Source organism: Salvelinus alpinus, chromosome 19, assembly GCF_045679555.1.
Source record: "Salvelinus alpinus chromosome 19, SLU_Salpinus.1, whole genome shotgun sequence".
Lineage (NCBI taxonomy): Eukaryota > Metazoa > Chordata > Actinopteri > Salmoniformes > Salmonidae > Salvelinus > Salvelinus alpinus.
In genome coordinates this window covers 30,642,315-30,786,493 of record NC_092104.1, presented here as the reverse complement: position 1 = coordinate 30,786,493, position 144,179 = coordinate 30,642,315, and the positions used below count along the sequence as shown (strand labels likewise).

Sequence of the window (144,179 nt, the reverse complement as noted above, 5' to 3'; positions counted from 1 at the left end):
AAGGCAGTGAAAGCGTGCCTTCAGGAGGCCAAAGGTCATTTCAACTCTGGCCCTGGTCCTGGCATGGGCATGGTTGTAGGCCTGCTGTGCTTCCTGGGGGTCTGTGAAAGGTGTCAGGAGAAAAGGCTGGCAGCCATACCCCCTGTCTCCCAGCAACACACCAGAGAATTCACCTGTCAACACAAAATCTCATCATTACTACCTCATAAACACAGTGATATTCTTGACACAGCCATGATGGTTATAAATAGGGGTTGTGTGGCTTACCTTGTGATAGGCACTGATAGATTTCAGAGGCCCGAAAGATTCTGGAGTCATGGACTGAGCCAGGCCATTTTGCCACAACATTGCTGATCACACAGTCAGCATTGCAGACCATCTGAAATCATAAGATGAGGAATATTACACCAATCAATGCACATCACTGGCAATGCAGAGTGTTCGTCAATGGACAATATCAAAAAGTTATGTTCACCTGAACATTAATGCTGTGAAAGGATTTCCTATTCACAAAATCGGCCTCATGGGCACCTGAGGGGGCTTTTATCCTTATGTGTGTGCAGTCCACTGCACCAATGACATTGGGGAAACCTGTCACACAAAGTAATGAGTATCCTACTATGTGTTAACAGTTGTCCTGTAATTTGTAGATCCTCTTACCTGCAATCCTATAGAACTCCTCTTTGATGTCACAGAGTCTTCTGTGGCCAGGGAAGGAGATGAAGACATCTGCTAATGCTTTGATAGCCAGACACACACTCCTTATTGTGCGGCAAATTGTGGCCTTGTTCAGCATCCCCCACTGAGTACAGGAAGGCTCCACTAGCAAAAAAGCGCAAGGCCACACAAACCATTTGCGCCACACTCAGTGCATGGCTCCGTGCAGTGCGGTGCTTAATCCTGGGACCCAGTAGTCTGCATAGATACCTGATGCCATCTGCAGAAAACCTGTATCTTTCATATAGATGGTCATCAGGGAAGGCCAGTGGGTCCAACCGGTCCCTGAAGACCCTTTCTCGCCTGAAGGCTCTCCTCAGCACAAGTGCTTCTTCATCCACCACATCTCGCACGAATGGGCATGCCATTGTCAGAGCAGAAAGGAACACACAATTTTGGGCCTTCATATAGGCTAGTGGCCACACCTGGTGCTGGGGGGGTGGGCAAAAGAGGGCGATGCCTTATAACGATGACTTGGTTGTACTGATTGCTGGGAAAATAAAAAAAACCTTAGAAAGATGCCACCGTCCTGTGTGCTCACAATAAGAGCTCATATGTCATGGCTCACTTGACTTTACGAGAATATACCTAATTTTTATTTTGAGCTGTGTCATCTTCTTGGAGCTGGGGGAGGAAAGAAAAATAATGATTAATACATTTGTGTTACAGTTAGCATACAGTGTACATTGAAGGCATATCTCACCTCCCTCTCAAGTTTTTTTATTTCAAGGTCCAGTTTCCTAATTGTCCTCTTTTTTATTTCGGACTCCAGTGCAAGATTTTCCATCTTTTTCTTCTTGTACTGAATGTCTATGTCTGCCAGTTCTATTTGGCGCCGGAGGTGGTTGCCATACAACTTTCTGATAGCTTGTGAGCTCTGTGAACACAATACAATTAGCGCAGCTGGAATTTGGCAGGATGTGGTGTCCTTTTATTAATACGCACTATGTTGCCAGGCTGGTTTTCCCACTGTATAGCATCTGGGTCCTGTAAAAGAAATTAGATTTTTTGATTTTGATGAGGACTCCTCACCATTGTAGAGTAAATAGTACTTTCACAGTCTTAACATGATACCTCATGCCTTCTGGAATCCAGAGAGATGGTCTCCTCCTCATCATCGTCTCCATCATGTGCTGTTGCTGCTGCACTGGGGCCTTCACCCTATCACATTTAATCGGATTCATATTGAAGCTAGTAGACAAGACATGCCAGGCCTACAGTATGCCTTTGATGGAGTACTCACTGGATCAGCATCGTCTGGTGCTTGTGCTGGTGGCTCTAACAGGAACACAGTGCTGCCAGACACTGCAAGGCAATAGGTAAACCAAAGTCAGACAGTCCAAATTGATTCAATATGAATGTGGTTGTATCCCATGTAGAGATGGAAGGACATACCTTGAATGAAGCGGGTGGCATCTTGGGAGGAACCTATGCTCGTCTCTTTCCCCCCAGGGATCCCCTCTAAGACGGGCCTGCCTTTATTTAGCTCCAAGGCCATGTCCTCTGCTGGGGTAAGGTCAGCCTTTGGTGACCCACCACCCGTGCCTTGTCTGTGGGTATTCTTTTTCACTGCTAAAACAGTACAGACAATGTGTGAGCAGGCACCTTCTGGGTACAATATATGCTTGTGCTTTGTTAAATATTAGTCAGGGACCATACCATTCTGCAGAATGTTCTTGTATTTGATTTTGACCTGCTGCCATGTCCGTTTTGGCCCGTTCATGTTTAATCTACACACACACACACACACACACACATTTAATGGAGTCACACTGCAAAAAATTACTTGGTATTTTTGTCTTGTTTTCAGTAAAAATATCAAAAAATTTATCATAGCTTTATACAGTGTGATGGAGTTACTTTACACAATTTCACTCATATCTGCAGTGCATTTCAATTAAAAATTTAACCGTTTCATAATTACAGTACAACTGCATTTTTGGAGATGTGAATTAAATATTTGAATTGTAATTGTGATGTTTCAGCGGAGCGGTGAGTGTGTAATTGTGCACTACTTACGCATTCAGGCGGTCTGCAATACTTTGCCACGCTTTTTCTCTTTGCTTTATCACTGTGGCGGTGTTGCCTTTCTTCTTAATTATATCTTTTACCTCCTCGTATGCCTCCATGAGGATTTGTGCTTCCGACGGGGAAAAGTACGCGGCTCTAGTTGCCATGGTAAATCAGTTAATCTGTGATCTGTGGCGGGGTCTATTTGAGTGAGCCGTGAGCGCGCACCTATCCAGGATTGGTTTCACCTGGCTTAATGAATCCGTGTCTGCTCATCCTGGCTTGGTCTTTGTGCAACCAATTAAGCCTGGACGCACATGTTTTGGCTTCATTGAGCTCAGCTGAGTCATTTATCCCGGATGTCTTAATTCTACTTTTGTGCAACAGGCCCCTGATCTGTTTCACCTGTGTTTGTGATTGTCTCCACCCACCTCCAGGTGTCACCTGTTTCCCCCATTAGTCCCTGGGTATTTATTTCCTTCACGTTCCCTGCTTGTCTGTTGCCTGTTTGTCTTGTCAAGTCAACCAGTGTGGTTTTCCGAGCGCCTGCTTTCACTTATCTCCTTTTTGCTAGTCCTCCCGGTTTTGACCATTGCCTGCCTTGACTCTGAACCCGCCTGCCTGACCATTATGCCTGCCACTCTGTACCTCCTGGACTCTGACCTTGTTGATGATCTTTTGCCTGTCCACGACCATTCTCTTGCCTGCCCCTTGGATTATAATAAATATCAGACTCAAACCATCTATGCCTCCCGTGTCTGCATCTGGGTCTCGCCCTGTGCCCTTATACCATGGCTCAGGTGGTTGATGTGTATTTTCTTACGAATTCTAACTAGCTGGCTAACGTTAGTTAGGGTTGGGGTTAGGATTAAGTTTAAGTTTAGAAGTAAGGTTAGCTAAAAGGGTTAGCTAACATGCTAAGTAGTTACAAAGTAGCTTTCCACCCCGAACAACCACCCTACTTTTGTTTTTGCCTTAAGTAACCATATGTCTTATTAAACAAACGTAACATTTCATACTAATTTGAATGTTCCGGATTTACGTTTCTATGTCTAGTCTGAGACCAGGTTGTGCCAGCTCAGGGATTTAAACCAGCAACCTTTTGGTTACTGTCCCAACACTAAACAACTAGAGTGCCTGACTCCCCAGTAGGTCATGATGCTACTGTTGGGCACAAGCGCCATAAAGAATTCCCACCGTGTTATCTGGTCAGATAACATTTCCAGAAGCTGACACTGGGCTTTTAGAGAGACTGAATATTGCTTCAGTTAAGATTGATTGTCTACAATTACTTGCCAGAGTTAAACAAATTTAATAAACTATTTTTATCTCTTACTTCACTTTATGGTTCACAGCTACACTAATAACAAAGCTGACATATGAGATACACTGTGAATACAAAACATTAGGAACACCTAATCTTTCTATGACATAGACTGATCCAGGTGAAAGTTATGATCCCTTATTCAATTTGTGTAGATGAAGGGGAGGAGACAGATTAAAGAAGGCTTTTTAAGTCTTAAGACAATTGAGACATGGATTGTGTATGTGTGCCATTCAGAGGGAATGGGCAAGACAACATTTTTAAGTGCCTTTGAACAGGGTATGGTAGTACTGTAGGTGCCAGGCATACTGGTTTGAGTGTCAAGAACTGCAACACTGTGTTTTTGATGCTCAACAGTTTCCTGTGTGTATCAAGAATGGTCCCCCACCCAAAGGACATCCAGCCAACTTGACACAACTGTGAGAAGCATTGGAGTCAACATGGGCCAGCATCCCTGTGGAATGCTTTCGACACCTTGTGAAGTCCATGCCTTGATGAATTGAGGCTGTTCTGAGGGTGTCGGGGAGGGCGGGGTGCAACTCAATTTTAAGGTGTTCCTAATGTTTTGTACATTGTGCATATTCTCATTCTGCACCAATTAACTTTCTGAGAAAGTAAATGCAGATAGTTTGGGAATATGAACAGAATATCTAGGGAAAGTATGGCTCACTCAGAGGCTGATGTTTATGGCTGAGACAATCTTCTCAGGATTCTCTCTGCTCCAGTGTTTTCCTAATGTGGTACGCTCACCATGTGAGCTGAATCTCTGAGACCTGGGCTGAGTTCCAAATGGCCCCCTATTCCATTTATACTGTAGTGCACTACTTTTGACCAGGGCCTATAGCCAACGTGCACTATGTTGGGAATATGGTGCCATTTAGAAAGCAGACCTGAAACAGCTCTCTGCACTCCCACCGTGAGCATCCTGAGCAACAAGACCCACCTGGACTACATTAGGCAGCCAGTCCTTCTCAGGTTCATGCACCAAACACAAGGTCTCAGAGCACTCATGGATCAATGATGATGAAACTAGACATCATGTACTGTACACTGCCTGTGCCCTTTTTTCTTTCCCTGTTAAGAGTTAACCCAATGAGGGTACATTTAGCAGCGAGGGCTACAGTGCAGTGACCGCAGTGCCCAGGAAATGGGGCTACTGACCGTAACATCACAGACAATGCGGATGAGAGACTAAAGAACAGGAGATTAAAAAGCTCATGAAACTCACTGAAATATATAATTATAATTTCTAGTGATCATCACACAACCTTGTCAAAAATATGTACAGTAATGTCAGCTCAGGGTGCATTCCCGAGAGACGCTCCCGGAATGAAGCTTGGATTCACATACATCGTTACTACTCTTCATACTGTATCAACACTTTTCACCAAGTAAAATAAATGCCTGATCTTTGGTCTGTTGATTGCCCCAGTGTTATAGCCACGGATTGTAGCAGAGCGCTTAGGATAATCTCTTTATTAATTCAGAACCCTGCTAATTAAATCTGCATGTCCTGTTAATAATGCAGGGTCTATTTTTCATAGTTTTCAGAGAGAGCCTGGTGAATTATTGATAACATCATTCACCAGATCTAATAAATATAGGTTGCTATTTCAGTTCAGTTCTCCTCCTGCTTCAGTCATGACATACTCACTCTCAACTGCCTAGTTAAAGCCTGGTCATAGCCTGTTGATGGGGGCATATTTATGTGTACTGTATTTCGCTTCTATATCAGTTTAGCATTAACAGGTTGCTTGATTGACTGTCATTTCATTAACATAACCACATTGTTATGCTGCTGTGCCATTAAGGACTGTTAAATAAGTACTGTAGGCTATGCTTATGAGAGAACTTTCAACTTGTAGGGACTTGCCATTACTCCCAGAACCACAGGTATATCTCTCTGGTCACCCCCAAAACCAATTCTTCCTTTGGCCGCCTCTCCTTCCAGTTCTCTGCTGCCAATGACTGGAACGAACTACAAAAATCTCTGAAACTGGAAACACTTCCAGTGTTTTACTTGCTATATTGTATTTACTTCGCCACCATGGCCTTTTTTTGCCTTCACCTCCCTTATTTTACATTTACATTTAAGTCATTTAGCAGACGCTCTTATCCAGAGCAACTTACAAATTGGAAAGTTCATACATATTCATCCTGGTCATCCTGGTCCCGTGGGAATTGAACCCACAACCCTGGCGTTGCAAGCGCCATGCTCTACCAACTGAGCCACATGGGACCACAAGGGACCTTATCTCACCTCACTTGCTCACATTGTATATAGACTTATTTTTCTACTATTATTGACTGTATGTTTGTTTTACTCCATGTGTAACTCTGTGTTGTTGTATGTGTCGAACTGCTTTGCTTTATCTTGGTCAGGTCGCAATTGTAAATGAGAACTTGTTCTCAACTTGCCTACCTGGTTAAATAAAGGTGAAATAAAAAATAAAAATAAAACAGAAGATGCCCTCTAACAGTTGATGTCGATTAAGAGAAAAGTTTTTATGCAACTAAGCACATGAGCTTTTGTTTGTGCTTCAGGAGTTAAGAGCAGCTTAGCAGAGAGCTGTGCTTAGGGCATTCTACCCTGCAGCCTCCACAGCCTTCCTTAATGGCATGCTATGAAAGGAATTGTGTCTGGGATATCACTCAGTTAGTCTGCTTGTTCATGCAAGCAGTACAGATTATTATCAACCTACATGTATGGAGAAAGAGAGGAACACAAATGGGAAGTGAAACCCCCTAAATGTATCTTACAAGCGTGGATGACTGGGATGGCATCCATCAGGACACAGTTGTAGTCCGCTCAGCTATGTGTTGTGTTCTTAAGTGCCTGAGGATACTTTCTAAATCAACTATCCCCTTGACTCTCCAAGCTTTGATGCACTATAAAGACAATTTTATCAGGATACACAGGAGTTGGCATTGTCCTCATCAAAACATCCGTTCACTTTAAACCTCAACTCCTGTCACAAGACTAACAGCAGTGTGTCTCTCTTTCTCTCTAGCTCTGTTTCTAGTTTATTGAGATCTGTTTACTGCCATTAGTGGTGTACAGTGGTGTATAGTTCTGTTTGACAGTAATCTAAGGACTGACTCTGTGCTCCTTAGACAACATTGTGAGTGTGATACATGTGTATGTTGGTTCATTGTGTTCTCTCAGTCCGACCCCTCTCTGTACCCTTGCAGGGAGCAGTGTCAAGGTGAGAGTGATGATAAACTATAACAGCTCCATGGCAGCTCCTCATAGCCTACAGCCACCAGAGGAAAATGGGCTTTTATTTTTAGCCCCTTGCCTTGTTAGGATTCAGATGCCGGGTTCACAAATGATGCTTAATATTCAACAGTGGATGCTTTCCTAATGGCACCATATTCCCTTTACAGTGCACTGCTTTTGACCAGAGCAGTGCACTATGAAGGAAATAGGGTGCATCAAGTGTCTGACATTGTTATGCATGGGCAACTGACCACTCACATTCATGAACTAGAGGGTGGAAGAAAGGGTTTAAACTGGCGGTGGCATTATGTCAACAAAATGATTCATATCTGAACACTCTGTACAAACTCTCATGAAACTAGTTTGCTTAGGAAAATATGTACTTTTTATGTTTTGAAGTCATTAGTATAGGCAAGTAGTAATTCTGACACCAAAAGAATTGAGGAGGATCGAAAGCATTTCTTAGAGGTAATCTATTATTTTCTTGATGGTTGCACAACAGTGTTGTCAGTGCAATGCCATTCCCAAAGGTCAAATCACACTGAAGCTGACAACTGGGTGATTGAGTTTTTTTCCACAGCCGATATTCTGCTTGTTTTGAATCAATGTGTGCTATTCTGGGAGAGGAAGGAACTAGGGGAAATGAGATATCTGATGAACGAATGCAACCCATCTCAGTATTCTATACAAGGTTACAACATACTCCCTAAGTGATGCTGAAGGCAAAATATGGTGAAATATAGTTTCCTCCTCTAGAGACTATCCTCTTCATTCCTCTGACCCATTCAGACTCATAGTGTACATGCCAAATGGCATCCTGTTCTCTATATAGAGAATAGGATGCCATTTGGGACAAAACCAAAGACATCGTCATACATCCACATCCTGTTAGACCTGACTGGAGGTTAGCTACTACACAGCAGGTCCCAGTGAGGGACACTTAGTATTTATTTAGTATTTGAGTATTTATTAGGATTCCTATTAGCCTTGAGGTGATTGGCCTGATTGGCCCCGATTTGCCTGATTGGCACAGAGGGAAACAGGCCAACAGACAAATGACAATACAGCTAATCAATAAACACAACATATGATTACGTAAAGCATTTTGTGACAATTGCTGATTTAAAAAAAAGTTTTATTGATTGAATTTGATTGATAATCAGCTGGGACTGAAAAGAGCAACGATCAGTTGCAGCAACATCATCATGGAGAATGACAAAGGAAGGGTTCATTAATTCAGGACACCAATTTACATAAGTGGCTCATCAGAGTTGTCCCAAAATTGCACAATTCTGGACTGCTTCAATGTGATTTCATTGTGGGATATCCATAACCTGGTATTCCAAATGTCAAACAAATTATTATTTGCTTATGGATGGATCATTTTTCTCATGTGAAAAGATTGGTTTTTAATGGTCTCTGTAATCTCTTGATTTGCCTGTGCTTACTGTATTTCCTGTACTGGAATTAAGTTTATTATGTTGTATGAAATGTATTGTGACAAGTAACTTAATTTTCCTGATGTCCGCGGATGTCTATTTGTGTTGGATGAGTGTATGTGGGAAGAGAAGGGGGGTTATGGACGGGACACTACAGCCTTAAATCCATGGCCTCCTGGAATCCATTAGAAGATTGCACCTCTTAGATCACCATTGTAAATAATCCCTGTTGGTCTGACGACACGGATAGTCGGGAGTCCCACACGCATATTGTGTGTTTGTTGATTATTTTTAATAGGGAAACAGCACATATTAAATTAAAACATCGCTGTAGACCTTCAAGCATTTTCACTGCCACCACATTCCACTTAATATACTATCTTTCTCTCTCTCTCTCTCTCTCTCTCTCTCTCTCTCTCTCTCTCTCTCTCTCTCTCTCTCTCTCTCTCTCTCTCTCTCTGCTATCATTTAACACAGGGGAACAGAGTGACTTATGTGAAAAGAGGCATCAATAGTGACTGTTATTCTCCACCCGACCCCTTCCCCCTCAGACAGAATACCAGAACTACTCTACTGGTTATAGGGATAGACAATGGAGTAAGAGATGAAAGTGGTCTATGAATAAATGTTTTATAGAATATTATGTTACGAATGGATTCCAGAACACATCTAAGAGAGGCCAAAGGGCAAAGGATATGGTGTTCAGAGTACAAAGAGAATATGTTGTTTTGGGCCAGCATTACAATGACACATGACACTGTCTCTCTGTTCCAGCAACTGTCAGTAGAAGGCATCTTAGGTGTGGAATAATTAATTTAGGCCAAGTTTATTTAACAGTGCCCTGTGTGTTAGGTAGGGATTCCTGTGAATAATATTGATGTGATGTTGACAGTACCTTCTCCAAGGAGAGAGATTGCTTTGATGCTTTTATGCAAATCATGTACACCTTTCATACAGATGTAGGATCTTAATTTGAGTCAGTTTGCTACAGCAGGAAAATAATCCTACAGCAACAGGAAATGTGAATTATTATGTGGATTATAATTCATGGAAGTTTTTGTAGGGGTTGATACATTTTTCGTACGGGTAAATCAAGTCTGAAATGTAAAAGTTGAAATACACTAAAAGTTTTTTTTAAATGTCCTGCTTTGCAGGAAAGTTCTCCTGTATCAGGGTGATCAAATAAAGATCCTACAGATGTATGAGGTGGTAGAGTTACTGAAATGGTTTTGTTACTACGGTTCTGGAGGTTCCCACCCAGGACCTTTACCTTAACCGGATCTTACATGATTATTAATACATGTTTAACAATTTCAAAAATGGATTAAGAACAGACACAAACAATGGCTACCTGACAATGGTGCTTTTGAAAGGTGCAGTTACAAATCGGGATGAATTCTTGGTCTATTTCACAGCTCACTATGAAGGTAGGGTAAAATGGTTTGTTTTCATACTATGAGAGCTACCATTAAGAGGAGAGCTGCCATTAATATGGTTGTTCACATAAATATCAGGTCTCTCGCACCTGGCATTCGATGTGACATCTAACCCAGAGGACTATTTCTCATGATCAGAAATGACGAACAGCAGCCCAGTGTTCTGGGGTAATGGTCATATGGAATACATGTTTACTGTTCTAAAGGTATCCAATGACAAATGAGGTGCCCTTTCTCTTTCTCCTAGCGAGACAAAGAGGAATTTGCATGCTGTATGTAGAGAGCTACACCATAGCTGTAGCCTTAGATTTCCCCTGAGACCCTTGTTTACAGGATAAAAGCAGAGCTGGGTTGTTGATGGGGACCTCTCTATGAATACTAATATTAATGGGATATAAAATCATACATATACTTTTTTTTCAGAATTTGACAAAGGTTTGTATTGGCTTTCAAGGCCTTATTTGTATTGTGTTTGAGCGGAATATGCACAGTGGAAAATGTGTAAAACATTATGCCATACAAGTAGAGTGTGAATGTGCCTTCCAAGTAAAATACAATCATGAAATCATTGCATCTTTTATATTTAAAAATAATATGTCTATTCTGGATTACTGAAATTTGTATATTCTCTTTAATTTTACATCGCAAGCAGCAGAACATTTTGCCAACACATCGCATGTCTACGAAAAGAAGAAAGGAAAAGAAAAGCAGTATTTACAGTGCATTCGGAAAGTATTCAGACCCCTTCACTTTATCCACATTTTGTTACGTTACAGCCTTATTCTAAAATGGATTAAATAAAACAAATGTCCTCAATCTACACTCAATATCCCATAATGACAAAGTGAAAACAGGTTTTTAGAAATGTTTGCAAATGTAAATTTTTTTCAAACAGAAATACATTATTTAAACAAGTATTCAGACCCTTTGCTATGAGACTCGAAATTGAGCTCAGGTGCATCCTGTTTCCATTGATCATCCTTGAGTTGTTTCCACTCCACTATTGGAGTCCACCTGTGGTAAATTCAATTGATTGGACATGATTTGGAAAGGCACACATCTGTCTATATAAGGTCCCACAGTTGACAGCATATGGCAGTGCAAAAAACAAGCCATGAGATCGAAGGAATTGTCCGTAGAGCTTAAATCTAAGGAATTGTCCATCATTCTTAAATGGAAGAAGTTTTGAACCACCAAGACTCTTCCTAGAGCCTGCCTCCCGGCCAAACTGAGCAATCAGGGCGAGATGGGCCTTGATCATTGAGGTGACCAAGAACACGATGGTCACTCTGACAGAGCTCCGGAGAAGCTTCCAGAAGGACAACCATCTCTGCAGCACTCCACCAATCAGACATTTATGGAAGATTGGCCAGACCGAAGCCACTCCTCAGTAAAAGGCACATAACAGCCTGCTTGGAGTTTGCCAAAAGGCACCTAAAGGACTCTCAGACCATGAGAAACAAGATTCTCTGGTCTGATGAAACCATGATTGAATTCTTTGGCCTGAATGCCAAGCGTCACATCTGGAGGAAACCTGGCACCATCCCTATGGTGAATCGTGGTGGCAGCATCATGCTTTGGGGATGTTTTCCAGTGGCAGGGATTGGGAGACTAGTCAGGATCGAGGGAAAGATGAACCTGCTCCAGAGCGCTCAGGATCTCAGACTGGGGCCAAGGTTCACCTGCCAACAGGACAACAACCCTAACACAGCCAAGACAACGCAGGAGTGGCTTTGGGACAAGTCTCTGAATGTCCTTGAGTGGCCCAGCCAGAGCTCGGACTTGAACCCGATCGAACATCTCTGGAGAGACCTGAATATAGCTGTGCAGTGACACTCCCCATCCAACCTGAAAGAGCTCGAGAGGATCTGCAGAAAAGAATGGGAGAAACTCCCCAAATACAGGTGTCCCAAGTTTGTAGCGTCATACCCAAGAAGACTTGAGGCTGTAATCCCATTATTGGTTACACAGACTTTTGGCCTTCCATCCTATTCTAACCACCTCTCGCCGGCTTTGTATTCATGTTACCTGATGAAATTGCTGTACAATATGATCTTGTTGCCATCTGATGCACATTCAGATGTCATACATTAGAGCTCTCCCTGTACTATGCCGTGCCTTGATTGATTGATGATATCTGGAAATGTGCATGTACACCCTGGCCCATGTACAGTTGCTAGCCCCAATTCTAACTTGTGCTCTGATATCTGCTTCACTGATTTTTGCTCTCTTAAAAGCCTGGGTTTTCTGCACTTTAACACTAGAAGCTTATTACTTAAAATGGATCAATTGAAAGTGTGGGTTCACAGCTTGAATCCAGATGTGTTGGTCATTACTGAGACGTGGTTAAGATATGTGGGACGCTAACGTCCCACTTGGCCAAAAGCCAGTAAAAATGCAGAGCGCCAAATTCAAATAAATTACTATAAAAATCAAACCTTCATGAAATCACACATGCAATACACCAAATTAAAGCTACACTTGTTGTGAATCCAGCCAACATGTCAGATTTCAAATAGGCTTTTCGGCGAAAACAAACGATGCTATTATCTGAGGATAGCACCATAGTAAACAAAGAGAGAGAAGCATATTTCAACCCTGCAGGCACAACACAAAACGCAGAAATAAAAATATAATTAATGCCTTACCTTTGACGAGCTTCTGTTGTTGGCACTCCAATATGTCCCATAAACATCACAAATGGTCCTTTTGTTCAATTAATTCCGTCGATATATATCCAAAATGTCAATTTATTTGGCGCGTTTGATCCAGAAAAACACCGGTTCCAACTTGTGCAACGTGACTACAAAATATCTCAAAAGTTACCTGTAAACTTTGCCAAAACATTTCAAACTACTTTTGTAATACAACTTTAGGTATTTTTTTACGTAAATAATCGATCAAATTGAAGACGGGATGATCTGTGTTCAATACAAGATTAAAACAAACTGTAGCTAGCTTTCTGGTCACGCGCCTCTATCTAACAGTACACTTCAAGTTACCCTCGTTCTGGATGGCCGTACTTCTTCATTACACAAAGGAAAAAACCTCAACCAATTTCTAAAGACTGTTGACATCCAGTGGAAGCGGTAGGAACTGCAAGAAGGTCAATTAGAAATCTGGATTCCCAATGAAAACCTATTGAAAAGAGAGTGACCTCAAAATAAAAAAAATCTGAATGGTATTTCCTCGGGGTTTCGCCTGCTAAATAAGTTATGTTATACTCACAGACATGATTCAAACAGTTTTAGAAACTTCAGAGTGTTTTCTATCCAAATCTAATATGCATATCTTATCTTCTGGGGATGAGTAGCTGGCAGTTGAATTTGGGTATGTTTTTCATCCAAACGTGGAAATGCTGCCCCCTATCCTAGAGAAGTTTAAGAAAGAGTGTTTTGAATACTGATGTTAACCTTTATGGTTATAACCTTTTTTGGCAAGACAGATCTTCCAAAGATGGGGGAGTGGCAATCTTTACCAAGGATCACCTTCAGTGCTCGGTTGTCTCCACCTGTCACGACTTCCACCGAAGTCGGCTCCTCTCCTTGTTTGCGCGGTGTTCGGCGATCAACATCACCGGCTTTCTAGCCATCATATTTCTATTTGTTTTGTCTTGTTTCCATACACACCTGGTTTTCATTATCTAATCACACTGCATGTATTTAGTCCTCTGCTCCCCTCCATGTCTTTGTGTGTAATTGTTTATTGTTATGTGAGATGTTCACGCGCTATACTTTTGTACATGTTCCGTGTTTTCTTTTGGGCACTTTGATGTCATTTTGTGCCTATTTCTTGACCGGAATAAAAGTGTGCCTGTTAAATCTACTCTGCTCTCCTGCACCTGACTTCACCTCCCGTACACAGCCGTAACACCACCAAGTCTGTCCCAAACAATTTGATTTGCAGGTTTTAAGCATTAAACTTTCAAATAGCTCTTTGTTGACTGTTGCTGGGTGCTATCATCCTCCATCAACACCGGCCTGTACCCTACCGGTCCTAAGCACTCTCCTGGCCCCTTACACCAAGTCTGAATTTGTCCTGCTAGGTGACCTAAACTGGGACATGCTTAAACCACCTGACCAAGTCCTAAAACAATGGGACTCCCTACATCTTATTAGATTATTACCAATCCCACAAGGTATGACTCCAAACACCCAGAAAAGGCTACTCTTCTTGATGTTATCCTCACAAATAATCCTGATAGGTATCAGTCTGGTGTTTTCTGTAACGACCTTAGTGATCACTGTTTTACAGCCTGTGTTCGTAAAGGCTGCTCAGTGAAACGACCTATCCTGATTTGTCATAGACGCTTGCTAAAAAACTTAAATGATCAAGCCTTCCTTCATGAACAGGCCTCTGTAAAATGGTATAGAATCAGCTTGATCCCCTCTTTCAAAGATGCTTGAACCTTATTTTTTTATATTTTCATTGGTATTGTTAACAAACACGCCCCCATAAAGAAAATGAGAATTAAGCACAGGTTCAGCCCCTGGTTTGACCGTGATTTTGCAGAGTTACTCCACCTCAAGAAATGCATTTGGCGAAAGGCTCGGCACATCCATACTCAGGCTGACTGGCTATCGTTCAGGCAAATGAGAAACAAGTGCACTCAGGCTACCCAGAAGGCCAAAGTTAGTTACTTTAATGAGCAGTTCTCTCTCTGTGGGTCTAACCCCAAGAAGTTCCGGAAAACGGTTAAAGACCTGGAGAATAAACACTCCTCCTCACAGCTGCCCATGTCCCTTAATGTTGATGATGTGGTTGTTACTGACAAGAAGCACATGGCTGAGCTCTTTAATCACCACTTTATTAAGTCAGGATTCCTGTTTGACTCAGCCATGCCTCCTTGCCCATCCAACATCTCCTCATCTCCCACCCCTTCTAATGCGACTATCCCCGATGCTCTTTTCCCTTGCCCCGCTACAAAGTTTCTCCCTGCAGGCAGTTACTGAGTCCGAGGTGCTAAAGGAGCTCCTTAAACTTGACCCCCAAAAAACATCTGGGTCAGATGGTTTAGACCCTTTCTTCTTTAAGGTTGCTGCCCCTATCATCACCAAGCCTATCTCCAACTTTTTTAACCTGTCTCTCCTTTCTGGGGGGGGTTCCCATTGCTTGGAAGGCAGCCACAGTTCGTCCTTTATTTAAAGGGGGAGATCAAGATGATCCTAACTGTTATAGGCCTATTTATATTTTGCCCTGTTTATCAAAAGTGTTGGAAAAACTTGTCAATAATCAACTGACTGGCTTTCTTGATGCCTATAGTATTCTCTCGGGTATGCAATCTGGTTTCTGCTCAGGTTATGGATGTGTCACTGCAACCTTAAAGGTCCTTAATGATGTCACCATTGCCCTTGATTCTGAGAAATATTGTGCTGCTATTTTTTTGCCTTGGCCAAAGCTTTTGATACGGTAGACCATTCCATTCTTGTGTGCCAGCTAGGAGTATTGGTGTCTCTGAGGGGTCTTTGGCCTGGTTTGCTAACTACCTCTCTCAAAGGGTGCAGTGTATAAAGTCAGAAAAGCTGCTGTCTCAGCCACTGCCTGTCACCAAAGGAATACCCCAAGGCTCAATCCACGCTCTTCTCAATTTACATCAACAACATAGCTCAGGCAGTAGGAAGCTCTCTCATCCATTTATACGCAAATGATAGTCTTACACTCATTTGCCCCTCCACGGATTTTGTGTTAAATGCTCTACAACAAAGCTTTCTTAGTGTCAAACAAGCTTTCTCTACCCTTAATCTTGACCTGAACAGCTCTAAAACAAAGGTCATCTGGTTTGGGAAGGAGAATGCCCCTCTTCCCACATGTGTTATTACTACCTCTGAGGGTTTAGAGCTTGAGGTAGTCAGCTTATACAAGTACTTGGGAGTATGGCTAGACAGTGCTGTTTCCTTCTCTCAGCACATATCAAAGCTGCAGGCTAAAGTTAAATCTAGACTTGGCTTTCACCCCAGCTGCCAAGCTAGATTACAGAGACATAATTTATAGATCGGCAGGTAAGGGTGCTCTCGAGCGGCTAGATGTTCTTTACCATTCGTCCACCAGGTTTGCCACCAATGCTACTTATAGGACACATCACTGCACTCTATTCTCCTCTGTAAACTGGTCATCTCTGTATACCCGTCGCAAGACACACTGGTTAATGCTTATTTATAAAACCCTCTTAGGCCTCACTCCCCCCTATCTGAGATATCTACTGCAGCCCTCATTCTCCACATACAACACCCGTTCTGCCAGTCACATTCTGTTAAAGGTCCCCAAAGAACACACATCCCTGGGTCGGTCCTCTTTTTAGTTCGCTGCAGTTAGAGACTGGAACGAGCTGCAACAAACACTCAAACTGGACAGTTTTATCTCAATCTCTTCATTCAAAGACTCAATCATTGACACTCTTACTGACAGTTGTGGCTGCTTTGTGTGATGTATTGTTGTCTCTACCTTCTTAACCTTTGTGCTGTTGACTGTGCTCAATAATGTTTGTACCATATTTTGTGCTGCTACCATGTTGTTGTTATGTTGTGTTGCTACCATGTTGTGTTGTCATGTGTTGCTGCCTTGCTATGTTGTTGTCTTAGGTCTCTCTTTATATAGTGTTGTCTCTCTGCTTGAGTGTGTTTTGTCCTATATTTATATTGTATCTTTTATTTTTTATCCCAGGCCCCCGTCCCTGCAGGAGGCCTTTTGGTAGGCCGTCATTGTAAATAAGAATTTGTTCATAACTGACTTGCCTAGTTAAATAAAGGTGAAATAAAAAATATATAAAAAAAATTGCTGCCAAAGGTGCTTCAACAAAATATTGAGTAAAGGGTCTGAATACTTTTTTTTAGCATATAAAAAAAGAAAAATGCAATCATTTCTAAAAACATGTTTTTGCTTTGTCATTATGGGGTATTGTGTGTAGATTGATGACGGAAAGAATACGACTGTAACGTAACAAAATGTGGAAAAAGTGAAGGGGTCTGAATACTTTCCGAATGCACTGTATGACTCAACCTTTGGAAATCCATGTGATCCAATGGAAATGCCATGAACTGTTGAACAAGTTTTCTTGTAAATCCCTGATTATATCATTGTGTTCCGGGTATGTGCCCCCTCGTGTATAATACAAATGTATTATTCCACATGTGTGGATCTTGATTCAAATCCTGTTGAATAATAAAAAGTTTGGTGTATATCTCCACAATTTCAGTACAAAGTACTGTAAAGAATAGCATAGAACACACCAATACACAGCATATGTTAGGATTTTTCCTGTCCTGACCATTTGTATCCCAATTCTCAGGCTGGACATAGGAACAGACATAACCGTGAATGAATCAAGGGGGAGGTAATGGCCTCTGAACAATATGATTGATTGCATTAGACAAAAGAGTGAGCAGGAATAATCTGTCCAACCCTGCCTTTCCACCAATCTCATTTTAGAGTGAACAGATTTCTAAACAATGGATTCTTTGTCGTTTTCCTCTGTCTATGTATCGGAGGGGCAATCAAATTGTGGGTCACACACTACCAGCTGCTTGACTGAATTCTTTGACTGCTGACTTATAAGGTACCACCTGACCATCCATGGGTGGGCTATTGGGACCTGACCTCTGACCTGACCTGGCTCCTTATCTCTGGCTAGAGGGCCCTCTCCCAATGGCTCTATGGCCTCATCCATTAAGAAGAGGGGTTCTGGGAGAGGAGGACAGACACAGCCCTTTACTCCATTCTGGGTCTGCATCCCAAATTGAACTATTTCCTATATAGTGCACTACTTTGGTTAGGGCCCATAGGGCTCTGGTCAAAAGTAGTGCTCTATAGGGAATAGGGTGCAATTTGGGACACAGCCTGGGTCATCTCCTGTAAAGGTATTAAACTAACAGTATGACATTTCACAACCTCTTGCAGATCAACCCAGGTTTACAGTATGTGACCTGTGCTGTTGATGGACAAAACATTTACAGAATGAAACTTTACCTTTGGCATATCAAACAAACATGCACATAAACGCAAGACGCTGTCTGGTCCTTTTACTCCAGAGTCCCAGAGGCTTTTGACATACATTAGATGAGACAGAGGCATGACCCTGTCTGCTTCAGCATGAGTAATCTGACTAGGACTCAGTGGACAGGTCAAGGTCTTCCTGTATGTTAACCACAGTCTTCCCGGTCACCGCAGAGCTAGGTGATGTTAATGGGTGGTGACAGTACCAGGGGCCATAGTGCAGGGAGAAACCATCGTCCCCCTGCATACCCTTAGATGATGATGATGCTTTGGCTTGGAATGTGCACTGTCATGTCTGTTATGTCGTGTCAACAGACTGACTGCTCCTTGTAGATGGGTGAACAAGTCGGCATAAAAGAAATAGCGCTCGCACACTCATGAGCTCCACCACGTACCTCAGCCTGGTCTCATAGACTAGACGTAACATAGTAAATCCGGGACACTCAAATTAATATGATATGTTTAGTTTGGTATGGTTACATGAGAAAGATGTTTACTTAACAAAAAACAAAAGTAGGGTGGTTGGTCGTGGTGGATGGGTGGGTGTATAACACAAACTTCTAGCAACCCAAAGTTTGAGAGTTTGAATCTCATCATGGATAACGTTAGTATTTTAGCTAATTAGCAACTTTGCAACTACGTAGCCCGTTAGCTAACCCTTCCCCCAACCCTAACCGTAACCCTTTAACCTAACTCCTAAACTTAACCCTAACCTTAACCCTAACCCCTAGCCTAGCTAACGTTAGGCACCTAGCCATTTTGCAAATTCGTAACACATAGTACGTTTGCAAATTCGTAACATATAATTCTTAGCATATCCTTAGCCACTGGAAGCAGGGGTGCTGAGGGTGCTGCAGCACCCCCTGAAAAATCTGTATAAAAATGTATATTAATAATAAATAAAAATGAAAAAAAATATTTATTCACAAAAGTAGTGCACTGGCCTTTAGTAGTCCTGTACTAGCGGACCGATATAGCCATCTGCAGTGCCCCCCTTGGTGACGAAAAAAATCACCACACACCCAAACTACTTCCCGCTGCTGTGAACGTATCATACGAAATGTGTGATAGACATCCACAAATTAATACATACGAAACATAACATATCATACTAAATGGAGTGTGTCGGATTTAAGTACAGAATAATGTTGAATGCTCTGAGACTAGATTGCGTACCTTTATCAATAAACAAACAGCATTTCGATCCTACAAGGATCTTCCTCAGGTCATTTTACCGGAACTTCACCAATTTTACCGGAAGTTCACCACACCCACATTTATAAACATAAGACAAGTACCGATTAGCGCGGTCTATACATAATTAAGTTGAAAGGGGCAGCACATTTAGGGGTAAAGGATGGAAACTGTTTCCCCGCAGACGGATGGTTGTCAGGTCAGATTTGTCCCCCCCAAAAACGGACACCTTCCTTGACCATGTCCAAGAGGGCAATTACAGGTGCACACATTACACACAGTGTAATTTCACAAGCAGATGCCACACATTCAACCATCCTATGACAAGAAAACCTTTTAAACTGAAGGTATTATAACATCCGCTACAAAGAATGTATTCTACCTACTGAAATGCCCTTATAAGCTGGCCTATGTGGGCAAGACGCGCCGGGCACTCCAGACACACATATCTGAACATAGAAGTAGCATCAGAAACTATGAGCCCAAATGTCTAGTCGCTATGCACTTTGACTGCCAGACACAATGTTGCCTCATTAAAGTACATGGGTATCGAGCATGTCAAAGTCCTGAGGCGAGGGGAGGACATCGATAGACTTCTATTGCAAAGAGAATCCTACTGGATATTCCAATTGGAAAATTCCAATGTATCCAAAAGAAATTAATGAGGATTTTCCCATTGGCCATTTCTTGTGAACACAATCTGATTCATTTATTATTATGACAACCACAGTTGAGTATTGGAGCATACTGTAACGACGGGTGAGTGAAATGAGTGAGGAGTCAAATGCAGAGAGCGAAATGAACGGGAAAATGGTTTAATGTTCTTCAAAAACGTAACAGGTCCAAAACATGGGTGAATGCCCAAAACACCAGCGGGCAAAACGAACATAAATAGCACCCATCCCAAAACCCCAACAAGGAACAGGTGAAAACAATTAGACAGAAATAAACGAAAAGGAAAAAGGGATCGGTGGCAGCTAGTAGACCGGCGACGACGACCGCCGAGCGCCACCCGAACAGGAAGGGGAGCCACCTTTGGTGGTATTCGTGACAGTACCCCCCCCCCCCCCGACGCGCGGCCCCCGCAGCGCCCCGACACCGGCCTCGGGGACGACCCCGGGGGCGAGGTGCAGGGCGATCCGGATGGAGGCGATGGAATTCCCTTAGTGTAGTTGGATCCAATATATCCCCCACCGGGACCCAGCACCTCTCCTCCGGCCCGTACCCCTCCCAGTCCACGAGGTACTGCAGGCCCCTCACCCGTCTGGAGTCCAGAATGGACCGTATCGTGTACGCCGGGGACCCCTCGATGATGTCCAGAGGGGGCGGAGAGACCTCCGGAACCTCACCTTCCTGCATGGGACCAGCTACCACCGGCCTGAGGAGAGACACATGAAACGAGGGGTTAATACGATAATACGAAGGAAGTAACAATCGATTACACACCTCGTTTATTCTCCTCAGGACTTTAAATGGCCCTACACACTGCGGACCCAGCTTCCGGCAGGGCAGGCGGAGGGGCAGGTTTCGGGTCGAGAGCCAGACCCTGTCCCCCGGTGCAAACACGGGGGCCTCACTGCGGTGACGACCAGGATCGTCGTGTTCCCCTGAGACAGGGGAAGATCAGTAAGAAAATCCACCGATAGATGGGACCACGGCCGTTGTGGAACGGGGAGGGGTTGTAATTTCCCTCGTGGCAAATGCCTAGGAGCCTTACTCTGGGCGCACACCGAACAGGAGGAGACATAGAATCACACGTCTCTCACCAAGGTAGGCCACCAGTACTTCCTTCTAAGACTTCGCACCATCCTCGAAATACCCGGGTGACCTGACGAGGGTAGACTATGAGCCCATCGAATCAATTGATCACGAACAGCGAGCGGCACGTACCTACGACCCTCCGGGCACTGTGGAGGCGCAGGTTCCTCCCTTAGTGCCCGCTCGATGTCCGCGTCCACCTCCCATACTACCGGTGCTACCAGCTTGGCAGCCGGAATGATGGGAGTAGGATCGATGGACCGGTCATCAGTGTCGTATAGGCGGGACAGCGCGTCGGCCTTAGTATTGAGGGAACCTGGTCGATACGAGATCGTAAAACGAAATCGGGTGAAATACATGGCCCACCTTGCCTGACGAGGATTCAGTCTCCTAGCTGATCGGATATACTCCAGGTTACGGTGGTCAGTCCAGATGAGGAAAGGGTGCTTAGCCAGTGTCTCCACACCTTCAGAGCCTTAACCATGGCCAACAACTCCCTATCCCCCACATCATAATTCCGCTCCGCTGGCCGGAGCTTCTTCGGAAAAAAAAGCACAGGGGCAGAGCTTCGGTGGCGTACCCGAGCGCTGGGAGAGCACAGCCCCAACCCCAGCTTCGGATGCGTCCACCTCAACTATGAACGCCAAAGAAGGGTCAGGATGTGCCAACACTGGCGCGTCGGTGAACAGCGCCTTCAAACGACGGAAAGCTCCGTCCGCCTCTGCTGACCACTGCAAGCGCACCGGCCCCCCCTTCAGCAGTGAGGTAATAGGGGCCGCCACCTGACCAAAACCCCGGATAAACCGTCGGTAGTAATTGGCAAACCCTAAGAACCGCTGCACCTCCTTTACCGTGGTCGGAGTCGGCCAATTACGCACGGCCTTGACGCGGTCACCCTCCATTACCACCCCCGAGGTGGAAATGCGATAACCCAGGAAGGAAACGGCTCGTTTGGAAAACTCAGATTTCTCTGCCTTCACGTACAAGTCATGCTCCAGCAGTCGCCCAAGAACCTTGCACACCAGAGACACATGCTCGGCGCGTGTAGCGGAGTAGATCAAGATCTCGTCAATATACACCACTACACCCTGTCCGTGCAGGTCTCTGAGAATCTCATCAACGAAGGATTGAAAGATGGCTGGAGCATTCTTTAACCCGTACGGCATGACGAGGTACTCATAATGGCCAGATGTGGTACTACACGCGGTTTTCCACTCATCTCCCTCCCGAATACGCACCAGATTATACGTGCTCCTGAGGTCCAATTTCGTGAAGAATCGCGCCCCGTGAAATGTTTCCACCGCCGTAGCGATGAGAGGTAGTGGGTAACTAAAACCCACAGTGATGGAATTTAGACCTCGATAATCAATACACGGACGCAAACCACCCTCCTTTTTCTTCACAAAAAAGAAACTCGAGGAGACGCGTGACATCGAGGGCCGAATGTACCCCTGTCCCAGAGCCTCCGTGACATATGTCTCCATAGCCAACGTCTCCTCCTGGGACAACGGATACACGTGACTCCTGGGGAGTGCAGAGTTTACCTGGAGGTTTATCACGCAATCCCCCTGTCGATGGGGTGGTAATAGGGTCGCCTTCCTCTTACTGAAGGCGATAGCCAAATCGGCATACTCAGCAGGAATGCGCACGGTGGAAACCTGGTCTGAACTCTCCACCGTTGTCGCACCGATGGAAACTCCTAAACACCTGCCTGAACACTCATCAGACCACCCCTGGAGAGCTCCCTGTCTCCACGAAATAGTAGGATTGTGAATAGCCAGCCAGGGAATCCCCAGCACCACCGGAAACGCAGGTGAATCGATAAGGAACAGACTAATCCGCTCCTTATGATTCCCCTGTGTCATCATCTCCAGAGGAATCGTGGCTTCCCTGACCAGCCCTGACCCTAACGGTCGACTATCTAAGGAGTGCACGGGGAAGGGGGGGTCTACCTTGACTAACGGAATCCTCAACCTCTGGGTGAGTCCGCGATCTATAAAATTCCCCGCTGCGCCTGAATCGACTAGAGCCTTATGCTGGAGAGAGGGGAAAAACCTCAGAAAACAGATTAACAAAAACATGTGACCAACAGGAAGCTCTGGGAGAGTGTGGTGCTGACTCACCTGTGGGCCCTCTCCGGCCACACTGGGTACAGGAGGAGCCTCCTTCTCCGGTCTCCCTAGACGCAGCCCCTCCTAGCTCCATAGGAATGGGAGCGGGGGGGGCAGGAGGTGGAACTGACAGGACCCTTTCAGAACGTCCGCGAGCAGCCAGCAGATGGTCTAGCCGGATAGACATGTCAATCAGCTCATCCAAGCTGAGCGTAGTGTCCCGACAAGCCAGCTCCCTGCGGACGTCCTCTCTTAGGCTACACCTGTAATGGTCTATCAGGGCCCTGTTGTTCCACCCTGCTCCAGCGGCCAAAGTTCAGAAGTCCAACGCAAAATCCTGCACGCTCCTCGTCCCCTTCCGGAGATGGAACAACCTCTCCGGGGGATGATCGAACACAGCCCGGAAATGGCGGGTGAACTCCAGGTAGTGACCCCTCGCTGAGTCGGGCCCGTTCCAGACGGCGTTGGCCCACTCCAGGGCCCTACCCGTCAGGCAGGAGACGAGGACACTCACGCTCTCCTCGTCCGAGGGAGCAGGCCGAACGGTGGCCAGGTAGAGATCGAGTTGTAGCAGAAATCCCTGGCACCCTGCCACTGCTCCATCGTACTCCCTCGGAGGCGTGATGCGCAAGGCGCTGGCACCGGATCCCGCTGGAGGAGATGGTAGAGTTGCTGGTGGGAGGGTGGGTGGGGTAGTAGGGAGACCACTCCTCTCCCAACGGTCCATCCTCTCCATCATCTGATCCATTGCTGATCCAATGCGATGGAGGATGGACGTATGATGAAGGACTCTCTCCTCCATCGTGGGGAGAAGGGTGGTCGCTGCTCCTGCTGACTCCATCTGGTGGTGCGGGCTTCTGTAACGACGGGTGAGTGAAATGAGTGAGGAGTCAAATGCAGAGAGCGAAATGAACGGGAAAACGCTTTAATGTCCTTCAAAAACGTAACAGGTCCAAAACATGGGTGAATGCCCAAAACACTGGCGCTAAACAAACCCCAAACCTCGTTACAAACACTGGACAGCGAAAAACCCAAAACAAGACACGATACATCACCAAACGTAACAACCATATATATATATTATTGTTTTTGTGCTGCCCATTTCATCTGAAATATGTATAGACCACCCTAATAGGTGCTTGTCTTACGTCTATAAATATGGGTGTGATACACTTCTGGTGAAATGACCTGAGGAAGATCCCTGTTTGATTCGAAACGTTGTTTGAAAATTAAATAATCCTTAAGAGTCATTTTACGCACCTGTGCCCACATCTGTGCGTCAGTCTAAGTAGCATAATAAAAAGATCCCCATAAAAATCTGTCAATTTAAACTAGAGATCTAAGGTTTTTTGCATGGGATGCGTCTCAATCTATCACATCTGGCTATGGCGGTGTTTGTCAGACCACGGGACATTCTGAAAATCGGTCTTCTCACGAAAACGTCTGTAGGGCCCAAACAGTTTGGCCTGCAAATGAATATGACCACTCTAGGGAAAGGAGAGACTCACATGAACACGATGAAGTTCTCCGTAAAAAAAATGTAATTCATGTTTTGACTGTATTTTTTCCCATCTATGAATGTGTTTGTTTTTCAATGCATTTCTATGGGCTATAGTAGTAAAGGCCAAATTCAATATTTTATCAAATAATTGTTTTATATTTTTGGGGGATACCTAAAGGGGTACGAAAATTCTAAATCAAATATCTAAATGATTCATGGTTTGACCATCTTAAAACAATTCCATATGTAAATGTGCAGGCTCTATTTCTTTTATATCTACTTTGTTCGGCCCCGCACCCCACTAAATGATGTGCATTTGATCACACTTGATTACTGAACAATAACAAGTGCAATGTGTTGACTGTTGACGTGCTGTGAAGTGGAATGCTCTTTAAATTAAGCTCAATTTCAACAATTTCATTGTCCAGAGATGGTCTTGGGTTAACTATTCAACTACCGAGACATTTTTACTGCATAATGTTGATGTGTCGGTTACATGGAAAACGTGTCATAGTTCTATTAGAGAAGTGTGATTTTTGATGTCTAATCCAAGTGAAAATGTTTTGAGATATTTTTAGAGCATAGAATATTCATACTTTGCATTACTCAGCTCAGCTCTGATTAACAAACAGGTTTGCTTACACAAGCTATTTGTTTTCATTTTCATGTATTGTGGATGACTCATGTGCATGGAGTGCCTGAGTTTCTGCTTACCTGGTCTTATTGGCTCAGGGGGTATTTCATTGGACTTATGTTCTGGTTCTGTGAGTGTCTGTGTCTGTTTTTCATTATGTGTTTGTGTGTGTGTGGGGCGGGGGGGGGGGGGGGGGGTGCATGCTGGCCTTTAAAAGCCTGCTTAATGCTGTTTCTGTGCTATTGATTCCAATGCCATCATTTGCAGTGGGAGGCTGATCAAACTGTGATCAGCGAGAGTGTTTTACACTCGAGGAAGGTTTGTTTCTGAGCAGAGCATATGATAGCTCTAGCCACTAAGTTAAGAGATCCTTGTGTGTGCCGGTTAAGCATGCAGCAGCTGAACAGCTGGACTTGGATTTGAGAAGGCTGAGGCAAGGATTGTGTGGTGCTCTGTATAGGCTTCTTCAAATGAGATGAACAGCAGTGAAGGTATCTGCTCTATCCAATACATCCAATTTATAGTCAGGGCCATATGGCTGAAATTGTAGTTATGGAGACGGATGAGAGTGGGTGAAAAATACTCAATTCAAGAGAAGTAAAAATTTGAACATTGTGGTTCAAGGCAGCAACACCCCTCAATATGTAAGTAGATGAAGAGAGAGAGAGAAAGATGGAGAGAGAGAAATAAATAAAGGAGAGGGGAAGAAAGAGGGAAAGAGAAAGAGTGTGAGAGAGCGGGCGAGCCTAACTTTCATTAGGCTAGTATGATTCTCAAGCCAATTGCTGTAAACTGTAGAGATTCCATGTTGGAGAACTTAATCCTGTTTTCATGAAAACATAATTAGAGGTAGAATGTTTTGGTGCATTGTTGTGACATTACATAGTCGAAGCTAATCTGTCATCTTGTCAAGGTGACCATGCTCAGACCTGCCCATGCCCCATATAATTAATTCAAGACATGAACGTACATAAATAGCTCAAACTGTAGGATAAATGTACCATGATTCGTTTGACGTGCAGGGTGGCCTGTATGGTTTATAATGTTTCATATATGGAATAGAAAACTGCGCAGTGAAATCCACAGTCACTGCGCCCTTGGTTGCGCGTCTTTTATGCTGTGTCTCTTTAAATACAGTAGGCAGTGCTGTCGGCCTGTGTGGAGCGCAGAGCGCAGTTACCGCTATGGTGTGCACGATCCGCAGGGCTGTTTGACAGGCACTCTGGACACGGAGAGACAAGTCGCCTCACGGTGACACGCTGGCTGCATCATACCGATTTTGACCTAACAGCAGATTACGGGGTACGGAAATGATCGTCTCCTGCGTACCGTCATCAACATAATTGAGTTTGCTTCAAGGACCATATGCTATTCTGCCTGATTCTGTCCTTGTAAATAAGCTTGTGGCAGCATCCACAGAATGCTTTATTGAACTAGACAGAGATTGGTTTGTAACGGGATTGAGAATCGCAGTGACAGAGGACAGAGGACGGACGTCATGGTGAATACATACATGAGATACCCTATCGCAACATTTAGACTACCACTGGATCTATACTCTTCATTTTGTGAGGAATTTTCACGGAGCACGGACCAAGATTGTGAATGAGAGCTGTATCAGACCGATTCTTATTTCAGAGTTGCGTCTTTCCATTAGGTTCAGCCAAATATTTCCGTATATGCGGTAACGGATTGTATTCGACTCTCCCTTGGATTACTCTCTTATGACTCCTATTTGAGGTAGGTTATGCACCTTATCATATTTTATTTATTTAAATGGAACAATTATAATTTTTTGCCAGATATGAAATTGTAGGCTATTATGGGCGTTTTCTATAAGCAGATGAACATTTACATGTAAATGTATTGTACGCTATAACGTCTATCAGCAGATTTCTGATGTATAAAATCTGGTTCTATCAGCTGGTTTCTATATAATATCTGAGAAATGTGCCCCCATCACAATTGTTGACTTTCAGACAGTGTAGTGTAATTTCAGCAAACCCCATGCAGTGTTACAACTTGTTCACTACTCATCATTGGTCCTCTTCTCTCCCCTTGGATCTTTATGTACGCTGCAGTGGGCTCTGACATAAATGTAAGTAATACAAACATCTGAATGTAGCCTACAGCCTATAGCTTATTAAAAGTAGACCATTATTTTTGGTTGTGGTGAGAGACCTACTTGTTGTGTTTACTGTGTGTACTGACATGTATGTGTAACTGATAGATGCGCGCGTGCGCGCACACACACACACACACACACACACACACACACACACACACACACACACACACACACACACACACACACACACACACACACACACACACACACACACACACACTACATGTTAATGTATGTCAATTGTAAAGTCTTTTGTCTGCAATGTCTTTTCCGTTACGTGTCAGACCCCAGTATAACTAGCTGTCGCCATTGGCGTCAGCTAATGGGAAACAAAATCAAAAACCAAATGATCACTGGTAGCTAATGGTGGAAAGAGACATTATCACTGAGCTGACATGGAAAACATAACAGATGTGCCTACCATTACCGAACCAGGATGCCTGCTTTATTTATTCTAACAGAATCTAAAAGCAAGAATAGTTTTATTTAATTCATTTTCTTGCATATGTTCTACATACAGTATATTACAAAGAAAGAGGTCAGAAAAGAGGGTAAAACAATAGTCCCATTAGCAAGTTATTTGATTTTGGACTGGGTATGTGATGCTATCTATATCTATCTGATTCACCTCAACCCCAAATAAGATCAATTTGTTTAATTTGTGACTGCCAGCACTGAACACAGTGTGGATCTCACAAAAACACCTTGTGATACATGCAGGGTTTATTTGGATTAGTTAAGTGCTGATGGAAATGTGAGAGCGCCCTAGTCTCCACCAGTAGCCAACTCATCCCAGCGTGTGCCATCATGCCGAGTCAGTGGCTCAGCTAGGCTGCATGTAAGTATTCCCCTGCCTGTTCTGGAGGGCTGGCTTTATGTAAATATCATGTGGCCTTGAATCAACACATCGCCACTCTCACTTTACCCAAAGTGTGAAGTAGCTGGACTTTCTTTAGAGCCCTCATGCTAATGTTTAACTAGCAAAATGATTTGCAGATCCACCTCAGAGAGCAGAGGAGACCTGCCTGTCTCTCTGCCTTACATTTACATTTACATTTAAGTCATTTAGCAGACGCTCTTATCCAGAGCGACTTACAAATTGGTGCATTCACCTTATGATATCCAGTGGAACAACCACTTTACAATAGTGCATCTAGCCTTCCTGACTTTCTGCTTTCACTTCCTTCACCCTCTGTTGTTCTGTTACTAGAGCTAATGACATGCTTCGATATATGTTAGGAGATTTATTCTCCTTTGTGGCAGCTCAGTAATGGGGCAATTGACTGAAGTGATATTCAGTGGTATTTATCATGAAGCATCATCATCTGTCAGCAGGTGCTCTCCAGAAGCATATTTATTCAGTAAGTACTGGAGGTAAGCAAACATTCCCACATTTAATAGCTTTCTTGGGTCAGAATAACAGAATAGCAATATCTTAAGTCTGTAAAATGACAACAAGGCCTTGACATGCCCAGTTATTAATGCTAGTACTGTTGCCATTGTTCAGTAGCCTATGGGCAATTCCACGGTAACAGAAATGTATGACAAACAAAAACCATTGATTTGAAAGTTTAACAAACCATACTACTCTATGCACAAGGACTACTTTTAACAATTACCACATAAAAACATACAAAAACGAATTCAGTGGAAAAACTGTGCAGATGCAAACTTGGGTAATGTAATTACAGTAAAATCCCCCTCATGTTTTATGTAACCACGTTTTCCAAAAACTCTGCAGAAAGATAGGGGTGTCAGCTATGACATGGCACCTTGAGTTTGTTTATTGAACTACAGTAAGTGAGGTGAATTTACAACGGAATTACATCATGGGTCCCTGATCTGTACAACACAGAAATGTTGACTTTCACAAGTTTGGACATCACAGCTGAGAATTGCAGGGCACAGTAGAATACAGCACGGTACAATACAGCACAGCAATGCAGAGTAGAGTTTAGTACAGTACAGTACAGTAAACTAGAGTATAGTTCAGTACAGTATACAGTACAATATACTGTACTATACTATACTTTTCTTTACTGTGCTGCATTGTACTGTACTCTACTCAATATACTGTATTGCACTGTACTCTACTTAATGTACTGTATTGTACTGTACTATCTAAACTTGGGAAACATATGTCTATGATAGTTTCAGATTTGGTCTAGTCTGGTCCGTCTGTGGACGTTAACATCAAGGCCAGGGTGGACTGACCAAATTTCAACTACTTTTCAACGTCTATGGACGTCCGGTGTCGGCCGGTGCTCAGTGGGTGAGGATGCTGGTTACAGGAAATGGAAAGAGAGGGGCTCATGGGTAGGTGTCAGTAAGAGCTGGGAGAGGTGAAATTAACTGGAGAGAGAGAGAGAGAGAGAGAGAGAGAGAGAGAGAGAGAGAGAGAGAGAGAGAGAGAGAGAGAGAGAGAGAGAGAGAGAGAGAGAGAGAGAGAGAGAGAGAGAGAGAGAGAGAGAGAGAGAGAGAGAGAGAGAGAGAGAGAGAGAGAGAGAGAGATTGTCCAGACTGACTGTTTTACTCTTGGTTTGATCACCAGACGACAGAAAGACAAAGAAAACAGTTATCAGTTGAACATAACAGTACGCCAGTGGAAATGAGAAAATATCTTAAAGATATGTGGGTTTTTGGCAATATTTCTTAAACTTACAGAAGGTAACAATATCTCCAAAACGAAATATAAGTGTTGGTATTAGTTGACAGGGGTGTTTACGTCAACATTATTGCCTTTTGATGTATTTCTGATACCCTTTAACACTTTTTCTTGTTGATTTTTTTTCAGACCTCTTTTCCATCCATAAATCAAAGCCTTTACTTATGTATGTCTAATTTTTAAGATGGAAAATGGTTGAAAAATGTATCTGTGCCTTCATTTCCCAAAAATATAGAGTCTTAGCTTTCATTTGACACCCAATTGATATGCTCCTATGAACTTCACATGTTGTTCCTCATGGGTCCTTTTCCGTGGAAATACCTGTTGTCATCACGCTCTCGAGTTCACTGGTATCAAACCGAGTACCCACTATTAATGGCAGGTTGTATATATTATATAAGTGTCAACACCTTCTACTTTTAAATCAGATGGATTAATTATAAGTCACACATTTTGAGAAATTACATTTTGATTTGATTTATTAGCATCCCCATTAGTCGACGCCAATGACGACAGCTGGTCTTACTGGGGTCCAACATATAACGAAAAATACATTACAGACAAAATACTTTACAATTTACGTACATTTAAAAAAACATAATTATCTTTACTGTAGCTGACAGAAGCTTTCCCGCACCCCAGCCATCTACTAGCCTGAGGCTGAAAATGGGGGGGACAGGCTAGTGACATGAACGCTCAAGGGGGATTCAATTCTGAGTGAGGCTGTGCCAAGCAGCAACAGGATATCTAAATAATGTTCCTCTAGCCCCCTCACAGTTAGCTTGGAACAAGAGGCAGCCAGGTGCTCTCAATGACTGTTATTGGAATGTTAGCTAACCATGGCGATAACTGATGCATGGTACAGTATTTTGTAGTATTACCCATTCGTTCTTATCAAAACGATTGAATTCTCGGGAATTCTCAGGAGAATACTGAGAATTCATTCAGTCCAATTATACACCAGGGCAGCTGACACGTTCGTTGTGAGTGCTCATTCCTGTCAACCTTACAAGAATCTTTCAAAGATCCCAGTTTCCCATTGTTTTGGCTGCCATGGCTAGAAGAAGAGATCCCAGTGACTTTGAAAGAGGGCTCTCAAAGGAGCATAGGGTGCTTAAAGGGTGTGTGTCGCAGTCACCAGATCTCAACCCAATTGAACACTTTCGGGAAATTCTGGAGCGGCGCCTGAGACAGTGTTTTCCACCACCATCAACAAAAAAACAAATTATGAAATTTTGTCATGGAAGAACGGTGTCGCATTCCTCCAATAGAGTTCCAGACACTTGTAGAATCTATGCCAAGGTGCATTGAAGCTGTTCAGGTGGCTCGTGGTGCCCAATGCCCTATTAAGACACTTTATGTCAGTGTTTCCTTTATTTTGACAGTTACCTGTAGTATTTAATTTTGAATTTCAGAGGGTTTTATTGCTAGCAGGCTTAGCACCCAGCCCAATGGAGCACTTTAAAGCCTCTCAGATATGCAGCCCTCTGTAGAGCCATGACCAGAGCAGCACAGTGTCCAGAATCACAGTGATGAAGGCTTTGAATTTCTTCAGCGTTTATGTTGCTTCCTTATCTCTTTATCCTCTTGTTGACCTCTCAGTGACTCCTCATGGATCGGAACCAGTGGCTCTGGTCTGTGAAGATAACCAGGGGAGCTGACATGAAGGAGAACATCCATGTCTGAGCTTGTCATAGCATTGAAACCCTCTGAACCCTGCTGCTTTATGGGGAGGCACTGTACTTTACTGTATGTATGTTTGATGATGTGCTCTCTCTATCGATATTTCGTCATCGTGAATGGATGCCAAGATTCTCATTAGAGTGTATACAGAAATAGCCTGGCTATAGAATCAGTGTTGAGTGCATAAGCTCTGGCATGTGGACAATGGCTCCTCACTGTTCCCTGGGTTTCGTCAGTGCAGTGTCTCAGTGAAGTGGTACATTAGACAGAGGGAATTGATGGTTTTCTGTACTCATTGTCAAATGCTGTTTTGGAGCAGAATAAGGCTGAATGTTTCAGACAAGGAAGAATCATAGACACACAGAACAGCAGATCTCTGAGGACTTATAGGACTTATATATATATATAGTGATGGCTCAGTCATATGTTTTTCTGAGGGAAATGACAGAAACATATACGTACACTTACAGCTCTGTGATTGTTTCTAGTATAAGTAAGTATGACTTTATGTTTCATGTTCTCCTTTGTGGCACAGAGGAAAATGCTCTATTTTCCTGCTAATATTTCCTTAAAGGACAAGATGATTTTGGAGTGGGGATTATCTGCAAGACTCTTTGATCAGTTCCTGGGAAGGCCTAAGGAGGGTTGGTTTTGCTGTATTCATATCTCAGACAGGGATAATCTGTAACAGTGCGATTTTTCAGTAAATAATACTCAAGTAATAACTGCCTGAAAATGGTAAGTTAACATTGTGTGGAGAAAGGCCAGACTATGGGAAAACCCTCAAATATGAGACTTAAGTATCAAGATGATGTCCTAATTGGGTATAACATTGACATTGTGTGTGTGCACGCGTGTGGGTGTGTGTGCGTGCGTATATAGTTGCATGTGTTTGTGTGTATGTCGCTGTTATGCATTCCATTCACTTCATCCTCATCGAACACTTTCATGTTTTGTTTATGCTGATGTTGTTACTCTTGAGGAGTTTTAAGAGCCAGCCTGTGGACAGATGTTCCTCTCGGAAGGATGTGAACCCAGGCCTGTTCACTTAGAGTAATACTCCTCCGCTGGGCCTCCTCCAGCAGACAGCACATAGAGCAAGGCACCCTGTGTACAGTTTTAGGAAGGTGGTGGTGGGCTGGTCATGATGTGTGTGTGGGTGGCTGGGGTGTCCAGCATGCTGGGATGCAGCTGTCAGTGAATCACCAGTGTGTTTCCCTGTGCGCTGTGGAGTCTGTCACTGTTAACATGTTGTTGTGGAAGATTCGGCCACCACAATCTCTAACGGTGTCTGCCTGGCCATTAGCTGTGGGGTCTGCCCACCGATGAGGAAGGATGATGTATCAGCTGTGTTAAAGGCGTCCCAATGGCGATGGATGACTGCGGGACGCCGTAGAAAGGGCAGGCCACTGTCAGCACCGTCACTGAAACAAGGAGATGACTTGTCATCATTCCCGTCATTAGCCAAGGTCATTACTGTAACACTGCTAGTCAGTGTGTGAATCCACTCTATAATGCCGGTTGTGTTTAGAGGTGGCTTGTTTATAAACTGTAATGTGGTTATCAACAGCGGACTCATACCCTCTGGTCCTTATTGTATACATGAACTTCAATTGGTGTTGTGTTTTGATGATTTAAATGTATTCAGTTGGCTTTGTCAGTCATTTATTTATTAGACATTGTATTGCAGAGGAAGTCATCAGAACAGGCCAGTACCTGTATGCTCATCATACCCAGCATTCACATCATCCATCAATCAACTGGTTTTGAAAGGTTGATAACAGGTCTTCTCAGTTGGCAGAGTTGAAGTAGATAACGCATATGCTTTTAAGCTCTTCCCTGACATACACACGCTTATTAACCCAAAATGGCTGATTAGGGTGTGTGACAGAGAAAAAGAGTGTGGACACTAGAGAACTAGAGAGTGAGGGGAAAAAGGGAGAAAGAATAGTCCATTATGTAGTCAATGGCTGACCTTGAGATACGGCCAGTCATAGGGATTAGAACATCAGCCAACTGTTATTGCTGACCTACAATAACAGACCCTCTTGTTCATTCTTGAACTTGGTTGCTGACACACAAACAACGCTTTGTCTCCATCAAACTACTGGATCATGTTTTCTCTTACCGGTTTACCAAGAGGGCACTACCTGCCAACACCCATCCTCCTAAAACACAGACTTTTAGTTCTCTGGTTCCACTTTCAGCGCGTCTTAAAGCAGAGAGATGTAGTTACTGGCGCCAGAGTGTAACTCAGAGAGCCATTTAACTTGGGTTAATCCTGAGCCTTAAACTAAAGCCCCATTGATATTTAACACACAACTTCCACAGCCTGGAGATTTCCACGCTATTATAATCCATTCCGCAAATGAATTCCCATATTAAAGTAATGAATGCCTCCTTAGGCTGATGAGCGTTGGAACATGTGGGAAGAAAGATAAACACAGCATTTATTTCATAATTTATCTTTTTGTTTTGAGCTACAGTTTCTGACTGATGAATTCAGGCTCTGTTTGGGTAACAAGTTGCAGATATTACCCAGATCTTCTCCTTGCTGGTAGAAGAATGCAACTATAGTATGGTCTGTAGTAAGTTACACATACCTCATCTTCACAATAATCTTTTTGCACAATAATCTAGTTTACCAATTTAAGGCCTAGTTATGTAGAGAACCATGGTGAATCTGCACTGCATGGGACAGTAGGAAATAGGAAATGGACTGACACAGTGGATCCAAACCCATATTCAGAAAGCTCTGTTAAGAATCAGACAGGCTTCACTTAAAAGAGGAAAGGGAAGAGATATTTCATATTAATGCTCCTTCCTCCCTCCAATGCAGCACCAGTTGTTGGTCTGATAAAGGATATGAGAAGAGAGATCCCCTGTGGGTCTGTCTGTCTGTCTACAGGGAGAGGCAGCAGCCTATCAGATCTCCTCTCCTCTCCTCTCTTCTTGGTGGGCCCTAATTGGGCTGTCACACCTGCCATGCAGATTTGTCAGAATGCTGTGAATTGAAGTTCCTCGCAAAATCACAGGGTGCATCCCACTGTTCCTGCTAGAAGTCTCTACATATAACAGGCCTGTTACTGCTGTGTAATTCAAATCAAATCCAATTTTATTTTTCACGTTTCGTAAACAACAGGTGACTAACAATGAAATGCTTACTTACGGGCCCTTCCCAACAGTGTAGATAGAGAAAAAAAGATAAATAGTAGAAAAGTAATAACACAAGGAAAAAAACTATTATCATGGAATAAGTGGTTAAACGAGTACTAATGAGGGGCCCACAGTTGGTTATGCACCATTGGGAACAATTACATGAAGGATGAACCTTAAATGTTCTTACAATATGTTTTCTGCTCTTCATGACTAGGATTTTGTAATGTAATGTAATGCAGTAGCCAAGCTCTGTCTTTTTACTATAAGACCTGCAATTGTTACCGTTCCACAATGTTTTAATTCAAAGAGTTGGCTCCTGCACTACAAGCATCAAATAGGATGTCTTAAAGGCCCAGTACAGTCAAAAACATGATTTCCTGTGTTTTATATATATTTCCACACTAGGAGATTGGAATAATACTGTGAAATGATGATAATGCCCTTTAGTGTAAGAGCTGTTTGAAATGTCAGTCTGTTTTGGTGGGATGGAGTTTTACCCTGCCTGGTGACATCACCAATAACAGCTAGTTTTAGGTTTCCCCCGGCCATTCGGACCACTCTCAGACAGTCGTAGCAAAATTCTTGCTTGATAAATTGCTCTTTGCTAAGAAGCAATTTAAAATAAATGTTTAAAACAATCACAGTAAGGTACTCAATTGTTACCCAGAAATGATTTGATATTGAGATAAAAACATCTGCATTGGACCTTTTAAGTATTAGCCTGGCATTGTTTCTAGTCTGGTGAGAAGCAGTAAGCATGCTCATTCATTCTCCATCTGTCAGTGAAGTCACATAGGTCTGGTGAGATGTTTGGTGTCACATTATTACACAGTGCCTGGTCATCCACGTGGCAGGGCCCATGCCATGTCGGCTCCCATCATCTCCTGTGTCTACTCTGTGTTGACAGCATGTGTCAGTACCAGGTCTCTTATAGATGTGCCTGAGGATGACTCAGCTCACTCAGTTCCTCACTGACTCCCTGGTGGAAACATTTCCCCATGCAGCCACATGGACATAAACAAGGTCTTGCTGAAAGGTTAGATTGAGGCCAGGGTTGGGAATGCTATATTGCTGCTACTACAGTATGTAGCTATGACTTATTCATGGGGAACATAACCTCAAGTGTTGCTGGTATGATTATACCTAGGCTGGGAAAAGGCTGTGTGACTTCTGTGGATGGATGATGCTTCAAATCCTAAGTGGATGTTATACTATTATTCTGTTGAATACAGCTCTCAACCCAGATGGAGGAAGCTGTGTATAAAATATGTGTGTTGGCATGCATGGTGTGTATTCGGGGGCAAAGTGCTTGCCCCTGAATACACTACTCTCCTCTCATCGTACCCATATTTAAAGCAATGTTTGAATTAGGATTTATTACTACTATTTTCCCTTAGCAACCTTCATGGCTCTGTGAAGAGCCTCATACAATGTCCTCCTTGCCTTCCTCTACCCCCCTCTTTTCTCTCTTCCTCTTCATCAGTTTTATTAAGTCTCTACTACAACTCTGCATGGCCACTTCCCCTGAGAGGGAGAGAGAGAATGAGAGAGAATCTATCTTTCTCTCCATTTCACCTGGGACTTGAGTGCTTTGTGCACTTCATATTTTATTCATCCTGTGAGTGAGAGGCTGCAGTACAGAGGCTTCCTCAATCCTGTGAGCCCAGAGCACGTCTCGGCAGCTGTCATACTGTCTGCAGCCCAGCTGCACGTACTCTCCCTTCTGCGGCAGCAGCACACACTCATATCACACCACTCTCCACTGGACACACAACACATGCATACCTCTCCATAAAATACAAAAGCTGCAGTTCCTTGATTTCCTTTTCCTCAATCTCATGTCATGTGATATTCTGATTGAATGGACACAAAAAGGCAGTGCATTCTGAGACCTGAAAAGCAATGATACTGATTCTTAACAGAGTTGCACCTTTTCCTTTTGTTTAATCAGTTTACTAAGAATCTGGAAATTTGATCTCTAACTGGCAGCACCTACACTAATTAGTGATGTGCAACAGGAATGCACTTTTTAAAATTCTTAACTTCCACTGTTGGATAGGAGATTGAGGTTACAGTAGATTTTACCATGCTCCTCTTCATTATCCATCAACCCTTTAGGGCTACATACATTCATTAGCTTCTTCCTTCCTGTCTGAGTGAAGAGGCAAAAAGAGCAACAACAATAACAACAACATCAGTCTTCCAGAAATAGAAACAGCAGTGAGCAACAGGGACTCCCTCTAACGATGGCCCCTCTTTAATTAATGTGGCTGTGATGATATCCGGCTGCCGGTGCTACTCAGCCTTTTCAGGCAGATTGGCGTGATGAGTAGGCCCATGGTTCATTGGCCGTTCTGCAAGAGGAGGCATGCTCACGGAACTCTCAACCCCAACCTTACCCCACACCACCCCATCACCCTCTCTCTCCCCCAAAACAAGTACATCCAGCCCTGTGGGTCCTGGCCACTGCCTGACATGACTGCTCACTGTTGCAGAGCTCTGATGAAAAGACGAAATGCCCTGGGCTTTCGGAGGCGATCCACTGCAGTGGTAAAGCAGTGTTCATCAGGGTGAGAGGCAGGTTCACACGCTTCTCTTCTCATCCTCATCATACCCTCTCTTGGTGTGCTAAGGTTCAGGCCAAGGCCTCTGGAGTCTGCTCAATCTCTATGGCTCAAAATAGTCATCAGGCTGTTCAGGTTTTCCTGAGGAGAACTAGAAACAGAGTATAGAGTCCATGGACATTGTGAGGACATTGAGCTCTCTGTACCTAGAAATGCTTTCTCAATAGAAAATAATGCCTTAAAAGCAGTCCACAATGAAGGACTATTTGGAAAGCTGAAACGTAGCTCAGTAAATCTCTGCTCTTGCTGAAGATTCATGTACAGTAGAGGTCGACCGATTAATTAGGGACGATTTCAAGTTTTCATAACAATCGGTAATTGGCATTTTTGGACACCGATCATGGCCGATTACATTGCACTACACGAGGAGACTGCGTGGCAGGCTGACTACCTGTTATGCAAGTGCAGCAAGGAGCAAAGGTAAGGTGCTAGCTAGCATTTAACGTATCTTATAAAAAACAATCAATCTTAACATAATCACTAGTTAACTACACATGGTTGATGATATTACTAGTTTATCTAGCTTGTCCTGCGTTGCTTAAAATCGATGCAGTGCCTGTTAATTTATCATTGAATCATAGCCTACTTCGCCAAATGGGTGATTTAACAAGCGCATTTGCGAAAAAAGTACTGTCGTTGCACCAATGTGTACCTAACTTTAAACATCAACGCCTTTCTTAAAAACAATACACAAGTATATATATTTTAAACCTGCATATTTAGTTAATATTGCCTGCTAACATGAATTACTTTTAACTAGGGAAATTAGGTCACTTCTCTTGTGTTCTGTGCAACAGAGTCAGGGTATATGCAGCAGTTTGGGCCACCTGGCTCGTTGCAAACTGTGTGAAGACTATTTCTTCCTAACAAAGACAGCCAACTTCGCCAAACGGGGTATGATTTAACAAAAGCGCATTTGCGAAAAAAGCACAATCGTTGCACGAATGTACCTAACCATAAACATCAATGCCTTTCTTAAAATCAATACACAGAAGTATATATTTTTAAACCTGCATATTTAGTTAAAAGAAATTCAGGTTAGCAGGCAATATTAAACTAGGAAAATTGTGTCACTTTTCTTGCGCTCATTGCACGCAGAGTCAGGGTATATGCAGCAGTTTGGGCCGCCTGGCTCGTTGCAAACTATTTTGACAGAATTTTACGTAATTATGACATGAAATTGAAGGTTGTACAATGTAACAGCAATATTTACACTTATGGATGCCACCCTTTAGATAAAATACGGAACGGTTCCATATTTCACTGAAAGAATAAACGTTTTGTTTTCGAAATGATAGTTTCCGGATTTGACCATATTTCATGACCTAAGGCTCGTATTTCTGTGTGTTATTATATTATAATTAAGTCTATGATTTGATAGAGCAGTCTGACTGAGCGGTGGTAGGTAGCAGCAGGCTCGTAAGCATTCATTCAAACAGCACTTTACTGCGTTTGCCAGCAGCTCTTCGCAATGCTTCAAGCATTGCGCTGTTTATGACTTCAAGCCTATCAACTCCCGAGATTAGGCTGGCAATACTAAAGTACCTATTAGAACATCCAATAGTCAAAGGTATATGAAATACAAATATTATAGAGAGAAATAGTCCTATAATAACTACAACCTAAAACTTCTTACCTGGGAATATTGAAGACTCGTGTTAAAAGGAACCACCAGCTTTCATATGTTCTCATGTTCTGAGCAAGGAACTGAAACGTTAGCTCTTTTACATGACACATATTGCACTTTTACTTTCTTATCCAACACTTTGTTTTTGCATTATTTAAACCAAATTGAACATGTTTCATTATTTATTTGAGACTAAATTGATTTTATTGATGTATTATATTAAGTTAAAATAAATGTTCATTGTTCATTCAGTATTGCTGTAATTGTCATTATTACAAATATATAAAAACCGGCCGATTAATCGCTATCTGATTTTTTTGGTCCTCCAACAAATCGGTATCGGCGTTGAAAAATCATAATCGGTATCGGCGTTGAAAAATCATAATCGGTCGACCTCTAATGTACAGTACAGTATAATATGCAGCCATTTTCTGCTGCATAGTGAAATGTGCCAATTTGAATGTGCCTTTCAGTTTCATTAGACTCCCAGGCTGTTAAAACAAGAAACTGTTTGTTCCTTGCGCCCCTCACGGTATAAGCACATCCTGGTCTAGAGTCAGACTGGCAGACAGACAACTTTCTGCTTCACCCCTAATCATGTGTCATCCTATCTGAATTGGCCTTGAGACATTGTCACACAGCTAAGAGGAGGAGTATTGCATATTGAATGTTGAAAGGGGAGATATTAGACATTAATAGACGTTAATAGACATAGACGTTAATGTTCAGTGGGAAGCACCTAAAGGTTAATGCCATTAGATATCCTACTCTTGATAAAGCAAAGGTAAAGAATGATCATTTCATCATCATGCTGGTGCGGCATCTCAGAGCGGCTGTTTTGTTCATGTGGAATCTCATTATGCTCCCTGTAGCTGAGGTGTTGATGCTAAAAGGAGGAAACGGCTTTGACAAAAGGGGATGGTGGACAGGGGTGAGGGACGGGTGGGAGTGGGACCCTTACAGAAAAACCACATGATTTCACATGGAACACTTCACATGTTTAGTTTCAGGTTATCAATCAATCAATCACATTTATTTATAAAGCCCTTCTTACATCAGCTTATGTCACAAAGTGCTGTACAGAAATCCAGCCTAAAACCCCAAACAGCAAGCAATGCAGGTTTAGAAGCACGGTGGCTAGGAAAAACTCCCGAGAGAGAGAGAGAGAGAGAGAGAGAGAGAGAGAGAGAGAGAGAGAGAGAGAGAGAGAGAGAGAGAGAGAGAGAGAGAGAGAGAGAGAGAGAGAGAGAGAGAGAGAGAGAGAGAGAGAGAGAGAGAGAGAGAGAGAGAGAGAGAGAGAGAGAGAGAGAGAGAGAGAGAGAGAGAGAGAGAGAGAGAGAGAGAGAGAGAGAGAGAGAGAGAGAGAGAGAGGCCAGAACCTAGAAAGAAACCTAGAGAGGAACCAGGCTATGAGGGGTGGCCAGTCCTCTTCTGGCTGTGCCGGGTGGAGATTATAACAGAACATGGACAAGATGTTCAAATGTTCATAGATGACCAGCAGGGTCAAATAATAATAATCACAGTGGTTGTCGAAGGTGCAACAGGTCAGCACCTCAGGAGTAAATGTCAGTTGGCTTTTCATAGCCGATCATTCAGAGTATCTCTACCGCTCCTGCTGTCTCTAGAGAGTTGAAAACAGCAAGTCTGGGACAGGAAGCACGTCCGGTGAACAGGTCAGGGTTCCATAGCCGCAGGCAGAACAGTTGAAACTGGAGCAGCAGCACGGTCAGGTGGACTGGGGACAGCAAGGAGTCATCAGGCCAGGTAGTCCTGAGGCATGGTCCTCGGGCTCAGGTCCTCCGAGAGAGAGAGAGAGAAAGAAAGAAAGAAAGAAAGAAAGAGAGAAAGAGAGAAAGAAAGAGAGAAAAAGAGAGAGAATTAGAGAGAGCATACTTAAATTCTCACAGGACACCTGGTAAGACAGGAGAAATACTCCAGATATAACAGACTGACCCTAGCCCCCCAACACATAAACTACTGCAGCATAAATACTGGAGGCATGTTATCACATGTTGCTTTACATGTTGTCACATGTTATCACATTAACTCCACATAAGATCATATGTGATCACATGTGAAATTCAAATGTTTTTTCCACAAGGGGAAGCCGCTTTACACAATTCAGATTCAACTGCCGTCCATCTGAAACCTGCTCATGCCACCGTCTTGACATTATCTACACTGTGTGTGTGTGTGTGTGTGTGTGTGTGCGTGCGTGCGTGCGTGCGTGCGTGCGTGTGTTTGTGCGTGCCAATGGACAGGACAGGATGGAGGGTTTGGTGACTAATTCTGTCCAGAAATAAACAGCTACTATATTTAGATAAACAGGAGTCAGAGGTCAGGTGAGCCCATACGTGAGCTGGCTGCTTGGCTCTTTAGCTGAGTCTGGGCTTTAGGGTATCCTTGGCTGCTGGTGAAGTCAGGTTTCAGTTTGTCATTCAGGTTTTCACATTTGAATTTCATCCAAAGGTGCACTCTGTCATTTAAACCAATCTGAAATCTGCATTCAAAAGAACATGTCAGAAGAGACAATAGAGCTAAATGTAGAGATAATAAAACCACAGGTACGGGTAAAACAACAGGTACGGGTAAAATCACAGGTACAGGTAAAACCACAGGTACAGGTAAAACCACAGGTACAGGTAAAACCACAGCTACAGGTAAAATCATAGATACAGGTAAAACCACAGGTACAGGTAAAACCACAGGTACAGGTAAAACCACAGGTACAGGTAAAATCATAGATACAGGTAAAACCATAGATACAGGTAAAACCACAGGTACAGGTAAAATCATAGATACAGGTAAAACCACAGGTACAGGTAAAATCATAGATACAGGTAAAACCACAGGTACAGGTAAAACCACAGGTACAGGTAAAACCACAGGTACAGGTAAAACCACAGGTACAGGTAAAATCATAGGTACAGGTAAAACCACAGGTACAGGTAAAACCACAGGTACAGGTAAAACCATAGATACAGGTAAAACCACAGGTACAGGTAAAACCACAGGTACTGTACAGCACAAGCTCTTTCAACTTACCATTACTTGACATGCATTGAGTACCATCACATTGGTTTGCTTGTAAATACACCAACATCGCTCTCTCTCTTTCTCCCACTCAGTCAATAGCAGCAGGCTCTGATTGGATCAATGTGTTTGTTGCCGTCTGATTAGCTTGCTAAGTAGAGTGAAGGTAAGGCTGGGGTGAATGGTGGTGTGGAGTAATGACTGGCCAGGATGTTGGATTAGTAACCAATTACAATTAGTAACCAGTAACCAATTTACAGCATTAGTTACAGGTTCTGTTCTCAGTGTATTTGAATCTATGATCAGGCCACAAGTGATTTGGTTTAGGGTACAGTATGTACAATGTTGTATCAGGGAGTATGGTTTTGGGTATAGTATGTACAAGGTTGTATCAGGGAGTATGGTTTTGGGTACAGTATGTACAAAGCTGTATCAGATAGTATGGTTTTGGGTACAGTATGTACAAAGCTGTATCAGATAGTATGGTTTTGGGTACAGTATGTACAAAGCTGTATCAGATAGTATGGTTTTGGGTACAGTATGTACAAAGCTGTATCAGATAGTATGGTTTTGGGTACAGTATGTACAAGGCTTTATCAGATAGTATGGTTTTGGGTACAGTATGTACAAAGCTGTATCAGATAGTATGGTTTTGGGTACAGTATGTACAAAGCTGTATCAGATAGTATGGTTTTGGGTACAGTATGTACAAAGCTGTATCAGATAGTATGGAACATGTTGTGTAATGAGACTCTCACACTAAGTGAATCTGCTATCAAGGAGGTAATGGTAATTGAATATTTATTCCACAACAACTCTCTCTCTCTCTCTCTCTATGAACATCTTGTCCATGTTCGGCGTTGCTAACTACTAGCGGCGTTGCTAACTAGTAGTGGCGTTGCTAACTTGTTGCAAAGAGTTAAAGAATATTAGAATCCTGTTGTCTTAATTTTTGTCATCTTCAACCTATCTCTCTGGCAGGCTCACTGATGTGGCTTCCTGTTCAGTCAATATGGAAAAAGTAGAGCCTTCTTTTCAGTTAATGAATGACTCCAAGTGTGTGTATGTGCTTGATTTGTGTTGATTTGTTAAGATGAGTCTCTACTATAACTACTGTAAAGTGTACAGCTAGTCATTTGTTGGGAACCCTGCACTCGCCTTGTATACAGATATGTAATTTGATATTCAGACTGTTTTTAAAGGGCGTTTCAAATATATTTCTGAAGTGCTGCTGCAAATCGCTGCAATTGCCTTCTTTTCCAAACACACATCCTCTCCTCCTCCTTGCCCTCCCTATATTTCCACAGACTAAACTCACTATGACCAAAAATAAATTTCTCCCCTTTCAATCACAGTGGACTGAATTTCATAGAATAACGTAGCTATGAGATGTATTTCGTAATTAAAGCCACGGGATCCTGTGAGTGGGAACGCTGGAACCAAGGAGAAGCGTTTCCATCCAGAGGAAAAATACAGATACTGTATTCTGTGGGCTCCGAATGATCGCTTTGTTCAGCAGTACTGCACATAATTACTTATTTTAGGGAGCCATCAGAGAGGGCCAATTCACTCAATTGTTTTTCAAATGTCTGTCTATGGCTACCGGACAGAAAGCTGGGTGGGCTGGGTGGAGAGACAGCATGGGGGGCCAGAGGCTCAGAGGAGTTGAGGAATCTGAGGTATGGGTGACATATGGGTAAGGAGGACAGGATGACAGAACCTCCTCTGTTGGGCCCATCAATGGCTCCTTCTCTGGTTTTGGTTCCTCTCAACCTGTAAAGGTGAAGGGGCTGCTGCACTGTTTTATTAATTCTCTCTGTCCCTCTCTCACTCACACTCAGTCCCTCTTTCTCTCTCTCTCACTCCTTTCTTCCTTCCCTCCCTCTCTCTCTAAAGCGGAAAGCTTAATGGATAGATTATGTTTCACACAGCCTATTGTCCTGTGGAACAAAAAGAAAGCTGATTCAGCTTTTGTGGAAATGGTAGGTGGAACCTGTACAGTCCAATTTTGATTTGCTTAATTGCACCTCACTGCTCTTGGGCACTTTCCATAATCAAAGGAAAGCTATTATCCCTTTTCGCCCATTTCTTTGTACTCTGTAGTTTCCATGGCACCATATGTTCAGAAAATGGTTCTCATCACCAATGTAGTGACTCCATTACATCACACTCAGCTAAGGCTACTGTACAGGGCCAGTTGCTACAGTATAGGATTACATTATTTTTGGGGTCTTTTATTTACCTCTTCTCTTTCACTGTAAAAAGGACACCAATGAGCTTAATGGTCCATTGAGTATTATAAGGATTACAATGAGGCTTTTCCCTGCCATCCATAAGCTTAATTTCTAAGCTTTATATGGCTGACCTAAAACCCCATGCTTTTTGTGCCAAAAACAGGAGAATTATTGGGATCTGCCACTTCAATGCGTGCCACTGTGTAAGAATTCACTTGTTTACAAACATTCGAAATGTGATTTTGCATAATGCACCTCTTTATTTCCTTCTCTACACTGTACTGCCTTACTCACATCCTTCATTTCCCACCCGTCTTACATGTCTACTTTTGTTTTCCTCCTTCCCTTGGTAGCAGTAAATAACATTTCTTTGCTAACCTCCCCAAGAGAGGTGTTGAATACTTTCACAGTCAGAACAGCACTGCATCTTCCACCCAATCTCTATAGGCTATACAGTGATCCCTCGCCACTTCGCGGTTCACTTATCGCGGATTCGCTATTTCGCGGATTTTCATAATGCATTTTTTATTTTTTTTTGGTGCATTGTGCTCTGCATTCTGATTCGCTAAAAACTCACTCCCGCTTCTTGTATCAAAACATGCTACGAATTGTGCTATCATTTTGTCGTCTCGTGCAGTTATGTGTACGTACATAAAACAGCTTGGCAAATTTACATTAAGTTGGCCAGGAAGGAAGGAAGGACTAACGCTTGGTCGCTTAGCAACCATGGTGCGAATGGCCACTGAACTTAAGCGAGTAGCTGAGGAATGGGACCCTTTGATGAGCCGTTCATTACAGTTCTCCAACGTAATCGATGGTGGCATGTCGGTGTACAAGGATCTTTTTGCAAAGAAGAAAAAAGAGCGACAACAGCTGCCTATCACTATGCTCTTCTCCCGAACAAACACACCTGCACCGCGGGCTTCAGAAGAAGAGAACACTGCAGAGCGCAGTCAGGATGCAGCGGCCCAGTCTGAAGAGCAGTGAAACGGCCTACACGTGAGTCACTGTATTTGTATACATGTAATAGTTGCTAATTGTAAAAAAAAAAGAAGTTTTCTATTTCGCGGATTTCACTTATCGCGGGTCATTTTCGGAACGTAACCCCCGCGATAAACGAGGGATTACTGTATACTGTATCTCTCTCCCATAGACAGATGTTGACAATTATGTCTCATCTGAACAGTTGTAGGTATTCAAACTATGACTGGTGTTCAATATATCTACTGTCTGGCTGCTGTTCACTGTCTTGTGGTAATTGCAGCACTGCCTCTGGATAGTTTGTGAGACACAAATACAGCTAGTGTTAGACACTGTACCCTACTACAGCTAGTGTTAGACACTGTACCCTACTACAGCTAGTGTTAGACACTGTACCCTACTACAGCTAGTGTTAGACACTGTACCCTACTACAGCTAGTGTTAGACACTGTACCCTACTACAGCTAGTGTTAGACACTGTACCCTACTACAGCTAGTGTTAGACACTGTACCCTACTACAGCTAGTGTTAGACACTGTACCCTACTACAGCTAGTGTTAGACACTGTACCCAACTACAGCTAGTGTTAGACACTGTACCCTACTACAGCTAGTGTTAGACACTGTACCCTACTACAGCTAGTGTTAGACACTGTACCCTACTACAGCTAGTGTTAGACACTGTACCCTACTACAGCTAGTGTTAGACACTGTACCCTACTACAGCTAGTGTTAGACACTGTACCCAACTACAGCTAGTGTTAGACACTGTACCCTACTACAGCTAGTGTTAGACACTGTACCCTACTACAGCTAGTGTTAGACACTGTACCCTACTACAGCTAGTGTTAGACACTGTACCCTACTACAGCTAGTGTTAGACACTGTACCCTACTACAGCTAGTGTTAGACACTGTACCATACTACAGCTAGTGTTAGACACTGTACCCTACTACAGCTAGTGTTAGACACTGTACCCTACTACAGCTAGTGTTAGACACTGTACCCTACTACAGCTAGTGTTAGACACTGTACCCAACTACAGCTAGTGTTAGACACTGTACCCTACTACAGCTAGTGTTAGACACTGTACCCTACTACAGCTAGTGTTAGACACTGTACCCTACTACAGCTAGTGTTAGACACTGTACCCTACTACAGCTAGTGTTAGACACTGTACCCTACTACAGCTAGTGTTAGACACTGTACCCTACTACAGCTAGTGTTAGACACTGTACCCTACTACAGCTAGTGTTAGACACTGTACCCTACTACAGCTAGTGTTAGACACTGTACCCTACTACAGCTAGTGTTAGACACTGTACCCAACTACAGCTAGTGTTAGACACTGTACCCTACTACAGCTAGTGTTAGACACTGTACCCTACTACAGCTAGTGTTAGACACTGTACCCTACTACAGCTAGTGTTAGACACTGTACCCTACTACAGCTAGTGTTAGACACTGTACCCAACTACAGCTAGTGTTAGACACTGTACCCTACTACAGCTAGTGTTGGACACTGTACCCTACTACAGCTAGTGTTAGACACTGTACCCTACTACAGCTAGTGTTAGACACTGTACTCTACTACAGCTAGTGTTAGACACTGTACCCTACTACAGCTAGTGTTAGACACTGTACCCAACTACAGCTAGTGTTAGACACTGTACCCTACTACAGCTAGTGTTAGACACTGTACCCTACTACAGCTAGTGTTAGACACTGTACCCTACTACAGCTAGTGTTAGACACTGTACCCTACTACAGCTAGTGCGAGACACTGTACCCTACTACAGCTAGTGTTAGACACTGTACCCTACTACAGCTAGTGTTAGACACTGTACCCTACTACAGCTAGTGTTAGACACTGTACCCTACTACAGCTAGTGTTAGACACTGTACCCAACTACAGCTAGTGTTAGACACTGTACCCTACTACAGCTAGTGTTAGACACTGTACCCTACTACAGCTAGTGTTAGATACTGTACCCTACTACAGCTAGTGTTAGACACTGTACCCTACTACAGCTAGTGTTAGACACTGTACCCTACTACAGCTAGTGTTAGACACTGTACCCTACTACAGCTAGTGCGAGACACTGTACCCAACTACAGCTAGTGTTAGACACTGTACCCTACTACAGCTAGTGTTAGACACTGTACCCTACTACAGCTAGTGTTAGACACTGTACCCTACTACAGCTAGTGTTAGACACTGTACCCTACTACAGCTAGTGCGAGACACTGTACCCTACTACAGCTAGTGTTAGACACTGTACCCAACTACAGCTAGTGTTAGACACTGTACCCTACTACAGCTAGTGTTAGACACTGTACCCTACTACAGCTAGTGTTAGACTCTGTACCCTACTACAGCTAGTGTTAGACCCTGTACCCTACTACAGCTAGTGTTAGACACTGTACCCTACTACAGCTAGTGTTAGACACTGTACCCTACTACAGCTAGTGTTAGACACTGTACCCTACTACAGCTAGTGTTAGACACTGTACCCTACTACAGCTAGTGTTAGATACTGTACCCTACTACAGCTAGTGCGAGACACTGTACCCTACTACAGCTAGTGTTAGACACTGTACCCTACTACAGCTAGTGTTAGACACTGTACCCTACTACAGCTAGTGTTAGACACTGTACCCTACTACGGCTAGTGTTAGACACTGTACCCAACTACAGCTAGTGTTAGACACTGTACCCTACTACAGCTAGTGTTAGACACTGTACCCTACTACAGCTAGTGTTAGACACTGTACCCTACTACAGCTAGTGTTAGACACTGTACCCAACTACAGCTAGTGCGAGACACTGTACCCTACTACAGCTAGTGTTAGACACTGTACCCTACTACAGCTAGTGCGAGACACTGTACCCTACTACAGCTAGTGTTAGACACTGTACCCTACTACAGCTAGTGTTAGACACTGTACCCAACTACAGCTAGTGTTAGACACTGTACCCAACTACAGCTAGTGTTAGACACTGTACCCTACTACAGCTAGTGTTAGACACTGTACCCTACTACAGCTAGTGTTAGACACTGTACCCTACTACAGCTAGTGTTAGACACTGTACCCAACTACAGCTAGTGTTAGACACTGTACCCTACTACAGCTAGTGTTAGACACTGTACCCTACTACAGCTAGTGTTAGACACTGTACCCAACTACAGCTAGTGCGAGACACTGTACCCTACTACAGCTAGTGTTAGACACTGTACCCAACTACAGCTAGTGTTAGACACTGTACCCTACTACAGCTAGTGTTAGACACTGTACCCTACTACAGCTAGTGTTAGACACTGTACCCTACTACAGCTAGTGTTAGACACTGTACCCTACTACAGCTAGTGTTAGACACTGTACCCTACTACAGCTAGTGTTAGACACTGTACCCTACTACAGCTAGTGTTAGACACTGTACCCTACTACAGCTAGTGTTAGATACTGTACCCTACTACAGCTAGTGTTAGACACTGTACCCTACTACAGCTAGTGTTAGACACTGTACCCTACTACAGCTAGTGTTAGACACTGTACCCTACTACAGCTAGTGTTGGACACTGTACCCTACTACAGCTAGTGTTAGACACTGTACCCTACTACAGCTAGTGTTAGACACTGTACCCTACTACAGCTAGTGTTAGACACTGTACCCTACTACAGCTAGTGTTAGACACTGTACCCTACTACAGCTAGTGTTAGACACTGTACCCTACTACAGCTAGTGTTAGACACTGTACCCAACTACAGCTAGTGTTAGACACTGTACCCTACTACAGCTAGTGTTGGACACTGTACCCTACTACAGCTAGTGTTAGACACTGTACCCTACTACAGCTAGTGTTAGACACTGTACTCTACTACAGCTAGTGTTAGACACTGTACCCTACTACAGCTAGTGTTAGACACTGTACCCAACTACAGCTAGTGTTAGACACTGTACCCTACTACAGCTAGTGTTAGACACTGTACCCTACTACAGCTAGTGTTAGACACTGTACCCTACTACAGCTAGTGTTAGACACTGTACCCTACTACAGCTAGTGCGAGACACTGTACCCTACTACAGCTAGTGTTAGACACTGTACCCTACTACAGCTAGTGTTAGACACTGTACCCTACTACAGCTAGTGTTAGACACTGTACCCTACTACAGCTAGTGTTAGACACTGTACCCAACTACAGCTAGTGTTAGACACTGTACCCTACTACAGCTAGTGTTAGACACTGTACCCTACTACAGCTAGTGTTAGATACTGTACCCTACTACAGCTAGTGTTAGACACTGTACCCTACTACAGCTAGTGTTAGACACTGTACCCTACTACAGCTAGTGTTAGACACTGTACCCTACTACAGCTAGTGCGAGACACTGTACCCAACTACAGCTAGTGTTAGACACTGTACCCTACTACAGCTAGTGTTAGACACTGTACCCTACTACAGCTAGTGTTAGACACTGTACCCTACTACAGCTAGTGTTAGACACTGTACCCTACTACAGCTAGTGCGAGACACTGTACCCTACTACAGCTAGTGTTAGACACTGTACCCAACTACAGCTAGTGTTAGACACTGTACCCTACTACAGCTAGTGTTAGACACTGTACCCTACTACAGCTAGTGTTAGACTCTGTACCCTACTACAGCTAGTGTTAGACCCTGTACCCTACTACAGCTAGTGTTAGACACTGTACCCTACTACAGCTAGTGTTAGACACTGTACCCTACTACAGCTAGTGTTAGACACTGTACCCTACTACAGCTAGTGTTAGACACTGTACCCTACTACAGCTAGTGTTAGACACTGTACCCTACTACAGCTAGTGTTAGACACTGTACCCTACTACAGCTAGTGTTAGATACTGTACCCTACTACAGCTAGTGCGAGACACTGTACCCTACTACAGCTAGTGTTAGACACTGTACCCTACTACAGCTAGTGTTAGACAATGTACCCTACTACAGCTAGTGTTAGACACTGTACCCTACTACGGCTAGTGTTAGACACTGTACCCAACTACAGCTAGTGTTAGACACTGTACCCTACTACAGCTAGTGTTAGACACTGTACCCTACTACAGCTAGTGTTAGACACTGTACCCTACTACAGCTAGTGTTAGACACTGTACCCAACTACAGCTAGTGCGAGACACTGTACCCTACTACAGCTAGTGTTAGACACTGTACCCTACTACAGCTAGTGCGAGACACTGTACCCTACTACAGCTAGTGTTAGACACTGTACCCTACTACAGCTAGTGTTAGACACTGTACCCAACTACAGCTAGTGTTAGACACTGTACCCAACTACAGCTAGTGTTAGACACTGTACCCTACTACAGCTAGTGTTAGACACTGTACCCTACTACAGCTAGTGTTAGACACTGTACCCTACTACAGCTAGTGTTAGACACTGTACCCAACTACAGCTAGTGTTAGACACTGTACCCTACTACAGCTAGTGTTAGACACTGTACCCTACTACAGCTAGTGTTAGACACTGTACCCAACTACAGCTAGTGCGAGACACTGTACCCTACTACAGCTAGTGTTAGACACTGTACCCAACTACAGCTAGTGTTAGACACTGTACCCTACTACAGCTAGTGTTAGACACTGTACCCTACTACAGCTAGTGTTAGACACTGTACCCTACTACAGCTAGTGTTAGACACTGTACCCTACTACAGCTAGTGTTAGACACTGTACCCTACTACAGCTAGTGTTAGACACTGTACCCTACTACAGCTAGTGTTAGACACTGTACCCTACTACAGCTAGTGTTAGACACTGTACCCTACTACAGCTAGTGTTGGACACTGTACCCTACTACAGCTAGTGTTAGACACTGTACCCTACTACAGCTAGTGTTAGACACTGTACCCTACTACAGCTAGTGTTAGACACTGTACCCTACTACAGCTAGTGTTAGACACTGTACCCTACTACAGCTAGTGTTGGACACTGTACCCTACTACAGCTAGTGTTAGACACTGTACCCTACTACAGCTAGTGTTAGACACTGTACCCTACTACAGCTAGTGTTAGACACTGTACCCTACTACAGCTAGTGTTAGACACTGTACCCTACTACAGCTAGTGTTAGACACTGTACCCTACTACAGCTAGTGTTAGACACTGTACCCAACTACAGCTAGTGTTAGACACTGTACCCTACTACAGCTAGTGTTAGACACTGTACCCAACTACAGCTAGTGTTAGACACTGTACCCTACTACAGCTAGTGTTAGACACTGTACCCAACTACAGCTAGTGTTAGACACTGTACCCTACTACAGCTAGTGTTAGACACTGTACCCTACTACAGCTAGTGTTAGACACTGTACCCTACTACAGCTAGTGTTAGACACTGTACCCTACTACAGCTAGTGTTAGACACTGTACCCTACTACAGCTAGTGTTAGACACTGTACCCTACTACAGCTAGTGTTAGACACTGTACCCTACTACAGCTAGTGTTAGACACTGTACCCTACTACAGCTAGTGTTAGACACTGTACCCAACTACAGCTAGTGTTAGACACTGTACCCTACTACAGCTAGTGTTAGACACTGTACCCTACTACAGCTAGTGTTAGACACTGTACCCTACTACAGCTAGTGTTAGACACTGTACCCTACTACAGCTAGTGTTAGACACTGTACCCAACTACAGCTAGTGTTAGACACTGTACCCAACTACAGCTAGTGTTAGACACTGTACCCTACTACAGCTAGTGTTAGACACTGTACCCTACTACAGCTAGTGTTAGACACTGTACCCTACTACAGCTAGTGTTAGACACTGTACCCTACTACAGCTAGTGTTAGACACTGTACCCTACTACAGCTAGTGTTAGACACTGTACCCTACTACAGCTAGTGTTAGACACTGTACCCTACTACAGCTAGTGTTAGACACTGTACCCTACTACAGCTAGTGTTAGACACTGTACCCTACTACAGCTAGTGTTAGACACTGTACCCAACTACAGCTAGTGTTAGACACTGTACCCTACTACAGCTAGTGTTAGACACTGTACCCTACTACAGCTAGTGTTAGACACTGTACCCTACTACAGCTAGTGTTAGACACTGTACCCTACTACAGCTAGTGTTAGACACTGTACCCTACTACAGCTAGTGTTAGACACTGTACCCAACTACAGCTAGTGTTAGACACTGTACCCTACTACAGCTAGTGTTAGACACTGTACCCTACTACAGCTAGTGTTAGACACTGTACCCTACTACAGCTAGTGTTAGACACTGTACCCTACTACAGCTAGTGTTAGACACTGTACCCTACTACAGCTAGTGTTAGACACTGTACCATACTACAGCTAGTGTTAGACACTGTACCCTACTACAGCTAGTGTTAGACACTGTACCCTACTACAGCTAGTGTTAGACACTGTACCCTACTACAGCTAGTGTTAGACACTGTACCCAACTACAGCTAGTGTTAGACACTGTACCCTACTACAGCTAGTGTTAGACACTGTACCCTACTACAGCTAGTGTTAGACACTGTACCCTACTACAGCTAGTGTTAGACACTGTACCCTACTACAGCTAGTGTTAGACACTGTACCCTACTACAGCTAGTGTTAGACACTGTACCCTACTACAGCTAGTGTTAGACACTGTACCCTACTACAGCTAGTGTTAGACACTGTACCCTACTACAGCTAGTGTTAGACACTGTACCCTACTACAGCTAGTGTTAGACACTGTACCCAACTACAGCTAGTGTTAGACACTGTACCCTACTACAGCTAGTGTTAGACACTGTACCCTACTACAGCTAGTGTTAGACACTGTACCCTACTACAGCTAGTGTTAGACACTGTACCCTACTACAGCTAGTGTTAGACACTGTACCCAACTACAGCTAGTGTTAGACACTGTACCCTACTACAGCTAGTGTTGGACACTGTACCCTACTACAGCTAGTGTTAGACACTGTACCCTACTACAGCTAGTGTTAGACACTGTACTCTACTACAGCTAGTGTTAGACACTGTACCCTACTACAGCTAGTGTTAGACACTGTACCCAACTACAGCTAGTGTTAGACACTGTACCCTACTACAGCTAGTGTTAGACACTGTACCCTACTACAGCTAGTGTTAGACACTGTACCCTACTACAGCTAGTGTTAGACACTGTACCCTACTACAGCTAGTGCGAGACACTGTACCCTACTACAGCTAGTGTTAGACACTGTACCCTACTACAGCTAGTGTTAGACACTGTACCCTACTACAGCTAGTGTTAGACACTGTACCCTACTACAGCTAGTGTTAGACACTGTACCCAACTACAGCTAGTGTTAGACACTGTACCCTACTACAGCTAGTGTTAGACACTGTACCCTACTACAGCTAGTGTTAGATACTGTACCCTACTACAGCTAGTGTTAGACACTGTACCCTACTACAGCTAGTGTTAGACACTGTACCCTACTACAGCTAGTGTTAGACACTGTACCCTACTACAGCTAGTGCGAGACACTGTACCCAACTACAGCTAGTGTTAGACACTGTACCCTACTACAGCTAGTGTTAGACACTGTACCCTACTACAGCTAGTGTTAGACACTGTACCCTACTACAGCTAGTGTTAGACACTGTACCCTACTACAGCTAGTGCGAGACACTGTACCCTACTACAGCTAGTGTTAGACACTGTACCCAACTACAGCTAGTGTTAGACACTGTACCCTACTACAGCTAGTGTTAGACACTGTACCCTACTACAGCTAGTGTTAGACTCTGTACCCTACTACAGCTAGTGTTAGACCCTGTACCCTACTACAGCTAGTGTTAGACACTGTACCCTACTACAGCTAGTGTTAGACACTGTACCCTACTACAGCTAGTGTTAGACACTGTACCCTACTACAGCTAGTGTTAGACACTGTACCCTACTACAGCTAGTGTTAGATACTGTACCCTACTACAGCTAGTGCGAGACACTGTACCCTACTACAGCTAGTGTTAGACACTGTACCCTACTACAGCTAGTGTTAGACACTGTACCCTACTACAGCTAGTGTTAGACACTGTACCCTACTACGGCTAGTGTTAGACACTGTACCCAACTACAGCTAGTGTTAGACACTGTACCCTACTACAGCTAGTGTTAGACACTGTACCCTACTACAGCTAGTGTTAGACACTGTACCCTACTACAGCTAGTGTTAGACACTGTACCCAACTACAGCTAGTGCGAGACACTGTACCCTACTACAGCTAGTGTTAGACACTGTACCCTACTACAGCTAGTGCGAGACACTGTACCCTACTACAGCTAGTGTTAGACACTGTACCCTACTACAGCTAGTGTTAGACACTGTACCCAACTACAGCTAGTGTTAGACACTGTACCCAACTACAGCTAGTGTTAGACACTGTACCCTACTACAGCTAGTGTTAGACACTGTACCCTACTACAGCTAGTGTTAGACACTGTACCCTACTACAGCTAGTGTTAGACACTGTACCCAACTACAGCTAGTGTTAGACACTGTACCCTACTACAGCTAGTGTTAGACACTGTACCCTACTACAGCTAGTGTTAGACACTGTACCCAACTACAGCTAGTGCGAGACACTGTACCCTACTACAGCTAGTGTTAGACACTGTACCCAACTACAGCTAGTGTTAGACACTGTACCCTACTACAGCTAGTGTTAGACACTGTACCCTACTACAGCTAGTGTTAGACACTGTACCCTACTACAGCTAGTGTTAGACACTGTACCCTACTACAGCTAGTGTTAGACACTGTACCCTACTACAGCTAGTGTTAGACACTGTACCCTACTACAGCTAGTGTTAGACACTGTACCCTACTACAGCTAGTGTTAGACACTGTACCCTACTACAGCTAGTGTTGGACACTGTACCCTACTACAGCTAGTGTTAGACACTGTACCCTACTACAGCTAGTGTTAGACACTGTACCCTACTACAGCTAGTGTTAGACACTGTACCCTACTACAGCTAGTGTTAGACACTGTACCCTACTACAGCTAGTGTTGGACACTGTACCCTACTACAGCTAGTGTTAGACACTGTACCCTACTACAGCTAGTGTTAGACACTGTACCCTACTACAGCTAGTGTTAGACACTGTACCCTACTACAGCTAGTGTTAGACACTGTACCCTACTACAGCTAGTGTTAGACACTGTACCCTACTACAGCTAGTGTTAGACACTGTACCCAACTACAGCTAGTGTTAGACACTGTACCCTACTACAGCTAGTGTTAGACACTGTACCCAACTACAGCTAGTGTTAGACACTGTACCCTACTACAGCTAGTGTTAGACACTGTACCCAACTACAGCTAGTGTTAGACACTGTACCCAACTACAGCTAGTGTTAGACACTGTACCCTACTACAGCTAGTGTTAGACACTGTACCCTACTACAGCTAGTGTTAGACACTGTACCCTACTACAGCTAGTGTTAGACACTGTACCCTACTACAGCTAGTGTTAGACACTGTACCCTACTACAGCTAGTGTTAGACACTGTACCCTACTACAGCTAGTGTTAGACACTGTACCCTACTACAGCTAGTGTTAGACACTGTACCCTACTACAGCTAGTGTTAGACACTGTACCCTACTACAGCTAGTGTTAGACACTGTACCCTACTACAGCTAGTGTTAGACACTGTACCCTACTACAGCTAGTGTTAGACACTATACCCAACTACAGCCAGCCACACAGTCCTCTCGTCAAGCCCACACTGTCCTCTCGTCAGCCCCACACAGTCCTCTCGTGAGCCCCACACAGTCCTCTCGTCAGCCCCACACAGTCATCTCGTTAGGCCGACACAGTTCTCTCGTCACACTGCCCCTTGTCAGCCCAACATAGTACACTCGTTAGGCCGACACAGCCCTCTCGTCACACTGCCCCTGTCAGCCCCACATAGTACACTCGTTTGGCCAACACAGTCCTCTCGTTAGGCCGACACAGTCCTCTCGTCACACTGCCCCTTGTCAGCCCAACATAGTACACTCGTTAGGCCGACACAGCCCTCTCGTCACACTGCCCCTGTCAGCCCCACATAGTACACTCGTTTGGCCAACACAGTCCTCTCGTCAGGCACACAGTCCTCTCGTCAGGCCCACACAGTCCTCTCGTCAGGCCCGTACAGTCCTCTCGTCAGCCCCACATAGTCCACTCTTTAGGCCGACACAGTCCTCTCGTCACACTGCCCCTTGTCAGCCCGACATAGTACACTCCTTAGGCCGACACAGTTCTATCGTCACACTGCCCCTTGTCAGCCCCACATAGTACACTCGTTTGGCCAACACAGTCCTCTCGTCACACTGCCCCTTGTCAGCCCCACATAATACTCTCGTTTGGCCAACACAGTCCTCTCGTCACACTGCCCCTTGTCAGCCCGACATAGTACACTCGTTTGGCCAACACAGTCCTCTCGTCACACTGCCCCTTGTCAGCCCCACATAATACTCTCGTTTGGCCAACACAGTCTTCTCGTCAGGCACACAGTCCTCTCGTCAGGCCCACACAGTCCTCTCGTCAGGCCCGCACAGTCCTCTCGTCAGGCCCGCATAGTCCTCTCGTCAGGCTCCACAGTCCTTTCGTCAGGCCCGCACAGTCCTCTCGTTAGGCCCACACAGTCCTCTCATCAGGCCTAAACAGTCCTCTCGTCAGCCCCGCACAGTCCTCTCGTCAGCCCCACACAGTCCTCTCTTCAGCCCCACACAGTCCTCTCTTCAGCCCCACACAGTCCTCTCGTCAGCCCCACATTGTACACTCGTTAGGCCGACACAGTTCTCTCGTCACACTGCCCCTTGTCAGCCCGACATAGTACACTCGTTAGGCCGACACAGTTCTCTCGTCACACTGCCCCTTGTCAGCCCCACATAGTACACTCGTTTGGCCAACACAGTCCTCTCGTCAGCACCACACAGTTCTCTCGTCAGCCCCACACAATTCTCTCGCCAGCCTGACACAGTCCTCTCGTCAGGCACACAGTCCTCTCGTCAGGCCCACACAGTCCTCTCGTCAGGCCCGCACAGTCCTCTCGTCAGCCCCACACAGTCCTCTCATCAGGCCCACACAGGCCACTCGTTAGGCCGACACAGTCCTCTCGTCACACTGCCCCTTGTCAGCCTGACATAGAACACTCGTTAGGCCGACACAGTTCTCTCGTCACACTGCCCCTTGTCAGCCCCACATAGTACACTCGTTTGGCCAATACAGTCCTCTCGTCAGCACCACACAGTTCTCTCGTCAGCCCCACACAGTTATCTCGTCAGGCACACAGTCCTCTCGTCAGGCCGACACTGGCCCCTTGTCAGGCCCACAATGGCCCCTTGTCAGCCCCACACTGTCCTCTCGTCAGCCCCACACAGTCCTCTCGTCAGCCTCACAAAGTCCACTCGTTAGGCCGACACAGTACTCTCGTCACACTGTCCCTTGTCAGCCCCACATAGTACACTCGTTTGGCCAACACAGTCCTCTCGTCAGCACCACACAGTTCTCTCGTCAGCCCCACACAGTGCTCTCGCCAGCCTGACACAGTCCTCTCGTCAGCACCACACAGTTCTCTCGTCAGCCCCACACAGTTCTCTCGTCAGCCCCACACAGTTCTCTCGCCAGCCTGACACAGTCCTCTCGTCAGGCCCACAGTCCTCTCGTCAGGCCCACAGTCCTCTCGTCAGGCCCACACTGGCCCCTTGTCAGGCCCACACTGGCCCCTTGTCAGCCCCACACTGTCCTCTCGTCAGCCCCACACAGTCCACACAGTTCTCTCATCAGCCCCTGCTCAGCCATGTTATTATGCTGTTATCTCTGCTGTAGACCACAATCTCATGAGAGAGGAAAGCAGTCACAGCCAAGCCCAACACAAACAAGGGAGAGGATCGATTAAAATAATTACATCTCAGCTGTTGTCAACTGTTTCTAAAAATGCACCCTATTCCCTCCCTACAGTATATTGTGCACTGCTTTTGACAAGGGCCCATAGGAGTGAGTTGCCTTTAAGGTGCCATTTGAGATGCAGCCTTGGTCTAACTGTTTAAGAACCTCTCCATGTTTCCCAAGAATTCAGGAGTGGAATAGGGTTCTTGGCAAAGAAAATACAAAATATCGGAAATTGGTCCAAGCCAAACCACATGTTTCATGTCGTAGTTGTTTGACCATGGGAGAATGTTATTTTCTGGGACTGATTTGTTTTATTTTATTGATGTACTGCACAACACAGCTCTCCAATTCCCTCTCATCAGAATGTCATTCCTTACTAGGACATTTCCACATAATTAGTTTTCTTGGCATTGGAACATGATAATTTTTTAAAGACATTTATGGGAACAATGTGGGACTGTCCCTTCATGATGCATGAAATCATGAAAATAATATATAGAGAAAGGTCTCTCTGTACGTGGTTTAAACGAAAGATAATCCAATAACCTTACATAGACAAATAAGGATAATGAATGAAAACAGATTTGATAAGTAGTTCCAATTGAATTATATATAAGTGGTCTGTATTATCCTCATCTGGGGCCAAATACATGGCATTTAAACAGGACTAACTCAGCCACCTCTCCAAAAGACAAACACTCTTCAGGCTGCTACTGCCTTTCTCTCTCCCTTGCCTTCTTTAACAGCTTTAACCACTGCACTCCTCTACAAACAATGCTCACACTGCCACTCGAGCTACTATCTCTAAAACCCAATCCTGTCTCTAAGACCCAATCCAATGTCTCTAAGACCCAATCCAATGTCTCTAAGACCCAATCCTGTCTCTAAAACCCAATACAATGTCTCTAAGACCCAATCCTGTCTCTAAAACCTAATACATGTTCTCTAAAACCTAATACACGTTCTCTAAAACCCAATACACGTTCTCTAAAACCCAATACACATTCTCTAAAACCTAATACATGTTCTCTAAAACCTAATACACGTTCTCTAAAACCCAATACACGTTCTCTAAAACCCAATACACGTTCTCTAAAACCCAATACACATTCTCTAAACCCAATACACCTTCTCTAAAACCCAATACACATTCTCTAAAACCCAATACACATTCTCTAAAACCCAATACACCTTCTCTAAAACCCAATACACATTCTCTAAAACCTAATACACATTCTCTAAAACCCAATACACATTCTCTAAAACCCAATACACATTCTCTAAAACCCAATACACATTCTCTAAAACCCAATACACATTCTCTAAAACCCAATACACATTCTCTAAAACCTAGTGGAAGAAAACTGAATCCATCCAGTCATTCCAATCCATTTCGTATCTGCACAGTGGGGAAGCTATATGAGATTGGTAACTGAGTGTCATATGGGGAAGATATATAATAAGGTTGTGACAGAGCTGTCAGAAAGCCGGCAAAGTAGGACTGGGTAGGACAGGGTAGGACAGACAGGCCAGTGGTCAGGGCAGGTGGTCCCAGTAGATTTGTTCCCTGAGTGAGGTGTCACAGAGGGAGGGGACTGCCGCCACACTGCAGGATGGCTCTGTGCCTAGTGCTCAATGAGTCCCAGGGCAGATATGAAGTATATTTATGGAGTGTCCTGCAGCGCCATGGTCCACTGCACGCGCTGAGCTCAACGATTAACTCTGACATTTCTCCTCCAAGAATCCGCTCTGATTAAATATTTGCTGGCTCATTTAATATGAATGTGAATTAATGGCCAATCAGAGGGCTAGCGCCCATCCTGTATGACTGATAGCTCAGCCATGACTTGGCTGACAGATTCGCCACTCTCACCACTACCCCCTTCCCCTCTCTCCTCCCCTAACCTCCTCAACTGCTCTCCACAAAAAGTCATGCTCCCATTTTTCTGAACCATTTCTGGATAATACTTGAGGAGGTTCAGAGAGTGCAGCAACAAGGGCCTCTTATAGCTCATATAAACATTGTAATTGTAAACAGAATGAGGACACCTGTCGCTCTCTGCCCCCTCCTATCTCTTCTGTCTCACTGTGCTCTACTTTCGGCTGGCGCTAAGGAGGCGCAAGTGTCAAACGCACGTTAGTTTGTAATTTCGTCATGTAAAAACTGGCGCACTGGCATTTTCCAGCCCTAATGCCAGGCCCGGCAATTTATCTGTCTAACATCAGATCACTTGCGCTGAGGTGGGAGGGGTTGCAATATTTTTGGTTTGTCCTTAATTAAAAACAAGTGCAAAAGTGACAATTTCATGCAGCGCTAATGGGAAGTTTTAAGACACAGAAAAAGATAACGCAGTTGATAATGGCATGGATTTTGAGAGGAGAAGCGCAGCCTTTAGCGGACCCTAAACAATATTTGTTTGGGTTTTTCTGCCCTCATGCTTTTGAAAATGTATTTTATTTTCTTTAACCTTTATCTAACTAGGCAAGTCAGTTAAGAACAAATTCTTATTTACAATGACGGCCTACCCCTGCCAAACCCGGACGACGCTGGGCCAATTGTGCACCACCCCATGGGACTCCCAATCACGGCAGGATGTGATACAGCCTGGATTCTTTCATTATTCCCATACCTTATACTTCATTTCGCTTGTTTCAGAGTAGGCTATCCATCACCATTTTCAAAGAGCGCCCCTCATCCAATTAATAAAAAAGTGTGTTCCTCCAAACTATCCCATCCTATAATACCATATCAACAGCAGATAAATGTTTTTAATTTTATCCGCCTCGCACATAGGCAGCGATACAATTGACAAGAGTCTAGTATTTTGTATACATAAAGACATTGAGGCCTACAGTACATGTGCACACAGTACCATGGAACAAGAGAAGCGATTTATGCACAGGAGGTAATTGGGGAGGACGGCTCGTGGTAATGGCTGGAGCGGAATTCATGGAAGGGTATCAAACACATCAAACATGTTTTGATGCCATTCCATTTGCTCCATTCCAGACATTATTATGAGCCGTTCTCCCCTCAACAGCCCCCACTGGATTTATGATATAATGCTTCTGACCCAATCCTATTTAGAAATATTGTTGTTAGTAAAGCAGATTGGTTGTTTTTCATTTAATTTAATAAAAAATCTAACTTATTAGAAAGACTCAACATCCATGTGTTTCTGGTGAGAAAGTACATGGCTCGAATGCAATGCAATTTCATCTGCTATTTCTGGAGAAGGGCAAATATGATCTGTAAGATGGTTCCATGATGTTTACATCTGTGAGCAGTATAACGGGGAGTGGACATTCCCCCTTTCTCTTTACATTGGATCTTTATCCAGCAATTGTGGTGCCTGTAACTGTATTTAGACAGACTGCAATTTACAGGCCTAACCCCTATATCAGTGCAAATGTTATAGCCTACATTTAACAATGTATTTTCATATGGAAGCAATACAATTAGAACAATGTGGACTGCAAAAATGTTCAACATATTTAGCAAATATGGGGAGGCTATTTAACGAACTAGGCTATAATGGACTAACATTCTAATTGAAGTCGATGACAGTGCAATACATAAAAGGCCATAAATACACAAAACACATATTTAGCTATGGAGCACGTTCTGATTGGCCAGTGAGGGGCCAAGCCTCTACACACCAAAACATGTTTATTAATAAAAACCCATCCGTTTTGCACCACCGCCAGCTACTGTGCCAATAATTACATTTCTGAAAACAGCAAATATATTTCTAACACCCCCCCCCGAACATATAACACTACTGCCAGCACTAAGATTTAACATTGCGTTAGGTTTGTTAAAATAGAGCCCACTGTCGAAGCCATCCAAAATCTGTTTCAATGTCTACTTTTGAAGTCAGTGACCACTCTTAATAAAATAATTTGACCTTGGAAATTTAGAAATGCTCTTATCAAGTGAAGTTTGAAGTTCAATTTCATTTTTTCCATGACATGCTTATAAATAATTAATAGGGTGATTGTCTGTGTGTCTGTGTGTGTGTCATAAAGTACCCGACTACGGCACCTGGTGGAGGTTTGGAGCACCAGTACCCTTAAAGCCCCAGTGCGATCAAAAACATGATTTGCTATGTGTTTTATATATACTGTACTTCCACACTAAGAGTTTGGATTAATACTATGAAATTGTGAAAATTATGATAATGCCCTTTTAGTGTAAGAGCGGTTTGAAAAGACCCCCTGAAATTTCAGGCTGTTTTGGTGGGATGGAGTTTTGGACTGCCTGGTGACATCACAAGGTGATAAATGACTCAATAGACCAATACATTTCAAACAGATATACATACCCCACCAGACATGCCACTATGGGTTTCTTCATGGTACCCAAACCAAAAACACATTTCATGTGTCACTCAGTTATGTATAGAGCCATGTCATTGTGGAATGCTCTGCCACCAGAGGTTACTCAGGCAAAAAGCAAGTTTAGCTTTAAAAAACTATTGTATCACAGCATCTCTCCTCTTTCTAAAGATCTACTTTAACTGTACTGTATATAAGAATGAATATGTGTATATGAATAGTGTGTAAATACTATTTTTGTCTTATTTAAAAAAAAAAATGTATTTATTTTATTAATGTCTATAACTGTTCTGTACTTTGTCATGTATTGTATGTTTTATGTGGACCCCAGGAAGAGTAGCTGCTGCATGTGCAGTAGTTAATGGGAATCCTAATAAACTAAACTAAACTCAGACCACTCCCAGACAGTCCTAGCAAAATTATTGCTTGAGAAATGTCTCTTTGCTAAGAATCTATTTTTGTTTCTTTTAGACCATTTTAATAGAAAACAAGCACAGTAAAGTAACATTTAAAAGTTGTAGTGACCAGTTGGGACCCAGAGTAACCATAAAACACAAGGAGGCAAGATTTAATAAAAAAGTAGGTAGATTGGAAAATGTATAAAACATTCTGTAGGCCACCCATATAAAGGGGTTAGGGTGAAATCAATTCCACAAAAGGAAAAAATTGTTTCTCATGTTTTAAAGGGTGGGTGAAATTGGGCAGCCTGCCCAGTCCACTCCAATCCTTCTTTTACTCCTGCTCCTTCTAGTAGATAGAGCCCAGATCCGGCTCTTTCAAATGGTCCTGAGGCACAAAAAAACAGGGAACAGTAAATATGTCTCAACCAGAGGAGGCTGGTGGGAGGAGCAATAGGAGGATGGGCTCATTGCAATTGCTGGAATAGTATAAATGGAACGAAGTCAAACATATGTGTGTTTGATACCAATCCATTTATTTCATTCCAGCCATTACAATGAGCCCGTCCTCCTATAGCTCCTCCCAGCAGCCTTCTCTGGTCTCAACTGTTTGCTCACAAGGTTGAGGAATTGTTGCCGTCATGATAATCACCTCTTCAAATCAATAGACAGCAGTAATAAGCCAATCTTCAACATCAGTTGTCAATACTTTAAAAGCAGTTGTCCAAACTTTCAAAAATACGTGTCCACTGTTTAAAAGCAGTGAGCCGTGTATAGCCGGTACATTAAAAAGGAGTGAGATTAAAAGCCAGCAATATCGGTCCTTCAACAGTCCAGTAAAAGCATTTAAAATGTTTCACTTCCCGGTTTAGTTTGTGATCCAGTCCAGAATTTCCTGGTTAACTGTTTGATGACACTTCGTCGTCACTAGTTACTACAGCCATAATTATGGCTTAACCTCTCCTATTTTTGCCATTTCAAATCAAATCAAAGTTTACTGGTTGCGTACACAGATTTGCAGATGTTATTGCAGTTGCAGCGAATTGCATAGGTTTCTAGCTCCAACCGTGCAGCAATATCTATCAATACAATAACAATACACACAATCCCAAAAATATAAGAAATATGTCAGAGCAATGTCAGAGTCCGGAATATAAATATATACATAAATGGTGTGTATAGACAGTATGGAGAGTACATGAATAGAAAAGGTGTGTACAGCAGTAGTTATATAGGATGAGCCATGAGTGACTAAAATACAGTAAATACATATAAAGTGGGTAAAAAAACAATATGTAAACATTGTTAAAGTGACCAGTGTTCAATATCTCTGTATACATGAGGCAGCAGTCTCTAAGGTGCCGGGCAGATTACCGGGTGACAGCCGGCTAGTGATGGATGTTCAGTCTGATGGTACAGAGATAGAAACAGTTTTTCAGTGTCTCGGTCCTGGCTTTGTGTCACACCCTGGCCTTAGTTATCTTTGTTTTCATTAGTATTTTAGTTAGGTCAGGGTGTGACATGGGTTAGTATGTGTTTTTGTATTGTCTAGTGTGGTTTGTATGGTTGAGGGGGTTTCATAGAGTAGATGGGGTTGTGTTCAGTGTAGGTGTTTAGAATTGTCTATGGTTGAGTGTAGTTGTTTAGGAAAGTCTATGGTTGCCTGATTTGGTTCTCAATCAGAGACAGCTGGTTATTGTTGTCTCTGATTGGGAGCCATATTTAAGGTAGCCATAGGCTTTAGGTGTTTGTGGGTAATTGTCTATGTAGAACGTTTGTTGCTTGTCTGTGCACTTACGTTATTTAGCTTCACGATCGTTTGTTGTTTGTAAGTGTTTCGTTTCGTGTTCATCTTCGTCGTTCAAATAAAAGAAGATGTATTCATATTCCGCTGCGCCTTGGTCCGTCTCTCCACACGATCGTGACAGAATTACCCACCACAGGATCAAGCAGCGTGACAAGCGGCAACAGGAGCAAGGCATCAAGGATTCTTGGACATGGGAGGAGATATTGGATGGAAAGGGACCTTGGGCTCAACCTGGAGAATATCGCCGTCCCAAAGCTGAGCTGGAGGCAGCGAAAGCAGAGAGGCGGCGATATGAGGAGGCAGCACGGAGGCAAGGCTGGAAGCCCGTGAGTACTACCCAAAAATTTCTTGGGGGGGCTAGGAGGTAGTGGGCCGAGGGCAGGTAGGAGACCTGCGCCCACTTCCCAGGCTAAACGTGGAGAGCGGGAGTACGGGCAGACACCGTGTTACGCAGTAGAGCGCACGGTGTCTCCTGTACGTGTGCATAGCCCAGTGCGGGTTATTCCACCTCCCCGCACTGGTAGGGCTAGATTGAGCATTGAGCCAAGTGCCATGAAGCCGGCTCTACCTATCTGGCCACCAGTGCGTCTCCTCGGGCCGGCTTACATGGCACCAGCCTTACGCATGGTGTCCCCGGTTCGCCTACATAGCCCGGTGCGGGTTATTCCACCTCCCCGCACTGGTCGGGCGACGGGGAGCATTCAACCAGGTAAGGTTGGGCAGGCTCAATGCTCAAGGGAGCCAGTACGCCTGCACGGTCCGGTATTTCCGGCGCCACCTCCCCGCCCCAGTCCAGTTCCACCAGTGCCTACACCACGCACCAGGCTTCCAGTGTGTCTCCAGAGCCCTGTTCCTCCTCCACGCACTCGTCAAATGGTGCGTGTCTCCAGCCCATTACCACCAGTGCCTACGCCACGCACCAAGCCTCCTGTGCGTCTCCAGAGTCCTGTGCATCCTGTTGCTGCTCCCCGCACTAGCCTTGAAGTGCGTGTTCCCAGCCCGGTACCACCAGTGCCGGCACCACGCACTAGGCCTAATGTGCGTCTCCAGGGTCCAGTATGCCCTGTTCCTTCTCCCCGCACTAGCCTTGAGATGCGTGTCCCCAGCCCGGTACCACCAGTTCCGGCACCACGCACCAGGCCTACAGTGCGCCTCATACGGCCAGAGCCATCCGTCTCCCCAGCGCCATCTGAGCCATCCGTCTCCCCAGCACCATCTGAGCCATCCGTCTCCCCAGCGCCATCTGAGCCATCCGTCTCCCCAACGCCATCTGAGCCATCCGTCTCCCCAGCGCCATCTGAGCCATCCGTCTCCCCAGCGCCATCTGAGCCATCCGTCTCCCCAGCGCCATCTGAGCCATCCGTCTCCCCAGCGCCATCTGAGCCATCCGTCTGTCCCGAGCCATTAGAGCCGCCCGTCTGTCCCGAGCCGTCAGAGCCGTTCGTCAGTCAGGAGCCGCTAGAGCCGCCAACCAGACAGGATCTGCCAGAGCCGCCAACCAGACAGGATCTGCCAGAGCCGCCAACCAGACAGGATCTGCCAGAGCCGCCAACCAGACAGGATCTGCCAGAGCCGCCAACCAGACAGGATCTGCCAGAGCCGCCAACCAGACAGGATCTGCCAGAGCCGCCAACCAGACAGGATCTGCCAGATCCGTCAGCCAGCCATGAGCAGCCAGATCCGTCAGCCAGCCATGAGCAGCCAGATCCGTCAGCCAGCCATGAGCAGCCAGATCCGTCAGCCAGCCATGAGCAGCCAGATCCGTCAGCCAGCCATGAGCAGCCAGATCCGTCAGCCAGCCATGAGCAGCCAGATCCGTCAGCCAGCCATGAGCAGCCAGATCCGTCAGCCAGCCATGAGCAGCCAGATCCGTCAGCCAGCCATGAGCAGCCAGATCCGTCAGCCAGCCATGAGCAGCCAGATCCGTCAGCCAGCCAGGATCCGCCAGAGCCGTCCAGCCAGGATCCGCCAGAGCTGTCCAGCCAGGATCCGGCATTTAGTCCGGTGCTGCCCCTTAGTCCGGTGCTGCCCCTTAGTCCGGGGCTGCCCCTTAGTCCGGGGCTGCCCCTTAGTCCGGTGCTGCCCCTTATCCCGGTGCTGCCCCTTAGTCCGGTGCTGCCCCTTAGTCCGGTGCTGCCTCTTAGTCCGGTGCTGCCACTTAGTCCGGTGCTGCCCCTGAATCCAGTGGGGTTAAGTTGGAGGGTGGACATTTGGAGGAGGCTACGAAAGCGGGTAGTGACTATGGTGGGGTGGGGACCACGACCAGTACCAGAGCCGCCACCATGGACAGACGCCCACCCAAACCCTCCCATAGACTTTATGCTGGTGCGTCCGGAGTTCGCACCTTAAGGGGGGGGTTATGTCACACCCTGGCCTTAGTTATCTTTGTTTTCATTAGTATTTTAGTTAGGTCAGGGTGTGACATGGGTTAGTATGTGTTTTTGTATTGTCTAGTGTGGTTTGTATGGTTGAGGGGGTTTCATAGAGTAGATGGGGTTGTGTTCAGTGTAGGTGTTTAGAATTGTCTATGGTTGAGTGTAGTTGTTTAGGAAAGTCTATGGTTGCCTGATTTGGTTCTCAATCAGAGACAGCTGGTTATTGTTGTCTCTGATTGGGAGCCATATTTAAGGTAGCCATAGGCTTTAGGTGTTTGTGGGTAATTGTCTATGTAGAACGTTTGTTGCTTGTCTGTGCACTTACGTTATTTAGCTTCACGATCGTTTGTTGTTTGTGTAAGTGTTTCGTTTCGTGTTCATCTTCGTCGTTCAAATAAAAGAAGATGTATTCATATTCTGCTGCGCCTTGGTCCGTCTCTCCACACGATCGTGACACTTTGATACATCTGTACTGTCTCCGTCTGCTAAATAGTAGCAGGGTGAACAGGCCGTGACTCGGGTGGCTGAGGTCCTTGATGATCTTCTTGAACTTCCTATGACACCGGGTGCTGTAGATGTCCTGGAGGGCAGGCAGTGTGCCCTCAGTGATGAGTTGGGCTGACCGCACCACTCTCTGGAGAGCCATGTGGTTGCCGGCGGTGCAGTTGCCGTATCAGGCGGTGATGCAGCCCGACAGAATGCTCTCAATGGTGCAAGTTTGTGAAAGTTGCGCCCCGTGTTCAGCCAGGGGTAAAAAACAGACTGCTGCGACCTGATTGGCTAAACGCAATACGCAACATCCGGGACTAGCATTCCTAGGCTTAAGCCACTCTAGCATGGTGGTGTAAAATGGTGTTTAAGAAAGTAAGTGTGCATATTTTCCCAATTTATTTTTTGTCTTTGCCATTCAATCGCGATAAGGAGGAAATAGATGCCTTTGCAATCTGAATGGAGAATGTACTAGGTACGAACCGGCATACTGTACACTGCCTTTAAACGGTAAGATGAAACGACTCAATACTGCAATGTTGCCGGCCTTTGGACTAGTATTCCCTCCATAGTAACACTCCAATGTTGACAGCGATGCTCCTGTGAGTAAACAGTAAAACTTATGGTGGAATGTGCAGTAATATGGCCTCGTTCTAGTTCCGCCTTCAGGTGACAGGTGCTTTGCGCGTGTGACCTGTAACATTCTGCCATCAGATGTGTGCCCTTTATTTTTCTACCCAACCACCCATCAACAGGAGTGTTCTGCCACAGACAGACAGACAGACAGACAGACAGACAGACAGACAGACAGACGTTTTATTAAGGCCTGAGTCTGTAAGGTGCAGTGATGAAAAGCCAATATCAGGCATGACAAAAGGTCCATTTATCTGAGCAGACGTGCTCCCAGTTTTAAGATAACCCCCCCACCCCGAAAACCTGCTCGGACCTCTACACCTTAATTCCACAAACCATCGGGTGTAAACACATGCCTTATAAGGACAATAGCATGACATAAGCTGCACTTCACTTTGACCATGTACTCACATTTCACTAACCTCATCACCCCAACGTTTCAGTCAAACACAACCAGGCCCTGCCTTGTCACTGAGGAACTATCATTCATACTGTGTGGAGAGAGTTGGGACATGTGTGTGTCTATACTGCACTATTTTTGGACCTAATGGGCCCTGGTCAAAGGTTGTGCACTAAAAAGGTAATAGGGTGCCATTTTGGACACATTGCTGGTATTAATCTTGTGGTTTCTATCCACACCTGGATGTGATCCACTCCCCCAGGACGGTCCTGGATCGTACCCAAACCACCACGGGGGTAATGCAGACAGGGAGATTGGGTTGTTCGGGGTTGCTGGGGGTTTCAGGTGACACAGGTGCTTTGTTGATTTGTCCTGAACCAGACAGCAAGGCACGGGGGCGAGTGTCACCATGGGGGTTCTGTAAAATTCCATGGGCCTCTGGACGGTGTTCTGTTACCACCTCGGTGTGAATCCCCTCCCAGACAATTACCGCTGTGGCCCTGGACAGAACAGAGAGGCCTTTCACAGGGATAGAGAGGACCTGGGGAGTGGGCAGTCAGGCGCTACAGCATGGTTCCCCAACTGGCGGCCCGGGGTTTAATTTGGCCCCCCAAGTGTTCTGGGAAAAAGAATAATAATTAAAATAAATAAATAAACACACCAGGAAATCAGCTCCAAGTTATTTTAATTTAAGACAACGAATGTAGCCAGATCCTGATCTGAGACCACTGAAACAGAAAGAGAGAAGAATGACAATCAAATATTTTCTCCAATTCAGCAACTCATACCATCCATAACGAAGAGGATTTTACCTATACTGCTAGACTCCATTGTTGGCCGTTTTTTATTACTTACTGAAACACCTTGATTAACAGAAATAGAACCAGTGTAGATGCTACAGGGTAGAACTCTTGTTTCCCCTCCCCTTCCAATGTTCCCATTCCAGCTTCATTCAGCAGAGATAAAGAAGCCTGTAGAGCTCAGAGCTGGTTGGAACAGAGGACCACCCACATTGGGTTTATGAACTGAAGAAAACAACAACCACAGCCCAAGGATTTTCATCCACCCTAATGTGCTGTTTGCTACTGCTTCTGCCTTGATTGTGTTGCTGAGGAGGTGGGGAGGTGGTGTGTGTTGTAGGAGCCCACAGAGAGGATTAATGTGTCTTATTATACTTTCAGATGGCGAGCCTCGACCTCCTTCACAGACCGTCACGGTGAATGGATGGACACACAAAGGCACAATGATCTCAGCTCAGAGAGTGAATTAAAGCCTCTTCCATCTGCACAGCGGGGGAAAGGGCCTCTGTGGAGCCGGGGAGGCACAAGCCAGAGGTCGATAGCGAGAAAGAAGTAATGCTGCTTCGGTGATTGTCTTTCAGTCTGAGCCACTCATCTTTCCTGCCATGGCCCTACCGTCAGCTCTCTGTCCTCCTGATGCTCTCTCAGTGGGAACGTAGAGAGACACACACTGGAGACACACTCTCCAGCTCCACACACACTCACACACCTCCACGAGGAGTGTGGACAGACCTCATGCAGAGATCCCATACACACACACACTCAGGACAGGAGCCCAACACACCTTTGTTATATGTTTTAGCCTGATAGGTCATTATTTGTCCCTTCCCAGAATTGGATTAAGATTTTATATTGTGACTCTCTCTCCTGTGTGATTGGACCTCTCAGTAGCTTTAGGGTTGTTGTCCTGCTGCTTTATGGTTGTGTCTCTCTGGGACGTTGTGACTGAGCGGCAGGTGGAGCCAGCATGGCTAGGCCTTTGCTGAAGATTCAGCGCTACTTCCGGAGGAAACCCGTGCGCTTCTTCTCCTTCATCCTCCTCTACCTGACAGCCGGGAGCCTGGTGTTCCTGCACTCTGGCTTCGTAGGGGACAACTCCACAGGGGCCAATGGGGGCCGGGACCCCCTGGTGGCGTCTGAGATGGGGAACAGGGTGGCCTCCTCAGACGGCCGGCGGGTAGGGATGATGGGAAGGGTGTTCAAGGAGAACCGCAGACCCACCCCGAGGAGGTACGGCCCTCCATGGATGAAAGGAGCTGCTGGGAAGGACAGCCATGACTGGAGGGCCCGGGGAGGAGACTACACAAGCAGCTGGAACCGTGCCCTCAAAGGACGCAACGCCAAAGATCTGGATGACGGACGGGGTGAGTTAACAGTTTATGTCGAGATGTACTAGTTGGATAGTACCTACATGGTTTGTACTGTTGGGACTCTTAACTTGATTTTACACATAACAATCAGTATCTCTTAAAAACCACTGACTACAGTTAATTTGTTTTGTAGACAGCCTGAAGAAATAAACAGCCTGAAGAAATAAACTGTCAATTTTAGTGACTATCATACCTAAGTTTCACCTTGAGTATTCGCTGTTCATTATGAAAGATATTCCATTATACACACAGACACGTGTGGATAGGCACATACACATTCACACTCAGTGTTGCTCAAGGTTAATGTGCTTGGATATTGTGATTGTATATTTAAGAGGTAATTGGCACTTCAGGTGATGCCTCTCCAGAGAGATGAAGAGCCTGTGTGAACAGAGTGACTCCTCTCTCTCTCCCAGGGAGATCTAGAACCAGAGGCTTAGTTAGTTCAGTGGTCACACCAACCCTGGTCCTCCTTAGCCACAGTCAGGAAATACCCACCAGCAGGCCATTTAGCATGGTTATTTGGGGGGATATTCAGAACGTACAGATTCATCTCACAGTGATAGCAGGTTTTCCCCAAATACGTTTACCCATATCATAGAGCTATCCCAAGCAACACTTTGTGTGACATTGTATATATTTACTAGGTACCCAGAATGCCACAGATAAGTGACTTGGAACCAAACCACAAAATCAACAAAAAATAAATAAATATATATATAAATAGTTTGAGGATTGTCTCCATACCTGCCCACTAGGCTAATCCGGTCTGATGTTTGAAGGGCTCCAACTCCCAACAGAAGGTTTCTAACTATAGATCTTTGGTAAAATCCTGCACCGCTTGTGTTCATTGGCCATATATAGCATGTCCATGGCAATTAACCTTTCCCAAAAAGAACTGGCTTGATCTCCAGTAAAGTGATGGAGATTCATTTAGCCTGGGACTCCGCATGGCTGGCTGCTGTGAACAGCTGGCAGTGTCAGGAGTGCACAGCGCAGCACAGCACAGTGCCCTGATTCGCTCACATCTAATCATGTTATCCTCCACATTGATCTTTACACTTCCCATACTGGACAATAAAGTATATAGTAGAATTTATACCAGAGGACAGCAGTTAACTGTATAATCATAGAAATATAATATTATCCTTCGTAGTACGAGGATAACTAGCTACTTATAGTAAGAATATGCATGAGAGAAATATGTATTACAAGCACAAGTACTTCCTGATTGGAATTGATTTGCACAGTGATTGTTTTTGTGGCATTCGGATGGAGAGAAGCACAAACATGCTTTATGTAGTACATGTAATAGAGCTACGGATTAAAAGATCTCTACGTAGTATGTATAATAATAATAACAATTTGGTGGGTGCTTATATTTGTCCTATTTCACTCATGTACAAGTGTGTATTATACGCATGTGTGAATTGGAAATGTGCTTTTTTGCATATTGCAACTCCCCCTGAGACACACTCGGAGAGTGGGGTCACAAACAAGCTCAGCCATTGTCAATGGCGACCCTGGAGCAATTAGCGTTAAATGCCTTGCTCAATGGCACATTGACAGATTCTTCACATTGGATTAGAACTAGCGGCCTTTCTGTTACTGGCACAGCCCTCTAAGAGCTAGCTACCTGCCGTCGTGATTAGTGCTTTCAAAGCAGCGCCGCTCCCTTTCATCCATGACTCTTCTGTCCCACAGTACCAGGCCCTTGTCATGTTCTCTTCAAGAGCAGCCACACTCAACCTGCTCCACACTATAGACACATGCATGCATGCATGCATGCGCACACACACAGAGAAAACACACACACTGTCTGAAAAAAACATGAAGCAAATACTGTCGTCCCCTGTATCCAACCTCATCATTTACCCTGTTTTAAGGAAACATCCAGCAAGTGTATTGTTGTTATCCAGTACAGATTAATGTTATGTGTTAACATCCCTCATGAGGCCAGAGCATTACTGTACATATAACAAGATTATATGATCAGATAATAACATGATACGAGAGTGGAGACAGTAACCTCATACTGTGGCGTCAAACTCAGAGAAGCAGATCATCCAAAGAACAGATTTCAGACCAAAGGACACATTTCCACCGGTCTAATGTCCATTGCTTTGTTTCTTGACCCAAGCAAGTCTCGTCTTCTTATTGATGTCCTTTAGTAGTGGTTTCTTTGCAGCAAATCGACCACGAAGGCCTGATTCACGTAGTCTCCTCTGAACAGTTGATGTTGAGATGTGTCCTTTACTTGAACTCTGTGAAGCATTTATTTGGGCTGCAATTTTGGAGGTGTAGTTAACTCTAATGAACGTATCCTCTGCAGCAGAGGTAACTTTGGGGTTTCCTTTCCTCTGGTGGTCCTCATGAGAGCAAGTTTCATCATAGCGCTTGATGGTTTTTGCAACTGCACTTGAAGAAACTTTCAAGGTTTTTGAAATTTTCCAAATTGATTGACCTTCATGTCTTAAAGTAACGATGGACTGTCAATTTCTCTTTGCTTATTTGAGCAGTTTTTTTATTTGTATTTTTTTATTTAACCTTTATTTAACTAGACAAGTCAGTTAAGAACAAATTCTTATTTACAATGACGGCCTACCCTAGTCAAACCTGGATGACGCTGGGACAATTGTGCGCCACCCTATGGGACTCCCAATCAAGGTCGGATGTTCTTGCCATAATATGGACTTGGTCTTTTACCAAATAGGTATACCACCCCTACATTCAGTATACCACCCTACCTTGTCACAACACAACTGATTGGCTCAAACGCATTAAGAAGGAAAGAAATTCCACAAATTTACTGGCCTTCTTTAGACTAGTTGAGAATCTGGAACATCAGCATTCCTCTTTCTATTCTGGTTAGGGCCAGTTTGCGCTGTTCTGTGAAGGGATTAGTACACAGCGTTGTATGAGATTTTCAGTTTCTTGGCAATTTTTCACATGGAATAGCCTTCATTTCTCAGAACAAGAATAGACTGACGAGTTTCAGAAGAAAGTACTTTGTTTCTGGCCATTTTGAGCCTGTAATCGAACCCACAAATGCTGATGCTCCAGATACTCCACTAGTCCAAGATGGCGTAGCAGTGGGTTGTCTGTTTTGATTGTCTAGTCCCATCCTGTAACGACCTGGGTGTCGGGGGGTGTGAAATCAGACGCAGGAACAGCAGAGCTTCAATACGTTGATTCTTTAATGCCCAACTGGCAAACAAAATGTCCAGCACGGACTTACTGGGTGTCATAAACAACTGTCCAAAAACACGGGAGACAAACCCAGTCCACAATACATAAACCACTCCCGAAATCCAAAGCTACAAAATGAACAATCCCGCACAAAGAAGCGTACGGGCTGGCTGACTAATAAAGCCACACTAATTACCAATTACCTAAACACAGGTGATACAAATAAACACATAAGGAGGGGGAGGAAAAAGAGTCAGTGGCAGCTAGTAGGCCGGTGACGACGACCGCCGAGCGCCACCCGAACGGGAAGGAGAGCCTGCCTCGGTTGAAGTCGTGACAGTACCCCCCCTCTGACGCGCGGCTCCCGCAGCGCGCCGACACCGGCCTCGAGGTCGACCCGGAGGACGAGGCGCAGGGCGATCCGGATGGAGGCGATGGAAATCCCTTAACATTGATGGATCCAAAATGTCCTCCACCGGTACCCAGCACCTCTCCTCCGGACCGTACCCCTCCCAGTCCACGAGGTACTGCAGGCCCCTCACCCGGCGTCTCGAGTCCAGAATGGCCCGTATCGTGTACGCCGGGGACCCCTCGATGTCCAGAGGGGGAGGAGGGACCTCCGGCACCTCACCGTCCTGCAGGGGACCAGCTACCACCGGCCTGAGGAGAGACACATGAAACGAGGGGTTAATACGATAATAGGAAGGGAGTTTTAATCGATAACACACCTCGTTTATTCTCCTCAGGACTTTGAAGGGCCCTACACACTGCGGCCCCAGCTTCCGGCAGGGCAAGCGGAGGGGTAGGTTTCGGGTCGAGAGCCAGACCCGTTCCCCCGGTACAAACACGGGGGCCTCACTGCGGTGGCGGTCAGCGCTCCTCTTCTGCCTTCTAGTAGCTTGTTGGAGGGACTCCTGGACGGCCCTCCAGGTCTCATTGGAGCGCTGTACCCACTCCTCCACCGCAGGAGCCTCGGTCTGGCTCGGATGCCATGGTGCCAGGACCGGCTGGTACCCCAACACACACTGAAAGGGGGACACATTAGTAGAGGAGTGGCGTAGTGAGTTCTGGGCCATCTCGGCCCAGGGAATGTATTTCGCCCACTCCCCTGGCCGGTCCTGGCAATACGACCGCAGAAACCTACCCACCTCCTGGTTCACTCTCTCCACCTGCCCATTACTCTCGGGGTGATAACCGGAAGTCAGGCTGACCGTGACCCCCAGACGCTCCATGAACGCCCTCCATACTCGGGACGTGAACTGGGGGCCCCGATCAGAAACGATGTCCTCCGGCACCCCGTAGTGCCGGAAGACGTGGGTGAATAAGGCCTCCGCAGTCTGTAGGGCAGTAGGGATACCGGGCAACGGGAGGAGACGGCAGGACTTAGAAAACCGATCCACAATTACCAGAACCGTAGTGTTTCCCTGAGAGGGGGGAAAATCGGTCAGGAAGTCTACGGACAGATGAGACCATGGCCGTTGTGGAACGGGGAGGGGTTGCAACTTCCCTCTTGGAAGGTGCCTAGGAGCCTTACTCTGAGCGCATACCGAACAGGAGGAGACATAAACCCTAACGTCCCGAGCTAAGGTAGGCCACCAATACCTCCCCCGAAGGCTCCCCACTGTCCTCGTCACCCCAGGGTGACCCGAGGAGGGTAGGACATGAGCCCACCGAATCAGTCGGTCCCGAACACCAAGCAGTACGTACTTACGGCCCGCCGGACACTGAGGAGGCGCGGGTTCCGCCCGTAGCGCCCGCTCGATGTCCGAGTCCACCTCCCATACCACTGGCGCTATCAGCCTCGAGGCGGGGATGATGGGAGTGGGTTCGGTGGTCCTATCCTCCGTGTCGTAAAGGCGGGACAGTGCGTCTGCCTTTACGTTTTGGGAGCCGGGTCTATAGGACAACGTGAACCGAAACCGGGTGAAAAACATGGCCCACCTTGCCTGACGTGGGTTCAGTCTCCGAGCTGCCCGAATATACTCCAGATTCTGGTGGACGGTCCAGATGAGAAAGGGGTGCTTAGCCCCCTCAAGCCAGTGTCTCCACACCTTCAGATCCTGACCACCGCTAACAACTCCCGATCCCCCACATCATAGTTACGCTCCGCTGCACTGAGCTTACTAGAGAAGAAAGCGCAGGGGCGGAGTTTTGGTGGCGTACCCGAGCGCTGTGATAGCACGGCACCCACCCCAGCCTCGGACGCGTCCACCTCCACTATGAATGCTAAAGAGGGATCCGGATGCGCCAACACGGGAGCATCCGTGAACAGAGCCTTCAACCTGTTGAAAGCTCCGTCCGCCGCCGCTGACCACCGCAACCGCACCGGGCCCCCTTTAGCAGTGAGGTAATGGGAGCCGCTACCTGGCCAAAACCCCGGATAAATCTCCGGTAGTAGTTGGCAAAACCCAAAAACCGCTGCACCTCTTTTACCGTGGTCGGAGTCGGCCAATTACGCACGGCCTTTATGCGGTCACTCTCCACCACCACCCCCGAAGTGGAAATGCGATAACCCAGGAAGGAGACGGCTTGTTTGGAGAACACACACTTCTCAGCCTTGACGTGTAAGTCATGCTCCAGCAGTCTGCCAAGCACTTTGCGTACCAGAGATACATGCGCGGCGTGAGTAGTTGAGTAGATCAGAATGTCATCGATATACACAACTACCCCCTGCACGTGCAGGTCCCTGAGAATGTCGTCTACAAAGGATTGGAAAACGGCTGGAGCATTCTTTAACCCATACGGCATGACGCAGTACTCATAGTGGCCCGATGTGGTACTAAATGCGGTTTTCCACTCGTCTCCTTTCCGAATACGCACCAGACTGTACGCGCTCCTGAGGTCCAGTTTTGTAAAGAATTGCGCTCCGTGAAATGATTCCACCGCCGAAGCGATGAGAGGTAGTGGGTAACTAAACCCCACTGTGATGGCATTTAGACCTCTATAATCAATACACGGACGCAAACCTCCCTCCTTTTTCTTCACAAAAAAGAAACTCGAGGAGACGGGTGAGATGGAGGGCCGAATGTACCCCTGTCCCAGAGACTCCGCGACATATGTCTCCATAGCCAACGTCTCCTCTTGGGACAAAGGGTACACGTGACTCTTGGGAAGCGCAGCGTTAACCTGGAGATCTATCGCACAATCCCTACCCGGTCGATGTGGTGGTAATTTCGTCGCTTTCCTTTTACAGAAAGCGATTGCCAAATCGGCATACTCGGTGGGAATGCGCACCGTGGAACCCTGGTCTGGACTCTCCACCGACGTGGCACCAATGGAAACTCCCAGACACCTTCCAGAACACTCCTCTGACAACCCCTGGAGAACCCCCTGTCTCCACGAAATATTGGGATTGTGCCGGGCCAACCAGGGAATACCCAGCACCACTGGAAACGCAGGCGAATCAATAATATAGAGACTGATACGTTCTCTATGATTCCCCTGCGTCACCATGTCCAGGGGAACTGTGGCCTCCCTGACCACCCCTGACCCTAATGGCCGGCTATCTAGGGAGTGCACGGGAAAGGGAGAATCTATCGGCATAAGCGGAACGCCCAACTTACGCGCGAGTCCGCGATCCATAAAGTTCCCAGCTGCACCTGAATCGACTAGTGCCCTATGCTGGGAAGAGGGGAAAAAATAAAGGAAAAAAATTGAGACAAACATGTGACCAACAGGGGGTTCTGAGTGAGTTTGGTGCTGACTCACCTGGGGTGATCGAGAAGCGTTCCGCCTGACATCTCGACTCCCAGACAGACCCCCCCAGCACCGATCGGCCGTGTGTCCTCTCCGACCACAGCTGGTGCAGGGGGGGCCTCCTCCTCCGGTACCCCTAGGCGCGGCCCCTCCCAACCTCATCGGGATGGGAGCCGGGGCGCTGGGTGGTGGAATGCACAGGACCCTCTCCGAACGCCCGCGGGCAGCCAGCAGATTATCCAGTCGGATGGACATGTCAATAAGCTCATCCAGAGAAAGAGCGATGTCCCGACACGCTAGCTCCCTGCGGACGTCCTCCCGGAGACTACATCGGTAGTGGTCAATAAGGGCCCTGTCGTTCCACCCTGATCCCGCGGCCAAGGTCCGGAACTCCAGTGCGAAATCCTGTGCGCTCCTCTTCTCCTGCCTGAGATGAAATAGTCTCTCACCCGCCGCTCGGCCGTCTGGGGGGTGGTCAAACACGGCACGAAAACGACGGGTAAACTCCGGGTAGTGCTCCTTCGCGGAGTCCGGGCCATTCCAGACTGCGTTGGCCCACTCCAGAGCACGACCCGTTAGGCAGGAGACGAGGACACTCACCCTCTCCGCTCCCGAGGGAGTGGGGCGAACAGTGGCCAGGTATAGCTCCAGTTGGAGTAAGAACCCCTGACAACCTGCCGCCGCTCCATCATAATCCCTCGGGAGCGTAAGACGGAGCGCGCTGGAGCCGGGGGATGGAGAGTCCTGGGGGGGGGGGGGGGGCCGAAGGTGGAGAGAGGAGCCCACTCCTCTCCCATCGCTCCATTCTCTCCATCATTTGGTCCATGGCTGATCCGATCCGATGGAGGACGGTGGTGTGGTGGAGAACCCGTTCCTCCATCGATGGGAGAGGGTTGGCTGCTGCTCCTGCTGACTCCATTTTAGTGGTGCGGGATTCTGTAACGACCTGGGTGTCGGGGGGTGTGAAATCAGACGCAGGAACAGCAGAGCTTCAATACGTTGATTCTTTAATGCCCAACTGGCAAACAAAATGTCCAACACGGACTTACTGGGTGTCATAAACAACTGTCCAAAAACACGGGAGACAAACCCAGTCCACAATACATAAACCACTCCCGAAATCCAAAGCTACAAAATGAACAATCCCGCACAAAGAAGCGTACGGGCTGGCTGACTAATAAAGCCACACTAATTACCAATTACCTAAACACAGGTGATACAAATAAACACATAAGGAGGGGGAGGAAAAAGAGTCAGTGGCAGCTAGTAGGCCGGTGACGACGACCGCCGAGCGCCACCCGAACGGGAAGGAGAGCCTGCCTCGGTTGAAGTCGTGACACATCCCTTGTAAATATCGTTTTTCTTCGTATATATTTTTATTATTTTTAATCTCATTTTCTCATCTACGGACTGAACATACTCTCCTGTAACCCGCCTCATCCAATGTGGTATGGATCTGCTATTTTTACACTTTTGAACCGGAACCCCCTTCAGCAGCTAGCCAGCTAACTAGCTACTAGCTAGTAGCCAGTTAGCCACTGCTAGCGGTCATCACCGTTAACTTGGACTGCCAGCCTCAGCCCGGGCAACTCCTGCCAGCCTCCACAGCGCAATATCTACCCAGAGCATATCGGACTGCTTTTCTCTACCACATTTCTGGATTCCTACTGCAAGCTCTGAACCTTTACTCCGGATCATCGCAGCTAGTTAGCTGCTATCCGAGTGGCTACTCCTGTCTAACGTCTCTGTCCCGACGCAAGCACCAGTTAGCCTGGAGCTAGCCTCGAGCTAGGCCCATCTCCCGGCTAGCTGAAGAGATCCATCAAGCAATCCCTGGGCTTCAATTACCTCTTTTGCCAATTGGCCTGGACCCTTTGCTGCCAACATGGAGCTCTGCCGATCCATCACATCTGGTCTACAGACGTAACCGTCCGAGGGGGTTTCTGTCCCGAAGCAAGCACCAGTTAGCCTGGAGCTAGCCTGGAGCTAGGCCCTTCTCCTGGCTAGCTGAAGAAATCCATCAGATAATTCCTGAGCTTCAATACCTCTTCTGCAAATTGGCCTGGACCCTTTGCTGCCGACATGGAGCCCCGCCGATCCATTACGACTGGTCTGCCGACGTAACCGTCCGAGGGGGTTTCAACAGGCTCTCCCGTTGCAACGTCCCCCTGAGGCCCATCTGCTAGCCTGCTGCTAGCCCTCTGAATCGCCGTACCTCCAGCTCGCCTAGCTACTCACTGGACCCTATGATCACTCGGCTACACATGCCTCTCCCTAATGTCAATATGCCTAGTAAATGTTTGTCTTCTTCCACTGTAGATCCTCCAGCCCAGCTCAATATGCTTTAGCTAGTCCTTATGTTCCACCCCCCACACATGTGGTGACCGTACCTGGCTTAAATGGTGCCTCTAGAGACAAAACCTCTCTCATCATCACTCAATGCCTAGGCTTACCTCCACTGTACTCACATCCTAACATACCCTTGTTTGTACATTATGCCTTGAATCTATTCTTCCGCGCCCAGAAACCCGCTTTTTTTACTCTCTGTCCCGAACGCACTAGACGACCAGTTCTTTTAGCCTTTAACCGTACTCTTATCCTACTCCTCCTTTGTTCCTCTGGTGATATAGAGGTTAACCCAGGCCCTGCAGCCCCCAGCATCACTCCCATTCCCCAGGCGCTCTCTTTTGTTGACTTCTGTAACCGTAAAAGCATTGGTTTCATGCATGTTAACATTAGAAGCCTCCTCCCTAAGTTTGTTTTCTTCACTGATTTAGCACACTCCACTCTGAATCCTGGCATAGGAAATTTCCATCCCTAACTATAACTTTTTCCGACAAGGTAGAAATGCCAAAGGGGGCAGAGTTACAATCTACTGCAGAGATAGCCTGCAGAGTTCAGTCATACTATCCAGGTCTGTGTCCAAACAATTCTAGCTTCTACTTTTAAAAATCCACCTTTCCAGAAACAAGTCTCTCAACGTTGCCGCTTGTTATAGACCGCTCTCGGCCCCCGGTTGTGCCCTGGACACCATATGTGAATTGATCGCCCCCCATCTATATTCAGAGCTCGTACTGTTAGGTGACCTAAACTGGGATATGCTTAACACCCCGGCCGTCCTACAATCTAAGCTGGATGCCCTCAATCTCACACAAATCATCAAGGAACCTACCAGGTACAACCCTAAATCCGTAACCATGGGCACCCTCTTAGATATCATCCTGACCAACCTGCCCTCTAAATACACCTCTGCTGTCTTCAACCAGGATCTCAGCGATCACAGCCTCATTGCCTGCATGCGAACTCGGTCCGCGGTCAAACGACCACCCTTCATCACTATGAAACACTACAAACGCTCCCTAAAACACTTCAGCGAGCAGGCCTTTCCACTCGACCTGGCCCGAGTATCCTGGAAGGATATTGACCTCATCCCGTCAGTAGAGGATGCCTGGATGCTCTTCAAAAGGGCTTTCATCTCCATCTTAAATAAGCATGCCCCATTCAAAAAATGTAGAACTAAGAACAGATATAGCCCTTGGTTCACCCCAGACTTGACTGCCCTTGACCAGCACAAAAACAACCTGTGGCGAACTGCATTAGCATCGAATAGCCCCCACGATATGCAACTTTTCAGGGAAGTCAGGAACCAATATACTCACTCAGTTAGGAAAGCTAAGGCTAGCTTTTTCAAACAGAAGTTTTCTTCCTGTAGCACTAATTCCAAAAAGTTTTGGGACACTGTAAAGTCCATGGAGAATAAGAGCATAGGAAACACTGTCACTACTGATAAATCTACGATAATCGATCATTTCAATAAGCATTTTTCCACGGCTGGCCATGCTTTCCATCTGGCTACCCCTACCCCGGGCCAACATCTCAGCACCCCCTGCAGCAACTTGCCCTAAACCCCCACCCCCCCGTTTCTCCTTCACCCAAATCCAGACAGCTGATGTTCTGAAAGGACTGCAAAATCTGGATCCCTACAAATCAGCTGGGCTAGACAATCTGGACCCTCTCTTTCTAATATTTTCCACAGAAATTGTTGCAACCCCTATTACTAGCCTATTCAACTTCTCTTTCGTATCATCTGAGATCCCCAAAGATTGGAAAGGTGCCGCGGTCATCCCCCTCTTCAAAGGGGGAGACACTCTAGACCCAAACTGTTATAGACCTACATCCATCCTGCCCTGCCTTTCTAAAATCTTCTAAAGCCAAGTTGATAACCGACCATTTCGAATCCCACCGTACCTTCTCCACTATGCAATCTGGTTTCCGAGCTGGTCATGGGTGCACCTCAGCCACACTCAAGGTCCTAAACGATATCATAACCGGCATCGATAAAAGACAGTACTGTGCAGCCGTCTTCATTGACCTGGCCAAGGCTTACGACTCTGTCAATCACCGCATTCTTATCGGCAGACTCAATAGCCTTGGCTTCTCAAATGGCTGTCTCGCCTGTTTCACCAACTACTTCTCAGATAGAGCTCAGTGTGTCAAATCGGAGGGCCTGTTGTCCGGACCTCTGGCAGTCTCTATGGGGGTGCCACAGGGTTCAATTCTCGGGCCGACTCTTTTCTCTGTATATATCAATGGTGTTGCTCTTGCTGCTGGTGATTCTCTGATCCACCTCTATGCAGATGACATCATTCTGTACACATCTGACCCTTCTTTGGACACTGTGCTAACAAACCACCAACGTGCTTCAACGCCATACAACGCTCCTTCCGTGGCCTCCAACTGCTAAATGCTAGTAAAACTAAGTGCATGCTCTTCAACCGATTGCTGCCCGCACCCTCCCGCCCGACTAGCATCACTACTCTGGATGGTTCTGACCTAGAATATGTGGACAACTACAAATACCTAGGTGTCTGGCTAGACTGTAAACTCTCCTTCCAGACTCACATTAAGCATCTCCAATCCAAAATTAAATCTAGAATCGGCTTCCTATTTCGCAACAAAGCCTCCTTCATCATGCCGCCAAACATACCCTCGTAAAACTGACTATCTTACCGATCCTTGACTTCGGCAATGTCATTTACAAAATAGCCCCCAACACTCTACTCAGCAAACTAGATGTAGTCTATCACAGTGCAATCCGTTTTATCACCAAAGCCCCATATACTACCCACCACTGCGACCTGTATGCTCTCGTTGGCTGGCCCTCACTACATATCCGTCGCCAAACCCACTGGCTCCAAGTCATCTATAAGTCTTTGCTAGGTAAAGCCACGCCTGATCTCAGCTCACTGGTCACCATAGCAACACCCCCCCCGTAGCACACGCTCCAGCAGGTATATTGCACTGGTCATCTCCAAAGCCAACACTTCCTTTGGCCGCCTTTCCTTCCAGTTCTTTGCTGCCAATGACTGGAACGAATTGCGAAAATCTCTGAAGCTGGAGTCTTATATCTCCCTCTCTAACTTTAAGCATCAGCTGTCTGAGCAGCTTACCGATCACTGTACCTGTACACAGGCAATCTGTAAATAGCACACCCGACTACCTCATCTCCATATTATTACTTACCCTCTTGCTCTTTTGCACCCCATTATCTCCACTTGCACATCATCATCTGCACATCTATCACTCCAGTATTAATGCTAAATTGTAATTATTTACAATTATTTACAATTATTTCTAGGGCGTATTTATTGCCTACCTCCCTACTCTTCTACATTTGCACACACTGTACATCGATTTTTCAATTTTTATTTTCTTTTGTGCTATTGACTGTACGTTTGTTTATGTGTAACTCTGTGTTGTTGTTTTGGTCGCACTGCTTTGCTTTATCTTGGCCAGGTCGCAGTTGTAAATGAGAACTTTTTCTCAACTGACCTACCTGGTTAAATAAAGGTGAAATATAAATAAAATAAATAAAAATTGTCTAAAGAAGGCCAGTTTTATTGCTTCTTTAATCAGAACAACAGTTTATCTGTGCTAACATAATTGCAAACGGGTTTTCTAATGATCAATTAGCCTTTTAAAATGATAAACCTGGATTAGCTAACACAACGTGCCATTGGAACACAGGAGTGATGGTTGCTGATAATGGTCCTCTGTACGCCTATGTAGATGTTCCATAAAAAAATCTGCCGTTTCCAGCTACAATAGTCATTTACAACATTAACAATGTCTACACTGTATTTCTGATCAATTTGAAGTTCTTTTAATGGACCAAAAAAATTGCTTTTCTTTCAAAGACAAGGAAATATCTAAGTGACCCCAAACTTTTGAACGTTAGTGTAGGTAGGGGTAAAGTGACTATCCATAGACAATAAACAGCGAGTAGCAGCAGTGTAAAAACAATGTTGTTGAAGGCTGAGCTGTAGTCAATGAACAGCATTCTCACATAGGTGTTCCTTTTGTGCAGGTGGGAAAGGGCAGTATGGATAGCGATTGAGATTGCGTCATCTGTTGATGCTACCATGATTATGGATAATGATAAATAATGATGAGTGAGAAAGTTACAGAGGCACAAATATTATACCCCCAGGACATGCTAACCTCTCACCATTACAATAATAGGCGAGGTTAGCACTTTTTTGGAGGTATGATATTTATGCCTTTGTAACTTTCTCACTCATTATTCACGATTCATTCATGATTATCCGTAATTATGGCAGCATCCACATTAATGTAAACGTTTTCCGAAACATATTCTATTTTGATTTACTATAAAGGGGACTCCAAAATGACATAATATTTATCACTCATTTCTATTGGGCACAACATAATCCGAAACACAACCAAAACAAACTCCAAGTTTGTAGAGTCACAAGCTTGATTTAGTCATTGCGTGCTAGGAATATGGGACCAAATACTAAACTTTTGACTACTGTAATACACTAAGTGAATTTGTCCATGTAACGCTCGTCGTTAGGTGGAAGAGAGGAGGACCAAATTGCAGCGTGGTACGTTTCCATATTTATTGGAACACTTAACAAAACGAACAAAACAATAAACAGAAAATGAAACTAACGACGCTACAGACCTGAACATGTGAACATAGAGACAACGAAGAACGCAATGAACAGGAACAATCACCCACCAACAAACAGTGAAAACAGTCAACCTTAATATGGTTCCCAATCAGAGACAATGACAAACACCTGACCCTGATTGAGAACCATATTAGGCCAAACAATAAACCCAACATAGAAACACATAACATAGAATGCCCACCCAGCTCACGTCCTGACCAACTAAACAAGACTGAACAAAGGAAATAAGGTCAGGAACGTGACAGTACCCCCCCCCCCCCCAAGGTGCGGGCCGCAAAACCTGAACCTATAGGGGAGGGTCTGGGTGGGCATCTGTCCACGGTGGCGGCTCTGGCTCTGGACGTGGCCCCCACCCCACCATAGTTAATCCCCGCTTCCGTGGCCTCCTCTTAATGGCGACCCTCCATATTAACCCCACTGGACTAAGGGGCAGCACCGGACTAAGGGGCAGCACCGGACTGAGGGCCAGCACCGGACTGAGGGGCAGCACCGGACTGAGGGGCAGCACCGGACTGAGGGGCAGCTCCGGACTGAGGGGCAGCTCCGGACTGAGGGGCAGCTCCGGACTGAGGGGGAATTCCGGCATCGCCGGCGTGACAGGTAGCTCTGGCAGCTCCTGGCTGACTGACGACTCTGGCAGATCCTGGCTGACTGACGGCTCTGTCAGATCCTGGCTGACTGACGGCTCTGGCAGATCCTGGCTGACTGACGGCTCTGGCAGCTCCTGGCTGGCTGGCGGCTCCTGACTGACGGACGGCCCTAGCGGCTCCTGACTGACGGACGGCTATGAAGGCTCAGGACAGACGGGCGGCTCAGGCGGCGCTGGGCAGACAGGCAGCGCAGGCGGCGCTGGGCAGACAGACAGCGCAGGCGGCGCTGGGCAGACGGACAGCTCTGACGGCGCTGGGCAGACGGGCAGTGTAGGCGGCGCTGGGCAGACGGGCAGTGCAGGCGGCGCTGGGCAGACGGACAGCTCTGACGGCGCTGGGCAGACGGGCAGTGTAGGCGGCGCTGGGCAGACGGGCAGTGCAGGCGGCGCTGGGCAGACGGGCATTGCAGGCGGCGCTGGGCAGACGGGCAGTGCAGGCGGCGCTGGGCAGACGGGCAGTGCAGGCGGCGCTGGGCAGACGGGTACTCCTGTAGGGAGGAGACGGAGAGACAGCCTGGTGCGTGGGGCTGCCACAGGACCCACCAGGCTGGGGAGACCTACAGGAGGCTTGGTGTTAGGAGGAGGCACCTGAAGAACCGGGCTGTGGGGGAGCACTGGAGCTCTGGTGCGCAGCCTTGGCACCACTCCCCCAGGCTGGACTACTACTCTAGCCCGGACCCTCCAGAGTGCAGGCACAGGTTGAACCGGGCTGTGGGTGAGCACTGGAGATCTAGTGCCTACTACGCGCACCTCTCCCTTAGGCTCCACTCCCACATTTGCCCGGTACGAGCGGAGCGCAGGCATAGGACGCACTGCACCCTCCCAGCGCCCCGGAGACCCAGCACGCAGAGCCGGCGCAGGATACCCTGGACCGAAACGGCGTACTGGAGACCAGACACGCTGAGCAGGCACACTACGCCCTGGCTGGATGCCCACACTCACATGACACTTTCGGGGGGCTGCCCTATAGCGCACCGGGCTATGGGTACGCACTGGCGACACCGTGCGCTTAACCGCATAACACGGTGCCTGACCAGTAACGCGCTGCTTATAATAAGCACAAGGAGTGAGCTCAGGTCTGCTACCTGGCTTAGCCACACTCCTCTTTAGCCACCCCCCCCAAAAAACATTTCTGGGGCTGCCTCTCGTACCTGTCGCGCTGCCGTGCTGCCTCCTCACATCGCTGGCTCCTCTCTCCGGCTGCCTCTGCTCTCCTAGCTGCCTCCACCTGTTCCCATGGGAGGCGATCCCTTCCAGCCAGGATCTCCTCCCATGTGTAGCAACCCTTGCCGTCCAAAACGTCTTCCCATATCCATTCCTCCTTCTTGCGCTGCTCCTGCTGCCTGTTACCACGCTGCTTGGTCCGGTTTTGGTGGGTGATTCTGTAACGCTCGTCGTTAGGTGGAAGAGAGGAGGACCAAATTGCAGCGTGGTACGTTTCCATATTTATTGGAACACTTAACAAAACGAACAAAACAATGAACAGAAAATGAAACTAATGATGCTACAGACCTGAACATGTGAACATAGAGACAACGAAGAACGCAATGAACAGGAACAATCACCCACCAACAAACAGTGAAAACAGTCAACCTTAATATGGTTCCCAATCAGAGACAATGACAAACACCTGACCCTGATTGAGAACCATATTAGGCCAAACAATAAACCCAACATAGAAACACATAACATAGAATGCCCACCCAGCTCACGTCCTGACCAACTAAACAAGACTGAACAAAGGAAATAAGGTCAGGAATGTGACAGTCCAAATACTTATGACACATTCAAATGGCGGGACTAGATACATAAAGTGCTTTAATTTCTAAATGGCAAAACAGATATGTACTGTATGAAAATACTTTCAAATAAAAGGTGACCTTTTGTACTGTTGCATCATATGAAACATTTTCTCATATCCAAAATGCTGGAGTATAGAGACAAATTAAAATGTTTAGCTTCGCTGTCCAAATAAATACATAGGGGAGTGTATCTCTGCTTCCCTGAACGACTGGCTTCTGATCTGATTATTTCATTTCATAAACTAAGCACAAAAAAGGAAGGCGGAAGGTCAGCCCCATTGAAGCGCAGTTCAGTTGAGCTAAATTTGTCCTAAAGCAGATTAGTGATCATGCTCAGTCCGCTCCATTACCATGTCTGGGAGGAAGATTAATGCCCAGGACCTACAGAGCACCACATGCTGCCGCTCAACCGCCTTTTAGATCATTACAGTTACAGTAATGTGGTGGGTTAGAATGTGCATTGTGCAACCCCCCCCCCCCCCCCAACATGCTACCTCACAGAAAATGGCTCCGACAGATATGGCAGGTCTGCTTCTAGCTCCTAAGCAACTTTGCAGTATTTTGCTTTTTGTATGTTATTTCTTACATTATTAGCCCAGATTTGTTTGTGTTATTACATACAGCCGGAAATAATTTTGGATATCAGAGTGGCGGTAACTCACCAGGAATACGACTTTCCTGAGTTGGAGGATCCTTTGTTCGTACCCCCCCGAACAATTGAACTTATTCCAGAGGCTGCTCCAAAACATTGCCGGCAGAGAAGAGGTATTCGGAGTGGACTTCTAGTCTGACTCAGAAGACGTGAACACCATCTACCGCTTCCGAGTATATCACTCGCTAATGTTCAGTCTATGGATAATAAAGTAGATGAGCTCAGGGCGAGGATCTCCTTCCAGAAAGACATCAGGGATTGTATCATACTCTGTTTCACGGAAACATGGTTCTCTTCCGGGATATACTGTCCCCATCCATACAGCCAGCTGGGTTATCAGTACATTGCGCAGACAGGAATAAAGAACACTCCAGGGAGATGAAAGGCGGGGTGTATGATTCATGCTTAACTACCCAAGGTGTGATTATGATCACATACAGAACTCAAGTCCTTTTGTTCACCCAACCTATAATAGTCACAGACGTGAATATTCCCCCTCAAGTCGATACCACGCCGGCCCTCAAAGAACTACACTGGACTTTATGCAAACTGGAAACCACATATCCTGAGGTTGTATTTATTGTAGCTGGGGATTTTATCAAAGCAAATTTGAAGAAAACACTACCGAAGTTCTACCAACACATTGACGGTAGTACTCACTTTGGAAAATCATTGGACCACTGCTACTCAACTTTTCGAAATGCCTACAAGGCCCTTCCCCGCCCTCCCTTTGGCAAATCTGATCACGACTCTATTTTGCTCCTCCCTTCCTATAGGCAGAAACTAAAACAGGAAGTACCGGTACTAAGGTCTATTCAACGCTGGTCTGACCAATCCGAATCCATGCTTCAAGATTGTTTTGATCACGCAGACTGGAATATGTTCCGGGTAGCCTCTGACAATAACATCAACAAATACACGGATATGGTGACTGAGTTCATCAGGAAGTGTATAGGAGATGTTGTACACACTGTAACTATTAAAACCTATCCAAACCAGAATCCGTAGATAGATGGCAGCATTCGCGCAAAACTGAATGCGCGAACCACCGCATTTAAATAAAGGTTAAATTAAATGTTTTAAATGTTTTTTAACCATTGTGACTTGGAATATGGCCGAATACAAACAGTGTAGTTATTCCCTGCGTAAGGCACTCAAACAGGCAAAACGTCAGTACATAGACAAAGTGGAGTCGCAATTCAACAGCTCAGATACGAGACATATGTGTCAGGGTCTACAGACAAACGCGGACAACAAAGGGAAAACCAACCACGCCGCGGACACCGATGTGTCCGGACAAGCTAAACACCTTCTTCTATCACTTCTACCTTACCCTAGACCCACTTCACTTTGCTTACCGCCCGGGTCTGAACCCCGCTTACCACTTTGCTTACCGCCCGGGTCCTGGACTTCCTGACGGGCCACACCCAGGTGGTGAAGGTAGGAAACAACACCTCCACTTCGCTGATCCTCAACACAGGGGCCCCACAAGGGTATGTGCTCAGCCTGTATTCCCTGTTCACCCACGACTGCGTGGCCATGCACACCTCCAACTCAATCATCAAGTTTGCAGACGACACTACAGTGGTAGGCTTGATTACCAACAACAATGAGACGGCCTACAGGGAGGAGGTGAGGGGCCTAGAAGTGTGGTGCCAGGAAAATACCCTCTCACTCAACGTCAACAAAACAAAGGTGCTGAACGTGGACTTCAGGAAACAGCAGAGGGAGCACGCCCCTATCCACATTGACGGGAAAAGGTGAAGGAGAAGGTGGAAAGCTTCAAGTTCCTCGGCGTACACATCACTGACGATCTGAAAGGGTCCCCCCCACAGACAGTGTGGTGAAGAAGACGCAACAGCTTCTCTACATTTCTTCAACCTCAGGAGTCTGAAGAAATGTGTCTTGGCCCCTAAAACCCTCACAAACTTTTACAGATGCACAATTGAGAGCATCCTGTTGGGCTGTATTACTGCCTGGTATGGCAACTGTTCCAAGGCAGAGCTCTCCAGAGGGTGGTGTGTTCTGTCCAACGCATCACCGGGGGCAAACTACCTGCCCTCCAGGACACCTACAGCACCCGATGTCACAGGAAGGTCAAAAAGATCAAGGACATCAACCACCCGAGCCATGGCCTGTTCACCCAGCTATCATCCAGAAGGCGAAGTCAATACAGGTGCATCAAACCTGGGACCGAGAGACTGAAAAACAGCTTCTATCTCAAGCCCATCAGATTGTTAAATAGCCATCACTAGCCGGCTAACACCCGGTTATTTAACCTTGCACCTTAGAGGCTGCTGCTCTATATGCATAGACTTGGAATCACTGGCCACTTCAAATAATGGAACGCTAGTCACTTTAATAATGTTGACATACTGCTTTACTCATCTCATATGTATATTCTGTATTCTATTCTACTGTATTTTAGTCATTGCCACTCCGACATTGCTCGTCCTAATATTTATATATTTTTTAATTCCATTTTTTTTTACTTTTCGATTTGTGTGTATTGTTGTGAATTGTTAGATACTACTGCACTGTTGGATCTAAGAATGCAAGCATTTCACTACACCCGCAATAACATGCTAAATATGTGTATGGGGCTAATAAAATGGTATTTTATTTGAGCAGGAAGGAAGGGTGAGGATCAGCCAGTCCCATTGCAGAAGGACATTACCAGCCTTTCCTCCCTCCCCCCTCCTTACCTCCTCCCTATCTACTCACTTTGAATAAGTCAGGAAGTGTATTGAGTGTCGTTGCAGTAATAGGCCACTAGAAGGGGTTGTGTGTCTATATAAATAAATAAACATGCCCGTCTGGTGTTGATTCCTTGAGCAGCAACGTTGCCCTCAATATGTCTGCATTGAATGGAGCAGATGGATGATGATGTTCTTTAAAGTTCTTTTACTAATATACAGAATGTCTCAACAGAATTTTTTATAAAAAATGTTTTCTGTTAAATCTATAATTTACCATGACTATTGATAAGCAATTACCATTGAAAATGTACTACTGTAAATGTGCATGTTTTACTCACATAACTTGGAATAACTTGTTAAATGACAATTTTCTTTCTGTTCTACGTCAAACTGTATTATTGCCTCTCCCCCTTATCTCCCATAATATTGCTCTGCTTAAATTGTGCATTTTTTATTTGTTATGAGAAATGTTTTGTTTTTCTCTCTTAAAGCGAATTACATCGGCTGCTATATAGACAACACGGCGAAAAGAGCACTCAGGGGAGTGTCCTTTTTTGACTACAAGAAAATGACGGTCTTCCGTTGCCAGGACAACTGTGCTGAAAGGTAGGCCTGGGAATATAAAAAGTCACAAACACAGGATGGGAGTGAGGAATAAAGGTTGTATACCAGAGTGTAGATGAACATGGGCCTTGTGCCAGCTGTCGTACATAGTCTCACATCATCTCCCTCTCTCTCTCCTTTACATTAGCTCCATAGCGCTCGATAACTGTACTGTTCATACCTTTTCCACATTATTTCTCTTTCTTTTTTTCTCTCTCTTTCTCACTCTCTTTTGCTCTCTTTCCCTCGCTCTCTTTCTCTGTATCTCTTTCTCTATTTCTGTCTCTCTCTTTGCCTGCCTCTTTCCTTCTCATACCATATTTTCTTCACATCATCTGTTTTTCCAGTTTCCCCTTGCCCCCTCCTCTCCCTCTCGCACCCTATGGATGGCTCAGCCCAATGGCTCAGCCCAACACTCACCACTGACTCACAGGAGAGGAGAGAAAGAGAGGAGGCGATATACTGTATATACTGCTAAAAAAAATAAAGGGAACACTTAAACAACACAATGTAACTCCAAGTCAATCACACTTCTGTGAAATCAAACTGTCCACTTAGGAAGCAACACTGATTGACAATAAATTTCACATGCTGTTGTGCAAATGGAATAGACAACAGGTGAAAATTATAGGCAATTAGCAAGACACCCCCAATAAAGGAGTGGTTCTGCAGGTGGTGACCACAGACCACTTCTCAGTTCCTATGCTTCCTGGCTGATGTTTTGGTCACTTTTGAATGCTGGCGGTGCTTTCACTCTAGTGGTAGCATGAGGCGGAGTCTACAACCCACACAAGTGGCTCAGGTAGTGCAGCTCATCCAGGATGGCACATCAATGCGAGCTGTGGCAAGAAGGTATGCTGTGTCTGTCAGCGTAGTGTCCAGAGCATGGAGGCGCTACCAGGAGACAGGCCAGTACATCAGGAGACGTGGAGGAGGCCGTAGGAGGGCAACAACCCAGCAGCAGGACCGCTACCTCCGCCTTTGTGCAAGGAGGAGCACTGCCAGAGCCCTGCAAAATGACCTCCAGCAGGCCACAAATGTGCATGTGTCTGCTTAAACGGTCAGAAACAGACTCCATGAGGGTGGTATGAGGGCCCGATGTCCACAGGTGGGGGTTGTGCTTACAGCCCAACACCGTGCAGGACGTTTGGCATTTGCCAGGGAACACCAAGATTGGCAAATTCGCCACTGGCGCCCTGTGCTCTTCACAGATGAAAGCAGGTTCACACTGAGCACATGTGACAGACGTGACAGAGTCTGGAGACGCCGTGGAGAACGTTCTGCTGCCTGCAACATCCTCCAGCATGACCGGTTTGGCGGTGGGTCAGTCATGGTGTGGGGTGGCATTTCTTTGGGGGGGGGCGCACAGCCCTCCATGTGCTCGCCAGAGGTAGCCTGACTGCCATTAGGTACCGAGATGAGATCCTCAGACCCCTTGTGAGACCATATGCTGGTGCGGTTGGCCCTGGGTTCCTCCTAATGCAAGACAATGATAGACCTCATGTGGCTGGAGTGTGTCAGCAGTTCCTGCAAGAGGAAGGCATTGATGCTATGGACTGGCCCGCCCATTCCCCAGACCTGAATCCAATTGAGCACATCTGGGACATCATGTCTTGCTCCATCCACCAACGCCACGTTGCACCACAGACTGTCCAGGAGTTAGCGGATGCTTTAGTCCAGGTAGGAGATCCCTCAGGAGACCATCCGCCACCTCATCAGGAGCATGCCCAGGCATTGTAGGGAGGTCATACAGGCACGTGGAGGCCACACACACTACTGAGCCTCATTTTGACTTGTTTTAAGGACATTACATCAAAGTTGGATCAGCCTGTAGTGTGGTTTTCCACTTTAATTTTGAGTGTGACTCCAAATCCAGACCTCCATGGGTTGATAAATTTGATTTCCATTGATCATTTGTGTGATTTTGTTGTCAGCACATTCAACTATGTAAAGAAAAAAGTATTTAATAAGAATATTTCATTCATTCAGATCTAGGATGTGTTATTTTAGTGTTCCCTTTATTTTTTTGAGCAGTGTATATAAACAGTATATAAAGAGAGGAGAAGATATATATATATGCGAGAGAGAGAGAGTGAGGAGAAGTGCAGTAGAGAGCACATTTTCATCTTTCTCCTCTGCTCCTCTCTCTCTCTGTCCACACCCCTCCCAGAGCAGGCTGCTAATATACAGTGCCTTCAGAAGTATTCACACCCTTTGACTTTTTCCACATTTTGTTGTGTTACAGCCTGAATTATTTATGGATTAAATTAAGATTTTGTGTCACTGGCCTACACACAATACCTCATAATGTTGAAGTGGAATTATCTTTTTAGAAATGTTTAATTACAAATGGAATGCTGAAATGTCTTTAGTCAATAAGTATTTAACCCCTTTGCTATGGCAAGCCTAAATAAGTTCAGCAGTAAGAATTTGCTTAGCAATTTTTTTACATTTTAGTCATTTAGTAGATGCTCTTATCCAGAGCGGGTAGATTTGCGGGTAGATTTGCTTTTAGCCAAATCCTTTTAGAGCAAGCCAAATAATTTCATGTTTTAAAAGTTATCCTAGATCAGGATTCATTGTTTGAATGTAAGATGCCAATCATTTGATATATTATAATTCAGAAATGTTCACAAGTTGTTCACTGTTTTCACAAGAGACAGACTGACACACATTTTCTGTTTTGACTGAGTTAAGTGCATGCATACAGTACATACATACATTTTCGTACTGGTCCCCCTTGGGAATCGAACCCACAACCCTGGCGTTGCCTGCGCCATGCTCTACGAACTGATAATAAGTTGGATTGACTCACTCTTTGTGCAATAATAGTATTTAGCATTATTTTTTTTATATCTACCTCATCTCTGTACCCCACACATACAATTATCTGTAAGGTCCCTCAGTCAAGCAGTGAATTTCAACCACATATTCAACCAAAAAGATCAGGGACGTTTTCCAATGCCTCGCAAAGAAGGGCACCTATTGGTAGATGGGTAAAAAAAACAGATATTGAATTTCCGTTTGAGCATGGTGAAGTTATTAACTACTCTTTGTATAGTGTCTCAATACACCCAGTCACAACAAAGATACAGGCGTCCTTCCTAACTCAGAGGAAGGAAGCCGCTCGGGGATTTCACCATGAGGCCAATGGTGACTTTAAAAACAGTTACAGAGTTTAATGGCTGTGATAGGAGAAAACTGAGGATGGATCAACAACATTGTAGTTACTCAACAATACTAACCTAAATTATACAGTGAAAAGAAGGAAGCCTGTACAGAATAAAAATATTTGAAAATATGCATCCTGTTTGCAATAAGGCACTAAAGTAAAACTGCAAAAAATGTTGCAAAGAAATGAACTTTATGTCCTGAATACAAAGCATTATATTTGGGGCAAATCCATCACAACACATCACTGAGTACCACTCTTCATATTTTCAAGCATGGTGTTGACTGTGTCATGTTCTGTATTTCACTTTCAATAAATTAGCTAACATTTCTAAAAACATGTTTTCTTTGTCTTTATGGGGTATTGTGTGTATATTTCATCCAATATATTTCATTCATTTTGAATTCAGGCTGTAACACAACAAAATGTGGAATAAGTCAAGGGGTATGAATAGTTTCTGAAGGCACTGTACAGACGTCAATGAAGCAGAGAAGTGCACCATTGTGACTAACTAGCTAGGGCTTTCCTTGATCGTCAGTCTGTGTGATTTCTTCAGGGTAAAGGATGTGTTGTGCTGGCAATCTATTGGCACTATAAAGGCCTCTCAGGAGTCAAGTGTGCATCCCTCATGTGCCACTGCCAGGGTACTGTTCCCCAGGGAGTGTACAGGCCTTCTGTGTTTGATGGATAGAGCCTTCCAGTATACTGTACTGTACATGGACTCATAATCAGTGTCACCCTAAAAAAAGCTCTGGTGTCTTGGTGCAGTATTAATGCATGCACTCTCTTTTTGATACTGACCTTGTAGAGAGCTCTCTTCATCTTGGAGAGGGTGAGTGAGGTTACTGCCGGTTACCCAACTGACTGTCTATGAGCCATTCAACCCTATTAGTGGACTGACTCTGTGGAGAGAGCTGCTGAGAGAGAGGGTTGTGGGCGTCTTGCAGTTGCATGAATAATCGAGTGCTAAAATACAAAACCACTTCCATCTGGTCAGACATTGCAGAGACAAGATGTTGTCAGGTTGTCAGGCCCGGGTATAGACTTTTGGAGGCTTGAAGCAAGATTTGGTTGGGGGGCCCCCACACCTCACTGCAAAATATTTTAGTGCCCCCCCCCCCCTTTTGACAGTCGAGAGAAACATACATTTCCTGCAAATTCTACACATGGGGCGGAGAGAGAACTTCTATTTGTTACGGCTGTCCTCGCTGACAGAAGGTGAGGACCAAAACGCAGAGTGGTTAGTGTTCATTATTTAATGAAAGTCAAACAAACACTTCAAACTACAAAACAACCAACAACCATGACAAAACCGAAACAGTCCTGTGTGGCACCAAACCTGACACAGGAGACATACACCCACAAAACACAAATGAAACCCAGGCTGCCTAAGTATGATTCTCAATCAGGGACAACGATTGACAGCTGTCTCTGATTGAGAATCATACTCAGCCGGACACAAACATCCCAACATAGAAAATACCACATAGACAAACCCACCCAACTCACGCCCTGACCAACTAAATAAATGCAAGAAAAAGGAAAACAGGTCAGGAACGTGACACTATTTTATAACAAATTTCATGCAATTCTATCCAGTTTGCAATGGGACGGAGAGATATTTTATGCAGTATTAAAGCTAGTCTCCTGCAATTCTACACATTTTGTAATAATTTATGCCATGTTAAGATGATATCGGAGTGAAAATGACTAACAAAATCAAGTGACTTGCATGCCCAGTCGGTATCTGACATGGCTAATTGTCATTGACTGACATAACAAGAGAAAACAGCTGATGCACAACCAAATTTAGAAATTGCAACTGGTGTATTCTTATATACTTACTCTCAATAGTAAGTTCCAAAATAAATCTCTCTCTCTATATATATATATTATCTATAAGCTTTTGTTGCTTATGCCTAGAACCAGCCCTGTGGGCAGTAACCACCACCACCACCCCCCACTAGAAGCCCTGAGAGTCTCGCTGCATTAGTTGCAACCAATGCTGAACATTTTTGTGCAAGCCTGAGCCTCTCTTTTATTAATGATGATATTAACATTACCCCCTCTATTTCCTTTTCACTAGGGGCTACCTGTATTCAGGCCTAGAGTTTGGGGCAGAGTGCTACTGTGGCCACAAGATCCAGGCCCCCAATGCATCTGAGAGTGAATGCAACATGGAGTGTAAGGGCGAGAAGGGCAACCTGTGTGGAGGGGCCAACCGCCTGTCAATCTACAGACTGGAGCTGAGCCAGGAGTCAGCGCGCCGCTGTGAGTTTCAACCACCTATCACCACAATGCAAGCTGTCTGTTTATCCATGTAACCCTCTGAGGGGAAATGGATATGGCGTGAGCTGCGGTGGGATGGGGCGTTGAGTTTGAAGGGATGTTCAGAGGCCACAGGGGAGGGTGCTCCTCCTCCCTCCCCACCCCTTCTTTGTCTCCTAAGATCATAGCCACCAGTGTGCAATCTTTGGCAGTATATCTATTTCTCAGGGAAGAGGCTCCAAGCTTGTTTATATTCAGAGTTACAATAACAACATTGTGATTGTTGTTATTTCTCTTTTTACCTGTCTGCTAAAGCAGATTGCAGATCTGGTTCTCATGGCCTTGGGCTAATATATATACTGAACAAAAATATAAACACAGCATGCAACAACTTCAAAGTTTTGAATGAGTTGCAGTTCATATGAGGAAATCAATGTCCTTAGGCCCTAATATATGGATTTCAAATGACTGGGAATAGAGATATGCATCTGTTTGTCACAGATACCTTAAAAAAAGCTAGGTGCATGGATCAGAAAACCAGTCAGTATCTGGTGTGACCACCATTTGCCTCATGCATTCCAACATATCTCCTTTGCACAGAGTTGATCAGACTGTGTGAAGTTGCTGGATATTCTTTATTTAACTAGGCAAGTCAGTTAAGAACAAATTCTTATTCACAATGACAGCCTAGGAACAGTGGGTTAACTGCCATGTTCAGGGGTAGAACGACAGATTTTTACATTGTCAGCTCAGGGATTCAATCTAGCAACCTTTTAGTTACTGGCCCAATGCTCTAACCACTAGGCTACCTGTCATGGTTACATGTGCTATGAGGTTGTGAGGCTGGTTGGAGGTTCTGACAAATTCTCTAAAATTAAGTAATTCCCCGGCAACAGTTCTGGTGGACATTTCTGTGGTCAGCATGCCAATTGCACATTTCCTCAACACTTGAGATATCTGTGGCATTGTGTTGTGTGACAAAACTGCACATTTTAGAGTGGCCTTTTATTGTCCCTAGCACAAGGTGCAACTGTGTAATGATCATGCTGTTTAATCAGATTCTTGATATGCCACACCTGTCAGGTGTCTGGATTATCTTGGCAAAGGAGAAATGCTCACTAACAGGGATGTAAACAAATTTGTGAAGAAAATGTAAGAGAAATAAACATTGTGTAGCATATGGAATATTTCTGCGATCTTTTATTTCAGCTCAGGAAACATGGGACCAACACCTTACATGTTGCGTTTGTATTTTTTTCCTGTATACTGTAGCGTGACAAACTAGCACAGGAAGCTCCAATGAAGCATTTCATTACCAAAGAAGGAAATGGTTTCTTATGTGAGTGATGGCAGGAGGAGGAGATAGAGGAAGACCTAAAGAAGGTGGGAGGAGGGAGTGAGAAACTGAGAGATGGGGGGAGAGAGGGAGACAGAGAGAGAGAGAGACAGAGAGAGAGAGATTGAAAGCATAAGACAAAATATAAAAAGTGAGAGAAAGTCAGAAAAAGAGTGGTTGTCTCTCCTCCCCTGTATGCAGCTGTGAGAGTTCTGGAGGCAGGAGTCACATCTAAAATACATTTAGTCCCTCACACACTATGACTAACTCCTCCAGGTCTCCAACACACGGACCACCTGCCATGGAAAATATATTGGCTGTAGTGCCCTGCTGTCTGTACATACCAATGAGTATTCTCACCTCTCTTGGTGCATAACCTACACAGACAGCTCACTTCCCTGTTATTTGCTGTTTTACAGTATGACTAGGCCTGTTAATTGCTGTTTTGCAGTATGGCTGGGCCTGTTATTTGCTGATTTACAGTATGGCTGGGCCTGTTATTTACTGTTTTACAGTATGGCTGGGCCTGTTATTTGCTGATTTACAGTATGGCTGGGCCTGATATTTGCTGTTCTACAGTATGGCTGGGCCTGTTATTTGCTGTTTTACAGTATGGCTGGGCCTGTATTTAGCTGTTTTACAGTATGGCTGGGCGTGTTATATGCTGGTCTACAGTATGGCTGGGCCTGTTTTTTGCTGTTCTACAGAATGGCTGGGCCTGTTTTTTGCTGTTCTACACTATGGCTGGGCCTGTTTTTTGCTGTTCTACAGTATGGCTGGGCCTGTTTTTTTGCTGTTCTACAGTATGGCTGGGCCTGTTTTTTGCAGTTTTACAGTATGGCTGGGCCTGTTTTTTGCTGTTTTACAGTATGGCTGGGCCTGTTTTTTGCTGGTCTACAGTATGGCTGGGCCTGTTTTTGCTGGTCTAGTATGGCTGGGCCTGTTATTTGCTGTTTTACAGTATGGCTGGACCTGTTTTTTTGCTGTTCTACAGTATGGCTGGGCCTGTTATTTGCTGTTCTACAGTATGGCTGGGCCTGTTATTTGCTGTTTTACAGTATGGCTGGGCCTGTTATTTGCTGGTCTACAGTATGGCTGGGCCTGTTTTTTGCTGTTCTACAGTATGGCTGGGCCTGTTATTTGCTGTTTTACAGTATGGCTGGGCCTGTTATTTACTGTTTTACAGTATGGCTGGGCCTGTTATTTGCTGATTTACAGAATGGCTGGGCCTGTTATTTGCTGATTTACAGTATGGCTGGGCCTGTTATTTGCTGATTTACAGTATGGCTGGGCCTGTTATTTGCTGATTTACAGTATGGCTGGGCCTGTTTTTTGCTGTTCTACAGTATGGCTGGGCCTGTTTTTTGCTGTTTTACAGTATGGCTGGGCCTGTATTTAGCTGTTTTACAGTATGGCTGGGCGTGTTATATGCTGGTCTACAGTATGGCTGGGCCTGTTTTTTGCTGTTCCACAGAATGGCTGGGCCTGTTTTTTGCTGTTCTACACTATGGCTGGGCCTGTTTTTTGCTGTTCTACAGTATGGCTGGGCCTGTTTTTTGCTGTTTTACAGTATGGCTGGGCCTGTTATTTGCTGTTTTACAGTATGGCTGGACCTGTTTTTTGCTGTTCTACAGTATGGCTGGGCCTGTTTTTTGCTGTTCTACAGTATGGCTGGGCCTGTTTTTTTGCTGTTCTATAGTATGGCTGGGCCTGTTTTTTGCTGGTCTACAGTATGGCTTGGCCTGTTTTTTGCTGGTCTACAATATGGCTGGGCCTGTTTTTTGCTGTTCTACAGTATGGCTGGGCCTGTTTTTTGCTGGTCTACAGTATGGCTGGGCCTGTTTTTTGCTGTTCTACAGTATGGCTGAGCCTGTTTTTTGCTGTTCTAAAGTATGGCTGGGCCTGTTTTTTGCTGGTCTACAGTATGGCTGGGCCTGTTATTTGCTGGTCTACAGTATGGCTGGGCCTGTTATTTGCTGTTTTATAGTACGGCTGTGCCTGTTATTTGCTGTTTTATAGTATGGCTGGGCCTGTTTTTTGCTGTTCTACGGTATGGCTGGGCCTGTTTTTTGTATGGCTGGGCCTGTTTGCTGTTCTACAGTATGGCTGGGCCTGTGTGCACTGTGGTTGCCCATAGGGACAGTCTGGGGAGGAAGGTTGTTGAGACAGCCAGTGCAGGAGAGCCAGGCAGTCCCTGGTGTGATGGTAACGGCTCAGGGCAGGCCGCTGCTGGGTCAGGGCCTCATGCTCTGTGTTAGGTTCCTAGCAAGGCCAAGGGAGAGGTCGATGGATACTATAGGGGTCAAACTGAAAGCTTTGTTCAGTCAGAATACACATGAAAATCGGTTAGTGATCGATACTAATCTAGTATGTTGCGTTTCTCCTTGGTTCAGATGGGAGTGCCATCTTTAAGGGGTGCTTCCACAGACCTGACAACGTCACCCTGGCCCTGCCCATCAGCGCTGTCATCCAGAACATGTCAGTGGAGAAGTGTGTGGACTTTTGCACAGAGAAGGTGAGGGAAATGTACATGTTGTGAAGTCAGATTTTGATGTCTGTTTGCTTGTTTGCTGAGAAAGAGAGAGAGATTAGCTGTGTTCGAATACCCATACTAACATACTGTATACTACATACTTAATGAGTATATACTACATAGTATATACTATTAGTTAATTTTATTAAACTGTAAACGAACATTATCCTTTCAAATGAGCTACTAGGGCTGCGTTTCAAACTCATAAGACACACCCTCCTCCACTTACCCTCGCCTTTTGCCCTTGGGGGAATCCCCATGGCCATCTTTGTCGTTTGTCCAAATGATAAGCCAAGCAAGGGAAGTTGGCAACGTAAGCCCCTCAGCCCTCGTTTTTGATTGAATTTGCGAGTGTACAATTATGTTCACTCCGGGCCTGAAACGCCCCATAATTCAATTCGCGATGATTGTACATCCGCTAAGAAAAGTCAGCCAAAACTTAAAACCAACATTAATATGGAGTCAACACACAAGTGTAAGTAAAAACGAATGCAAATAAGTTAGAAATTGTGCTACTAATGCACATGACGACTCAAAATGCACATGACAACTCAAACATGTAACAAAAGTAATGATGTTTTTGTTTAGTTAGCTTTTGGAAACGTTAACTTGCGCACATAACATTCCTTGACTTATACATTGTAATTTCCGATTTACCTGATATAGTAGGATGGCAAACATTCGATGTCTGCGAATGCATTGTCTATGAAATGCAATCATAATTGACTGTAGCGCATATAAGGCACACACACAACAGTTCCATGATGACTGAAAACACAACCGTGGGATGAACGAGTGACACATTTCCGTGCAAGAGTGGTCCATTTAAAATGTATTAATTATTTTATCGCCCCATGCCCTGCAAATGTCAACTCGTCAGACATCATGAAACAAACGTCAGACGTGTCCACTTAATTTGAGGGCTGAGGGGAGAAGGTGTGTCTTTTAAGTGTTTGGAATGCAACCTAGCGCTTCGCCTGTCTACCGGAAGTTGATGCTGTTGCTATGCAACCTCTTGCTAGCTTGTTAGCGTAACAAATTACTAGCTAGACATTTTACGACTTTTACGGTCTGTTCTTAAATTCAATTTGGAGTGCCAGTTGGCCCTGAGTGCGCTTGTAAATTCAGTGTGTTGTCAAAATGTCAGTTTGTAAATTGAGAGCACACACTGGACGCTCTGGCCGAGGAGTAGAGTTGACCAGAGCACTCTGGCCTCACAACCGCTGTCAAGCAGCCAAGCTAATTGGCTGGCTACTTCCAGACACGTATGATAGAACAACTCACTCTGACCATTTTACTCACCCTAGCAGAGCTGGTTAGGCACCGGACATATTCAACGGGTGTTGAGCATTTGTAAATGTATCAGTTATTTAGCGCTTTGGTACACTCAGACGAGAGTGCTCTGAAATCGGAGTAACGTTAGCTACCCAGAGCGAATTTACGAAAGCACTCGACTATACCACTTAGCTAAGCTAAGAATGACGGGCATAATGATAGCATCTAGTTAATATACTGGCAGGTTTGATAGCATATAGTTAATATACTGGCAGGTTTGATTATTAGTAGCCAACTCACATTAAGTAGCTAGTTAACATACCAGTACATAATGCTGTAACGATATTCTATGTGGTTCATTTTTATTTATATTTATTTTTTATTTCACCTTTATTTAACCAGGTAGGCTAGTTGAGAACAAGTTCTCATTTACAACTGTGACCTGGCCAAGATAAAGCATAGCAGTGTGAACAGACAACAACACAGAGTTACACATGGAATAAACAATAAACAAGTCAATAACACAGTAGGAAAAAAACAAAATGAGTCTATATACATTGTGTGCAAAAGGCATGAGGTAGGCAATAAATAGGCCATAGGAGCGAATAATTACAATTTAGCAGATTAACACTGGAGTGATAAATCATCAGATGATCATGAGCAAGTAGAGATACTGGTGTGCAAAAGAGCAGAAAAGTAAATAAATAAATAAATAACGTTCATAAGGATAGCGTCGCTAACAAATTGTCAGTCAACATAACGTGTAAGGTAACTTATTTGAAAAGTCATTACATTGCTTAACATTAACCATTTGTACCCTAAACCGCGGGACCAGCTTTCGGCAGGGCAGGCAGAGGGGCAGGTTTCGGGTCGAGAGCAGCCTCACTGCGGTGACGATCTGCGCCCACTTTCTGGCGCAGCATGGCGCGCTAAAGGTGGACATGGGCGGCGTCCCATGTTTCCTCCGCGCGCCGGAACCAGTCGTCCACCACAGGAGCCTCGGTCTGACTCTGATGCCAAGGAGCCAGAACCGGCTGATACCCCAATACACACTGGAAGGGGGTGAGGTTAGTGGAGGAGTGGCGGAGCGAGTTCTGGGCCATCTCTGCCCAGGGCACGAACGCTGCCCACTCCCCCGGCCGGTCCTGGCAATAGGACCTCAGAAACCTACCCACATCCTGGTTTACTCTCTCCACCTGCCCGTTACTCTCGGGGTGAAAACCTGAGGTAAGGCTGACCGAGACCCTCAGACATTCCATGAACGCCTTCCAGACCCTCGACGTGAACTGGGGACACCGATCAGACACTATATCCTCAGGCACCCCGTAGTGCCGGAAGACGTGTGTAAACAAGGCCTCCGCAGTTTGTAGGGGCCGTAGGGAGACCGGGCAAAGGGAGGAGACGACAGGACTTAGAAAAACGATCCACAACGACCAGGATCGCGGTGTTACCCTGTGAGGGAGGAAGATCAGTCAGGAAATCTACCGACAGGTGCGACCATGGCCGTTGTGGAAAGCGTAAGGGTTGTAACTTACCTCTGGGCAGGTGCCTAGGAGCCTTGCACTGGGCGCACACCGAGCAGGAGGAAACATAAACCCTCACGTCCTTAGCCAAAGTGGGCCACCAGTACTTCCCACTAAGACAGCGCACCGTCCGACCAATACCAGGATGACCAAAGGAGTGTGACATGTGGGCCCAATAGATCAGCCGGTCGCGGACAGCAGACGGATCGTACAGACGCCCAGCTGGACAATGGAGGGGGGTGGGCTCTGTCCCACACGACCGGCGCTACCAGGCAGGAGGCCGGGAGTATGGGAGTGTGTTCCATGAGCCGCTCCTCTGTGTCATACAGCCGGGACAGTGCGTCTGCCTTCACATTTTGGGAACCTGGTCTGTAGGACAGGGTAAACACAAAACAGGTAAAAAAAACATGGCACACCTTGCCTGACGAGGATTCAGTCTCCTTGCTGCCTGGATGTACTCCAGGTTGCGGTGGTCAGTCCAGATGAGAAAATGGTGTTTAGCCCCCTCAAGCCAATGTCTCCACGCCTTCAATGCTTTAACCACAGCCAACAACTCCCGGTACCCCACATCATAGTTCCGCTCTGCCGGGCTGAGCTTCATCAAGAAGAAGTCACAGGTGCGGAGCTTCGGTGGCGTGCCCGAGCGTTGAGAGAGCACGGCTCCTATCCCAGCCTCGGATGCGTCTACCTCCACTATGAACGCCAAAGAGGGATCCGGATGGGCCAGCACGGGAGCCGAGGTAAACAGAGCCCTTAGGTGCCCAAAAGCCCTGTCCGCCTCAGCTGCCCACTGCAAACGCACAGGACCCCCCTTCAGCAGTGAGGTAATGGGAGCAGCCACCTGGCCAAAACCCCGGATAGATCTCCGGTAGTAATTGGCAAACACTAAAAACCACTGCACCTCCTTTACCGTGGTGGGAGTCGGCCAATTACGCACGGCTGAAATGCGGTCACTCTCCATCTCCACCCCTGATGTGGAAATGCGATACCCTAGGAAGGAGACGGTCTGCTGGAAGAACAGGCATTTCTCAGCCTTGACGTACAGGTCATGCTCCAACAGTCGACCAAGTACCCTTCGCACCAAGGACACATGCTCGGCGCATGTAGCGGAGTATTTCAGAATGTCATCGATATACACCACTACACCCTGCCCGTGCAGTTTCCTGAAAATCTCGTCTACAAAGGATTGGAAGACTGATGGAGCATTCATCAACCCGTACGGCATGACGAGGTACTCATAATGCCCTGAGGTGGTGCTGAACGCCGTTTTCCACTCGTCTCCCTCCCGGATACGCACCAGGTTGTAAGCGCTCCTGAGATCCAGTTTAGTGAAGAAGCGCGCCACGTGTATTGACTCAATCGCCATGGCGATGAGAGGTAGCGGGTAACTGTACCTCACCGGGATTTGATTGAGACCTCGATAGTCAATGCACGGGCACAGACCTCCCTCCTCGTTCTTCACGAAAAAGAAACTCGAGGAGGCGGGTGAAGTGGAGGACCGAATGTACCCCTGACGCAGGGATTCAGAGACATACAGTGGGGAGAACAAGTATTTGATACACTGTAATCCAGAAAATCACATTGTATGATTTTTAAGTAATTCATTTGCATTTTATTGCATGACATAAGTATTTGATACATCAGAAAAGCAAAACTTAATATTTGGTACAGAAACCTTTGTTTGCAATTACAGAGATCATACGTTTCCTGTAGTTCTTGACCAGGTTTGCACACAATGCAGCAGGGATTTTGGCCCACTCCTCCATACAGACCTTCTCCAGATCCTTCAGGTTTCGGGGCTTTCGCTGGGCAATACGGACTTTCAGCTCCCTCCAAAGATTTTCTATTGGGTTCAGGTCTGGAGACTGGCTAGGCCACTCCAGGGCCTTGAGATGCTTCTTACGAAGCCACTCCTTAGTTGCCCTGGCTGTGTGTTTCGGGTCATTGTCATGCTGGAAGACCCATCCACGACCCATCTTCAATGCTCTTACTGAGGGAAGGAGGTTGTTGGCCAAGATCTCGCGATACATGGCCCCATCCATCCTCCCCTCAATACGGTGCAGTCGTCCTGTCCCCTTTGCAGAAAAGCATCCCCAAAGAATGATGTTTCCACCTCCATGCTTCACGGTTGGGATGGTGTTCTTGGGGTTGTACTCATCCTTCTTCTTCCTCCAAACACGGCGAGTGGAGTTTAGACCAAAAAGCTCTATTTTTGTCTCATCAGACCACATGACCTTCTCCCATTCCTCCTCTGGATCATCCAGATGGTCATTGGCAAACTTCAGACGGGCCTGGACAGGCGCTGGCCTGAGCAGGGGGACCTTGCGTGCGCTGCAGGATTTTAATCCATGACGGCGTAGTGTGTTACTAATGGTTTTCTTTGAGACTGTGGTCCCAGCTCTCTTCGGGTCATTGACCAGGTCCTGCCGTGTAGTTCTGGGCTGATCCCTCACCTTCCTCATGATCATTGATGCCCCACGAGGTGAGATCTTGCATGGAGCCCCAGACTGAGGGTGATTGACCGTCATCTTGAACTTCTTCCATTTTCTAATAATTGTGCCAACAGTTGTTGCCTTCTCACCAAGCTGCTTGCCTATTGTCCTGTAGCCCGTCCCAGCCTTGTGCAGGTCTACAATTTTATCCCTGATGTCCTTACACAGCTCTCTGGTCTTGGCCATTGTGGAGAGGTTGAAGTCTGTTTGATTGAGTGTGTGGACAGGTGTCTTTTATACAGGTAACGAGTTCAAACAGGTGCAGTTAATACAGGTAATGAGTGGAGAACAGGAGGGCTTCTTAAATAAAAACTAGCAGGTCTGTGAGCCGGAATTCTTACTGGTTGGTAGGTGATCAAATACTTATGTCATGCAATAAAATGCAAATTAATTACTTAAAAATCATACAATGTGATTTTCTGGATTTTTGTTTTAGATTCCGTCTCTCACAGTTGAAGTGTACCTATGATAAAAATGACAGACCTCTACATGCTTTGTAAGTAGGAAAACCTGCAAAATCGGCAGTGTATCAAATACTTGTTCTCCCCACTGTATGTCTCCATAGCCACCGTCTCCGCTTGCGACAGGGGATCCACGTGACTCCTGGGAAGTGCAGCGTCTACCATGAGATTTAACGCACAATCCCCCCGTCGATGTGGTGGTAATTGAGTCGCCTTCTTTTTGGAGAAGGCGAGAGCCAAATCGGCATATTCTGGGGGGATGTGCAGGTGGAGACCTGGTCCGGACTTTCCACCGTGGCAGCACCAACGGAAACCCCTACACACCTCCCCGAGCACTATCGCGACCACCCTGTTAGAGCCCTCTGTTGCCATGAAATGGTGGGGTCATGACGAGCCAACCAGGGAAGGCCTAGTATCACGAGAAACGCAGGAGAGTCAATGAGGAAGAGACTGACTCTCTCCTTGTGACTCCCCCGCGTCACCATGGCCAGGGAGATGGTGACTTCCCTAATTAACCCGGACCCTAATGTCGACTACCCGGACCCTAACCCGGACCCTAATGTCGACCCTAATGTCGACTATCCAGAGCGTGTACCGGGAAAGGTCTAACCGCAGGAACAATGGGAATCCCTAAACTAAGGGCGAACACTCTGTTGATAAAATTCCCAGCCGCGCCTGAATCGACGAGCGCCTTATGCTGGGAATGCGGGGAAAACTCAGGAAAACAAACATGAACAAACAGGTGGTTAACAGAGGGCTCTGGATGGGAGTGGTGCCTACTCACCTGGGGTGATGCCAGAGAGCCCTGCCTGCTGCCTCGACTCCCAGAGGGACCAACCCGGCACCGACCGGCAGAGTGCCCTCTGCGGCAACAGATGACAATTCCACACAAGGACATGGGGGGAACAGAGGAATATATAATGTGATTAGGGAATGTAAACCAAGTGTGCGGGGAACAAGACAAAACAAATGGAACAATGAAAAATGGAGCGGCGATGGCTAGAAGGCCGGTGACATCGACCGCCGAACGCCGCCCGAACAAAGAGAGGAGCCGACTTCGGTGGAAGTCGTGACATATCCGCTCTCGTCGGACTTCGGCTGCATATTTTCCGCCATTTTCTTCAAATCTGAAAATGTATGAAGCCACGCCCATTTCCTGAAAAATTGCATTATGCACGGAAATAGTGTCCACTGCATGTATACTTCGTATTTTGGCGAATTTAGTATGTCATCCGGAAACTTTTGGCATACTAACTATATCCATACTATGACCAATAAGCATACTATATACTCAATTTACGTCACAAATAGTATGGCTAGTGCGGTTAGTATGAGTATTCGACACAGCTATAGTGTTGTGTGCAAGTGTATCATATGCATATATCTTTCTCCCTCTGACATCCCTCTACTCCCTCCTTCCTGACCTCAAGGAGCTGTCCCTAGCGGTCCTGGCTGGAGACAGGTGTCTCTGTGGGTTCCCCACCCCCCACTTCTCCCTCCATGAGATGGAGGATGAGGAAATGTGCATGCACCGCTGCCATGGTGAAGAGTTTGAGAGCTGTGGGAATGACAAGTACTTTGTGGTGTACCAGACACAGGTCCAAGGTAAACGATTCACTATGTGCCACTGACCTCATCATTCTAAGCCCTCTCTAGTTGTAATGACTGGATACAACTACATCAATTACCATTACCAATGTCATTCATATTAAAGGATGGATTTCCATAGATTTGTATTGATGCTCTGAGTAGAAGAGATTGGCAGAGTGCTGAAAGTGGTACAGGAGTGGCAGTATTTCAGACCATGGGCCGGTGTTGGGAGGGTGTTCTTGTGAAACGGCTAGCTCACTTATTTCACACCATCACCCCCCATCCCCCACGTGGCTGTTTTATCACACTTCTGCAGATGGCTGCTCAGATAGGCTGTGAGCAATGCAGCCTTAGTGCTGTAGCAACTCTAATTACATTCAGAAGCAAAAATAGAGGCTCAAATAAACCGTGTACAACAACAACCTGGTCTGGACCAGTCATATTATAAGGATACCATTAAAAACAACAGTCAATGCAACTCAAAAAAGGAAGCCTACTGTGTAGTTGTTTAAAAAGCTATATATTTAAAACTATTCACTGGCCATGTATTATGTGACCTTTATTTTCTGCTCCAGTATGAGGAAGGCCTGTGCATCCCCAGCTGTCTCAGCACACATTACTGATGTACTGTAGCATCTCTTGCTTCCGTAGCCCTTTACACACGTAGCCGTTAACGGGTTGAAAATGGCTCTGTTAAGCACCTAAATTGGGCCCAGTGGCTGTAAGTAACATGCTATTAATAACGTCAGAGCTCAGGCTCTGCACTTCACAGTGCTGTATGCATTTTTACATTTTTTTTTTTTTACATTTTAGTCATTTAGCAGATGCTTTTATCCAGACTGACGTACAGTTACAGACTTACAGTTAAGATAGCTAAGTGGGACAACCACATATCACAGTAAGTACAAAGTCAAAGCTAGTGGTGAGAAGGGGTGCTGTGGGATTATTTAAGATACTCTTTGAAGAGGTAGGGTTTCAGATGTTTTCGGGAAAATAGGCAGGGACTTTGCTGTCCTAGCTTCAGGGGAAAGATTGTCCTGGCACCCCAATGGTGGAACTGAGAAGAGCTTGGACTAGGTTGAGCAGCAGCTGCCCTCCTGTAGAGGTGGGAGGGCCAAAACACCAGAGTTGGCAGAGCGGAGTGCTCAGGTTGGGGTGTAGGGTTTGAGCATAGCCTGAAGGTAGGGGGGGGGCAGTTCCTTTTGCGGCCCCGTAAGCAAGTACCATAGTCTTGTAGTGGACACGAGATTCAACTGGAAGCCAGTGGAATGTGCGGTGGAGCGGGTTGACATGGGAGAACTTGGGAAGGTTGTACACCAGGCGGGCTGGAGGGTTCCGGATAAGTTGCAGGAGTTTGATGGCACCAGCGGGGAGCCCAGCCAACAACGAGTTGCAGTAGACCAGACGGGATAAGACAAGTGCCTGGATTAGGACCAGCGCCGGTTCCTGTGTGAGGTAGGGTCGTGTTGTCCAGGGTCACATCAAGGTTCTTTTCAGTCTGGGAGGGGGACACCGTGGAGTTGCCAACTTTGATGGAGGAAAAACAGCTCTGTCTTGTCGAGGTTGAGCTTGAGGTGGTGGGCCGACATCCAAGCTGAGATATCTGCCACGCATGTAGAGATGCGTGTCGCATCCTGGGTGTCAGAAGTAAGGAAGGAGAAAAGTAGTTGTGTCATCCACATAGCAATGCTAGGAGAGACAATGTGAGGATATGACAGAGCCAAGTGACTTGGTGTATAGAGAGAAGAGGAGAGGGCCTAGTACCGAGCCCTGGGGGACACCAGTCTTGAGAGTACGTGGAGCAGACACAGATCCTCTTCATGACACCTGGTAGGAGCGGCATGCCAGGTAGGATGCAATCCAAGAGTGTGTAGAGCCTGAGACGCCCAGCTCCGAGAAGGTGGAGAGGCGGATCTTATGGTTCACTATGTCGAAGGTAGCGGATAGATCTAGGAGGATGAGAACAGAGGATAGAGATTTAGCTTTGGCAGTGCGGAGAGCCTCCATGACACAGAGAAGAGCAGTCTCGGTTGAGTGACCCGTCTTGAAGCCTGACTGGTAAGGGTCAATTAGATTGTTCTGAGAGAGATAGCTAGAGAGTTGGTCAAAGACGGCACACTGTTTTGGAAAGAAAATAAAAAAGTGATACTGGTCTGTATTTTTTTACATCAGAGGAGTCGAGTTTGACTGACAGCCGTTCTGAACTTAAGCACCTCATGCAACAAGAAGTTGCTAATCTGGCAACTTTTGCACGTTTTGTTGTCTGAGTGAGGGAAATTATGTAAATTAGGATGACTAGATGCATTTTGAAAGATAAGAAGTTCAGGATTATAATAAATATAGCTTTGATGTCATACAAGCAAGCCAAGCACTTCACATTTTCATTTCATAAAACTCATGTCATATACAGTGTCAACATTTATGATCACTATCATTGATGTACAGTTACAAGATGACATTGCTTCATACCCTGGGTTGTTCTGAGCAGAATGAACCCATATTTGTCTATTGTGAAGAAAATTCATAGCGGAACACCCGCCTCACATGACCAATGTTCCCTCTAAATTGCGCACGTGCGCACCTCCAGCAGGACTGCGGCGCAGATGAAACACCAAGCTGTGCAGAGATGCAAGAGATTGAACTTCACTGAGTTCGCACTATATAGATCAAGTTTTTCCTGTGATCTAGTCAACATTATATCAGCCCATTTTCAATGCAACAAACCATAACAAATCTAACTTTGCAACCTTGAGTCTCAAATTTTGTTGTAGGCAGAGCCAGAGCGCAATGGAGTAAAATTATATTGGCGGGGTAGCCCACGAGCGGTCTTTCAATAACCCGCAAGTGAATGCACTTTTCAGATCAATAAATGCGCTTCTAAGATCAAGAGTACATTGGGTGATATTCTTAGCCCAGTTATAGATAAGTATAGGTCAGCAATGGGGAGTTACTGCTTCTTCCTACAAGAGCACAAAACGTGTAGACTGCATTTCAAGCTGTCTTTGAAAAGCCAGTCAGGTAAAAAGCTTGTGTCTTAATTAAAGGGGAGGTGTTGTATTTTGAGACAGGCTTGAATATGCAAATACGCCAATATGCAGAGGGATAGCCTACATTGTCTAATTATCTGTATGGTAGTAATAATTAATTGTAGTTTGTAAAGTGGTTTCTTGCACCATACAATGCAATTTACAGTCACCTGCAGTATTTGGCCTATGGTGTTACAGACCAAGTAAAAAATCATGAATTAATGTCAAGCCCTTCATAATTTAAAACCTTTTTAAAAGTCTCATGCAATGTAGGCCTGCATTGAACACCACATATAGGCTACTGTAGGCTATATCATATAAATCAAAAGCTATTTCCATGTGAACATGTTATTGGATTTGCTCCATTGGTTTTGTTGGTAGGGCTACATTATACCGAAATGGCCACAATAGCCTATTGGCTACTGTCTAAAACTGTAAGGGTACAGCCTCAGTGTTCACTGTAAACCCGGCCTGGAAGTTGCACAAAATTCTCACAACTTCAAGTTTCCGCTCACAAGACCAAAAATGCCCTCAGTGCCCACCAAAATTAGAGAGAACATTGCTCATGACTCCTTTCTATGCGTAAAAAGAACAAGCTTTCAAATTATGCCCACCTGACCAAGGTTGCATTTATAAGGGGCCGTAAACAACAACATAATTATTAATTAATTGGTTTTCCCTCATGTAAGCCTACTGGTTGTTTGGTTGATTTCGGAATGTAATGTACAATTTAGGCCTTTGCTTTTTACTGTGATTTTTTATGTTATTCCTTGCTTTTGCAGGTCTAATTGCTATTGATAGATATACAGGTTTGCGTTATTGATGGGTATAGGACCAATGTAGCCAGTTGGTTGTGCTCTGAGGTGAGCACTTGCACAGAGCTCCTGTTGTCTGGCTGTCCACTCAGGTGGTGTCGAAATTGGCAGTGCATCTAGCGTTATGCTTTCATCGCCTTGACTAGCTATGGTCCTAAATCGATGGTTACGGTTTGTGCTGTTTTAATGAGCACGTCTTGGCCTATCAGTCTTTGTGGTGCTTCTCTTCAACATACTGTAGCGTGATTTCTTGTGTGCAAAATGTCAGTTGTTGTGTATATGGCTGCATTTCAGATATACAGTACCAGTCAAAAGTTTGGACACACCTACTCATTCAAGGGTTTTTCTTTATTTTTACTATTTTATAGATTGTAGAATAATAGTGAAGACATCAAAACTATGAAATAACACATATGGAATCATGTAGTAGACAAAAAAGTGAGAAACAAATCGAATTATATTTTAGATTTTAGATTCTTCAAAGTAGCCATTCTTCTTTGCCTTGATGACAGCTTTGCACACTCTTGGCACTCTCTCAACCAGCTTCACCTGGAATGATTTTCCAACAGTCTTGAAGGAGTTCCCACATATGCTGAGCACTTGTTGGCTGCTTTTCCTTCACTCTGCGGTCCAACTCATCCCAAACCATCTCAATTGGGTTGAGGTCGGGTGATTGTGGAGGCCAGGTCATCTGATGCAGCACCGCAACACTCTCCTTCTTGGTCAAATAGCCCTTACACAGCCTGGAGGTGTGTTGGGTCATTGTCCTGTTGAAAAACATTATTTTTTTCCCTAAGTGCAAACCAGATGGGATGGCGTATCTCTGCAGAATGTTGTGGTAGCCATGCTGGTTAAGTGTGCCTTGAATTCTAAATAAATGACTGACAGTGTCACCAGCAATGCACCTCCACACCATCATACCTCTTCCTCCATGCTTCACGGTGGGAAACACACATGCGGAGATCATCTGTTCACCTACTCTGCGTCTCACAAAAACACAGCGGTTGGAGCCCAAAATCTCAAATTTGGACTCATCAGACCAAAGGACAGATTTCCACTGGTCTATTGTCCATTACTCTTGTTTCTTGGCCCAAGCAAGTCTCTTCTTTATATTGGTGTACTTTAGTAGTGGTTTCTTTGCAGAAATTTGACCATGAAGGTCTGATTCAGGCAGTCTCCTCTGAACAGTTGATGTTGAGATGTGCCTGTTACTTGAACTCTCTGAAGCATTTATTTGAGCTGCAATCTGAGGTGCCGTTAACTCTAATGAACTTATCCTCTACAGCAGAGGTAACTCTGGGTCTTTCTTTTCTCTGACAGTCCTCATGAGAGCCAGTTTCATCATAGTGCTTGATGTTTTTTGCGACTGCACTTGAAGAAGCTTTCAAAGTTCTTGACATTTTCCGGATTGACTGACCTTCATGTCTTGGAGTAGTATTGTTTCTCTTTGCTTATTTGAGCTGTTCTTACCATAATATAGACTTGGTCTTTTATCAAATTGGGCTTTCTTCTGAATACCACCCCTACCTTGTCACAACACAACTGATTGGCTCAAACGCATTAAGAAGGAAAGAAATTCCTGTTAATTGAAATGTATTACAGGTGACTACCTCATGAAGCTGGTTGAGAGAAAGCCAAGAGTGCAAAGCTGTCATCAAGGCAAAGGGTGGCTGCTTTGAAGAATCTGAAATATAAAATATATTGATTAGTTTAACACTTTTTTTCGTTATGATTCCATATGTGTTATTTCATAGTTTTGATATCTTCACTAATATTCTACAATGTAGAAAATAGTAAAACTTAAGAAAAACCATGGAATGAGTAGGTGTCCAAACTTTCGACAGGTACTGTACAACAGGTGTAGACTTTACCATGAAATGCTTACTCATGAGCCCTTTCCCAACAATGCAGAGTTAAAATGTAAGAAGGAAATAGTAACACAATAAAATAACTATAACGAGGTTATATACAAGGAGTATCGGTACCAAGTCAATATGCTGGGGGTAAGAGGTAGTTGAGGTGAAAATGAGTCTATACTGTAAAAGTGATACATTTGATTATATGATATCCCTGTGGCTTTAGGCTAGGCTATGCTAGTCAGCTTTTTTGATGGGGGGGATCCCGGATCCGGGTTTGTGACTCGTTAGAGGTTATTAAGGGAGAAAGAAAAGTTTATGGCCATATTACTTGAGTTTCCTGCCTAGAAGTAAAGATATTATGTTTGTTCAGATGTGTAGGAGGAGACTCAGCCTAGGAGGAAGGGTTAAATATCAGTGCTTGTGTGCAAATCTTTTTGTCTGAATGCAGCTGTATTGACCCTCTTGGAAGAATTAACTTGGTTAACCTCTAACGGGTCACAAACCCGTATCCCCCCCATCAAAAAAGCAGACTAGCATAGCCTAGCCTAAAGCTACAGGGATATCATATAATCAAATGTTCATGAAATCACAAGTCCAAGACACCAGATGAAAGATACAGATCTTGTGAATCCAGCCATCATTTCCGATTTTTTAAATGTTTTACAGGGAAGACACAATATGTATTTCTATTAGCAAACCACCATAGCAAAAGACACAACTTTTTTCCCCCACCATTTCTTTCCTGCATAGGTAGCCATCACTAATTCGACCAAATAAAGATATAAATAGCCACTAACCAAGAAAAAACTTCATCAGATGACAGTCTGATAACATATTTATTGTATAGCATATGTTTTGTTAGAAAAATGTGCATATTTCAGGTATAAATCACAGTTCTACATTGCAGCTGCAATCTGAAATAGCGTCGATGCAGGCAGAATAATTACAGAGACCAACGTCAAATACCTAATTACTCATCATAAAACATTTCTGAAAAATACACAGCGTACAGCAAATGAAAGCCCAACATCTTGTGAATCCAGCCAATATGTCAGATTTTTTAAGTGTTTTACAGCGAAAACACAATATAGCATTATATTAGCTTACCACAATAGCCAGAAACACAACCGCATTTACCAGCAGCAAATGTTAGCGATCATAACAATCCAGCAAAAGATATATAATTGGACTAACCTTGATAAACTTCATCAGATGACAGTCCTGTAACATCATATTACACAATGCATATAGGTTTTGTTCGAAAATGTGCATATTTAGCAGCACAAACCGTGGTTATACAATGTGATCAGTAGCAGCATTTCATGCATTCTGGCGGACAAATCCTTTTACATTTTTCCACATAAATACGGAATAACATCATAAATAGCTCTTACTTTTGGACGAGCTTCCATCAGAATCTTGGGCAAGTTGTCCTTTGTCCAAAATAATCGTTGCTCGGTTGTAAAACGTCCTCTTCAACTTTGGAACTAGCAGCTAACAATAGCTATGTGGCGCAGACATGCCCAAATGTTCAAAACGCAATACTAAGGAAATTCCGAAAATCGCAATATACTCTCATAAACTGATATAACTCGGTTTAAAATAACTTTGTTATGATGTTTCTAACACCTATATCGAATTAAATCACAGACGGATATATCTTAGGCCTATAACGAGAGCTTTTGAGCATGCCATCCTGAGGTCCTCCTTTGCGTCTTGACGAACGTCGAAAAGATCGCACCCCCCATGCCATGGCCTTTTATAAGGTCTGAGATCTACGTAGAAACTCCATTCCAATTCTCATTGGTTACTGACATCCAGGGGAAGGCGCGTGCAGTTCATGTCGACCCATACGATACATACAGAGCTTTAAACTGATCTGAGAACAGAGCCTCGTTTTCAGACCTTCGCAGTTCCTGTCATGAATTTCGCTGCAGAAAGAGTTCTGTTTCACCCACAGACATAATTCAAACGGTTTTAGAAACTAGAGATTGTTTTCTATCCAATAGTAATAATAATATGCATATTGTACGAGCAAGAATTGAGTACGAGGCAGTTTAATTTGGGAACGATAAATGTCCAAGTTGAAACAGCACCCCCTATAGTGACAAGAAGTTAAGCTTTCATAGTGTCTGTTGAGTTCTCCTAACTGTTCCCTTTCAATTGCTACCATGCAACATTTACATTTATCCCTATCCATATAGGCCAATTCCCACGAGTGTAAAGGGTTAAACAGCCTCCAGAGTTATAACATCATAATCAACACAGAGCTCCACTCACACCAACCACATTACTCACAAAGCTTACACATCTACTGAGTCAGTCTCTATGTCATGAGGGTCATTGTGTTGTATAGTGCAGGACATTTGAAGCAATGACTGGATTTCAATGGCGATATACATTACCTTTGCCCAGTTCTTTCTCTGTAGTAGAAGCACCTGTCTGCTCAAGGTCTAGGCACTTGTCATCTCCCGTATGGACTACTGCGACTCGCTGTTGGCTGGGCTCCCCGCTTATGTCATCAAACCCCTGCAACTTATCCAGAACGCTGCAGCCCGCCTGGTTTTCAAACTTCACAAGTTCTCCCATGTCAACCCGCTCCTCCGCACACTCCACTTGCTTCCAGTCGAAGCTCGCATCCACTACAAGACCATGCTGCTTGCCTACGGAGCAGCAAGAGGAACTACCCTCCCTACCTTCAGGCTACGATCAAACCCTACACATCAACCCGAGCACTCCGTTCTGCCACCTCTGGTCTATTTGCCCTCCCACCACTACAGGAGGGGAGGGCAGCTCCCACTCAGCTCAGCCCAAGCTCTTCTCTGTCCTGGCACCCCAATGGTAGAACCAGCTTCCCCCTGAAGCTAAGACAGCAGAGTCCCTGTCCATCTTCCAAAAGCACCTGAAACCCTACCTCCTCAAAGAACATCTTAAATAATCCTCCTTCTCAAAAATGTTAAATGTAGGATGTATGACCCTGAAATAGCTTTCTATGTTCACCAGTCATTCAGGGGCTTACAGGGGCCCTTTGAGATTCCCTCTGTCATGCTAAAGTACATAGGCCCTTTGACATTCTCACTCACTCACCAGCTAGTATTGTATTTAAAGTTTGTGTCTGGTTCATAACATTTTCATAACATTACATTTTTTGGAAGGAACACAAATAATTCTGAGTATTTCATGTATTATCATGTATTATTGTGTATCATGTATTATTGTGTATCACATGTGTGACCTGTGTTCTTTCCTGTGTTCCCTCAGATAACCGTTGTATGGACCGGCACTTCCTGCCCACGCGTTCCAAGCAGCTGATGGCCCTGGCCAGCTTCCCCGGGGCTGGCAACACCTGGGCCCGCCACCTCATAGAGCTGGCCACTGGCTTCTACACAGGCAGCTACTACTTTGATGGCTCCCTCTACAACAAAGGTACAGTAGGCCTAACCTGGAGGTAACAGGTGACATGGGTACTGGATAGTTATACATTGGGAAGTCATGCAGTCACAGGCAAAATTACACTATTAAGCATGTTCACGTTTTGTCGTTGTTTTTTCTTTTAAAAGGCTTCAAAGGTGAGCGAGACCATTGGCGGAGTGGTAGGAACGTCTGCATTAAAACACATGAGAGCGGCAAGAAGGAGATTGAAGCCTTTGACGCCAGCATCGTCATGATCCGCAACCCTTATAAAGCCCTCATGGCTGAGTTCAACCGCAAGTACGGCGGCCATATTGGATTTGCCTCACAGGCCCACTGGAGAGGGAAAGGTGAGACTTCAGACAATGATACAGTGCCCTTATTGCTATGTAATTATTGCTGTAATTACAGTGTAACAACTATTGTCATTACTCTTTATATCACTTTATTTACACTGTACTTAGGGTTGGGGTTGAGCCAGGATGTGGACAATATGCTAGGGTTAGGGCTAAGGTTAATAGGGTTACTGCTGTAAGTACAGTGTAAGTACAATGTGTAGTTACAATACTGTTACACAGTAATTACATGAGTATAGTTGCACAGTAATAAGGGTAATGTAAAGTTTTACCCAATTGTCTGATTATTGATGAGTCATGACTAGGTGAACTCAACAGATATGAACAGGGTTGGTATAATGTAGATGTGCCCTTCCTCCATTATGCTACTGTGTGCCAATGTTCAGTGGCTCTCTCCTTATCAACTAATGTGGTAAACCAACAGAGGATTTCAATTTACAGTACCAGAAAAAAGTTTGGACACGTCTACTCATTCAAGGGTTTTTCTTTATTTTTACTATTCTCTACATTGTAGAATAATAGTGAAGACATCAAGACTATGAAATAACACATATGGTATCATGTAGTAACCAAAAAAGTGTTAAACAAATCAAAACATATTTTATATTTGAGATTCTTCAAAGTAGCCACCCTTTGCCTTGATGACAGCTTTGCAAATTGTGGCTACTTTGAAGAATCTAAAATCTAAAATATATCCATATGTGTTATTTCATAGTTTTGATGTCTTCACTGAGTAATCAGTTTCTCTGCACACTTTCTAGACTCTACAATCCCTTTTTCAATTTGAATTGTCTTCGGATATTTAAAAAAATAAATAAACAGATTATCGTGTTATAAGATTTTCTCAATTTCAGCTTCTCCAACAGGCAGATTTTTTTTAATGTTGTGTATTTTTCCCTCGACACACTCGAGTGTGTCAGTAACCATGGCAACCGGCTCCTATCTGAAATCTCCAGTGAGATTTTCAGGGGAGAGAGATGAAGCCTTGCAGACCCCAGCATTCGAAACCATCAGCAGATTCAGACTGCTGTCTGCCATGATTGTTTCTCTTTTATTTGTAGGTGTAGCGATGATGTAAGAGCGTTAGAGAGAGAAAAGGCTTTCTGACAGCTGCCAGTTGTGATGTGGAGGGAAGAAGAGTCCCTGGCATGCTCCAAATGACACCATAATAGCTATAAAGTTCAATACTTTAGACCAGAGCCCATAGGGGTATTGCACTAAATAGGGAATAGGGTGCAGTTTGGGATGGAATATCTGAGTCAGCAGGACATTGTGTAAGAACGTTAGAGTTACTGTTGCCTTTCAATGCACTGTAGCCTCATACAATTACCTTGGGGGCATAACTTATTTTGGCCAGAGCTTGAATGTTACACATGCATAAGTATCAGTAGGCGATGTGTCATAATCATTCAGAGACCACTTCCGAATATGTGGATGATTGAATTTGTCAAAAAGAATATCCGACATTCTCTAAACCAACAATTGTCCCTTGGCTACATAATTTAGTTATTCACTCAGCTCCTTTCACTTTACTGTATTAGCTTTTTGGCCCCCTGGGCCCCAACTACTTTCACATTTTCATATTGTGCTTAGAGGCTAACATTCTGTACTTCCTGATTTCCAGAGGAGCTCAACAACCTTGGTCCATGGCCAGAAATTAACTGCACATTCTGACTTCTAACTGAATCCCAACTAGCTGACAAGCAAACAAACGTCTATCCATTCACATACTACATTCAAATGGTTGAATTGTACTATCCTGCTCTGATTAGGACAGTCTACTGTAGTTATTTAACCAAACCTTCCTGGGCTTGGCATACAAAACATGAGGTTTGTTCAAGGGCGATTCAATAGCTGTGGTGTTTTGGGCCTCCAGATTTTGTGTTGCTATCTGAGAAGAGAACTGTGGCAGACTCTGTTTCACTTTAACATGCAATGTCCTTCTGTAGTTCACTATGGCAGTGTAGCTTCCACTCCCATATCATCTGAATCCCAACGCCTGCACTGCTAACTCAGCAGGGATTACACTTTAACAAGCATCCCTCTCCTCCTAGTAAAGATACAGTACATGATAACGCAGCCCTGGCTTTGCCTGCCAATTCCTTTATGAACTGTAGATTATAAATGATTGAAAGTTTCTCCAGTAAAGTATTCCAAAATTGTATGGTGAAGTGAACTGTCTTAACAGCCAATTGAACAACAGTGTAGACTGTGGGGTGCTGGTAGACCTACTGGTGCCACAACAGGAGATCTCTGTCCTAGCTGTTACCTGCTCAACAGTATGTTCTCCCATGCAGCCCTCCATTGACCCTGGTGGTAAATCATGAGCCTACCAGACTGCAGTAGGTCTGTCTGTCTGCTAAAAGGACTAAAACTTGCTTTGCTCCATGTCATTAATTTAATCTCCTTAAGGAAGGCCGTGTCTCAGAGAATGCATTATCTGCTGTGATTACACTAGTTGAATTGCACCAGACCTCTCAAATGAAATAACATCAGTGTTTGAAGATTATTCTGCAAGGAAAGGGGATGGGGGAAGGGGGTGTGTACCTTTCTTCACAGCTTAATTTCCTGCTGAAAAAAAAGGATGTGCCTGCTAGAAGAGAGGCCTCCTCTGTTGAATTCACTACCCAGGAATCCCTGGGGATGTTTAGAGCTGCAGAAATGACCTGCTTCTCTCAAATTGTATTCTTTACTGCTGTTCATTCAGCCAATAGTGCCCCATTTATGGGTGTTTTCTTCAATTTTTTTATTAGAATCATTTACACTTTGATGTATCCGGGGCTCAATTGTGTACCCTTAAAAAAAAAAAAAAAAATCTACTTCCTGTGTCCTGTGTTGTTTTGCAGAGTGGCCTGAGTTTGTGAAGAACTATGCTCCTTGGTGGGCATCCCACACGCTGGACTGGCTGCGTTATGGGAGGAACGTCCACGTGGTCCACTTTGAAGAGCTGAAGAGGGAGCTGTTCTCCAAGCTCAAGGACATGGTCCTGTTTCTGGGCCTGGAGGTGGCCGAGGACCGCCTGCTCTGTGTAGAGGGACAGAAGGATGGCAACTTCAAGCGCTCTGGCCTGCGTAAGCTGGAGTATGACCCGTACACACCCGAGATGCGTGCTAGCATTGACGAACTGGTCATGACTGTAGACGCTGCCCTTAAGAAGAGGAACATGGCCGGGGTGCCCAAGGAGTACCGACCAACTTCGAGATGATATGATCTCCTTTCCCTCTCCCTCTCTCTTTCTCATTCTGTTCTTATATCCCTTCCCTTCGCACATATTGTTCTGGGATTAATGGCATCCATGTCCAAAATGTCACATGAACTGAAAATCTATGTGTAGGAAATACATTTGTATTTAAAGTACTTCCCTATTCCCCTCCACCTCTTTATTTGTCTCCTTATTTTGCACATCCCTTTTTCTTTATTAGTTTAACTGGCTGATTATGACAACAGCATCATAATGTATACTGCTTTAGAAATGACATTTAGCTACTTCATTGGGGAACTCAAATAAGGACCAATGAGAAGCACTTCCCCCTCTATGCACATGTATGTGTTGTGCACTATGACTTAACATTAAGGTACAGTAGCTGTGTTGGAAGCACATCCAAGTACATAATGGTTGGATTACTGTCAGCTGACCACAAGGAGCAAATTCCTGTTCATCTGAAAGTGATGATTAAAAAGAACTCTAAGAAGTCTGTGTATGCATAATGTATGTTATTGAATAGGATCTGCTGCTATCACAGATTAGAATAACAAATACTCTTTTATGAAATGGTTTAAAAATGGTCACAAAACCTTTTAATGGTCTGCCATTTTCAACTAAATGTTTTGTTTTGTTAGAGATGAAATATACTATATGTATACTTCCGTTTGCTGAATACTGTATATTTGAAAGCTACTGGACTTAAAATGAGGATGTGGTCCAAACCAGTGCCTTAGACGGCTGCGACACTCAGGATCCGATCCGTGACTTGGTTGGAGAAAGCAACTAAGACCTAGATTGAATCAGATAAAGAATTAACTGGCGATAGCAGACACCCAAATAGAGGATGATTTGGAAAGTCAGAGGTGGAACTGCATTGGAGCCTTCAAATTGGTGAGCAGCTGCTCTTGCGATCATTGTCATGAAGCAACACCCGCCCCGCTCAAGTTAGAAGTTCAGAAAGAGAAAGTGTAGGCTATATAAGAAATAATTACGTTCAAATGTAAAAATCTTTAAATAAAATAATGAGGACATTTTTGAACAATGCTGCATAGGGTTTCTGATAATGCGACTCAGTGCGATCCAATGGCAATGTCTGTGTTATAATTCCAGGAGCCACTTGTGGCTGTGCTGGCTGAGTGGTTTTGACAGCTCTAACCGCTATCGGATATTGGATAAAGCGGATCTGATTGAATATAGCCAAGTCAACCTAGAAGATGCAATGAATGGGACTGAACATTCGTCTCTCCATCCATCCCTGCGGACACACCATGAGGACAGGTCTCCCCACTCTTCTCCTCATTCTTCAGCAGTATTCCTATGAGGAGAGCCTTAGGTGATACAGCACTATCATACAGCATCTCTAGTTTTCTGGAGCAGTGGCCTGACATAAAACTGTGCTGTATCAGTCCTACTGATGTATTATGTCTGTACAGAAGTCCTTTTCGTTACTGACAACAACTCTGGAACACTGAATAATAAACCCTCCATAGTTTGTTTTGACCAACAGGCTCAATGGAACATTCCTGCCTCTTGTCAACACAGCCCTTTCAATAACTAGCCTCGATTCTACTGATCAACTCATCGACTGCTTGTTCATCCATCTCGTCAGAGGTGGTCAGCTAACCACACTGTGCACAATGAATTTATTGTGGATTCATTGAACGTTATTTTCTGTAAACAGCTCTATTTCGAATCTTTCACTTCTGCTAAATGACTCTGCGGAACCAGTAGTTTTTTCCCATAATGGTGGTTTGAAGTAAAATTATAATGCAGTGCCTTTCCTGTCAGTTGGCTGTTGGCTTTAAGTTGAAATGTAGGGGGGAAAATGAGTAGTAATATCAAATATTATTGGTAATGTGAATATATTGTTGATGATATTTGATATTATAAACTGGGTGGTTCGAGCCCTGAATGCTGATTGTCTGACAGCTGTGGTATATTAGATGGGATACCGTGAGTATGACAAAACATTTATTTGTATTGCTCTAATTACATTGATAACCAGTTTATTATAGCAAAAATGCACCTTGGGAGTTTGTGGTATATGGCAAATATACCACGGCTAAGGGCTGTGTCCAGGCTCTCCGCGTTGCGTAAGAACAGTCCTTAGCCGTGGTATATTGGCCATATACCACACCTCCTCAGGCCTTATTGCTTAATTCAACTGGCCACAACGCATCACCAGACGCACTAGTGTTGAGAGTGTTCTAACTTCTGAAAACAAAATACCAAGGTTCTAGTTATGCAATTAATGCAACTGCTGTGTCTGAAATGATAGAATGCTTGAGAACTCAAACAGATTTCCATTGGACTAATACAGTTCCTTCAGAAAGTATTAATACTTGTTCCACATTTTGTTGTGTTACAGCCTGAATTCAAAATGTATTACATTTATTTCTCACCCATCTACACCATAATGACAAAGTGAAAACATGCTTTTGGAAATTTTTGCAAATTTATTGAAAATGAAATACAGAAATATCTCATTTACATAAGTGTTCACACTTTGTAGATTGCACCTTTGGTGGCAATTACAGCTGGTTAGGTTTCTAAGAGTTTTCCACACCTGTATTGTGCAACATTTGCTCATTATTCTTTTTTTAATTCTTCAAGCTCTGTCAAATTGGTTGTAGATCATTGTTCGACAACCATTTTCAGGGCTTGCCATAGATTCTAAGTAGATTTAAATCAAAACTGTAACTCAGCCACTCAGGAACATTAACTAGTTTCTTTGTAAAGCAACTCCATTGTAGATTTGGCCTTGAGTTTTAGGTTATTATCCTGGTGAAAGGTGAGTTCATCTCCCATTGTCAGGTGGAAAGCAGACTGAACCAGGTTTTCCTCTAGGATTTTGCATGTGCTCAGTTCCATTCCATTTCTTTTTATCCTGAAAAACTCCCTAGTCCTTAACGATTACAAGCATACCCTTAACATGATGCAGTCACCACTATGCTTGAAGATATGGAGAGTGGTACTCAGTAATGTGTAGTATTGGATTTTCCACAATAATAACACTTTGTATTCAGGACAAAAAGTTAATTGCTTTGCCAATTTTTTTGCAGTATTACTTTAGTGCCTTGTTACAAACATGGATGTTTTGGAATATTTGTATTCTGTACAGGCTTCCTTCTTTTCACTCTGTCATTTAGGTTAGTATTGTGGAGCAACTACAATGTTCTTGATCCATCCTCAGTTTTCTCCTATCACAGCCATTAAACTCGAACTGTTTTAAAGTCACCATTGGCCTCATGGTGAAATCCCTGAGCGGTTTCCTTCCTCTCCGGCGACTGAGTTAGGAAGGACTCTTGTATCTTTGTAGAGACTGGTTGTATTGACGCACCATCCAAAGTGTAATTAATAACGTCACCATGCTCAAACTTAGAACTATTGTCTGCTTTTTTGTACCCATCTACCAATAGGTGCCTTCCTTAGCCAGGCATTGGAACACCTCCCTGGTATTTGTGGTTGAATCTGTTTGAAATTCACTGCTCAACTAAGTTACAGATAATTGTATGTGTGGGGTACAGAGATGAGGTAGTCATTCAAAAATCATGTTAATGTAATGGCAGCCTTCCTCCTCTTCATCTGAACACGCAGCGTAGCCAGTGCTCAACATGTTTAATGACGAACTGTGAACACTTACAAATAACAAAATGTGGCAAACCGATACAGCCCTATCTGGTGCAGCGAAAACACAAAGACAGGAAACAACCACCCACAATCCCCAACACAAAACAAGCCACCTATACTGTATATGATTCCCAATCAGAGACAACACAAAACACCTGCCTCTGATTGAGAACCATATTAGGCCAAACATAGAAACAGACAGACTAGACACAACACATAGAATGCCCACCCAGCTCACGTCCTGACCAACACTAAAACAAGCAAAACACACAAGAACTATGGTCAGAACGTGACAGTTAAACCTTATTATTGCACACAGAGTGACTTGTTGAGCTAATTTTTACCCCTGAACTTATTTTGGCTTGCCATAACAAAGGGGTTTAATACTAACCCTAACCCTAACGATTTTTGAAAGAACTGTAGATTTCAATACAGGCTGGGGTTTACAATCAATGATAGTATGTCACCTCACTTTGTTGCCGGGGAATGTTATTCAACACCGTTGAGTTCTCAAGCATACCCACATAGTATACTGTAACTGTATTTTTAGATTTTGTGTCTGTATGATTGACTTCATAATGAAGAGATAATGTAGGTTGATTATTTAACTAAAAGTCTAAGGTGTTGGGGGGAGGGTTTCTACTAAGCTACTGTAACATATGGCATTGTTTTAAGATGGTCATACCATTGATGATTTAGCTATTGGTTTTAAAATTTTAGGACCCCTTCAGATAAACAAAAAATATTACATTATTTGATAAAAATATTGAATTTGGCCTTTACTACTATAGCCCATAGAAATGCATTGAATAACACATTCATGAACGGCAAAAAAGACAGTCAAAATTATTCTAAAAAGGAATTACGTTTTGAAGTATCTGTCCTACAGTGGGGCAAAAAAGTATTTAGTCAGCCACCAATTGTGCAAGTTCTCCCACTTAAAAAGATGAGAGAGGCCTGTAATTTTCATCATAGGTACACTTCAACTATGACAGACAAAATGAGGGAAAAAATCCAGAAAATCACATTGTAGGATTTTTTATGAATTTATTTGCAAATTATGGTGGAAAATATGTATTTGGTCACCTACAAACAAGCAAGATTTCTGGCTCTCACAGACCTGTAACTTCTTCTTTAAGAGGCTCCTCTGTCCTCCACTCGTTACCTGTATTAATGGCACCTGTTTGAACTTGTTATCAGTATAAAAGACACCTGTCCACAACCTCAAACAGTCACACTCCAAACTCCACTATGGCCAAGACCAAAGACCTGCACCAGGCTGGGAAGACTGAATCTGCAATAGGTAAGCAGCTTGGTTTGAAGAAATCAACTGTGGGAGCAATTATTAGGAAATGGAAGACATACAAGACCACTGATAATCTCCCTCGATCTGGGGCTCCACGCAAGATCTCACCCCGTGGGGTCAAAATGATCACAAGACGGTGAGCAAAAATCCCAGAACCACACGGGGGGACCTAGTGAATGACCTGCAGAGAGCTGGGACCAAAGTAACAAAGCCTACCATCAGTAACACACTACGCCGCCAGGGACTCAAATCCTGCAGTGCCAGACGTGTCCCCCTGCTTAAGCCAGTACATGTCCAGGCCCGTCTGAAGTTTGCTAGAGAGCATTTGGATGATCCAGAAGAAGATTGGGAGAATGTCATATGGTCAGATGAAACCAAAATAGAACTTTTTGGTAAAAACTCAACTCGTCGTGTTTGGAGGACAAAGAATGCTGAGTTGCATCCAAAGAACACCATACCTACTGTGAAGCATGGGGGTGGAAACATCATGCTTTGGGGCTGTTTTTCTGCAAAGGGACCAGGACGACTGATCCGTGTAAAGGACAGAATGAATGGGGCCATGTATCGTGAGATTTTGAGTGAAAACCTCCTTCCATCAGCAAGGGCATTGAAGATGAAACATGGCTGGGTCTTTCAGCATGACAATGATCCCAAACACACCGCCCGGGAAACGAAGGAGTGGCTTCGTAAGAAGCATTTCAAGGTCCTGGAGTGGCCTAGCCAGTCTCCAGATCTCAACCCCATAGAAAATCTTTGGAGGGAGTTGAAAGTCTGTGTTGCCCAGCAACAGCCCCAAAACATCACTGCTCTAGAGGAGATCTGCATGGAGGAATGGGCCAAAATACCAGCAACAGTGTGTGAAAACCTTGTGAAGACTTACAGAAAATGTTTGACCTCTGTCATTGCCAACAAAGGGTATATAACAAAGTATTGAGATAAACTTTTGTTATTGACCAAATACTTATTTTCCACCATAATTTGCAAATAAATTCATTAAAAATCCTACAATGTGATTTTCTGGATTTTCTTTCTCATTTTGTTTGTCATAGTTGAGGTGTACCTATGATGAAAATTACAGGCCTCTCTCATCTTTTTAAGTGGGAGAACTTGCACAATTGGTGGCTGACTAAATACTTTTTTGCCCCACTGTATATCCAGTGTTGTCACGAATCCCGCCGAGGATGGTGCCTCTTCCTGTTCGGGCGGCGCTCGGCGGTCGTCGTCACCGGCCTACTAGCTGCCATCGATTCTTTTCTTTTTGTTTCTGTTAGTTTGGGCTGATTGGGTGCACCTGTTTTGAGTTTAGTTTGGTGGGTAGGCTATTTAAGGGCAGGTAGCCCGCTGGCTGTTGTGCGGGCTTGTATTCTGTTATGTTGGTGTTGGATTTGTAATGTGGATTTTGTTATTTTCTCGGAACAGTTTAGTCCGGTGTTTTTGGACTCGTCTTTTCATGCGCCCATGTGTTTTAGGGCATGATCGTTTTCCCTGTGTATTGGAAAATAAATCCACGTTCTTGAAACCTGCTCTCTGCGCTTGACTCCATCCACCCAGTACTCCTAGCAGCTCTGACAGAAGCCCGCACCACCATATGGAGTCAGCAGGAGCAGCGACCACCCCTCTCCCTACTATGGAGGAGCGTGTCCATCATCATACAGCTGTCCTTCATCGTATCGGGTCAGCGATGGACCAGATGATGGAGAGGATGGAACGATGGGAGAGGAGTGGTCTCCCGACGGCCCCTTCAGCTCCCCTGCAGACGACACAACCCACTCCTACAGGGTCATCGGCTGGGACCAGCACATTGCGTCTCACCCCCCCGAGGGTGTACGATGGAGCAGCGGCTGGTTGCCAGGGATTTCTGCTCCAGCTTGTGCTTTACCTGGCTACCGTGCGTCCGACTCCCTCGGGTGAGGAGAGTGTAAGCCTCCTTGTCTCCTGTTTGTCGGGGAGGGCCCTGGACTGGGCTAACGCGGTCTGGAACAGCCCAGACTCGGCTCGGGACCATTACGCGGAGTTCACCCGCCGGTTTCGGGCTGTGTTCGACCACCCACCAGAGGGCCGAGCGGCGGGTGAGCGTCTGTTCCACCTCAGACAGGAGACGAGGAGCGCCCAGGAGTTCGCTTTAGAGTTCCGGACCTTGGCTGCTGGTGCGGGGTGGAATGACAGGGCCTTAATAGACCATTACCGTTGCAGCCTCCGGGAGGACGTCCGTCGGGAGCTAGCTTGTCGGGACACCACACTCTCCCTCGATGAACTGATAGACATGTCGATCCGACTAGATAACTTGCTAGCTGCCCGCGGGCGTTCAGAGGGGGTCCTGTCCATTCCACCTCCCAGCCCTCCCGCTCCAACTCCGATGGAGTTGGGAGGAGCTGCATCTAGGGGGACCGGAGGAGGTGGCTCTTCTTGCACCTACTGTGGCCGGAGAGGACACACTTCGGACCGGTGCTGGAGGAGTCCATCTGGGAGTCGGGATGGCAGGCGGAATACTCCTCGGCCACCCCAGGTGAGTAGGCACAAGACTCACCCAGAGCTCCCTGTTGGTCACATGTTTTTGGTTATTTTTTTCCCTGCGTTTTTCCCCTCTCTTCAGCATAAGGCGCTAGTCGATTCAGGCGCAGCTGGGAGTTTTATGTATCGCGGACTCGCCCGTAAGTTGGGTATTCCGCTGGTGCAGATAGACCCACCTTTTCCCGTGCACTCCCGAGATAGCCGACCGTTAGGATCAGGGTTGGTCAGGGAGGCCACGATTCCGCTGGACATGGTAACCCAGGGGGATCATAGGGAGCAGATCAGCTTTTACCTTATCGATTCACCTGGGTTTCCAGTGGTGTTGGGGGTTCCCTGGCTAGCCATTCACAATCCCCTCATTTCCTGGCGACAGGGAGCTCTTCAGGGGTGGTCAGATGAGTGTTCAGGTAGGTGTGTGGGAGTTTCCATCGGTGCCACATCGGTGGAGAGTCCAGACCAGGTTTCCACTGTGCGCATTCCCCCAGAATATGCCGATTTGGCTATCGCTTTTAGTAAGAAAGAAGCGACTAAATTACCACCTCATCGACGGTGGGATTGCGTGATAAACCTCCAGGAGAACGCTGCACTTCCCAGGAGTCACGTGTACCCATTGTCACAGGAGGAGACGTTGGCTATGGAGACATATGTCACGGAAGCTCTGGGACAAGGGTTCATTCGGCCCTCCATGTCACCCGCCTCCTCGAGTTTCTTTTTTGTGAGAAAAAAGGAGGGAGGACTGCGTCCGTGCATTGATTATCGAGGTCTAAATTCAATCACAGTGGGATTTAGTTATCCACTACCTCTCATCGCTACGGCGATGGAATCATTCCACGGAGCACGTTTTTTCACAAAACTGGACCTCAGGAGCGCGTATAATCTGGTGCGTATTCGGGGAGGAGACGAGTGGAAAACAGCATTTAGTACCACATCAGGCCACTATGAGTACCTCGTCATGCCGTATGGGTTGAAGAATGCTCCAGCCGTCTTCCAATCCTTTGTAGATGAGATTCTCAGGGACTTGCAGGGGCAGGGTGTGGTAGTATATATTGATGACATCTTGATCTATTCTGCCACACGCGCCGTGCATGTCTCCCTGGTGCGCAGGGTGCTTCGGTGACTGCTGGAGCATGACCTGTACGTCAAGGCTGAGAAATGTGTGTTCTCCAAACCAGCCGTTTCCTTCCTGGGTTATCGCATTTCCACCTCGGGGGTGATGATGGAGTGTGACCGCGTTAACGCCGTGCGTAATTGGCCGACTCCAACCACGGTAAAGGAGGTACAGCGGTTTTTAGGGTTTGCCAATTACTACCGGAGGTTTATGCGGGGTTTTGGCCAAGTGGCGGCACCCATTACCTCACTGCTGAAGGGGGGCCCGGTGCGTCTACGGTGGTCGGCCGAGGCAGATGGAGCCTTCAACCAGTTGAAGGCAAGGTTTACTGAGGCTCCAGTGTTGGCGCATCCGGACCCTTCGTTAGCGTTCATAGTGGAGGTGGATGCGTCCGAGGCTGGTGTTGGAGCCGTGCTATCACAGCGCTCGGGCACACCACCGAAGCTCCGTCCCTGTGCTTTCTTTTCTAAGAAGCTGGAGCCGGCGGAGCGGAACTATGATGTGGGGGACCGGGAGTTACTAGCTATGGTAAAAGCCCTGAAGGTGTGGAGACACTGGCTTGAGGGGGCTAAATACCCTTTTCTCATCTGGACTGACCACCGCAATCTGGAGTATATCCGAGAGGCGAAGAGACTGAATCCGCGTCAAGCTAGGTGGGCCATGTTCTTTACTCGTTTTAGATTTACGATCTCTTACCGACCAGGTTCCCTCAACACTAAGGCCGACGCGCTGTCTCGTCTCTATGACACGGATGACCGGCCCATCGATCCGACTCCCATTCTTCCAGCCTCGTGTCTGGTGGCCCCGGTGGTATGGGAGTTGGACGCGGACATCGAGCGGGCGTTGAGGGTAGAACCTGTGCCGTCTCAGTGTCCTACTGGCCTGAGGTACGTACCGCTTGGTGTTCATGATCGATTGATTCGGTGGGCTCATACACTACCTTCTTCGGGTCATCCAGGGATTGAGAGGACAGTGCGGGGTCTTAGGGGGAAATACTGGTGGCCCACCTTGGCTAAGGACGTGAGACTCTATGTCTCTTCCTGCTCGGTATGCGCACAGAGTAAGGCTCCTAGGCACCTGCCTAGAGGAAAGTTACAACCCCTCCCGGTTCCACAACGGCCATGGTCTCATTTATCGGTAGATTTCCTGACTGATCTTCCCCCGTCTCAGGGGAACACTACCGTTTTGGTCGTTGTGGATCGGTTTTCTAAGTCCTGTCGTCTCCTTCCATTGCCTGGTCTCCCTACGGCCCTACAGACTGCGGAGGCTCTATTTACCCACGTCTTCCGGCACTACGGGGTGCCGGAGGATATCGTATCTGATCGAGGTCCCCAGTTCACGTCCCGGGTATGGAGGGCGTTTATGGACCGTCTGGGGGTCTCGGTCAGCCTTACCTCTGGGTATCACCCCGAAAGTAATGGGCAGGTGGAAAGAGTGAACCAGGAGGTGGGTAGGTTTCTGAGGTCGTATTGCCAGGACCGGCCAGGAGAATGGGCAAGGTACGTCCCGTCGGCGGAGTTGGCCCAGAACTCACTCCGCCACTCCTCAACTAACATGTCGCCATTTGAATGCGTATTGGGGTACCAGCCGGTCCTGGCTCCGTGGCATCAGAGCCAGACCGAAGCTCCTGCGGTGGAGGAGTGGGTACAGCGCTCTAAAGAGACCTGGCGGGCAGTCCAGGCCTCTCTCAGGCAGGCCAGTGAGCGGCAGAAGAGGAGCGCTGACCGCCACCGCAGTGAGGCCCCTGTGTTCGCACCAGGGGACAGGGTCTGGCTCTCGACCCGAAACCTGCCCCTCCGCCTGCCCTGCCGGAAGCTGGGGCCGCAGTGTGTGGGGCCATTTAAAGTCCTGAGGAGGATAAACGAGGTGTGTTATAGATTACAACTCCCTTCTTACTATCGCATTAACCCCTCGTTTCATGTGTCTCTCCTCAGGCCGGTGGTAGCTGGTCCCCTTCAGGAAGGTGAGGTACCGGAGGTCCCTCCGCCCCCTCTGGATATCGAGGGGTCCCCGGCGTACGCTGTACGAGCTATTCTGGACTCGAGACGCCGGGTGAGGGGCCTGCAGTACCTCGTTGACTGGGAGGGGTACGGTCCGGAGGAGAGGTGCTGGGTACCGGGGAGAGACATTTTAGATCCTTCCCTCTTGGCTGATTTCCACCGTCGCCACCCGGATTGTCCTGCGCCTCGCCCTCGAGGCCGGGGTCGGCGCGCTGCGGGGGCCGCGCGTCAGAGGGGGGGTACTGTCACGAATCCCGCCGAGGATGGTGCCTCTTCCTGTTCGGGCGGCGCTCGGCGGTCGTCGTCACCGGCCTACTAGCTGCCATCGATTCTTTTCTTTTTGTTTCTGTTAGTTTGGGCTGATTGGGTGCACCTGTTTTGAGTTTAGTTTGGTGGGTAGGCTATTTAAGGGCAGGTAGCCCGCTGGCTGTTGTGCGGGCTTGTATTCTGTTATGTTGGTGTTGGATTTGTAATGTGGATTTTGTTATTTTCTCGGAACAGTTTAGTCCGGTGTTTTTGGACTCGTCTTTTCATGCGCCCATGTGTTTTAGGGCATGATCGTTTTCCCTGTGTATTGGAAAATAAATCCACGTTCTTGAAACCTGCTCTCTGCGCTTGACTCCATCCACCCAGTACTCCTAGCAGCTCTGACAAGTGTTATGTGATAATTGCATTGTTTGCTCTATAACCTGTTCATTAATTTGCCTTGCGACCGTGATACAGTATATAGGCCTAAAGGCCGAGACAATAAGAAGACACAGTGGCAGAATAAATTCAATCACACCTTTGTTTCATCACAAAACCGGATAGCAACCTCTCTCCGGTTTAGTCAACAAAGCATATTGCATGTAACAAACAGTACATGACCTACAGCATGGTCAAGAAAGTTCATATTTCCGCCATTTTCGGACCACTAAACAACTATTGATTTACAACCACAGAGAGTTACCGCAAGTTGCAAAGAAAACAAGAACTGTCTCCACTATTCCAGCACCCTTTCAACTTCAAATCAAACATCAAATCACCTCTGCTTAGTCTAATACAGTGACAACTAAAAGATACCAAAAACAATTAAGTCCAATCAACGTAAACTAAATATGATGTGGCTGTCCATGGTTCTGATTTCTGTGTGCGCACGTTCGTGCAAGTAGAGAAATATGTTGATGCCATCCTCCTCTCTTTCATGTTGATGAAACGGTTTATCACTCTGTTATAAAGTACACACTTTTATTTTTTGTTGTCCAAGGCTACCTGGCTAAAATGCTTGCTAGCTAGCTGAACTTCCATTCAAGGATTGGTATACTCAGTCATCACCATCACCAGCTGGGTGTTCTGTGCGAAAGGAGTTTAATATTCATAAAAAAAAATTAAAAAAAAAATCTATATCTAGCTACATATTGAACTTCCATCCTATCGGGCCAGGGGCACAACATGTATGAATTAATGGTTGGATCAGAATCGCCGTTATAATCATTGGCCAGTACGGAGAAATCTCCATCCATGGCTAATTTAGGAAAGCGACAATTTTAGCTAGCTAGCCACCGAATGACAACACAATGAGATGCAACAATTCAAGTTGTTTCTGTCAATGACGAATGCTCTCAATGCGATTTGACAGGAGTGACTCCAAAATCCAGGCTGGCTTCCCTTGACACGTTCTTTTGGTGCGCCAGGACCTTTCACAGTTAAGCTCGCTCAGTTTAGCTCAGCGCTGATTGGCAAATTTATATACATTATCAAGGGAGGCCAAATGCTCGCTGGCTTCACTTTCATTCTATTCAATGCAACGGGCTGTATCAATGTCATACTCGTTTGGACCAGACAGCATCAGATAGATGGCCTACACGTAGAGAGACAGAGGGGTGCTGTTTTGCTCACTCTGATGCTTTCTCCGGTGAGATGCATTCAGCCTCTTGCGAATTGAAGGAACATTTTGAAACACAGAGGTGAAAGCTACATTTTATATGTTTTTACAAAATGTTCTTGGTACATTTTTGGGGGGAAGCCTGGCTTCCCTTGGCATCCATGAATACACACCACTGCCTATATCTAGGAGATATAAGAAAGCTCAGGAAATATTTTGGTTTTTTTGTACACATATTTAACCCTTTATTTTTGGTTATGTTTCTTAGATTGGGTGCATCAATATACTCTTAAGGATTAAATATTTTTGTTCACTTATTTAATTTGAATATGACCCAAAAGGTCTTTCACTGTAAATTATATAACTGAAAGCTTACTACTCCAAAGGATCAAAAGGCATTTTCTTCAAGTTATAGATTAGTTTAGATTAGAGTTATCTACTATACTTAATTTTTCTTGATGTACGATCCTTGATTATTGTTATTGAAGGTGAGTAATAATGAAAGTGACACACCCCATTTTCTATTGTAGATTGCTTTGGTATCGAAGAACAAGCTATACAATACAGTACCATCGGAAAGTATTCAGACCAAGAGGGTCAATATTGATGCTGAAGTCACAGGTGGGCATACCTCATCACGCGACTATTTTAATGTGAATTTTAACATGTTAAACAGGATCAATAAGAAGACACGGAGTAAGCTCAGTTTCACTGGGGTTCTCTTCCAATGTATATTTATTACAAATTTCTCTCAACCTCAGAACATTGACTCTTCAAATTCAAAATCCTCTCTTTTTAGAAAAGCATCTGTTTGCATTCATTCCAATAGCAAACACATTCACAAGTTTTCAAATACATTAAAATACATTTTAAAATAATAAAAAATTAACAAAATCCAAATGGACATCTAACAATAAGGGAAGCTAAAACTAGCTAGCTGGGATGAAATGGCAGGCTAGCTAGCGCCTAGCACTAAGCTAGCTAACAAGCTAGCAGTTAGAAATTAGCATGCGGCTATTAGATATAGATTTAATAAAAAATGACATTCTAAAATACATATAATTAGCGTGGTTCATATGTACACATGCAAATACCCTCAATATGAGCCCTTGTTTGTAAACATTTTTACAATTTAAGAGATCCGAAAAGTATCAAATATATATTTTTTAAATCATCTGAGATGCCAACATTTTACCATTGACTTGCATACAAAAGTGATTTAGCTAGCTAGTTATTTAGCTTCGCTACGCTCATGTTCATGGAAAAAAATCTCACTTGTTTTCCAATTGGTCAAAACAAATAAATGATACATCAAAATGACCCAAAAACTCATTACAGTTCAGTTAAACATTTTCTCTCTAGATTTTGAAAACGTAACCATGCATACAAACCGGAACACAGGATATTAAAAATAAGGAGACACTGCTAGCTAACTAGCTTCTCGGTTCTTTTCACCGGACTACTTCCAACAGCCACGGACCAACGTATGAATAGAGCGTGCGCCTGCAGCAGAAACACTCTGAATGCCTCCTCCTCGTGGTAGTACTAAATATACATGTATCAATGCAACACCATGGAGGAAAACAAATGAAGTGGATGGCACCATAATTCATTTTTATGCACTTTAATTATTACTTAATTAAAGTAGAATGGCATTACATAATTTGCAATTCCCCATGTGGAAAAATTGCTACTGCAACATGTTAACACCACTGTTTCACATGGGAGGGGAATAACACTATTTCAGCCCCATATGTGACCTTGCAATTACACAATGTGAATGATTCTTACATGTGAAACTGCAAATGTGAATGTTTTTTACATGTAAACTTGCAATTCATGGGAGGAGAAAACACGTTATTCTCCTCACATGTGAAAGGTGGTGTTAACTTGTTATCTCTAAATGTAATACATGTGAACATATGGATTCACATGAGAAAGTTTGAGCTTAACATGTGAAAAAAGCTATTTCACAATTTGTAAGAGATATTAGTACAGTATGAAGTTCCAAAGGCTTCACGTTCATCCAAAATAATTGTTGACAAACAGCGGTTTTGTGAAGTATAAACACAGGGCTCTTCAATAAGATTCTCAGCTCCTCTATAGGATATGTAATTACACTTGACCTTTCAGTGTCACAGCAGATGACCTGACAGATGAATGTTGGCACGGTGGGCTGAATTACATTTCATGGTATAAATCTGATTACACAAAAACCTGTCAACCAAAAGATTGGTGATGCATGGCAGGAAATGCAGAACAATACAGTACAATATTGTTGCTTATGTTACTTGAATGGTGATAAAAATTACATTCAACTACATTTGAACAATACCGTTACCACAATTGAGTGGGTGTTACAGGAAATAACTTGAAATTAGTTGTTTCCTCAGGGTTAAAACATTTGCATAGTTTGCATAACAGTTGGCTAAGACAGAGCAAATCTTATATTGTCACAACTATGGACCTTAATATGTGAACTTAATGGGTTATTGTATTGGAAATATATAAAATATACTTAAAAGGGGCATAAGTTTGCCCTGTTTTACAATATTTGTTGAAAGGCAATCAGACATTTGTATAAACGTTTGAATCAGCCTGGGAGAAAGAGGTCCCTCTACTCCTTGAAGAGCGTTCCTCCTCATCAAAAGCATTTTCAATCTTAGAAAGGAAAGAGTTCCAGCATTTCCGCTTGAAGTCTTTGCCCATGAATGCATACAGAAATGGGTTCAGGCAACTGTTTGCACTAGCCAGAGTCACAGATATATTTAGCCCTTCATGAATAACAGTTAGAGAAGTTTGATCGTGGGCTTTAAATTCCAGAAGGATGAAGACGTGGTATGGAAGCCAGCTGATGAAAAACATGGCTATCAGTGCAGTCAGGACTCTGAAGGGTTTGGAGGACCTGGTCATCCTGTTGGTCCTCAGTCGCAGAATGAGGACAGAGTAGCAGAAGATGATGATGAGGAGCGGGAGCACAAAGCCACTGATAAATCGACTGACAGCTACAGTTATGTGACTGTTTGGGTGTGGGTAATAATTCACGCACTTTATGCCATCTGTGGTTACCTGACGAAACACTGTGGAGGGAATGCTCAGTGCAACAGAGACGGCCCAGGCAAGAACCACAACTGCAGAGGCCCTCCTCACGGTTCGCTGGTTCTGGGCCCAAACTGGGAATACGACAAGTAGATAACGGTCAACACTGATGACGACCAGGAGGAAGATGCTACTGAACATGTTGAGGAACATCACAAAAGAGGTGAACTTGCACATGAAGTGCCCTAAGATCCACTCCTTTGTTACCATGTAGATTATGTTGAAGGGGAGACAGGCACAGAATATGAAGTCGGAGATGGCCAGGCTGAGGTACCAGGTGGTGTTGACCGTCTTTTTCACCTTGAGACCAGCTATCCAGATGACCACCCCATTCCCACAAACCCCCAGCAGTAAGATGACCACATTGACCACAAGGAGTATGTAGTCCCCTTGTGAACTGGCTGATGTATCCGGTGGTTGGCCAAATGAGGACTGAGTTGGAGGGTTTTTGCTATCATCATAATCATCATCATCATTCGTTGGAATTGTGTCTAATATCCGTGCTGTCATGGCTCTCTCGTTCTGTCCAAACACAAGTATAAAAATCAGCTACCTCAGAGAAAACAAACAGCAGGAAGATTGAATATCATTTCATTCAATACATTAATTTAAGATTTGAGGATTGAAATGTCAGTATTTTGAATGTTATTGAAAAGCTTTAGCTGTGTCAACTCAGAACATTTTGTTAAGTTAACTAAGTGATAAAACATTAGTTGCATTGTAATATATTCATACCATTTTATGTCCGTGAGGTAAAACAAATCAAAAAACACAGTGCCATTAAATGGCACACTATGTCATGAAAGTCTCTCATTGACATAAATGCATGATTTACTTGAAGGTACAAGTTATCTGCACTTTGTTTTAAGCTATGCTTTTATAATGACCTATTTTAGGAGTTCCTTTATAATTTATTTAAATTCAGGAACTGAAATTGACATGCAATTTCAAAATTTGAATGAAGTGAAAATAAACCTCAACTTGAATTGCAGCCTCCACCTAAACCTGGTCAGGCACAGCATCCAATACATAACTGACTTTGGCCCTTTGGATATTACAGAGGCTGCAGGTTCATATATTCTGAATCTCGTTTTGTAACTCTTGATAAACTAATGTAATTACAATCACTTTTCAAATATACTGTTCACCCTGGATTCACACAGCTTGAAATAATACTTTTCAAATGTTTGTTCATGTTTTGAAAATAACTTTTTAGTTATCAGATTTGATTATTTCTTCTTTTTTTTTTACTTTGGTGTGTCCAACACAAAGATGGTTGGACACAATTTGTTTCTGTCACAACTACAGGTATTTATCACTTTTAATTAGATAAAAAAATAAAAAATGCATGAAACATAAACAATATTGTAACCAAGTTAACATAAAGCCTAATAAGTGTATATCAATTGACATTCCGTCCCTCAAAACATTGGATTTAATCAGAAAAAAGGCACTCACCACACACACACACAACAGAAACAGCCTGCTGCAGAATCATAAATGCAGTTAATACTTTTTCTGCTTGTCGGACTAACTTCCTTTTAACAAGCAGCTTCTCTTTCTGTGGTTTACACCAAATATTTACATAAATAACCACAAACATGGTGCAATACAATACAAGATCATCGCTTAGTCAGCTTCTTCAGAGAAACAAATTAAACAGGTAAATTGAACAGAACAATGCTTGTGTTTTTACAAATACATGAACAATTCCAACTTCCAATGAGTTCACAGTGGTTGTGTGAAATGTGTTTTCCATGTATTGTTCAACCTGAATATCAATACAGGAGTCTCCAATTATTTTCTCCATCCTGGTCTCAGAGCATATTGTATAATTCTGTATGTAAATCTGAGATACTCCATTATGTATGATATGTTACGTTTCGTATGGTATGTATTCATTTGTGGATGTCCATCACCCATTTCGTATGATATGTTACGAATTACAATTTCTATTATATGTTATGAATTTGCAAAACGTACAATATGTTAAGAATTCGCAAAACATATGATATGTTGTGGATTTTAGCTAGGTGGCTAACGTTAGCTTGGCTAGGGGTTAGGGTTAAGTTTAGGAGTTAGGTTAAATGGTTAAGGATAGAGTTAGGGTTAGCTAAATTAGCTTACATTCTAAGTAATTGCAAAGTAGCAAAAATAAGTAAGTAGTATAAAAGTTGCTAATTAGCTAAAATGCTAAAGTTGTCTGTGATGAGATCCGAACTCGCAACCTTTGGTTTGCTAGACGTTTGCATTAGGGGAAGGGTTAGCTAACATGCTAAGTAGTTGCAAAGTAGCTAATTAGCTAAAATGCAAAACTTGTCCGTGATGAAATTTGAACTCGCAACCTTTGGTTTGCTAGACGTTTGCATTAGGGGAAAGGTTAGCTAACATGCAAAGTAGCTGAACAAGTAGTAAGTAGTTGAAAAGTTGCTAATTTGCTAAAGATGTCCATGATGAGATTCGAGCTCGCAACATTTGGTTTGCTAGACGTTTGCCTTAAGTAACCGTCTGTCCTATGTAACCATACCAAACGTAACATATATCATACTAATTTGATATAACATAATATGTTACGTCTAGTCTATAAGACCAGGCTGAATTCTCAGATCCTCTATAGCAGGTATTCCCAAGGGGTACGCGCAATACCGTCGGGCGCACGCCAAATAAAAATGTGATTCACATTTTCAAACAGTACATTTGTATTTTCCAACGGGGCTATACATTTGGGTGAGTTTTTTCCCCCCTCGCCTGTGTAGTCTCGTTTCACGCCAAAAATAAAATTAAACCATCTAGTGCAGGGGTGTCAAACTCATTCCACGGAGGGCCTAGTGTCTGCAGGTTTTTGGTTTTTCCTTTCAATAAAGCCCTAGACAACCAGGTGTGGGGAGTTCCTAACTAATTAGTGATGTTAATTCATCAATCAAGTACAAGGGAGGAGCGAAAACCCGCAGACACTCGGCCCCCCGTGGAATGAGTTTGACACCTGTGATCTAGTGTTAAGCGAAATAACAACACAATGTCAAATGCAGGTAGCCTAGTCAAATAATTAACATCCAATCACATTAACCGTTACTCTCCTGCGGGAAACCTTCAGTCTTGTGCAGACATTTAGAAACGAAAACATGACAATTTGAAAAATAAGCCACGGGAGTTTGAGCTAGAATAAAGAAGACTTTTGAGTAGTGAGACATATATAAAAGCAACAGATACCATTAATAAGAAGGGGCTAGAAGCGTCTTATATGGTGAGCTACCGAGTGGCTAGGACAGGCAAGCCCCATACTATTGTGGAGGACTTAATTCTTCCTGCTGCCGCGGATATGGCTGGGACAATGCTGGTGTAAAAGGACAAAAAAACTATACAGACAATGTCTTCATCAAACAACACTATTTCACGACGCATCAGTGACATGGCAGGAGATGTTTTGAAACAATTACTGCTTCGCATACAAGCCAGTGAATTATATGCGTTACAGCTGGATGAGTCAACAGACGTGGCGGGCCTGGCACAGCTCCTGGTATATGTCCGTTACGCTTATGAGGGGGTCAATTAAGGAAGACATCCTCTTCTGCAAACCACTGGAAACCAGGACAACATGAGAGGATATTTTTAAAGTACTGGACAGCTTTGTGACATCAGATGGACTTTGGTGGTCAAGATGTGTTGGTATCTGTAGGCGCAAAAGCCATGACAGGGAGACACAGTGGAGTGGTAATGTGAGTGCAAGCTGTTGCTCCCGACGCCACTTGGGTACACTTCAGCATCCACCGAGAGAGAGGCTCTTGCTGCCAAGGGAATGCCTGACAGCTTGAAAGACGTTTTAGACACTACAGTGAAAATAGTTAACTTTGTTAAAGCAAGGCCACTGAACTCTCGTGTATTTCCTGCATTATGCAATGATATGGGCAGAAAAGTATTGACATGTTTCTTTTAATAGAGATGTGCTTAAAGTTCTCTTCACTGACCATCATTTTCACTTGTCTGACCGCTTGCATGATGACGAGTTTCTCACACGACTGGCCTATCTGGGTGATGTTTTTTCCTCGCCTGAATGATTTGAATCTAGGATTAAAGGGACTCTCCACAACTATATTCAATGTGCGGGACAAAATTGAGGCTATGATTAAGAAGTTGGAGCTATTTTCTGTCTGCATGAACAACGACAACACACAGGTCTTTCCATCATTGTATGATGTGTGCAAATGAACTCAAGCTTACAAACAATGTCAAATGTGATATAGCAAAGCATCCGAGTGAGCTGGGTGAGCAATTATGCAGGTACTTTTCCGAAATGGACGACACAAACTGGATTCGCTATCCCTTTCATGCCCTGCCTCCAGTCCACTTACCGATATCTGAACAAGAGAGCCTCATCGAAATTACAACAAGTGGTTCTGTGAAAATGTAATTTAAATCAGAAGCCACTGCCAGATTTCTGGATAGGGCTACACTCAAAGATTCTTGCCTTGGCAAATCGCACTGTTAAGACACTGATGCCCTTTGTAATCACGTACCTATGTGGGAGTGGATTCTCGTCCCTCACTAGCAAATATAGGCACAGACTGTGTGTGGAAAATGATTTAAAACAGACTCTCTCCAATACAACCCAACATTGCAGAGTTATGTGCATCCTTTCAATCATACCCTTCTCATTAACCTGTGGTGAGTTACAATTTTTGATGAACAAATAAAGTTTTATACGTAAGATGGCTAAATAAAGAGCAAAATTATTGATTATTATTATATCATTATTTGTGTCCTGGTCCTATAAGAGCTCTTTGTCACTTCCCATGAGCCGGGTTGTGACAAAAACCTCACTCGTTCTTATTTTTAATAAATGTATCGTATAGTGTGTGTGTGTGGCAGGCTTACAATGATGGCAAAAAAACAACATTTGAGAGTGCGCTGACCCGGTGCTAGAGGGGGTACGCAGCAGGAGGTTGAATGTTTGAATGGGTACGGGACTATAAAAAGTTTGGGAACAACTGCTTTATAGGATATATAATTGCACTTGATATTTCAGTGTCACAGCACATGATCTGACAGATGAATGTTGGCACGGTGGGCTGAATTACATTTCATGGTACAAATCTGATTACACAAAAACCTGTCAAACATAAGATGGGTGATATGTGGCAGGAAATACAAATACTACTGACTGTCAACATACAGACATTATTCAACATTTGTTACTCGTTTTTGGTGATGAAAAGTTTTGCATATGGTAGTTTGCATTGCAGCTGATATAGATAACATAGAACCAACATTCTATGAATCATTGTCACAATCCTTATCATTGAATTGGCAATATGGACATGTCCTTAAAACCTCTACAGGATCGGTGGGTCCCCCACAGGATGGTTGAGCTAAGGTTGTAAGGTTGTAAGTAACAAGAACATTTTTCAGGACATAGACATATCTGATATTGTCAGAAACCTTAAATTCTTGTTAATCTAACTGCACTGTCCAATTTACAGTAGCTATTACAGTGAAAGAATACCATTGCTATCGTTTGAGGAGAGTGCACAGATATTAACTTGAAAAGTTATTAATAAACCAATTTGGCACATTTGGGCAGTCTTGATACAACATTTTGAACAGAAATGCACTGGTTCATTGGATCAGTCTAAAACGTTGCACATACACTGCTGCCATCTAGCAAATCTAAATTGCACCTGGGCTGGAATAATACATTATGGCCTTTCTCTTACATTTCAAAGATGGTACAAAAGAAAGGGTTGCTTTTTCTTTGTATTTTCTTTTACTAGATCGAATGTGTTATATTCTCCTACATTAATTTCACATTTCAAAAAACTTCAAAGTGTTTCCTTTCAAATGGTATCAAGAATATGCATATCCTTGCTTCATGGGTATGTCATTTTAGGCAAAAATTGAAAAAAAGTTAAGGAGCATACACTTGCCTTGTAATTACAGTATTTGTTGAAAGGCAATCAGACATTTGTCGACATTTTTTAATCAGCCTGGGAGGAAGAGGTCCCTCTACTCCTTGTAGAGCGCTCTTCCTCATCAAAAGCATTTTTTATTTTAGAGACTACAGAGCTCCAGCATTTCTGATTGACATCTTTGCTCACGAACGCATACAGAAATGGGTTCAGAAAACTGTTTGCACTAGCCAGAGTCGCAGATATCTTTAGCCCTTCATGAATAAAAGTTAGAAAATTGTAATACCTGGCTCCTGATTGATGAAGACATGGCAAGGCAGCCAGCTGATGAAGAACGTGGCTATCAGTGCAGTCATGACTGAAGTTCTTGGAGGACCTTGTCATCCTGTTCGTCCTCAGTTGCAGGATGATGACGACAGAGTAGCAGAAGATGATGGGGGGCACAAAGCCAATGACAGCTACAGTTAGGTGGCTGTTTTGGGATGGGTATTTGGCAAAGCACTTATGCCATCTGTGGTTGTGGTTACAGTACATTACGAAACTGTGAACAAAGGAGTTGTTTCCTTTTCAATTGATTTAAATTCGGGTTATTTGACACAAAAGTTTGTGTCTGTCACAATTGCAGGTATGACTTAATTTGATTTACAGTAATTTGCATTTTAAAAGACAGTATGGAATGACTAAACAAAATAGAGCCTAGTAAGTGCACTTGGAAAGTATTCAGACCCCTTCACTTTTCCACTTTGTTACATTAGTCTTATTCTAAAAATGGATTAAATAGCTTTTTTCCCCCATCAATCTACACACAATACCCCATAATGACAAAGCAAAAACAAGTGTAACAGTTTTAGAAAATTTATTTAAAAAACGGAAATATTACATTTACATAAGTATTAACTTGTTATGGCTGCAGGGGGCGTATTGAATAACTGGAAAGAGGTGCCCATTTTCAAACGGCCTCGTACTCAATTCTTGCTCGTACAATATGCATATTATTATTACTATTGGATAGAAAACACTCTCTAGTTTCTAAAACCGTTTGAATTATTTCTCTAGGTGAAACAGAACTCTTTTTACAGACCATTTCCTATCCGGAAGTGAGATTTCCAAAAGCGATGTCTCTCTTCAAGAGCTTGTCTATAAAAGGGCATGTCACTTAGGACTGTAGAAACACGTCATACACCTTCCCCTGGGTGTCATGCGGAAGTGAGAGCAGAAATGACTTGATTATATCGTTCTGGGATTGAATACAACCTCTTGGAGTGAGAAGTGCGCCATACATTTTTTTTGGAAGGCGCGAAGTTGGATCTGGAGTCGCCTCCTGGAAAACCGTCGTTATAGGTGAATATGATCTCTGGCTTCGATTTTATTTGATACATGTCACAATATCATCCTAAAGTATGTTTTTTCAATATAGTTTAATTATATTATTGAAATTTATTCTGGACTTTAGACGTGATGCGTCGCAAGAATTAGTTCAAGAAGGAGAGGTTAGCACCGCACGGCCAGTGTGCTTGCTAATTCAAGAGGGAAATAGTTCGTTCTGGACCCAAATAAAGACGGTTCTGAACAAAGGACCCCTTGGAGAACATTCTGATGGAAGATCAACAAAGATAAGGACCCAATTTGGGATACTATTTCATATATCTGTCGAACTGTGCTATCGCTACCGTTTGACTAGAATCAATGCTGCTGTGTGTTAGCTATTGTAGTAAGCTAATATAACGATATATTGTGTTTTCGCTGTAAAACACTTCAAAAATCGGAAATATTGGCTGTATTCACAAGATCTTTGTCTTTCATAAGCTATCCACCATATATTTTTCTGAAATGTTTTATGATGAGTAATTAGGTAGTTGACGTGTCTGTATTTTCTCTGGCTACTCCCGTGCGATTTCTGACTGTAGCTATGATGGTGGCTATGATGGTAGCAGTAATGTAAAACTGATTTATAGCTAAAATATGCACATTTTTCGAACAAAACATAGATTTATTGTGTAACATGTTATAGGACTGTCATCTGAGGGAGTTTTTTCTAGGTTATTTAGGTTGGTTCTAGGTTAGTTAGGTTAGCTTTGTGCATGCTACTTGCATGCTACCGTTGCTGTGAAAAATGTCTGTCTGTCTTTTG

The 144,179-nt window shown here is 44.8% G+C and overlaps 3 protein-coding genes and 1 non-coding gene across 10 annotated transcripts in view; 1 reads left to right on the top strand and 3 right to left on the bottom strand.

The window, feature by feature from the left end:
* Window positions 1-3,197, bottom strand: part of LOC139545319 (putative nuclease HARBI1) — a 3,776-nt gene extending 579 nt beyond the window's left edge. Inside the window, exons 1-10 of one of the 5 annotated variants that reach the window (XR_011669038.1) lie at window positions 2,377-3,197; window positions 2,113-2,289; window positions 1,961-2,022; window positions 1,792-1,878; window positions 1,663-1,704; window positions 1,421-1,594; window positions 1,306-1,341; window positions 661-1,207; window positions 268-379; window positions 1-173 (exon numbers count right to left, since the gene is read on the bottom strand). The exon at window positions 1-173 is cut by the window's left edge and continues 579 nt beyond it. Coding sequence is in view for 4 of the 5 variants with exons in the window: in XM_071352954.1 (XP_071209055.1) it covers window positions 1-173; window positions 268-379; window positions 476-591; window positions 661-796 (537 nt within the window). In the remaining variant the exon portion in view is untranslated. Of the gene's footprint in view, window positions 174-267; window positions 380-475; window positions 592-660; window positions 1,879-1,960; window positions 2,023-2,112 lie in introns of all 5 variants that reach the window. The other 4 variants (XM_071352954.1, XM_071352951.1, XM_071352952.1 and 1 more) reach the window with 4 other exon arrangements.
* Window positions 3,198-6,218: 3,021 nt separating this feature from the next.
* On the bottom strand, window positions 6,219-6,292 carry trnaa-ugc (transfer RNA alanine (anticodon UGC)). Its single transcript has one exon. It is a non-coding gene; the product is annotated as a tRNA-Ala (tRNA).
* A 20,209-nt stretch (window positions 6,293-26,501) lies between these two features.
* On the top strand, window positions 26,502-123,864 carry LOC139545318 (sialate:O-sulfotransferase 2-like). 3 transcript variants are annotated; one of them, XM_071352948.1, is made up of 10 exons: window positions 26,503-27,073; window positions 27,415-27,431; window positions 70,029-71,011; window positions 91,194-91,308; window positions 96,564-96,748; window positions 100,475-100,596; window positions 107,796-107,970; window positions 116,917-117,081; window positions 117,216-117,416; window positions 120,269-123,864. In XM_071352948.1, exons 3-10 carry the CDS (start codon window positions 70,615-70,617, stop codon window positions 120,625-120,627), a joined length of 1,719 nt encoding a protein of 572 aa, XP_071209049.1. In that variant the 5' UTR covers window positions 26,503-27,073; window positions 27,415-27,431; window positions 70,029-70,614; the 3' UTR covers window positions 120,628-123,864. The 3 variants fall into 3 exon arrangements, with proteins under 3 accessions (XP_071209051.1, XP_071209049.1, XP_071209050.1); XM_071352949.1 differs by lacking the exon at window positions 27,415-27,431; XM_071352950.1 differs by lacking the exons at window positions 100,475-100,596; window positions 107,796-107,970 and having other exon boundaries at window positions 26,502-27,073.
* Window positions 123,865-133,748: 9,884 nt separating this feature from the next.
* Window positions 133,749-137,668, bottom strand: LOC139545317 (chemerin-like receptor 1). Its single transcript, XM_071352947.1, has 2 exons — window positions 137,604-137,668; window positions 133,749-136,667 (listed from the first exon to the last, which is right to left on the bottom strand). The coding sequence occupies exon 2, from the start codon at window positions 136,653-136,655 to the stop codon at window positions 135,615-135,617; it is 1,041 nt and encodes a 346-aa protein (XP_071209048.1). The 5' UTR covers window positions 136,656-136,667; window positions 137,604-137,668; the 3' UTR covers window positions 133,749-135,614.
* Window positions 137,669-144,179: the final 6,511 nt, after the last annotated feature.

Excerpts from the sequence above, each read along its gene's own strand:
- LOC139545318 (XM_071352949.1), top strand. The coding sequence starts at position 70,615 with ATGGCTAGGCCTTTGCTGAAGATTCAGCGCTACTTCCGGAGGAAACCC. Across the intron at positions 71,012-91,193 it reads AGATCTGGATGACGGACGGG|CGAATTACATCGGCTGCTAT; the intron begins GTGAGTTAACAG and ends TCTCTCTTAAAG. Across the intron at positions 100,597-107,795 it reads TGGACTTTTGCACAGAGAAG|GAGCTGTCCCTAGCGGTCCT; the intron begins GTGAGGGAAATG and ends CCTGACCTCAAG.
- LOC139545317 (XM_071352947.1), bottom strand. The coding sequence starts at position 136,655 with ATGACAGCACGGATATTAGACACAATTCCAACGAATGATGATGATGAT.